We start from the raw sequence: 142,854 nt of genomic DNA, 5'->3' as shown, positions 1-142,854 counted from the left end.
TGAACTGGAAAAAATAATGAATTAAAGACAATATTTTTAAAGTAGGCTACTCTTGCTTTTTATAATCTAGTGAATGTCATTTTAAGTCTATCAGTGGTATGACTTTTGAGTAAACAGGAATTGTTGTGAATCCACCTTTCACAATTCTAAGACATATAAGAGTTATTTCCTTAACTTTGGTTTTTATACCATTGATCAAGGTTTTGTGTTTTGTTTTGTTTTTTTCCAATGGTAAGGCAGATTCTGTCAGTTTGCAAATGGTCTGATCCCTTAGCAGTGAGGCCAGATTTTCCAAATAGGGCTTAAGATGTACTGATCCCAGCCCACAAAAAGACATATGTTTTTTTGCCAGGACACCCAAAAGCAAGGGTGCTTAGAGTGGACATGTTTAAAGGAGACTGGAATCTTGAACAGTTTGGGAGAATGCAAAGTTTCACATTAATTTTGCAAAGAAGTGGTATATAAGGTTAGAAGTGTAGACCTCAAAATCTACTTGCCTGAGTTCACCATTACCAGCTGGGGTATCTTAGGGAAGTTTACTTAGCAACTTGAATGTTTCAGTTTCCTCATCTGAAAAAGGGCAGTAATGATGGAGCCTACTTCATAGGACTCTTTTTCAGGACTCGCATCAAGTGTCTGGCACATAGCAACCTCTCAATACATGTTGGTGATCATTTTTATTGAGATATTTAATTCTTTCCTGGTGGCATAAGGAATGTAAGGGATCCGAACAAAAAGACACAACAAAAATTAAAATTGTCGGGGCGCCTGGGTGGCTCAGTGGATTAGGCCGCTGCCTTTGCCTCAGGTCATGATCTCAGGGTCCCGGGATCGAGCCCCGCATCAGGCTCTCTGCTCCGCAGGGAGCCTGCTTCCTCCTCTCTCTGCCTGCCTCTCTGCCTACTGTGATCTCTCTCTCTGTCAAATTAAAAAAAAAAAATTAAATTGTCTATCAAGTTTAGTTTTTTAAACTCATGAAATCAAGAAGAATGAACAAAGAACAACTTTTATGTGGGCAAAATAATAAATCAGACTACTTCAGTTAGGAACCATAGGTTCCTACTTAAACCCAAAAAATGTCTTCTTGCTGATTGTGGTATCAAGACTTTTAAAACCCATCTCTGAAGCTCTGGATACTCCATAGCTATATATAGATAGAGATTGAAATATACTCCATCCCTTCCCCATCGCTTTCAATTTCCTTTGTTGTTGTTGTTGTTGTTGAGTTGAGTTGCCCATCTCTTTCATCATGATTTAGCTGGTTGGGTAGCTTAATTTGGAGGTCAGAAGGGGCCTAGAATAATCACTCTCCATCCCACCTGGAAAGTCTAGAGCTATGCTATCCAACATGGGAGCTGGGAGTCATATGTAGCCACTAAGCACTTGAAATGTGACTAGTCCAAATGGAGGTGGGCTGTAACTGTTAAGTACACACCAGATTTCATAGACGTAGTACCAAAAAAAGAATGTGAAGTAGCTCATTAATGATTTTTGTATTGATTACATGTTAACATGACAATATTTTGGACTTACTAGGTTAAGTTTAAAAATGTTATTAAAGATCATTTCACCTGTTTCTTTTGAAAGGTGGCTACTAGGAAATTTTGAATTACTCATGCAGCTGGTATTGTATTTGTATTATACAGGATTGCTCCAGACAGTGTGTGGAGGGCCTTTCTCAGTCACGTTAACCCATCTTGTGGACCCTTCACAAATTCAGCCTTAACATCAGTTAGCAAAACTCCCCGGCCCAGCTCAAGTATGTGACCAATGCCACCAACCAAAGAAACATTTGGGGTGTGACCACAGACAGACCCAAGTACCCAAACCACTAGGGACTTCCAAATCTGTTTTCCTTTAAAAAGCTTGAGGGCTGTTTCAGCAGACCATGAGTCAAAGCTGTAAGGAGATGCCCCTGCAGAAGCAGGGAAGAATGGCATTTCTGTAGCAAATGTTGGCCTCTGTGGCTGACTTTTTTTGAGGCACATCAAAATAAGAGAGAAGGCGGAAGGAGATGCAGAAATCACCAACAGCCAAAGAGTTCATTTCATTTGAAAGAGGAAGTGTGCCACAAAAGCCATCCAAAATAAATGCAACAGTCTCTGGGAGCTGAAGGAATTTTAAGTCCTATGGGTGTTTAAAAAATAAGAAAAAGCTCACCCTCAATCCCTCTATTCATCCACAAAATAATAAGTCATGGCTTTGGCAGCTGATTGGCCATGCTGGTTCCCTGAGATCCAGAACCAGCTCTGGTATGTTCTAGACACTAAGCCAAAAAGGGGGCACCAAAACTATAATCTGATTTTCTCTCCTCTTGGGGATATGGGTGGAGAGGGTCTTACTCCCTTCATAATATCTCAGAGCACAGAAGGGAAAAAAAAAAAGTCAAGTTTTGGGCACGTAAGATGCTCCTAGGGCTGGATCTCTGAAACCTCTTATTTCAAGAGAAAGCCAAACAGAAACCAATGCCTGCTGCTTCCCACTAACTCAGTTCATTCATTCACTCATCCACTGGAGGCTCTCTTTGAGGGAGGCATTGTGCTAGGCACAGGTGGCGATATAAAAATAAACCAGACAGGGAAAAAAAACCCGCAAAAAGCAATTCCCGTCCATCTGGAGAGAGAATAAAGATAGTAGGCCCAACCCTACAAGCAAGCAGAGTAATTACTTGATGCGACTTAAAAGGGAAAAGCAGCCTGCCCAGCCAGGCTCTCCTTTTCCTGGCGCGGTGCCCATAATCCCAATGGATGCACTCTTGGGTGTTTATAGTGCCTTCACTCCTTTGGGTTTTCAAGGTTTCATGGTATTGAGATTTTCACAAGTCCGTCTACAACAGGGGAGAAGGGATATATGTCCAGGAACCTTTGTGAAGGGAGCAAGTACCTCCAACGTTGGGGAAGGGAAAGACCTCATGGAGATGGTCACATTTAATGTGGGCCTTGGTTGGGTAGACTTCAGAAATGAGCCAAAGAAGGACAGGCCTTCCAGACCCAAATTATAATCTAAGAACAACTCACTCATCCAACAAATATTTGTAGGTTCCCTACTCTGTGCCACCATGCCTCATTCATGCTGGGTCTTGGGACGCAGAGAGACCTAAGACAGTTCCCACCTTTAAAGGGGAGGGAGGGAGAAGCAGGCAGTGACAAACACAGAGCCGTGCAGCAGAAGAAAGGGGGCGCTGTGGGGCTAGACCAAGCACTACAGCCAGACGGGAGGGTCGGTGTTCATAGGGTCAGTCTTCATAGAGCCAGAATATGGTAGGAGGAAAAATGTCCCCACAGAAGTGGCAGCGTGTAGAAAACCCCCCCGGGGAAGTGAGAGAGAGAGAGAGAGAGAGTGCAGTGATTTCCGGGATCCCTCTGGTAGGCAGGGAGTGGCAGAGGTCTGAGCAAGACCCAAGAAGCTGGAGAGACGAGGAGTGGGTGCCAGTGCTGAGAGGAAGAGTTTTACCTGGAAGGCAGCCTGTCGACACGGAAAGACTTTTAAGCTGGGGGTGACCATGAAGAGGTTGCCTTTTCAGAAAGACCTTTCCATCAGCAGTGTGACCATGAATTGGAGGGAGGGTCCGCTGAAGGCCTGGGAACCTGCCAGAAGGCTGTGGTATCATCAGAAGATGAGGGGCAGAATCGGGGATTTCTAAGGAACCTGCAGGCCACGGTGGCAGGCAGGCCGTGGGCCTGCGGGACATGGGAAGGTCCCAGATGCTGCCAGGTTTCTCGCTTCTGGGAATGGACATCAGTCAGCTCCACTTGCCTGGAGACAAAAGACGTCAGAGCCAAGGCTGAAGGCTGGAGGCCGACAGAAGCACTGCGACCTTCTGCGGTGGAAGAGGGGGCTGGCCTCACAGGAACACCTTAGCCCCCACCCCTCATCACCCCCTGAAAGCAGTGTAAGTCTCTTCCCCTGTCAGGCCAGTGACCCGGGCTGGGATCCTCTCATGTCCCCGTCCTCCTGCTCTTCCTTGCTGTATGGATTCCACCTTGAGTTAAGGGCCTCTTCCAAATCCCGTCCTGCTAATCCCCACCCTTTCTTTCAGGGCGTGCTCGAATCGGCTTAATGGACTCCCCCTCCTGGATAGCTGCATCTTAACAGGAGATTCTAGGACGCCCCAAAACCTTCACAAGGAGGGGCTCAAGACTTCATGAGACTTGGGTAAGCATGCACGCAGGCACGTAGAAGCAACGGCTTGGTTAGAATCTCGGGCACCAGGAAAGATAGCGAATGGGTTATTTTTATACCGGAGCTTTCTCCACTCACAGCACGCAGAGTAATCCCAGTCTGCTCTGAGTTCTGGCTCAGTCCCTGTGGTCCCGCACTCACGCTAGACAACCACAGCCGGTCTTGCTTCTTCCTCCCAGTAGAGCCACTGGTTATAGACCTTCTGCTGTGTCTATTTGTCTAAGAGAGCTAATTCCTCTCTCTCATCCCACCACCACCTGTCCATCCACATTTTCCAAGTCCCCCCTTGGCCTGTCTACATCGACAGCACATCCGAAAGGCTGGCGCCAACCGGACAGGAAGGTCGGGGCTGCCTTCGTAGCTGCCTCGTTGCCTAGCAGCCCCCGCATCCAAAATCAAAGCACCTGGCAAGGTCCTCCTGCCAGAGAGAGGCAAGATGGGGCAAAGAAAAAGAAGAAAAAGAAAAAAGAACTCCACCATTACCACCATGACGAGGGACCAGAACCCTGTTTGGACCAAGACACGCATAAACCAATTTCTCTTAAGCCTGAGTCCACATATAAAGAAATAAACTTACTCCCTCAGCCATTTCCTAGGGAAAGAAACTTCCTTTCATCTGCAAAAGTGGTCTTTCTGAGGGGTATTGCTTTAAGTATGGAGACACTTCTGAGGCACCTGTTTCCCGCACTCACACCATTTCTGGGACCTCCGGCTTCTCCTCTGCCGTGAGGGCTCATCCAGGAGAGGTCTGAAAGCCAAGCACAGGAGAACATGTGAAGTCTGATTGTTCTGCAGATATTCACGCCACCTTATAAAAACAGGTGTCTGCAAGCAGGAGAGATGGATAAGGGATAAGCCAAGGGACCGAAAATGTCCCACTTTCTGGCCAAGAGGGGGACCCGGACCTCCTGAATTGCGGCAGGTGCTTTCTGTTCTCTGACAGCTCTAGGCAGCGGACTCTTGTCTACAGGGCCGCGAAGGGGAGAGGGAGGTGGTCAGAAAACGTCCCTGAAGCCCATAGCGGGCCCAGTGCGTTTTAAATTCTTCTAAGCCAACCACCAGACACCCTGATGACTGCTTCTGTGATGAGGTTTTGGACTCCGGGACAGAGACTTGGTGGCCTAAAACCCCCCAAGAAACTAACGGTGGAGGAACCGGGCAGGGAAATGAGTGGGGGGGACTTCTGGGAGAGAAAACGGAAAGGAAGCAACCGGTTCTGGTGAAGAAGAAAAGCACAAATCCAATGAAATGGGATTGTCAAGGTCTAGACCAGAAATGAATTTTATTTTGGTACCTGGATTCCCAAAATCACCATATGTCCTTGTCCTCTGTTCTCACCAATCAACTTATTTTATCCCCGTTCAACAGGCAAAAATTGGTTTCATTGCCATATTGTAATAGTTGGCACTCAGTGACAATTCTGAAAACCGGGGCTATTTTCTAGACATGAGTGGGTTCAATGACAATGACTCTGAAAGCCAACGTGTTTCTAGAATGGCTTTTCCTAAAGCTGGTATTAAATGCTTTTCTCTAATTCATAGCTTGAATATAAACCTATGCAGATTAAATGGATCTCAAATTAGTCACTTGCTACTTTTGGCTTTCACAGAGTTTTATCCATAGCTATTTAAAATACTTGGTTCCTCAAAAAATTAAAAATAGTAATGCCATATGATCTAGTAATTCCATTACTGGATATTTACCCAAAGAAAATGAAAACACTAGTTTGAAAAGATATATTCATCCCTGTTTATTGCAGCATCATTTGCAATAGCCAAGATATGGAAGTAACCCAAGTGTCCATCAAGAGATGAACAGATAAGGAAGACGTGGTGTATATACACGCACAATGGAATATTACTAAGCCATAAAAAAGAATGAGATCTTGCTATTTGTGACACATAGATGGACCTGGAGGGTATTATGCTAAATGAAATAAGTCAGACAGAAAAAGACAAATACCATAAGATTTCATGCATATGTAGAATCTAAAAACCAAAACAAATGAACAATCAGAAATAGACTAATAACTCCAGAGAACACATGGTGGTTGCCAGAGGGGAGGGGGCTGGGGAGATGAGTAAAACAGATAAAAGAAGGAGAAACACCTATATTTCCATGTGTCCCATTTTCTGTCTCCCTGTCCCAGGAGATGTGGAGGGCAGCTGTAGCAACTTTAAATCTCCTGAGCCTGGCCCAAGGCCTAGCAAATACTTCATAAAAGGTAGTGGAAAGAATAAATAAAAACACAAATAACTACGTAGGGACATAAATCCACCCTATAAAAAAAAAAAAAACTCTACTTCACACCCCCTAGGATGGCTAGAATCAAAAAGTCAAATGACAGCAAGTGTTGAAAAGGACAGAGAGAAGTCAGAACCCTCACCCACTACCAGTGGGATTGTAAAATTGTCCAGCTGCTTTGGAAAATAATCTGGTAGGTCTGCAAACAATTAAGACTAAGTTGCCCTATGATCCAGCCATTCCACTCCCAGGTGGATATCCGAGAGAAGGGAAAACACGTGTCTACTCCAAAATGTGCACACGGAAGTTCCTAATCACCAATAGGTGGAAACACCTCAATGCCCGTCAACAGATGAATGGATACATGAAAGGTGATGTGTCATCCAACAGAGTATTAGTCAGCCGTAAAAAAGGAATGAAGCCCTGACCCATGCCACAGCGTGGGTGAACCTTGAAAACATTATACTAAGTGAAAGAAGCCAGATACGAAAGGCTACATGCTGTATGATTCTATGAAGTCCAGAGTAGGGAAATCCACAGAGACAGAAAGTAGATTAGTGGTTACTTAGGGCTGGACATGGGGTTGGTATAGGGAAAAGGAGGGTGACAGCTACAGGACACAGGATTTCTCCTGCAGGTGATGAAAATATTCCAAAACCAAATGTGGCAATAGCTGTACGTAGCTGTGAGTATCCTAAGACCCATTCAATCATACACTTTAAGTGGGTGAATTGTTTGGTATGTAAATGATATCCCAATAAAACCATCTTTTAAAAATCTCTACTCATAATAAATGCCAAACACTCACTAACCCAGATATTTCCGCAGTCATTTTTCCTTTAGAACCGCATTAGATGTGTAGAAAACATACGCTGTTGGAGGGAATTCAGTTTTCAACCTGGTGATTCTATATTCCTATTAGCCTCTCATTTCATACTAAGTAACACAGAAACTCCTTGCCATGAAAAACTCAACATATTAAAGCTATCACTATGACCAACATATGAGCTCATTGACAGAGATCCTGAAAGCTTTCGGGTTTCTAGGAAGTCTTCCTAGACAGTCAAATACAAATGTTTTAAACTTGCATATTAGCCACTCCAAGGTGACTCCTAGGGTGAAATCTTCATCACAGAAGGGCCGAACCAAGAACCCGTTTTACCTAAGGACCAAAGCAACTCCAATGTCAAGTTTGGCTTCTTTTTAATTCTGAACTACCATGCGGGTAGGAGCGGCGATTTCATCCAAATTGAGGTCTGTTTTCATTTTTACATTGTCTTTCGCTAGTTTTCATCATGCGTTGTGAATTTTGGTTCAACTTTCACCTGGTAAAAACCAAGGCACATGACAAGGAACAAGACAAGGGGATGCCTCTGATGACAATGCTAAGCAGGGTGCAAGTCTGAGGAAGGAGGGCAGTGCAGAACAAAGCCAATCAGAAAATCTTGGAACTGGAACCTGGCTTGACTACTTACTTACAAAGTACACAAACTCTGGCAGGTGACTTAATCCTGGCCCTCAGTTTATTCATCTGTAAAAAGGGGAGCTCAGAACCAGCTTCTAAGGGTTGTTGGGAGGCATACACGTGACAGTGTAAGGGACATAAAGGAAAAGCGACGGACCCATAGTGAGCATTTGATAAATACGTTCTCCTTAGAAGATTGAGGACTGGTTGGTGCTTGAAAGGTACAAAGAAGGAAAGAAAAGAAGATACGGGATGGAGGAGTTAGGTGGAGTCCAGGGTTAACAGAGTGTGATCCGTTAAATCGGCTGAAGCCAGAAAAATCCCGGGCCAGAATGGGAGGCCAGACTCCCTGTGCTCAAGGGAAAAGGGCGTTGGAGGAAACAGCAAAATGAGAGCCGAATTGGCCTCTCGGTGAATTCTTTGAGTTCGTAAAGGAGTCCGTCCTGTCAAGAATTTCCTTTTGGCGTATCATGGAACCCCACGTGGATGTGGTGGATGGCAGTAGAATGCGACTGAACGTTATGCGTAGGACGCGCAGTTCCTAGCAAGTTACCCACTGTTAACAGGGATATTACAAAGCCTGGATTTTAAGGGGGAACATCTTCATGAAAATGAACGCGTAGACCACGTTAGAAGGTCCCCTCTTTTGACATCCCATTAGGAGGAGAACGGCGTTGTGCAACTGTTCTTTACTGAAAAGAGTAAAACCGAAGTTTTGAAATAGTCAGCAAAATCGAAGTTCCAAATTTGTTACTGGCGATTGAGCGCCCTCTAGTGTCAGCTAGTGGGGAAGGCACCCTGCGAAAGTCTAAAATTGGGAAGCCCCGCAGGGTTCCAACTCGGGAAGAAACTGCCAAACACAGCAATGTTCACAGGGAGACCTCAAAGGCCAAAAAAAAAAAAAAAAAAAAAGGGGGCATCAGTATGACACAACTGGGTCCTTTTTTTCTGGATGTTCTGGAACATAGCTGGATTCACAAGATATTTGCTGAATGAGTGAAGGGCATTAGGTCCGTGGCAAACAGTCCTGGATTAATGCCACATCAGGGCACTGACGTGCAGTGAATACACCACCTCTCAAACTGATGCAGCAATGGAAAACTCGACTGTTTGGACTTTAGGATACTTTCTGAGTGATACGCTTGAGTAAGAAGTACGGCTGGGTCACCTGGTTGAAATTAAGGAAACGGCCCCACTGGGTCAACCAAAATGTGCATGTCATAAAAGCAAGCCGTCTCTTCCTCTCTGAGCTCTGGTGAGTCCATCTGCAAAGTTGGGGGGAGTGGAGAACATGGTTTGCCTCTGAGAAAAGTTTACCCATGATCCTACATAGTGTTAGAGCTGTAAAACATACTTGATTTATTTATCACCCATGCTGAGTCAGGTGGAAAAAGCATGCTCAGTTCTATAGCCAAAGCTGTTTGGCATCAGATCTGTTACTACACGGAGAGGGGGAATAAAAAATTAACCACACAGCCTTACCTCAAATTGCTGGTCATTCCCGTTTCTTTTGTTGTCCAAAACTTAGATTCAGTAGATTTGACATAATATGGAACAACTGTTTTCTGGTTATTCCAATTTTGCCAAGAAGGATCACAAGTCTGGGGTGGGGGGTGGGGGGGACGGAAGCCCTGACATGCAATGATCTGCATTGATCAGAGTGCCTGGATTTCTGGAAAAGCCAGCAGTGTACTGGGACCTGCATTATCCCTGCCTGGAGAGAATTTCGAAAGACATACCCCATGCAACTGCAGTGCAAATGATGACAAGCACCGTGCTACTTTCTTAGCTTATAAAATCTGGAGCACCTCCCATTCCTTCCTATGTGAAAGGCAGCCTAGTATACCTACGTATGGTATCTCTAGCCTGTATCTATGTCCCCCGAAACGGTCGATCACCTGAAATTGAACATCCAAGCAGAACTGCCTGAGATGTTATCTTACAGACCAGGTCTGCCCTGCCTTTTGGAAGAATCCCCAAAAGTCATACTTACTGACTGCTGATGCTTCCGGTAACTATATGGCCTAGAAGTCACAGACAGATCTGTGCCTCAGACACTCTGGTGAGAGGTGCTCAGACCGCAGACTATGAAAACTCCAGTGATCATTCCCAATCTTCTTTCGAGGACCAAGAGGACAAAGAGAGAGCAGATGCCTTAAATGCATCAAAGGCAAAGGGTGTCACTTGGAAGGGGGTATAACTCTGTTCCCCAGATAAAATCCCTTAGGAGAGGATGCCCAACAGGCTGGCACTTATACTCATCATTTCCAAAAGTAAGGCAGGCAGGTGAGCATTGGGAGTAAAAATTCAGGCTACCACTGGTCACCACATTTAACTGGTTACTATTTTAAGTAAGGACTACAAGGAATGAGGTCGGAGAGGGGCAGAATCCTCCTGCATTTGCTCTACACTCTGACGATTGTTATTAGACACCGGGGTACTTTTCAAACTGCAGGGGGTTGCTTTTTCTGGCTCACAGATAACACAGAGAAATGAGGCCTTCTCTTCTCCAGGCTTCTTGTCTGGGCTCCTGACCTTCCCACACCAGGAGTGTTCTCCCAGTGGGTGGGTCAAAACATCGAAAACTCGGGGAGGGGGAAGGAGGGAGAAAGAGTACTGCATTGGAAGACACTGCACTCAGAACTATAGAGGTCATAGAGGGGATGGGACATTGTAACAGAATGAAACAAAACACCAAATCCAAAAGCAAAACTTAACTCATCCTCATCGCAAGATGTTTCCAAAGGTTCTTCTTTTAACTACTGGAAAAAAGATATCCTTGGTGAAAACTGCTGGATATCCCAATAAGGCTATACTTTCGCTGTGTCCCATTCCAAACCGAGCATGGACAACAGCTGATTTTATTGAAAAACACATTTATCTTTAAAAATCAAAAGTATTGGGCACCTGGGTGGCTCAGTCAGTTAAGCACATGCCTTTGGCTCAGGTCGTGATCCCAGGGTCCCTGGGTCGAGCCCTATATCAGGCTCCCTGCTCAGCAGGAAAGTCGGCTTCTCCTTCTTCCTCTTCCTCTGCCCCTGTTTGTGTGCTCTCTCTCTATCTCTCACTCTCTCGCTCAAATAAATAAATCTTTTTTTTTAAGATTTTATTTAGAGATCACAAGTAGCAGAGAGGTAGGCAGAGAGAGAGAGAGAGGGAAGAAGGCTCCCTGCTGAGCAGAGAGCCTGATGTGGGACTTGATCCCAAGACCCTGAGATCATGACCTGAGCTGAAGGCAGTGGCTTAACCCACTGAGCCACCCAGGTGCCCCATAAATAAATCTTTTAAAAAAAAAAAAATCAAAAGTATGGGGTGCCTGGATGGCTCAGTGGGTTAAGGCCTCTGCCTTCAGCTCAGGTCATGATCCCAGGGTCATCAGGCTCTCTGCTCAGCGGGGAGCCTGCTTCCCCTCTCTCTCTGCCTGCCTCTCTGCCTACTTGTGATCTCCACCTGTCATATAAATAAAATCTTTACAAATAAATAAATTAATCTTTACCAAAAAATCAAAAAATCAAAAGTATTTTTAATGTCCCATTCAATCGCTAAATGTCATTAGGAGGTGACTATAAGTAACTATTGATTTAATTCTGCCGTCAAATAGAAGAGAGTGCCCTCAAGTTCACAGCGTTGGGTAAAATATCACACACGCAGTAATTCGGGCAGCATGGCAGAATCTTCAACTACACCAGCGCTTTATATTGTAAGTCATTCCCAAAACAAAATAAGTGCTTCCTATGCAAGCAGTCGAACCCAACCAATGAGACACGAATAATAACAGTAACAATAGTAATAATCAGAGCAACACTCACATAGCGCTTCCTAAGTGCAGGCACCGTTCTCAAGCGCCGTCTTCATTTTAGCCTGTTTAAATGTAGGTACTCTCAAGATCCTCGTTCACCAGGCAGGAAAGAGTTCCCTTGTTTTCTCGGTCTGTAAAGGGGTGACTGGGTGAAAGCGAACACATCTAACTAGCAGCCTTGCCTTAAAACTAGGTCAACACGTTTCCCGCTCTCTAAACCCCAGGGCAAACAACCCTCTCAGGTCCAAAACGCCAAAAAATGAATTTCTCTCCCAAATCTAAAAATTGGCAATGCTGGGTTTATACTACCACACAGTGCCATTTTCATTAGCCCTTTCTGAAAAGTAAGTCGGAAAACCTCCTTCCCTAATGGTGAAAACCACACACCTTGATGGCTTTAACACTGGGCTAGCGCCCCCCACAGCTGGACAGGCCACCCCACCTTTTCCTCACGCCGCTCTTTCCCCCTTACTCCCTCCAAGTCCGCCCGTAAAGAAAAACCAAACACCGAACTATCAGACGTCTACTAAAAGGTTTTAAAAGTTTACAAAAGGCAGCGAATAATTCTGCTGACACAGCGACACCATCCAGAAGATGTTCCGTAACGAAATATACGTGCAACTTTAAAACATTTTCCCAACTGCCCCGTAATTCGTGATGAAGGTAATACTTCAGAGCAACAGACATTTGCTTTGTTCATTCTTTTGCATCGCTTTTTCAACTTGAGTCCCCTCGAGCCAACTATAAACAAGAATATGTGTGTCACGGAGTCATATTAGTAGTTGGAATTCAGGGTTTATTTGGTTTTTCTGGTTGTTTCGTTTTCAAAATGAAAATAAGTTCGTCTTCTGCCTGGATATAAAAGTAACACAAGTCCCTTATAAAGAATTAGAGCAATATACAAGAAACAGTCGTGAAAATGAAAGTCCCCTGAAATGTCACCCTCCCAGCCAGTAACACGGAGGGGTACATATAAATGTGCAAATAAATGTGTTGTGAGTCAAGGAGAGACCCACATAGTCACACACACCTGTGCACGGATACTCGCACAATCTTACACGAATGGGATTATATCACACCTGCTGCTTTTATTGTGGGCAACTCTTCCTCTCTCCTTCTAACATTAACTAGACTGTGTCCATGCAGATTTCCCTTTGTTATCTCACACACGCACACGCACACGCACACACACACACTCCCATTTATACACACCCACGAACAGAGGGAGGGTTTTTTGGTTCTGCTTTTTGCCATAATGGAATCATATTACACTCATTTTGCATCTTGCTTTTCTGACTCACCGGTATCTCACGGAAATCTCTCTCAGACATCTGGTGAGGCTATAATTCATTTCATTTAATGGCCATGTAATATTCTACGGAGTAATATATTTTAATTTTTCAGCCATTCCCTGATTAACAGCCATTCACCATGTTTCCAGTTCTTGGCAGCTACAAACAATCCTGCAATAAACATTCTTGCACACATGTCCTTACAAATTAGCACTTTTATTTTTATGGAATAGATTCCTAGGAGTAGGATTCTAGGGTCAAGGGGAATATGTATTTTTAATTTTAATAGATAGTACCAGATTGCCTTCCAAAAACGCTGGAACGCGTTACAACTTCAACATATGAGAGCACACGTTCCCCCACGTCCCTGTTGGCAACAGGTATTACAGGGTTTTGTTTTTTTTTTTTTTTGAGTTTTTGCCAGTTTGACCAATATAAAGCGGTGTTTCGTTATGAACTTGCATTTCTCTGAAATATGAACTTGAATTTCTCATCTGGACTACTGCATGCATTGTGCAATGTGCATAGTTCGTAGGGGCTGAAATCCAGCCCGCAAACGATTTGCAAAACCAAGCATGCTGGCTGTGTTCAGTGCAGAGGAAGGACCTTTTCTAGGTGATAGGAATGTGCTGCCAATGGCCCTGTCCTGACCTCAAGAAACTGGAGCATCTTCATATATGGCAGGCTATCTGAACTGGCTCTTCTGTGAATTTTCTCTTTATAATCAGTTGCCCATTTTCCTATAGAATCATTTCATATTTTTCTTGTCCATTTACAAGAACTGCAATTTGTAAGATTAAGTTTATAGAAATTAATTCCTTGACTACCATCTCTAATATATAGATGTTAGCAATCATTTGCCCCTTTGCTTATGGTACCATTTATGATATGAATTTTTTAAATCTATTTTTTAAACCTCTTCCCCCCTTTTGTTAACCCCTAATCTTCTAATCAAATATGTTTACTTTTTCTTTTATAACTTCTGGGCTTCCAGTCTTAGTTAAAAAGACATTTTTGATCCTTAGAAAACACATGTAATGTCTTCAATTATCTTATAAAATATTTATTCCATTTTTTACATTTATCATTTTTTCCATCTGGAATTTATTTGTGCATATGAAGTAAGATGGAGGTCCAAATTTACTTTCTTCTTCCAACAGGATACCAGTCGAACACACATCATTTTATCTATTTATTTATTTATTTTTAAGTGTTTTTTAAAGTCAGCTCTGCACCCAGTGTGGATGGGGTTTGAAGTCAGAACCAAGAGTCACGTGTTCCACCAACTGGGTCAACCAGGAGCCCTGAACCCACATCGTTTTAAAAAGGGTTTAATCCTTGGGCTGCCTGAGTGGCTCAGTTGGTTAAGCTCTTGATTTTTGTTCAGGTCATAATCTCAGGCTCCAGTTATGATCTCAGGGTCATGAGATCAAAGCCCCGCATCACCACCATGCTCATTGATGAGTTGGCTTGTGGATTCTCTCCCTCTCCTTCTCCCTCTCCCCACCCTCCTCTCCCAGGGTCACGCTCATGGCAGGCTCTCTCTCTTTCTATCTATCTATCTCTAAAATAAGTAAATAAATCTTTTTTAAAAACTAATTCATCCTCTAGCTGCTGAATTCAAATGCCTCCTTTGTGGATACTAATCTCTAATGCGCCAAGTCTGGATTCTCACTGTTCCACTGCTCTAATGATTCTTAGCCAACACCAATGCCTATACCAGTCAGTTTTGATAGCTGATATGCTTTTTTCCCATGACAAATCAGTTATTCTTTGTATCACTTGGAGATTATTTTATAAAGTTGGAGATTATTTAATCTGGTTCAGAAAAAAACCCATGAGCATCCTAAGTGAAATTGCATTAGGTGTATATATTATTTTGTGGAGAAATGACACTGTAAATATTGTCTTCATATCCAAGGACAGGATAGGCCTTTGCATTCATTCAGATCTTCATTTGTATTTTTATCATAGTATTCTGTAGCTTTCTTTTTAAGTCTGGTGCCTTGTTAGATTTATATCTAAGTATGTCATTGTTTTTGTTGTTGTTGTAAATGTAATACTTTTTTCCATTTCCACTTTTTTTTTTTAAGATTTTCTTTTTAAGTAATCTCTACACCCAAGGTGGGGCTTGAACTCACGACCCTGAAATCCAGAGTCACATGCTCTACCTACTAAGCCAGCCAGGTGCCCTGCTGCTTACAAGTATTTAAAATCCAACCCCATTACCAGATTATCTTAATTTTTTAAAGATTTATTTATTTATTTGATAGAGCCATCACAAGTAGGCAGAGAGAGAGGGAGAAGCAGGCTCCCTGCTGAGCAGAGAGCCCCATGCGGGACTCGATCCCAAGACCCTGGGATCGTGACCTGAGCCCAAGGCAGAGGCTTTAACCCACTGAGCCACCCAGGCTCATTTTTAATGGTAGATTTTTAATGGCAGATTTTAAATCATCTTTCTGATTTCTCCTCTGGTAAGTAACCTCTTCTGCTTTTTCATTTCATCTTGGGTCAAATTTGATAGCTTGTATTTTGGTAAGATACCACCCATTTTGGTAAGATGCCACTTCAGATTCACTGCCATGGAGTAGGATGTCACAGTCTGTCAAAATTCCTTGGATCTTTTTCTGTTTTGTGCTATGATTACGTCTCCCCTCTCATTCCTAAGCCAGTCTATTTTTGCTCTTTTTCCTTTTTCTTTCAAGCCCCTCAAACCAAATGCATACAAAAAACGGATGCATTATAAGCCATGTTCAATACTGCATTTCCCTAAAGATAAGTGAGTGCATATGATATGAAACTTAAAAGGAAAAAAAAAAAAAAAAAACGGTGGAAAGTAACTTTCTGCTCATGTCCCCCGGCCACTCAGCCCCCTCCTGAGACACAACCAGTGCGAGGAGGCTCTTCTCTCACTTCTGGAGAGGAATCCTTATCCCACTAATTGTCCGTCTTTCTTCATTTTTAACATATGCATTTACGTATAAATTTTCCTCTAAAAACTGCTTTAACGGCAACCTAGGATTATGATGTGTTGGTTTTTTCATTATGAATCTAGTGCTCACTGTAATTTCTTCCTTGGGACGCCTGGGTGGCTCAGTCATTTAAGCATCTGCCCATTTGACTCTAGTCATGATCCCAGAGTCCTGGGACTGAGCCCCGCATTGGGCTCCTTGCAGAGCAGGGAGCCTGCTTCTTCCTTTGCCTGACGCTCCCCCTGCTTGTGCTCTCTCTCTTGTTCTGACAAATATATAAAAATCTTTAAAAAAAAAAAAAAAAGTCTCCCTCCACCCACGGGTTATCTAGAAACATATTTCTTCATTTAAGTTATAGCTATATTCTCTTTCTCAATTATTTACTCCCTCTTCGCCTACAGTAGGATACTACATGCCCACTGAGTTCAGATTTGACCATATGGCTTTCTTAGGCCAATGGACTATTGAGCAGATCAGATGGTCCCTGACTGAGGATGGTTAGTTTTACGATTTCTTTACTTTACAATGCAGCAAAAGTCACACACATCCAGTAGAAACTGTACTTTGAATTTTGAATTTTTATCTTTTCCCAGGATAGTGATATGTGTAGAATCCTCTCTCACGGTGTGGGGCAGTGATGGCCAGCCACAGCCACAGCTTCCAACCAAGATCAGGAGGGTAAGCAACCCACACGCTGACAACCACTCTGCACCATAGGACCATATCCTGTTTGTCACTTTCAGTACAGCATCCAGTAAGTTACATGAGATAGCCAACACTTAATTGTAAAGTTCGTTTTGTGTTGGCTGATTTTGCCCAACGGTAAGCTAACGGAAGTGTTCTGAGCCCATTTAAAGGCAAGCTAGGCTGAGCTCTGAGGTTCTGTAGGTTAGGCATGTTAAATGTGTCTTCTTTTTTTTTTTCCCCCAAAGATTTTATTTATTTATTTGATAGAGAGAGAGTGTGTGGCCAGAAGCAGGAGGAGTGGCAGACAGAGGGAGAGTGAGAAGCAGGCTCTCCAAGGAGCAAGAAGTCCAATGCAGAACTTGAACCCTGGACCCTGGGACCATGACCTCAGCCAAAGGCAGACGCCTAACCCACTAGAGCCACCCAGATGTCCCTTAAATGTGTTTTCAACTTAACAATGTTTCCAACATATGATGGGTTTGTCGGGACATAACCCCACCATAAGTCTAGGGAGATCTGTACGCTATATTACAGCATAGTTTTAAGTTTGCTCGTGTGGTTTGGCTAGGATGTTTGCACTCCAGTGACTACGGCACGAGAAAGCCATGTCCCACATGGAGGCTGCTCCTTCCTTCCTGAATCCCAGAATAAAAAGATACAGAAGAGACCTGAAACTAGCCTACGGCTTGGAGCAGAGCAGCAACAGGGACAACAGGAACATGAAAGAGAAATAAATGTGCTGTGAGTCGAGGAGGGACGGAGGTTGGTTGTTTGCACCATAACCTAACTAAAGCTGACTAACGCAATTTGCAGATGCAAGGGGATTTGTTTGCTATTATCTCTTTGTTATTGATTTCTGGTATAATTGCATGGTGGTGACAAAACACACACCCTATTATTCCGATCATTTGAAGTTTGTCAAGAATTCCTTTATAGCCAAATATATATCCAGGTTTTAACAAATATTATCTGGCCCTAAAAAGAATACATACTCTGCAGTCATTGGATATATTTTTATCCACTAATATGTCCGTTAAATCAAGTTTGCTCATCACGTTGTTCAAATCTTCCATGTGCTTACCAGTGTATGTCCTCTTATTCTATCACTTATCGAGAGCCATAGGCTAAACCAGCCTGTTATTAAGATTTTGTCCATTTCTTGGGCGCCTGGGTGGCTCAGTGGGTTAAAGCCTCTGCCTTCGGTTCAGGTCCTGATTCCAGGGTCCTGGGATGGAGCCCCGCATCGGGCTTTCTGCTCAGCAGGGAGCCTGCTTCCTCCTCTCTCTCTGCCTGCCTCTCTGCCTACCCGTGATCTCTGTCAAATAAATAAATAAAATCTTTAAAAAAAAAAAAAAAGATTTTGTCCATTTCTCTTTGTAGGTCCATCAATTTTTTTTTATACATTTGAAGCCTTCATTATCAGATGATTCAAAGGTAGATTCTTGGGGTGCCTGAGTGGCTCAGCTGGTTAAGTGCCCGGCCCTTGATTACGGCTCAGGTCATGATCTCAGGGTTGTGGGATCGAGTCCTGTGTCGGGCATGGATGTTTGCCTTGCTTAGCCTTACTCATTGACTTTTGGACTAAAGCTCACCTTCATTCTTCTAACATATTTTCACCTTTTCCAGGCCAGCCTTCTCTGGGCATCGATGCCAACTAGAACCGATGAGGCTGCATGGATGTGTCTCATTTATTACACATGTTGCTTAGACCTGAGTCAGCAGGACTGACCTGCAGAAATCAAGTTCTCGAGCACACAGATCTGGTTTGATACTTTTATGATATAAAAGCCTCTCTTTCTTCTGTTCTGTCTCCTGACTGGACCCAGGTTCCTACCTGGTACCTCACTCGGGGTCCTGACAGTCCTGATCCCCTCCATTGTGGTGCTGGATGTTTCCTCTCTCTCAGGTGCTGGTGATGCCAACTGGTGTTGAAGACATCTGAGTCTTTTTTCATTTTCCTTAAACTCTGGGATTTACTATTTGGGGGCAAAGGAATCTTTTCCTTGGATTTTTTTTTTAAATGATATCTACTCATTTCTAAAACATTATTTCACCTTTTCTATTTTATCTTACAGCTCATCAGAGTGGGCATGAGGCTGCAGAGCTCTGTGTCAAGAATAAAGAGATTGCAGGGGCGTGTGGATGGCTCAGTGCTTTGGGTGACCAACTTTCGTTTTGGCTGGAGTCATCTCAGGGTCATGGGATCAAGCCCAGCATTGGGCCCCGGCACTCAGCAGGGAGCCTGCTTGAGGTTCTCTCTCTCTCCATCTGCCCCTCCCCACTACTCCCCCTGCTCTCTCTCTATCAATAAGATAAATAAATCAATCTTAGGGGGTAAAAAAAGAACAAGAACAATCAGATTGCAGAGAGCAGCAGAGCTAAGAGATGCCGTAGCTCTCAGGGGGGGGCGGAGAAAAAAATCACCTGGGTTCCTGACATTCTAGTTCCTAATTCCAGTGCCTCCTGCTCATAGATACAACATACCCCCAGAATCCTTCCACCAAAGTCTTCTTCAGCTTGTGCTAGCCTGATTGGGATTCCGAGGCTTTGCACGGAAGGGTGTGTCTTGGACATTCATTCTTGTGCAAATCTCAGTCCATCCGGCCAAAAACCTCGTCATCTAAAACCAGTGCCTACAAATGCTTCGTCATCTAAAACCAGAGCCTACAAATGCTTTGTGCTGAATGGTCTGGCCTGCTTTCAGTGAATTCTGAGCAGCACCTATTTCCATTACGATCTCTCATTCATGTAAGTTCCGTATTCTCTGCCAACCAAGGAGCCGTGCACAGTCTCGATGTTTGTAGAAGCTGGTTTAGTGAAAGAGCCAGGGGATTTTGTCACAACATATATTCTGTGCATATGGCAGTGCGATGGACCCTATTCATTCCAAAGACTTCCCCGATGATGGCTCGGCCAATCACCCACCACACATATTTACAGAGCACCAGCAAGTGCATCCTCTGACAAGGAAACTAACTCGGAGCTCGTACCTTAATAGGGCACGGCTTAGACTGCAACCCCCTTAGGCACTGTCCTTTCCTTTGCACTACCATATTACCTTAACTGACTCAAAATTTCAGAAACCTGAAAGATGACTCTAAATCATAGACCCCAGTTCCCTTATCACTCATTTTTACTCCTCTTGGAATTTATGTCCTGATTTGACAAGTCTAAGAATGATCGCTCTGGCTGCTCGCGCCGCATGACCTGCTGGGGACTGGGAGCCCCGGCTGTGCTTTCTGACTGCCTCGCACACTTCCCCTGGCAATAAACAGAACTCTATTAGGGCTTCCCTAATGGCTCGGGAAGCAATGGGCAACACTGTCGCTCATTAATAGTGGCACTATCACCGTGGGGCTAGAAGGAACAAATGTTTATTTGGCTCCAGAAAATGAGCCGACCCACCATTAGACAATGCCCAAGGAGGCGAGGTGGGAAGAAGCCATTTATACACACAGAAACTTATTTTGCAGAAATCTTCACTGTTAAAGCCCTTGCAGCAAAAGCCCACTGTGGCGGACACTGAGCCTTGCAGGAAGAAGCAATCTCTCCAGGGGGAGGCAGGAAATCACACCCATGCCTCAGATTGGGAAGACAGAGGCCTGGAAAACCTCCCTCTGCAATTCTCCCATGCCTTCCCAGCTCTTCCTCAAGGAGGTCCGGCGAAGCAGCTGGGGCTCCCACTATTCAGAAGAAGGGTTTGTTTTTCGGTTTGGGGGTGTCGGGGTGTGGGGGGTAGAGCTTTGCATTCAGTTTCCCTGAGTTCTCAAGTGCTCACAGGGGGTCAAGCCCTATTCTAAGTGCTTTGTATGATCCAAGCACGTTTAACCCTTACACTTAAGTAAATATCCTTGGTAGCCCCGTTTTTTTTCCATCGGGGAAACTGACGCTCAGAGAGGCCAATTAACATGGCCAGGGGCCCACAGCTAAACTGTAAAGGAATAGAAATTTGGACAGAGTCTGATGGGTTCCAGAGCACACAGTCTTAACTCTAGGCTGTATTTCAAGTGATAACAATAATAGGCAACACTAGGTGTCTTCCTTCCAATACACAAAACACCGTCAAATATGTCGTCACCATTATCCAGAGTGAAATACTTTCCTGACCTGGAAAGGTGGGGTCTAGGTAATGAAATTTGGGACAGAACAACGAAGAAACTAATTTTGTGAAAGCGTCTGGCTTTCAGTATGGATTCATCTGAGAAATGAGGGCTAAGAGGTCCCTTACATTAGCCTTCTTGAGTTACCTGATTTTCTACATATGTGATCCCAGAAAACAACAGAAAAGCTTAAGCCAGTCCCTTATGTCCTCTCCTGAGGTCAGGAACAGTATGTCCCTCTGATTTTTTAAAAGCCTCCCCAGGCACGTGCTCCCACGGCTATCTTGATAAAGCAGGTTCTGCTTGAAGTCTTTCACTGTCTCTTAAGGCTAAGCGGAAGCCAGTGCTTCCCTGTTCTCTTCCGCCTGTTCCCTAAAGACCATCCCCTCCCCCATCAGTGTTAAATACAAATCCAAGTGCAGAAGAAACCAGGGAGGCAGTAAGATTTGGAACAATTATATGCCTCAATTTTTTTTTCCCCTGCTCTTAATCTGCAGGATTTTTCCCCCTTCTCTCAATCTATACCTTCTTGTGTCTATAAAGCTGTTGTCACTGATAAAGCCAGTCACCAGGAACAAGGCACATCCTTTTAAATTCTTCTAGCTTGCCGAGAAAATGAATGATGCTCACTGAAGCTATGAAAAAGTACTCTTCCTTCTCATTCTCAAATCCAGGCCACCCTGGGAAGACCCCAGTCTTGCAAATGCTTAGCATAGGGGGAGAAAAGTTTTAGAAATTATTTGAAGAATTCCCCAAATGGAAGCACAATTCTTGGCACCAGTAGACAGGGTAATATAGAAGAAGGTGGGAAAATTAGGCTCCTGCAAGGACCTGTGTTTCCAAGAAAGGCCTCCATTGATTCCTAATGACAGAGATCACTCTCTAGGGGGCAGAGAGTGGAGAAATGCATAGCTGAGATGAAGCCTCGTGAAGGAATTAGAGCCTGTAGCATAATGAAGCCCAGATAATGGAATTATCTGGAGAAACTGGATGCCTAGAGTCAAGACAGCATGCATTACTCCCCCGATAAAGCACAGTGTAAACCACTCAGCCCTCAGGTCAGGGACAGGACAAGAAGGCAATCCATTACACACTCAATTCCAGAAAGACAAACCTGGCTAATGTTTTCCTTTTGTAACTGATCAGACTGGGTTTTTGAAAATCATATTGTGTAAGAATATATATTGACCTGAAAAAAAAAAAAAGGTTCACAAAAATTGTTTAAACAAAACAATGGTGGCAGAGACTCTTATAAGTATGGCTACATCCAGAAGGAGTGATCAAATAAGTAAATACATTAAAGATAATTCACTGTTGGGGCACCCCAGTGACTCAGTCAATAGGCGGCTGGCTTTGGCTCAAGTCATGAACTCAGGGTCCTGGGATCAAGGCCCGTGTTGGGCTCCCTACTCAGTGGGGAGTCTGCCTCTCTCTCTCCCTCTGCTCCTCCCCCTGCCTATGTTCTTTGTGTCTCTCTCTCAAATAAATAAATAAAACCTTTTTTTTTTTTAAGTATAATTCACTATTAGAAAAGATACAAATATGGAAAGGGAGAAAACTTTAATGAGCCCGATAGTGATGGACCGGAATTAGAGGTATTGGTGTGAAGTCATAGTTTTCAAGATAATAGAAAATCACTTCTTGGACTTTTGGCTAAGATCAAGTGAAGATAGATTATAGATGTACAAGTAAATATACATGTAAATGTGTGTATGTGTGTGTACATTGTGTGTGGAAATGTATGGGTGTATATTCCCAACTGTGGGCCTGAGTGGGCCTTGCAAGAGGGACACCCTAATAGCAATGAGTATGCTTAGCACTCAGATCTTGGTTTCTAAATACCACTGTCCACTAAATGATACTAGGACTCCTTAAAGAAATAATTCATTCACACCTGGGGCCGGGAAAGTACAAGATGAGCCTACAACTTCTTTTGCTAGAAAAGAATGACCAAAGAATAATGAGGACATGTCAAAAGGACACAGAAGTCAGTTTGAAAAGCTCCCACTAGCCAAAATGGGACCATTTTAGCATAAAAATAAAGAGACTAGATTTAACCTACCAAATAAGGTAGGAAACTCTGAGCATATTAATCAATTGATTAAATGAAAGCTGGTAAAGAATAGGATATTTACATAGACTCACAAAGACTTACCAAATTACCAAAAAAAGTAATGTTGTGCTATGGTTATGTAAGATGTTACCATGGGGGAAATGATATGAAGAGTACAGGGACTTCTTTGTATTATTTTTACAACTTCCTGTGAGTCTATAATTATTTCAAAATTTAAAATAAATTTTAATTTTTAAAAAAGAGTAACTTTACATTAGAGAAGGTTGTCTGACCATTGCCTTAATCAAGAAATGAAAGTTGGGGTGCTTGGGTGGCTCAGTCGTTAAGTGTCTGTCTTCAACTCAGGTCATGATCCCAGGGTCCTGGGATCAAGCCCCACATTGGGCTCCCTGCTAGGCAGGAAGCCTGTTTCTCCCTCTCCCACTCCCCCTGCTTGTGTTCCCTCTCTCGCTGTGTCTCTCTCTGTCAAATAAATAAATAAAATCTTAAATTTAAAAAAAAAATGAAAGTTAACATCATCCGTAATGGGACAAATCCAAATTCTGTGCTGCCTGATAGGATGCGATGAGAAGAATGCAAAGTTACCTCTGTGACTTCCTTGTCGAAGATAGTCTGAATCTAATCCTGGAAAACAGCAGACAAATCTAAAACGAGGGCCCCAACTGAGGGACATTCTACAGATTAACTGGCTTGTAATCTTCAGAATTTGTTAAGGTCATGAAAATTTAAAAAAGATTGAGGAACTGTTTTATAGTGAAAGAGATTTGAGACATAACTAAACACAGCATGTGATTCTGACCCTTTTGCCATAAAGAAAATTATTGGGACAATGGGTGATAATCTTGAGGGGGCCAAGGATTGGATTGTAGAAAAATGCTGATTTCCTGATTCTGACGATTATATCGTGGAGATAGATAGATAGATACACAGTTATACTGTGGAAAGTACAAACTAAGAGTATTCCAGTGGGAAATTCCTCTGTATTACAGTTGAAAGTTTCTATTAGATTGTGATTGTTTCAAAAAGAAGTTTTTTAATTATTAAAAAAAAAACTATACAACTAATCTCCAGCACCTAGAAAAGGCATGGCAATCCAATTGCCCAATAAATAACTCAACGAATTAATGAACTATATAAGCAAGTATAACAAACATGTGCTTAGAAATAAAGACATCCAAACATGAACAGTGGTTTTTTTCAAGGAATGGATTTATCATAGGTAATTTGGATATCTTTTTTTTTTACTTTGTGCTTTTCTGTTTCATACATTTTTGCATCAAGTATGCATTATTAATTGTTGAATTGGTCGAGCTGCTCCCTAGCTAAGGTTCAGAAGTACCCCAAATCTTATCGTTGAGTTTGGAGGTTCCAACATTTGATGTTATCAATTACTTGGACTAGATCCTTAGAAAGTGCTTCAGTCCAGGGACACCTGGGTGGCTCAATTGGTTAAGCATCACACTCTTGTCCTCAGCTGAGGTCTTGATCTCGGGTTCGTTACTTCAAGCCCCATGTTGGACTGGAGTCCATGCTAGGCATGGAGCCTACTTGAAAGAAAGAAGGAGAGAGGGGGGGGAGGGAGGGAGGAAGGAAGAAACTGCTTCAGTCCATCTAAGTACATAGAATACTAATTATTTATTATTACTATAATATATAAATTCCTAATATCTAGAATATTCTTGCCCATCACCCAAAGCTCCCTTCTTTCTAGATTCATGTTTCCTGGGTAATAGAGTTTGGTGAACATGTAATCATACAAAGAGTGTCAGAGAGTCTTGTATGATATGGAAAAGGACTGAAGAATTATTCTGGATGCAGAGTTCCAGTGACCAAGACATTGGACACTACTGAATAAACACTGATAAATTCTGATTAAAAGGATACTTTTGGTTTGGAGCAGACTGTTATCACTTAATAGACATGTTAATTTCTGTTTCTCTGGTATCGATTATATTTTGCATTAGTGTCTCCATAATGGGATTTGACAGGCATTCTACTTCCTGTAGCAACACATTTATACGCATCCCTTAAAATGAGTAACTTCTGTTGTTGGTTGCTGTACATGGTGTTCATTTGCTTTAATTAACTCTTAAACTTTCTATTTTATAAGCAATATATTCACATGGTCAAAATTCAAAAGGCACAGTGAGACATAAAATCATCCCTGTCTCCTAAATCATCCAGGTCCCCTCCCTAGAGGTAACTGATATTATCAGTTTCCTGTGTAATTCCAGGGACATGTACGTGCATACACACACACACACACACACACACACACACACACTTTTCACCCTATGTAATACTTTTCGTACTGTTCTTCACCTTTTTTCACCAAGAATCTAACTTTATACCAGTATACAAAGAGCCTCTTCGTTCTCCTTCTTTTTCCTTCCTTTTTAGTGCACAGTATTCCACTGAATGAATGTACCGTCATTTTTTTTAAATAGTCTCCTACTAATGGACATTAAGATGACTTCAAAACTTTCACTATTACACAATGTTCCATTTACCTAAGTCATTTTGCAAACATATTTCTTTGATCAGTTCGTAGCAGGGCAATTGCTGGGTCAAAGGTATGGGCGTTTTTTATTTGGTAATATTCTGCTGCCAAACTGTCTCCCATAGAGGTTGTATGAGAGCCTCACTGACCATTAACAAATTTCTGGAGTTTGCCGATCTGGTTATGAAAAAGCATACATCAGGGTCACCTGAGTGGCTCAATGGGTTAAGCCTCTGTCTTTGGCTCAGGTCATGACCTCGGGGTCCTGGGATCAAGCCCCACATGGGGCTCTCTGCTCAGCAGGGAGCCTGCTTCCCCGCCTCTCTCTGCCTGGCTCTCTGCCTACTTGTGATCTCTCTCTCTCTCTCTCTCTCTGTCAAATAAATAAATAAATAAATCTTTTTAAAAAAGAAAGAAAAAGTATACATCAGAGGAGTTGTTTTGTTTTAAGATTTTATCTATTTATGGGGCGCCTGGGTGGCTCAATGGGTTAAAGCCTCTGCCTTCGGCTCAGGTCATGATCTCAGGGTCCTGGGATCGAGCCCCGCATCGGGCTCTCTGCTCAGCGGGGAGCCTGCTTCCTCCTCTCTCTGCCTGCCTCTCTGCCTGCTTGTGATTTCTCTCTGTCAAATAAATTTAAAAATGTTTAAAAAAAAAAAAGATTTTATCTATTTATTATTTATTTGTTTATTTATTTGAGAGAGGGGGCGGCTGGGTGGCTCAGTCAGTTATGCAACTGCTTTCTGCTCAGGTCATGATCCTGGAGTCCCAGGATCGAGTCCCATATTGGGTTCCCTGCTCCATGGGGAGTCTGCTTCTCCCTCTGACCCTCCCCCATCTTGTGCTCTCCCTCTCTCTCTCTAATAAATAAATAAAATCTTGTTTATTATTTTTATTATATATTTTATGTATAACATGTATATGTTATACATATTATATATTTACTCATTACATATTTTATTATTGTTTATTACTTATTATTAAATAAATAAAATCTTATTTCTTTGAGAGAGGGAGAACAGGGGAGGAACAGAACAGGGGAGAAGCAGAGGGAGAGGGACAAGCAGACTCTGCACTGAGCATGAAGCCCAGTGCAGGGCTCGCTCTCACGACTGAGACCCTGACCTGAGCCAGAATCAAGACTGAGCCACCCAGGCACCCCTCAGAGGAGTTTTAAACTACATTTTCCTTATATTAAGGGACAGTGAGGATCCTTTCATGTTTATTTCTTTTTCTGTCTAGTTGGTAGAGGCACTTCATTTTTTTTTAAGATTTTTATTTATTTATTTGATAGAGATCACAAGTAGGCAAAGAGGTAGGCAGAGAGAGAGGGGGAAGCAGGCTCCCTGCTGAGCAGAGAGCCCAATGCAGAGCTCGATCCCAGGACCCTGAGATCATGACCTGAGCCGAAGGCAGAGGCTTAATCCACCGAGCCACCCAGGCACCCTGAGACACTTCATTTTTCTACTGTGTTTACTTGCAGTACTTTATATATTAAGAAAATCGCTTTTCTGTGATAGGAGTTAAAGGTATTTTATACCAAACTGAGTGTCTTTTAACTTTCAATTGTTCTTGCCTTGAGAGTACAAACTCTGGAACCAGACTGCCTGAGTTTAAATTCTGGCTCTGCCAATCACCAACGGTGTGACGCCGAGCAAGTTACTTAACCTATGACTTGACTGATCAGTGAAGTAGTGATAGGAGTAGCACCTACTTCACACAGTTATAATTAGAAGAATGAACATATGGAAAGAGCTTATAAAATATGTGGCACATGATAAGGACCATATATCTTTTTCTTTTTAATGTAGCCAAATTTAATAGAACTCCTCATTTTTTTTTTAAGATTTTATTTATTTATTTGACAGGCAGAGATCACAAGTAGGCAGAGAGGCAGGCAGAGAGAGAGGAGGAAGCAGGCTCCCTGCGGAGCAGAGAGCCCGATGCGGGGCTCCTGGGATCATAACCTGAGCGGAAGGCAGAGGCTTTAACCCACTGAGCCACCCAGGCGCCCCTAATGTAGCCAAATTTAATGTTACTCATTTTAGATGCCATTTCAGAGAAGAACTTTTATTTGCCTTGGCTTCAAATTCTGGAGATATTTTTTTGAAGGAATTTTTTTTTGTTAAAGAAATATTTATGTTAAAGAGAGAGCATGAGTGAGGAGAGGAGCAGAGGGAAAGGAAGAGAGAGAATCTCAAGCAGATTCCATGCTTAGTGTGGAGCCCAGGCGGGACTTGATCTCACAACCTTGAGATCATGACCTGAGCCAAAATCAAGAGACCCTCCACCAACTGAACTACCTAGCTTTTCTTTTTTTTTTTTTTTAATATTTCATTTATTTATTTGTCAGAGGGAAAGGAGAAAGAGCACAAGTGGGGGAGGGGATGACAGGCAGAGGGAGAAACAGGCTCCCCTCTGAGCAAGGAGCCCAATGTGGGACTTGATCCCAGGACCCTAGGATCATGACCTGAGCTGAAGGCAGCTGCTTAACCAACTGAGCCAGCCAGGCGTCACCCTACTTTTACTTTTGTTGGTAACTGCACTGTCCAGATATCCAGCCTTCCTCATAATGGCAGGTGCTCAATCCACAGGCATGCAGACCCAGCAGTGAGGGGCTCTATAGCCGCCACATGGACTCCTCACAATAACCCTCTTCAGTACATCTCATCATCCTCATCTTATCTATGACGAAACTGAGGTTCACAGACAGCAAATGACTCTCGCCTGAGACCAAGCTGCCTTTGTGCCTTGATTTGCAAATGTTCTTTCATCTTTTTTCTCTGGTGTGCCCACTGCAGACCACCAAGGCCTAACCCACACCTGAGCCCTCTGCCTGGCTGGCGGCCATCCTTCCTGACTTCCTCCAGCGACCCGAGCTCTCCAGCGTGGCAATCCCCTTTGACTCCTCCCACAGGGTTCACCAAACCTTGCAGGTCCCCCATCTGCCCTCTCTTCCATGCCAGCGACCACCACTCCGCTTCAGCCCTCACTAGCTTTCACAGGGGCTGTGGCTTCAATAAGCTCCTGAGGAGGCCCCCCAGTTGTGGATTTCCACAGTCTGTCCTCTCCAGTCTCTCGTACTGTGCCACCTGGGTGATCTCTCTTCAAGAGCTCTAGTCCTGGACTCCCCAACTCTCGAACCTTCCAGGTCCCCTCTGCCTGCTCTTTTCCCTGACATCTGACCCAACCTACCCTGCCAGTTTTGCTTCTAACACTCCCCTCCCATGCAGCCAAAATGAATGCCTCACCATTCCTTGACCAGGCTTCCAGTGTTTGTTCAGCTTAGAATGTCTGTCTCTGCCTTCTCTTCTGGGCCACTCGAGCTTCACAAAGCTGTCCTTTATTCTGACTCTACTCACTTCTCATTCCCCTTACCACCTCTCCGCGCTCCACACCCTGCATTTGTGTGTACACTCTTTGAGAGAGGAAATTCTACCTTCTTTATTATTGATTGAAATGCTTTCACACTGAGATACAACTGATAAACCACATGACCTACTTTCTAACTGGTCCAGTCACTCACAAGGACCCAGGTCAACAAGGCACATGGTGTGCCAGGTCTGCTACTGGCAAGGACCAAGCTTGGCATATTTAATTTTTTTTTTTCTTTCTTCCCTCTCGCCTCCACCCCACCCCGACCCTGGCCAAGCCTGGTCTATTTGAACCCAGATCTTCTCGCAAACTGTCACTCTGGCCAAGTGCCCATCACAGGCTTCTAGTTCTGATGGCTGTCAGCTGATATCTGGAACAGTCACAGCACACAGAGAACATTCTGGAAATATGAGTCGTACAAACAATCTTCCCACTGGAGAGAACATCAGATTAACTTCATTGTTCAACAGAAGAAATGAAGGCACAAAAAAGAGAAGAGACTCGGCCTAGGTCACACTGCAAGGCAGGAAAACAGAACTAAACCTAGAAGACCCTCCGTGACAGCCCTTCAGACCACGCTCCTCTGCACTTTGGAGCTATACAGACCTAGGGTCAGCAGACCGGCCACCACTGCCCAACACGTCACACCTGTTTTCTCTCTCTCATCTCAGAGACTCCTTTGTCCTCCCACAGTAAAATCTTTCCTCCTCCTAAGTCTCAGGTTTAAAAAGATAGTAGCCCAGGGCGGCGAGAGGACGACACCGGGGTGGATCAGTTGGCTGCCACTGAAAAGGGACCCGTTGTTGGGTGAGGTGCCCACTTCTTCAGATGAGTCTGCACCCGTCCTCGAGCTTCCGGGATCTGAACTCAGCCTCCGACCCAGCCCGGCCCCGCCTCCAATGCGCCGGTCCCCGCCCCCAGCGCGCTCAGCCCCACCCCAAACGTGCTCTGCTCCGCCCCAGACTCCATAGCCGACACGCGCCTCCTCGCCAGGCCTGGGCGGAGCCGCGTTCCAATCTCCGCCCTCCTCCTAAGATCCATCCTATTGGCGTAGACAGTCAGACGCCACGTCCAATGAGAAGGAATGGGCGGCCGCCTGGTCCTATCCGCGGCGACTACACAAAACACGGACGCAACTAACTGGCAGATGCTACACCGTGGTCTTTCCGGGTCTTTCCATGCTCAGTTCGTACTCCTGCGGGTCCCGGCCCTGAAGGGAGCCGGAGAGGACCTTCTACTAAGTAAGTGTCTGCTGACGGCGGTGGCCGTTGGCATCGGTCCGGGGGCTGCTGCCGCTCCCCGCTCAGACCTCGGCGTGGGATGGGCCGTGGGGGGAAGGCCCGAGAAAGGGGCGGGGAGCGGCGGAGCACGTGGAACGCCGACCTGACCGCGGCGTGGGTGGGGGGGCTGGGCCGGCGAGCTGCGGGTGCGCCGGCTGCGTGGGAGTGGGCAGCCCGGCTCGTCCTGTCGGGTCGGTTGTGCAGCCGTAAACGGTGGAACGTGGGGGGGGGGGGACCCCGAGTGTCGCCGCTCTGTGTCGGACCCGAAAGAGTGTTTTTTTTAAAGCCCTGTTGCAGAAGGTGGCACCCGACCCCTGCCACTGGCTGGACGGCTGACCCTTGGTGGCCGTTTCCCGGAACGTTCAGGTTATGAGAACAGCTAACGCACCCTGGGCGCGTGCTGAGTGCCCCGCGCCGTGCTGACTGCTTTACCAGCCTTAACTCGGTTCCCCCCCGCCAGCAGCCCTGTGAAGGAGGTAGGAGGAGTACCTTTGTCAGACGCCGGAAGAGGCCGGGTGAGGTTTCGCTTGCCCAGGTAACTACTGAACTAGTCCGTGGCAGAGCCCCGGTTTGAACCCAGGCGTTCGGGTTGACCTCCACACCGAGGTGTGCCTTAGCGAGAAAGCCCTTTTCCGTACTCGCGCGCTGAGAGTCCTGGAAGCCTCGTCGCGCCCCGCCCCCGCTGACCTCGGAAACCCTGATACCACCCCCACCCCCCCAGTGGGCGTGGGGTAGTCTGCTTGGCCTTGCCTTGTGGCTGGAACAGCAAGGAGGAAAGAAAACTGTGTTAACTTCCTGGAGGAAACAAACGAAAATTCCCAAACCCCAAAGTCTGGTTTTAAATAACAATGGAAATTACAGTGGGGGTGGTGTTCTGTGGGTAACCAAGCCCCCACCCCCCACCGGGGCCTGACCGGTAGGGGTGGAATTCCTTTTCCAGCACTCTGGGTGTCCTGCTGAGTAGGCTACTTAGTCCTGGAAGCCTCAGTTTCCTCATTGGTTAAAATAGAAAAACCAACTCGAGGTGGGCATGGCAAGCTCCTTAGAGAGGCATTTTGTATTTGGCTTTACAGATGGTTCAGCGTTAGCATTTTCCATATTACAATCCACTGGTCTCTGTAATCGGAGTTACCCTGTTGGATTTTTAGGATGTTCTCACTTTTTTTTTTTTTTTTTAAGATTTATTTATTTGATAGAGAGCGAAATCAGAAGTAGGCAGAGAGAGGGGGAAGCAGGCTCCCAGCGGAGCAGAGTGCTCAATGAGGGGCTTGATCCCAGGACTCTGAGACCATGACCTGAGCTGAAGGCAGAGGCTTTAACCCACTGGGCCACCCAGGCACCCCCATGTTCTCACTTTTAAATATTATAGTTCTGCCGTAGTAGATCTTTTTTGTTTTTGAGCTATAATTCACATACCGTAAAATCCACCATTTTAAAGGGTACAGTTTGGTGGAGTTTGTAATATATTCCCAAGTCCATGTGACTATCACCATGATCTTATTCCAGAACATTTCATCACCCCGAAAAGAAACCCTGTGGCCCAGGCAACTCAGAGGAGCTTTGCTGGGCTCAAGGCCCAATGTTGAGGTCCAACTGACAGGGCCTCCCAACCTGAGATCTTGGATGGGAGAGATGGGGCCTCCTCCCACCCTGAATTTCAGCCCTGGGCTGAAGCAAGGAGAGCCCAAGGCCAGCAGGCTCCCAGCGCACCTGCTGAGCAGAGGCCCAGGTGGAGGCTGCCCCACAGCCCCCTGACATGGGGTACTAGGGGAGGTGTCTTGGGGGGAGAGGGAGGGCCAGTTATTCAAAAAACTGTGGGATGTTCTAACCATAAGCCTTTGGGAGAACTGTGCCAAATCTTGGCTGTTCCCTTGGGGACAACTGCCCAACTTCGAGGCCACACTGACTTTCAGTTGAGATCCCACAACTGGGCCTTTGCAAAGACTGTAGATTTGAAGCAGGGCCTGAAAAACAGGAATTTGCCAAACTTCAGGATTATGCATAAGCGGCGGTTCGGACTTAGAGCCAAAGAAAGTGAACCTTTGAAAGCTCTTGCAGCCAAGGTAAAAATGAAACGGAATGACTTCACAGCCACCGGAACAGCAAGGAATGGAGAAGCTAAACTGAATTAGGAAGGGCACGTCTGCAAACCCATCTGATGGGCATGTTCTTTCCCCGGCAGAACCCAATTCCAGGCAGCTACAGTGGATGCTGTCCAAACAGCTTTTATCTGGAGAAAGCTGTTGACGGTTCTGAAAAGCAAAAAGTAAAAGATAACAGTACTGTATTTCAGTTTTATCACTATTGAAATTCTGTTTCACAGCAAAGCATTAGAGGTATACACTTGCCTACCACAATGCACCAAAGATTGATAAGGAAGATTTATAGGTTTTTTCAGAAGCTCTAGGAATCCACCAGATTATCCACCTCATTTAGATAATGTAAAAATGTTACCCAATGATTGATCTCAGCCAGTAACTCTGGAAACTGATGGGAAAGCTTTCATGCACCGCAAGGCCAAGTGTTCCATCCCCAGGAATACCAAGGGAGCTGGACAAAGCAAAACACAGCTCCTGGTTAGGTTTGCCAACACTGTTGCCGAACAAACTCAGATAAACTTGTCCCAAGGGAAGCCAGTAACTCAAAAGACCTAGGCTTTGGAAAAGAGAGAAATTTATTTCCGGTGGCAGACTTAAGCCTTAACTGACCTCTCAGCCCGCGAGTTGGACGCCTGGAGTTTTATAGGGAGAGGTTCAGAGGGGTACATGCCAAAGAACAGACAGTGTGAGATCACAGGTTGGGTGGGGGGTGCGGGTCGGTATGTGTGCATCACGTGATCATGGACAGGGAGGGGGTGTGTGGGATGTGGTCCTTCTAGGCATTCTGTTGCTTTTGGGGCTTTTCTGGCCTGGCAGTTACAATGTTCTGGTCATTGTAAAGCCTCTTCATCAATGCCTCAAAAAGTTATGATAAGAAATAAGAATAGTAGGTTTCAGTTAGAGCTTGAGTTAGGCAGTCCTCCTATTTCTGGTTTTAACTGTTGGGATCTGTAGTTAAGCAAGAGGGCTCACTGACAAGGACAAATTCAAATTCAGAGTTTACTTTCCAGAGATCACTGTCAGCTAAGTGTGTATCTGCAACAGGACAGGTAGCCACCTGTCCACTAAGAGTCAACAAGCAGATGATTGAGATGTTACAGAAGAAAATTAATTTTCTTGTACTTTTTTCCATTTTCATCTTAAAATGACTTAAAATGACTCGGAATCCAGGATTACAGTGGTACCCCTTTTTCAGGGGGACACATTCCAAAACCCCCACTGGATGCCTGTAACCATGGATAGTACCGAAACATACATTTTCTGGGTTTTGTCCTATACAGACATACCTGTGATAGTTTAATTTTTAATTAGGCACAGTAAGAGATGAACAACAGTAACTGATAATACAATAGAACAATTACAACAATATACTGTGATAAAACTTATGTGAACGAGTCTGTCTCAAAATCACTGTACTGTACTCACCCTTTTTGGAACAATGTGAGATGAGAAAATGCCTGTGCGATGAGACGACCTGTAGATGTGACGCAGCATTAGGCTGTTACTGGTCTCCTGAGGACTCACCTGGAGGAGGATGACTGAACCCAGGGAAAGTGAAACTGTGGGTCGGGGGTCTGCTGGACCGAACTGTAAAACTTGATACTGGCTTGCTATGTCAAACCTCAAAATGAAATGCTACTAAAAATAGGGGGAAAATATGAAGTTTGTGCTGACCTAAAATGAAGGCTTTTAAAAATATTACATACTCAGTCATTTTAACCTCTTGTGATATGTGATCTTTTTGCATAATCCTCTCCCCACCACACCTTTTTTTTTTTTTTTTAAGATTATGGATTTCAAAGTGTCTCATTATTGCACTGGTCCTGGTTGGGAGTGCTATAGTAAGTAGATAAGAGAAACCAAAAAAATCTACCAATTCCAGTTAACTTAGGTTAACTCCAGAAAAGGATCCTATTAGTTCTGATTTTAAAATTCTGTTTCATGGGGCACCTCAGTAGCTCAACCAGTGAATTGTCCAACTCTGGATTTTGGCTCAGGTCATGATCTCATGGTCGTGTGATCGAGCCCTGCATTGGGCTTGGTGCTAGGTATAGAACCTGCTTAAAGATTCTCTCTCTCCCTCTGCCCCTCACTCTACCCCCCCCTTAAAAAAAAAAATTCTGTTTCTTGAAGCATTAAGTAAAAAGACAGGTCTTCTGTTTTTACAACTTTTACTGAAACATGAAGTCTCATCATTTGATCTGTGTATTTACCTTTCAATAAGTGTGCAATCAAGTAAAGGAAATACGGTACTAGTGTATCAGTGTTTTATGAATGTGCAGGCATAAATCTTAGTTAAAATAAAAGTCACATTCAACCTGATTCTGGTTTTAAAACAAAACTGCTATCATACTAAAGTATTATATATTGTGACTGTTGCTTTTAGTACCAAAGCTAGTAATTTGGTGGCGCATTGCCTGTGAAAACATAAACAGGTACACATGAAACATTATAAATCACTTAAAGTTCTATAAAAATTTTACTAAGCTACCCCTAGATAATGAAAGTATATAACAGTGACTCTTTTTCCTAAAAATACAAAACAGTTTAATTAGAGCCTTTATCAGCTAACTTGGGATGACTGGGAAAAACACTTACTCATAACAGAAAAATAGACTCCCAAGAAGCTTCTTTCAAAAACAGTATTTGGGGATGGACCAGTTAGTCACTCCCCATTCTCTGCCTTTTCTCTTCCCCTCCTCCCAGCCCCCTGGAAACCGCCTCTTCCTCCCCCTTTGTCCTCCCCATCTCTCTGTATCTGGATTTGCCTATTCTGGACGTTTCATGTACATTGATTCATGCAATATGTGGCGTTTTGTGTCATCCTTTTGTGTCTGGCTTCTTTCACTTAGCGTAATGTTTTCAAGGTTTGTCCACACTGTAGCACGCATTAGTACTTGAGCCTCCTGATTGACCTCTGTGGTGCAGATGTGGCATACTTTGTTTATCCATTCATCAGTTGATGGAAATTTGGGTTTAGAAGTTTCTACTTTGGGGCAAAGGAACTGCCCCAAAGGAACTTTTAAGGAACTGCCAAACAGTTTTCCAAAGTGGCTGTAGCGTTTTCCCTTCCGCCAACAATGTACGAAGTTTCCCCACATCCTCACCAATATTGTTGTTACCTGCTTTTTTTTTTTAATTGTAGCCACGCTAGTAGGTATGAAGTATCTTATTGTGGTTTTGATTTGCAGCTGCTCAGTGACTAATGACATTGAGCATCTTTGCACATTCTAAGTGGCCACTTGTAGGTCTTTGAAAAAATGTCTTTAAATTTTTTTTATTATTACTGGGTTAAAATTTTTTCTGTTGTTTATGTAGTCTGGATACTGATCCTTATCAAATACATGGTTTAAAAATAATTTTCTTGGGGTGCCAGGGTGGCTCAGGCAGTTAAGAGCCTGACTCTTAATTTCGGCTCAGGTCATGATCTTGGGATCCTAAGATCAAGCCCTTTGTTGGGCTCTGCACTCAGCAATGAGTCTTCTGGAGATTCTTATTCTCCCTCACCTTTCCCCCCACTTGTACACATGCTGTCTCTCTCTCTCTCAAATAAATCTTTAAAAAATGTGTAAATAACTTTCTTTCATTTTGTGAGTTGTCTTTCACTCTTTTTTTTTTTTTTTGCTTTTCCCTTTTTTATTAGAGCCCTTTGATGCACACAAGTTTTTAATTTTGATGAAGTCCAGTTTATTTTTTTCTTGTGCTTCAGGGGTCCTATCTAAGGAACCATTACTTAATCTATGATCATGATTTATATCTTTATTTTCTTCTAAGAGTTTTATAGCTTTAGGGGCTCCTGGGTGGCACAGTCAGTTAAGCGTCCAGCTCTTGGTTTCAGCTCGGGTTGTGATCTCAGGGTTATGGGATCGAGCCCCGTGTGGAGCTCTGCACTCAGCGTGGAGTCTCTTTGAGATACTCTCTTCCTCTCCCTCTATCCCTCCTGCTTGTGCTCACTCTCGCTCTTTCTCTCTACAATAAATCTTTTTTTTAAGATTATAGTTTTAGATACTGGGTCCATTAGAGTTTATTTTTATGTCTGATGTGAAGTAGGGATCCAAATTCGTTCTTTTGCAGGTGGATAGCCAGTTGTCCCGGCAGTTGAAAATATTCTTCTTTCCCCCACTGAACAGTTTTGGCACCTTTTTCAAAAATCAGTTGGGGGACACCTGGCTGACTTAGTGAGTAGAGCATGTGACTCTTAATCTCAGGGATTCGAGTTCCAGCCCCACATTTGGTATAGAGCCCATTTAAAGTAAAAATTTTTAAAACAGTTGGCCTGAGATATTGTTGGTTTACTTCTGGACTCTCAGTTCTGCTCCAGTGCTCTGTATTTCTGTCCTTGTGCCACTACCATGTTGTCTTGATTACTGTAGCTTTGTAATAAGTTTTGAAATTGGAAGCGTGAGTCCTCCAACTTTGCTCTTTCCCAAGACCTTTTTTTTTAAACTATTCTGGGCTGGGGCGCCTGGGTGGCTCAGTGGGTTAAAGCCACCCAGGTGGCTTTGGCTCGGGTCGTCATCCCAGGGTCCTGGGATCGAGCCCCACATCGGGCTCTCTGCTCAGCAGGAAGCCTGCTTCCTCCTCTCTCTCTCTGCCTGCCTCTCTGCCTACTTGTGACCTCTGTCTATCAAATAAATAAATAAAATCTTTAAAAAATAAAGTATTCTGGGCCCCTGGGCTCCTTGCCATTTCCATATGAATTTTAGGATCAGCTTGCCCATTTCTCAAAAAATAGCGGTTAGAATTGGAATTGGGGGGGAGGGAGAATTAGAATTTTGGTAAGGATTGCATTAAATCTGTAGATCAATTTCAAGGCCATCTTAAGGCTTCTAGGATGTTTTTCATTTATTTAGGTCCTCTTTAATTTCTTTCATATGTTTTATAATTTCTTTTATAGTTTCAATCTATAAGTTACCCACTTACCTTATTATATGGGTTCCTGCATAATTTATTATTTTTGATGTTACTGTAAATAGAATTGTTTTATTTAATTTCATTTTCAGATTATATCCTGCAACCTTGTTTAACGCACGTATCACCTCTAATAGTTTTGCTCTGGATTCTTTAGGATTTTCCGTATATAAGATCATGATATCTACAAAAAGAAGTAGTTTTAAAAAAAAAAAAAAAGTAGTTTTACTTTTTCTTTTCCTGTTTGTCTTTTATTTCTTTTTCTTGACTAATCACCTCTGGCTTGAACTGCCAGTACAATGTTGAACAGAAGTGGTGAGAACAGATATCCTTGGCTTGTTCCTGACCTCGTGCAGAGGAGGCAAGGCAGGGGCATACTTGTACTTTTTCACCATTAAGTATGATGTTGGCTTTGGGTTTCTTCTAGATGCCCTTTATCAAGTTGAGAAGGTTACCTTCTATTCCTAATTTTTAATCATGAGAGACCGTTGGATTTTACCCAGTGCTGCTTCTGCATCTATTGAGATAACCACATGGGGTTTTCCCCTACATTTATTCTGTTCATATGCTGTATTACATTGATCTTCCTCTGTTGAATCAGCCTTATATTCCTGGGATAAATCCTGCTTGCTCTTCATGTATAATCCTTTCATATGCTTCTGGATTTGGTTTGCCAGCACTTTGTGTGTGTGTGTCATAGGTATATCGACAAATAGTTTTCTTGTGATGTCTTTGCTTTTGGTAACAGGGTAATACTAGCCTCGTAAAGTGATTGGAAAGTTGTAGTGATTTTTATAATCTTTTGGATTATTTTTTTAACATCAATTCCCAAAAGAAGACTTGGATATTTTTAAGTTACTTGATAAGTAGTATTACCCATTCATTTTCCAAAAAGTTAAATCATCTTTATTTGTTTGAGATTAACATTGTCTTTTCAGAATAATGGTCTCTCAGAAATTATTTTTCTTTCCTCCTTCAAGTACTTAAAAGGTTCTCTGAAAGGCAAAGCCAAGCCCAGCCTTTCCCAGCACATCTTAATTAATACCTCCCTTAATACCTGCCTGGCAGAGCAGCTCCAAAGGAACTGGGATTCAGCATATCATCCAGCAAATTGTTAGCACTCCTATCAAGAATAGAGTTTCTCAGGCGCCTGGGTAGCTCCATGGGTTAAGCAACTGCCTTCGGCTCAGTTCATGATCCCGGGGTCCTGGGATTAAGTCCCACTTCATCCCACATCGGGCTCCCCCACTCTGGGGCGCCTGCTTCTCCCTCTCCTCTGCCTGGTACTCCCCCTGTTTATGCTCTGTGTGTGTGTGGCAAATAAATAAAATCTTTTTTAAAATATAAAAAATAAATAAAAATTAAAAGAATAGAGTTTATCCACCTTACCACTATTTGGGGCTGGATTAATTCATTTTATGGGACTATCCTGTGTATTGTATGATGGTTAACATCAGTGGCTTCTTACTAAATGGCAATAGCAGCCACCACCAGCTCCACCCCCCCTCCATGTTATGACGAACAAAAATGTCTCCAGACATTTCCAAAGTGTCCCCATTAAGAAACACTGATCTAGTCATGATCCCAGGGTCCTGGGATGGAGCCCCCTGTCAGGCTCTCTGCTCAGCAGGGAGCCTGCTTCCTCCCTCCTCTCTCTCTGCCTGCCACTCTGCCTACTTGTGATCTGTCTGTCAAATAAATAAATAAAATCCAAAAAAAAAAAAAAACAACTTTAAAAAAATAAGAAACACTGATCTAAAAACTGACACATACTGAATTTCCTATTACTATCCAGGAAAATTATCTCCAATTCTGAATTCAGAGCCTCATTATATATTTGGCTTTGGATCTACATTTGTCTGAGTCTTTGTCACCATGTGTTGATCACTTTCAAATCTATATCCTGTTTCCTCGCTGGATTCCCAGAGCTTGTTTACGGTTGCCTGCCTTGGTGTTCTACAGGTATCTTGAGATTGGTTTGTTCAAAACGAGACTGATTCTCTTCTCTTCCCCAAATTGTTCTTCGTCCTTAATCTTGGTCTCCCAGGTCAGGACCCTACCAGTCAGTCATGTACTGGTTCTTCACTTCTCTTGTCTTCACCTCTCCCATGAAATTCACCTCCTGAGTCTTTCTAAATTCAAGATCCTCACTTCCACAGTGGGCGGGCTCATCTCAGCTGGCTACAGCGATCCTTAACTTCTAGCTTAATTTCCCTGCTGCCTGTAAAGTGCCCTTTCCAACATGCGTGTCTGATCCTGTCAGAACCCTCATGGGCTGGCCCTGCCTGCCTTTCCAGCTTTGTCCCCCAACGCCTTGTACTGTAGGCTCTGGCCATACAGAACTGCTTGCCAGGCCCCTTGCCTGACACTCATTCTTCCAGCTGCAGTTCAAACTCTCTCTCTCCTCCAGCCCCTCCACTCAAAGAATGACTCTCCTCTTCTGCTACACCTGGAGAGACCTGGGTCTTCACTCACGAGCCACGACAGGAATTGGTTCATTCACGTCTTTGTTCCTGGTGATCAGCAAGTGTCTTAAGAATGGGGACCACAATTTATCTCTGCCTGCTCCCTAGGGCCCAGTGGACCCTCTGTAAATCTGTGTTGAATAGCAAATGAAAATGCCAAGAGCAGAAAGGGGCTGTTTGGGATTTTATTTTATTTTATTAAAGATTTTATTTATTTATTTGACAGAGAGAGGGAACACAAGCAGAGGAGTGGGAGAGGGAGAAGCAGGCTTCCTGCGGAGCAGGGACCCTGAGGCAGGGATTGATCCCAGGACCGCAGGATCATGACCTGAGCCAAAGGCAGATGTTTAACAACTGAGCCACCCAGGTGCCCCTACTTGGGATTTTAAAGCAGCTGCAGGGTTGTTTTGGTTTGTTTTTTGTTTAGTTCAGGGAACATTTACTGAGAACCAACTAGGTCATGGGTGCTAGGAACAGAAAGAACAGGGCAAAATCTTCACTTAGAGAATTCACATTACATCTAATACGAGGTGGGAGTACAAAGTTTAGTACAGAGTGATGAGGGCAGGCATAATGCATACAGTGGATACTGAGAGTGAACTATGTTGCATTCGAGGAAGATACTCTCTGCACCCCTGAAATAGGCTTCTTGAAAGTGGGAAAAGATATCATTTCATCCCATTGTGACCCTTCCTGTGTTCAGCCAACTTCTATTTGTCATGACTTTGATAATGACTTTGGCTTGATCATGCTCATTAAATCAGTTAATGTCGTCAGCCTCTCCTTGTGCTGCAGTACCTGACCCCGCGCTTGTGTGAGTTAGCGGTTGAGAAATGTTCCAAAATCAATGCTCACCACTTATTTCATTGTTTACTATGTCCTTGATTTTGTGCCCCTCTTTGGAGGATAATGGTGCAGGCCTGCCATGCTCCTGCCGCCTCACCTGAAGCCTTCGACTTCCCGTTGCATGTGTTCTTCACTGTAGTCCTGCATGATTTCATAGTTAAAGCAAACTGCAGTCGTATGTACAGAGTGTGCAAACTAGAGGAATTTTTCTCTTTTGATAGAGTTGCTAATGATGATCTTTAGGTCAGTATGGCCTCTTTTTCTTACCAGTTTTCTTAACACTGGCCCTATTTCCCTTCCTCTGCGTAGTGCCTCTTAGGTTGTAACTTAACTAGTTAGCAAATACAACTTTATTCTTGAAAATAAAGATTAAGGTAATTGATCCTTAGGGAGACCCATGCATGTGGTGTCCAGGAGCTATGAACACGGGTTGCTTAGGAAAATGAATAAAGCTATTAGACGATTGGACAGGGGTGAGGGCGGCAGTGGTATTTATAGAGGAGGGAAACGGATAGGTAAAAGAGCAGACGGGGAACTAGGGAGAAATTATGGGCTCTGAACCTACCAAGTCTGTTGTCGCTGTGGAAGTAAGAGGTGGCAGTAGAAGCCGATGCCCAGGAGAGATGCTAGGGGTTGGAGATGAACTTGTGTTGGCCGGTGAGATGGAATAAGTATGAAAAGAAGAGGATCTAGGACAGAACAGTAGAAAACAGACACAGGGCAGGTGACCCAAGAGAAGCCAGAAAAGGATGAGTTTGACAAGTAAGAGGAAAACCAAGAGAGATATATTCCAGAAGCCAAAGGAAGAATGAAGTTTTGTGGCATCACATGATTTAGGAATAAGGGCTAAAGAGAGACCACTGACTTTGGCAGGCAGGGGGATCATTAGTTAAAGAGGTCACGAGGTTTTTAGCAGATAGGCAAGGAAGGAGGCGTGATGCAATGGGTTGAGGAGTGACTGGGAAACAAGCTGTGGGATGTGTGCGCCCAGACCACGTGCGCAGGATATCCTCCTCTTGGGTCAGAGTTGGAGCACACACAAATGAAAAACCTGAGCATGTCAATTAGGCGAGATAAGGCTGGGGAAATTGGTTAAACACACGGGAACAAGTGTCTGCAGGGTCTGAGAAGGAATGAGAGCAATAGCCAGGTGGGATGGGTTTGCCAGGAAAAGACAAGGACACCTGTTTCTCCAAGACAAGAGGGAAGACCCTTGGAAATATGAAAGGCAGATGTTTGTGGAAGGGAAGGGAGAGAAGCTGGGAGTGTTCATACCTGGCAGCCTCTCTGTTCTCTGTGAGGTCGGGAGCTATGCTAACGAGAAAGGAGGACTGGAAGAAAGTGGGAAGGGATGTTAGGACAGAGATAACAGCCCGAGCTGTCAGGAGTGACTCAGACTAGGAATAATTAAAGTAGTGTAAGACATCAGAGGATGACAATAAGACCTTTATCGTGGCTCCCCCTGAGCTCGGCTACACGCTCGGCTTCAGCAGCGCTTGCTCCTTCTGGCGCAGGACTGGAGAGCACCGAGCGTCTGGAGCCAGCAGTCCGGGCTGCGGAGCGCCCCACGGGGGAGGCCGACCGACTGCCCGAAGCAAGCACACTGAGGACTCCGTTACAGAACTCGCAGGATGTTTGGGTAAGTACCGGACCAGCCGTCTAGACCCGTGGTGCTCTGCTGCCAGCACGCGTTCCCCACTCAGACGGAGAAGCTGGGAAATAAAAGCAAATAGTTTTCTAATCTGTTCTCTGGTTTCATTCAGCCCTAAAGATTTTTTTTTTCCTGATTTTGTTACAGCATTTGAATGTGATTCTAAAGTATATTCAGTAAAAAAGAAATAAAAGCACATTCAGTAAAATGGCCTCGCCTCTCTCCCGTGAGTTGGGGGGAAAAGCAGGTGTTGGGAAGGCATGGAGCTCACAGCAGCTGGGCCAGGTACCACAGTCTGCTCTTGTTAAGAACTCTTCATGTGGGCGCCGGGGTGGCTCAGTGGGTTAAAGCCTCTGCCTTCAGCTCAGGTCATGATCCCAGGGTCCTGGGATCGAGCCCCCGCATCGGGCTCTCTGCTCCGCAGGGAGCCCGCTTCCCCCTCTCTCTCTGCCTGCCTCTCTGCCTACTTGTGATCTCCCTGTGTCAAGTAAATAAATTAAAAAAAAAAAACTCGGGGCGCCTGGGTGGCTCAGTGGTTTAAGCCGCTGCCTTCTGCTCAGGTCATGATCTCAGGGTCCTGGGATTGAGTCCCACATCAGGCTCTCTGCTCGGCAGGGAGCCTGCTTCCCTCCCACTCTCTCTGCCTGCCTCTTTGCCTACTTATGATCTCTCTCTGTCAAATAAATACATAAAAAAAATCTTAAAAAAAAAAAAAAAAAACTCATGTGATTCCCAATGTTGAAACTTGGCAGCTAAGTGACAGATTCAGGCTCCACAAGATAAGACTTGAAAAAGCCTCCCAAAATATCACGGCAATATCAGTAAGAAGTGTTTTTACCTCATTCCTTTTTCAAAAAAAAAAAAAAAAAGCATGTACACATCCATCCCTTTGACAGCTTGCATACAGGAAGCTAAAACCTTTATAAAGCATGTGGAGAAGTCCTACACACTGGCCCTTGTTTAACCGTGTTCGCAGTTTTCCCTGCTCGGTGCTGGAATTGTGTAGGAGAAAGTGTTCACTGTCAACTGTTCTCTGTGAATAGGGATGTGTGTGGATTGAAAGAAAAATTATATGCTCTGGTGTCATCTGGTAAAGAAAAGAAAGAAGAATAACCTGAGCACTCATGCCAGCCTCAGCTGCCGCCTAAAGTAATTGCAAGACCCTGTCATCACCTCACACAGTGACCAAAAGAACCAGAGGTCGGCAGATTGGCAGGCCAGGTGTCAGCTGTGAGGTAAGAACCGCAGCTGGAGAAGTGGCTCCAGAAGCTTGGTGCTTCATCGCTGTCTCCACCTAGAGGCAGCCCTTACAGGCGAGGCTTGGTGTGGTGGCTCTGGGGAGAAGCCAGGTTGGGCCATTGCCTTGCCCAGCTCCCAGCATGAAGGAGCTGTCGAGAAGCAAACAGGAAGACACGTGCACGCGCGTGCGCACACCCACACATTTGTATGTGGACTTGCCTGTTTTTCTCTTTTAGGAGTAGAAATGCATAAAAACAGCTGGCAGAATAGAAGACGGAGGAGGAGGAGTCACCAGCAGAACCCTCGGTTCAGACAACAGGGTTCTGATGAGAGGCAAGTGCTGCTGCCTGGGGCCACTTGGGCTCTGTGGTGGCCTCAGATGCTTGGGAGTCACCAAGGCTGTCACTGCAATGCAGGGTCTGAGGGGGGGGCCACTGCTGCAGGTCAGGCTGCCTGTCGCTCCTAGAGGAGTGAGGAGATAGGGCCTCGCTTTTCCTTCTTTTCAGAGCGACGACCTCTGGCCAGAGCGTTAGCCAGAGGCTTAGAAGCAGACAGTATCAGATAGGACTGGAGAGCTGTTTTTCTACTTTGCAGACTTTCTCTCTCTCTTCCTTCTTTCCCAGCCAATGGGAAAGTCTTTCTGGGGACTTAATTTCATTAATTCAGCCTAATCCTTAGAAAGGCTGAATATATATAATATTGAGTTTAATAAACACAAAAAGGTATGCAGAATAGTACAGTGAACTTCAGGTACCCAGCACCAGCTTAGAAAGCAAAACCTAGTCTATGCTGAGTTGAAGTCCCCAGTGCAAACATTTTCCACTCTCAACTTACTGTTCTTATGGCCAGAAGTCCTGCTGGCCCTGAACTGTGAAGAGGTGTCCTCGCCTGGTGTGGGCGGGTTGTGCTGGGACTAGATTGTATTTCCTTCGTGCCAAAGTCTCTGCCCCAGAAGAGGCCTGCATGCCAATTTTAAGGCTTTTCCACACTTCAGACCTCCTCCGAAAATGGACAGATTCCTAGCTGCAGGGTCAGATGGTGACAAAGACCAAGATGCTTCTCTAGAACAGATGAACCTGAACAGTAACAAAACCATCCAAATGTCGTGGCAAGAACCAGGGCCAAGGAATCGGGAGGTCCAGATTTCACATTCTGCCTTCTCCTATGTGAATTTGGGCAAGTTATTTAGTCACACAGAGTCACTCTTGTTCAAAAGAGATGTAATACTTACGAGGTTTGCAATACTGAATGGAAAGCCTCTGTTGGGCTGCTTGGCTCTAAGTAGCCCCTTCGTACATGGTGGGCCTCATTAGGTGCGGGGTAATATCTATTACTCTAACCAGAGTCGCAGATTTGACCCATATTGTAGAACGATCAGGACAGTGCCCAGTGTCTGTATGTTTTGTAAAGAGAACCATGGATATTTTGGGGGCCTTCCCACAAGAGTACAACGTGTAGCAAAATGTGACCTGTGCAAGAAGAGAGTCTCAACTCAGCCTTGGCAGAGTCATGTGGAAACACGCTGGGCAGCCACCTTCCAGGCTCTGTGTGGAAAGAACGGAGGAGTCGTCCATTGGACTAGAAATTTGTCGTGACACTTAGTCCTTCCTCCTCTTGCTGCTGGTCACACATGAGCTGCCTCAGAAAGCTCTGGACCATAAAAAAGGGAGAATAAATAATTTACTCTGAAACTGCATAGTTAGTATTTACAGACAAAAGAGAAAGTTCTTTCATTCCTTCAGCCTGGATATTCAATTTGTATTCCTTTTGGGGGATGGAGAGGAAGTTCTTGCTTTTAAAGCAGATTCAGGATTGTAAAATTAGGTGTTTTTCTCTATCATTATATCCTTTGGCCTGTAATTGCCACAGAAACTGCTTGTAGCTTTGCAAATCAAGTGTTTAAACCATGACTGTATCCGAGTATTACCTGAGCAAATCACCTCCATGCCCTGAACCCCAGTTTCTCCATCTATAAGGTGATATGGCCAAGTAAAATTTAAACCCTTTGTACTACTAAATCCAGTAAAGAATAAAATGCACCTGGCCTTGAAGCTGCTGTTGAACTGACAAATGAGCCCAGCTGGTAATATTCTTATTGGCAAAGATGATTCCTCTTTTCATCTGGAAATTTCTAAAAGACTTCAGAAAATGCTCAAGTGAGGAGATAAGGAAAGGAGCTTGAATGTGACACACATCCTGTTTAGGGTGAGGAACCAAAACTGTGCTTGTCCTAACTTTGGTGTATTTGTAGTAGGTAAACTCCTTTACGGAGAAGGGAGAGGTGAGGGCTCCCCCAGTACTCAGAAGGGTCAGAGAGCTGGAGTGAGGCCATGGAACTGCCTGAACTGACCCCTGCAGGACCCCCCAGTCAGAGAATGACAGACTCAAGTCTTTCACTGCGAGTTACTATGACTGTCTGTCAACAGGGGCAACGTAGTGGCACAACCAAGCTCACAGGATTCTGGCCACGTTGGCGATGACGAGGCCCCATCGACCTCATCTGGCGCAGCTGGGAGTTCTTCCGTGCCAGGTGAGGCCGTCTGTGGGACAGTGGACCTGCTGTGGCCCTGCCTGTGGGGAAAGATGAAACCTTGTCCTGCCCGATCATCTGGTCACGTCTGCTTGGGCTGCCCTTCTTAGCCCTGTGTGTCTTTGCCTGCGTGTGGGTACGCTCCTTGCGTGTCACCAGCCCTTTCCTGGCTCGGAGTAAATTCTGGAGCACATTGAAACACTAACTGAAACATCCTGGCTGTGTCAGGAACGGGGCAGGGAGGGAGGTGAGGCAGACGGCTCCCCCCATGGGCACAGGAGGGTGACTGGCCATGTTAGCCTACCTGCGGCCCCTCAGGACAGACGGACATCTGTGAGGGGTGGTGTGGACAGGCCCCTGGGTTCTTTCGTAGGTGGGTCCGTGCCGTGTTCTAAGTTGAAGTGGATTTCCTCTCTTTTGACTTAAGATCTGCCGGGGTATTACTTTGACCCTGAAAAGAAACGCTATTTCCGCTTGCTCCCTGGCCATAACAACTGCAACCCCCTCACGAAGGAGGGCATCCGGCAGAAGGAGATGGAAAGCAAGAGGCTGCAGCTGCTGGAGGAAGAAGACAAACAGAAAAAGGTGGGCTCCGCGCTCCTGCTGGCCGCCCTGTCCCCTCCACGGGTGACCGGAGGTGCCGATTAGATGCCCCTGTAACACTTAGCATGGGGCGCTTTGTGGCATCGAGCTCCCCCCATGGGAATCCCATGAAAAGAGTGAGAACAGGCAGGAAATCTCCTACTGCCCCTTTTTTCTTATCTGCAAAGTTCCATCAGTGAGCCTCCCATCTTGTCCTTCCCCAGAGGAATCGGGCAGTGGCATGACACAGTTTCAGTAACTGTGTATTTTCAATAGAAAGCCCAGGTGTGTGGTTTGGATACGAGGATTTCCTGCATCCCTTCTGGGAATTAGATGCTGAGACCTTTCTGTGGTTTATGGGAGCCCCAGGGTCGCCAGGTCGACCGGAAAGCAGGGTGAAGACCTGAGCGAGCAGTGCTATTCTTGTGCTCACTAGCGAGGCGGCCTCATGTCCTCACCTGGCTCCACAGGTAAATTGATGGAGAGCTTAGACATGGGCACCAGGCCAGCTTTCCAGCTCAACATGTGCTCTCTTGTGACGGACTTTTCCTCTTGCCCAGGAGAGGAGACTGTCAGATCTCTGTACATATAATTTCTGCCAACTTAGGACACCAGCTTCTTCATTAGATCCTATGAAACTAAAAGCATTCTTCATTATCCCATAACCTAAAATTTCATTGAATCTGGTTTTGTTGGTTTTTTTTTTTTTTAGAAAATAGCCAGGATGGGCTTTAATGCATCTTCGTTGCTACAGAAAAGCAAGCTGGGTTTTCTCAATGTCACCAGTTACTGCCGGTAAGACAAAGCCTCATTAAGCTTTTTACCTCTTCCTGTTTCTTATATCCATGGTCCAAGAAGCCAGTCAGGATAGAGCATGTAACCACTCTAAGGAGTCCTCGCAGTTGGGGGCAAGGTGGGGGCGGGGAGGAGCACAGCCTGCATTCTGCTAAAACCGGCCCTGAGAAGATCATTTTCCCTGTAGAACAAGGGGAAAAGCTCCTCCAGGAGGCCAAGGAGAGAGAAGGGATCTAGGCAAAGAAACGCAGCAGAAATTTCTCAAGACGTTTCCTCTGTGTTACTTGAAATCATTTTCAGTGCAGTGAAGCTCCTGGAATGTCATTCCCGTGAGTTTTCTGCCTCCTCCCCTTCCCATGGGTTGTGACCCAAAATAGAGCCTTAAAAGGATGTGTGTGTACTAAACCTCATATACTTGTGATGTCTGATATTCTAACTAAAACCCTGTGAGCTGGGTTGGTACTTCATCAGTTTTCAGAAGGGCCTGGGGCTCAGAGCGGAACAACTGGCTCAAGGTAAGGCTAGAGAGGACGGGGTCCGTCTGATCCGGTGCCTGAGCTCCCGAGCCCTGCGTTCTGCTGCCTCCTGCGCACGGGCCAGTAACAGAACATCAGAGCGGGGCACAGCACTTCCCTTGGAGCAGGGCCCCCTGCAGGGAAGGCCGGCTACGCCAGGGTCACCCGCCAGGGTCACCCGCCAGGGTAGATGGGGCAGGCCCATCCTGTATCTCCCTCCTGAGAAGGAAGAGTTAAGGTCTAGTTAGATCTCTCTTCACCTTAAAACCTGCTTTGTTCTCAAGTGGGGGACGGCCTTGATGTGGAGAGGGAGCTGGGCGCCCTAGTCTAGTTCTAACTTTCTTGGACCCTGTGGAGGGGCCACCCATTTCTTGGCCTTAGTTTTCCTCCGAGTTGTGTAACTGAGATGATTTGGGATCCTGCTCAGCTCTGTGGCTGACAGTTACTTGGGAGGAGAGACGGCTGACTGGGGCGGGGTGCGGGGGGGTCTTCACGGTGGGGGCCAGGGCAGAGCCTCTGAGTCGGCTTCCCGGGTGTCTGGGTCCAGTGGCCATGCCCTCCCCGCCCCTCTTTCCCTCTGCAGTTTAGCTCATGAGCTGCGAGTGAGCTGCATGCAGAGGAGAAAGGTCCAGATTCAGAGCTCGGATCCCTCTGCTTTGGCAAGCGACCGGTTTAACCTCATACTGGTGAGTGGGAGGGAGCTCCCTGTGGGTGCCAGGGGTACAGCTTTTATCCCTTGACCCTGTGTGGCTTAACCTTGGCTTTCATGAGGCCTAGTTGCAAGATGGCCTGTGCCACGAGAGCAAGGGGCGTCCCTTTGGCGTCACGGTTCTAACGTGTGCCCGCTGGCAGGTGCTGAGCCAGCAGGGCCGGCTGTGCTGACCTGGCTCGCCCCGATTCCCGCTCTGTCATTCGGTCTGACAGCCGGGGCCGGCACACATCTAGAACGATCACAGAGCAGTTTTCCCTTGGGTGTGTTGGGTATAGACGGAAAGGTATGCAGTGGGCCGGGGGCTTCTAATCCTTCCTGTACTGGGGCGTCATCCGGCCACACCCGAAGCTCCAGCATCCTTCGGTAGCAGCAATGCGCCACTCCCTGGCTCGCTGACTCTGAGCTGGGTGGTACCGCTGGGCCTGCATGTCTGCCACAGCTTTATCACGTCATTTACATGGAGCAGAGTCTTTTCTGCATTAGGTTAGACCGGGGCTAATCTAACCAAGGCTAAATAAAGCCAGAGCCAACTGCTTGAACACAGCATTCAGAGAAATGTCGGCAGAGGACCCCGGGGTACCTGGAGTTAGACTAGAAGCTTGAGGCTACAGGAGATCATGGCCTCCGGGCAAGCCCTGTCCTTCCTGGAGGCCGGGGGAAGGCTGAGGAGAATGAAAGAAGGATGGAAAAATGGAGAGCCTCAGCCTACTGGACAGGACTAGAAGCTGAAGCCACAGAGCTGACCCTTGAGGTCTTGCCCCAGAAGACCTCAACAGGAGAATACATCTGGGGTATTCTAGGACTCCCATTCTCTCCGGTGGCTTTTCTCCCCCAAGGGCCTGAGGGTATGATTTGACCCGAATCAGTAGAATACTTGCTTGCGGTACATACTCGGGAGCCACTTCCCTGGGTTTTCTTGGTAAAACTGAGTGGCCTTGCACGTGCTGCTTAGTATGGCCCCAGTCCCCAGTGCTCATGCTCTGTCTCACAACGACCTCGCACGGACGTGGAGATCTCCCCAGTCACCCGGAGTTGGAGGTGGTTGGCTAGCTAGTGGACTAGAATTCTGGGAAGAGTGCTTTGCCACCCAGAGGTCAGTTCTCCCATTCTGATTCTAGTCACTGTAATGATTCTTCAGGAAATGTGGTTTCTGAGGAAACTTGCAAAGTGAATACATTTTCACCAGCATCCAAACCCATGTTATGTGTGTATGTTATATTTATAAATATATATATATGACACATAACTACATAAGGTTTTGTTTTGAAGTAATTATTAACTACATTTTTTATTTTATTTTATTTATTTGACAGAGAAACACAGCGAGGGAGGGAACACAAGCAGGGGGAGTGGGAAAGGGAGAAGCAGGCTTCCCACGGAGCAGGGAGCCTGACGCCAGGCTCGATCCCAGGACCCTGGAATCATGACCTGAGTTGAAGGCAAACGCCTAACAAGTGAGCCACCAGGCGCCTCAACCACATTTTTTAAATGAGAAAAAAAACTCACATCCCAATGTAGTGTTTTCTATTGTAATTTTTTTTTTTTTTCAGTGCAGTGGGCTTGCTTTTTTCTTTTTTTTTTTCCTTTTACTCGGTGGGGAGAAAAGTGCCTGTGTAATAGGGATCCAATTTTGTATTCTCCTTTCACCCCCTTCACAGGGGTATAACTAGCATTTTCCACATTGTGTGTGGCCTTTGCCATGGCTACATGGCACCATGTGGCCCATCTAAACAGCTCACCTGGGTGGACATTGGGACTCCTCCAAACGCAGTTCTGAGTGGAGCTGCTGTGCGGACCTCAGACTCCCTGACTCCGCCCCCTCACTGCCCTTATCCGTGTTCCTGATTGTGAGACCGCATAGCTGTCCGCCTTGCCCGGTGACGGCTGGGCTGAGTAGGGACAAGGTGGGTTACCCCATGTTCCACTCTCCCTCGTGGGTGGGAGCGCTCACCAGGTGAAAATGCACAGAGCATGGGATCCTAGAGAGAGGGGCAGATAGATGGCCTTGGGCAGCTCCCCTGGGCTCAGCCAGGGAGGTGACCTGTAGTCTCTTTTCCCCTACAGGCGGATACCAACAGTGACCGGCTCTTCACAGTGAATGACGTCAAAGTCGGAGGCTCCAAGTATGGCATCATCAGCCTGCGAGGTCTGAAGACCTCCTCGCTCAAGGTGCATATGCACGAAAACCTGTACTTCACCAACCGGAAGGTACGTGCCCTTTCCCGTCAATTAGCCTTGCAGCTCCCTTTGCACTTTGGATCCAAGGGCCCTGCTTTAGTTGGCCCAATTCAGAGGAGAAGAGAGAACTTTATGAAGAAGGTGGGGCTTGAGTACCCATTTTCCTGAGGGAGAATGGTGTCAGAGATCTTGAGAACCCATAGGGGAAGAAAGGGGCCTCAGGCGTTTCTGTTCTTGGAAGAGAAGTAACTGTCAGTAGTTGGGAAAAGGTGTGAAACTCCTTTAGGCTTGGAAAGGCTTCTTTAACTGGTGGTACAGACCTTCCCTCTGGGAGGATCGCAGTAACCCAAAGGAGCCCTTGCCCAGCACGAAGTTCCTGGGCTGCAGGCAGAGGGGGCCTGAGTGGACAGTCCTGGGTGCATCCATCACTCAGCCAGTCTGTGGCCTACACTGAGGTTACGGAAATAAAAAGAGATTACATAAATACAGTACAGCACAGCTTGCCGTTGAGGGAGCAACCTTTAAACCTTTAAATTTCACTGGAGCGATGAGTCCATGTGTCCATTTGGGACCTGAGCCACAACATGGACACAGGTCGAACCTGGTCTCTGGGGAAAGGGAAGATACAGTTCGCCTCTCAGTAAGGTCGGTCCCTTCCTATTGCAGGGACTCCGTCCCCAAACCACAGGTCTCACTGCGAGGTCCATGCTGATGACAAAGGACCAAAGTCGGGGGGTAACTTCCTCCCTGTTGCCCTCAAGGCTCTACATGGTGGAGCAGGGGACCTGCCTGTCCTGGGGACTGTCCCAGCTCCCTTAAAAGAAGTGAGACCTGAAGAAAGCAGTCCTATGTCGGTATCCCCAGTAGTAACTCCGCAGGAAAGCATCTGTCTGTCTCCGCGAGCTGGCAGTCAGACCAGCCTTGCTGTGTGCTTCCTCCCCAGGTGAACTCTGTGTGCTGGGCCTCGCTGAATCACCTGGATTCCCACATTCTGTATCTTTTGGCAGACGAAGAGGTTTGGTGGGCAGGCCATGCCGCGGTGTCCAGCCGGGCATCTGTGGGGTGTGTGAGGTGGCGGCGTCGTGGCCAGAGGTCTGCCCGGTTGTGTATGCACATCTCACCCGTTAGGAAAGAATAGTGCAGCTCGGTAGAGAACAAGGCTTGCCGTGGAGCGCAGAGAAGAGAGTTCCCAGGGTGACAGTGATGTCACCGTGTGCCAGACACTGTTAGGAACAGTAAAGCCTTGGGCAGGAACTCCACGTGCTCCTGAGGTGAGGGAGGACGAGCTCAGAGCCATAGCGGTTTGAGGGTGGGCCGGGCCTCTTGTTGGGGAAGGGGGAGGGCGGGCATCAGTAAAGGGGAAAGGGGACTCCTTCGGCATTGGACATAAGTGTGTGGGCTCAGTGCCTAGGGTCCCTACCAGAGACCACCTTCTTTCACTTTTTTAAAATTTTATGTATTTATTTATTTGGGGGGGTCATGAGCCAGGGAATGGGGAGACAGAGGCAGAAGGAGAAGTGACTCCTAGCTGAGCAGAGAGCCCAATGCAGGGCTTGATCCCAGGATCAAAATGTGAGCTGAAGGGAGACGCTTAACCGACTGAGCCCCCAGGTGCCTCCAGAGACCACCGCCTTTAGAGCACTCTTCGCTCCAGTCTGCCCTCTCAGGGAACAGTCAGGGCTCCTGTACTAAGAGCACAGTGTCAGGCTGGCTGGACCCTTCCTCTGGTGTCCCTGGGGGCTGTTGATGATGGACAAAACAGCTGTCTGTCCCGTGCTTCTGGGAGTAATACAGTTTGAGCCAAAGCCACATGTTCATGAGTCTTGTCCATATTTCAATTTTATAACCAGTGAGTTCTTAAAACTCGGACCACTCGCTGTACCTAACACGTCCTTCAGGAGTTGTCACGGGGCTGACGTCAGTTACATCGGTGAATGCACTTAACACAGTGCTTGGCACATCTTGGTCCTCCTTACGTAATGGCTGAATCGGAACCTGTTGAGGTTTTTTTAATTTGTTCCACGACATCCTATTTTTAAAAGATCTGGTTATAAATTTTACATAAGATAAACACAAAACTGTTCTGTAAATTGAAAACTTTATGTGGCTTTCATTTGGTGGGATTCTGTGGGGGATAGGACCACCTGTCGCTGTTGCTCTTACCTGATGACAGGGGAGACCAGATCTTCAAGGAGGGAAAACAACAACCTTGCTCTCATTTCTGATCTTAAAACAGGATGACGTTTTCCCAGGTTTCTCTCCTTACACTAAGGAGAGATTAAAAACCCATATAATTGAGTTTAAAGAGCATGGTCTGTGGTAGCTTCGTTAGCCGCTTGCCCTCTGGTGGTCACTTCAGGTAATCTTTTCTGTGCACCCGCTGCCTCTGCTGAAGGTCATGGAACTTTCTCCCTTTACCAAAACGGCCCCGTGTTGAGCCTGGTCCTCTGCATTTCCCCCTACAACATGGGGAGAAGTTAGACTGAGAAGGGAGGGCTCTTGGACACCTGCAGCCTCTCAAAGGACTGGATCTGATACTGGCCCCATGAGTACCACACGAAGTTTAAGAGTATTTGGATCTTCGTCCTAGTAATTAAAAGTGCACCTAGGTAGGGAGGGACTCCCTCCCCACATCCTTATCCTATAAAGCCAGAAGCAAAAGAGGTTTCTTCAGGAAGGCCTTGGGCTGCCCAGCTTCAGCTTCGGCATCTCTCTAACTAGAGATATGTAACACGGGGCCTGCCGCCCGAGGCAGCGTGATGTGCACACGTCACAGTTCAGACGACCGGACACATGGCCCGCTTGCTTTGCACAAAGCTGCTGACAGTTCTCAGTGAAGGGTACGTGTGTTCGTTCCACAAAGTCCATTGAGCGGATGCGTCCTTGTGCGAGTGCTGGAAAGGGCAGTGGCAGGCGGCCGGCGCTCAGTCTCCGCATTGACGTTGGCGGGGCAGTGGGATGCCAGCAGGATGGAGGGATCGAGTGGCCTTCCTGGAGGGGATGGAGCTCCCAGTGGAAGGAAGAGGCAGGAGAGATCTCGGCACCTGGGGCAGTGGTAAATGGTCTGGTGTCCGTGAGGTCTCTGGCGAGGTGGGGCCCCTGGTACTAGGATGTTCTGGAGGACTGTGGCCCTGGAGGCATATCTTAGGAGAGGCTGGGAAGGGTGAGACCTCAGAGTGGGGGGGTCGGGGGGGCTGCTGCAAGACTGCGGGCAGGGGAGAGGGTGTGGTGGGTGAGCAGGGGTGGAGGAGAAGCACAAGTGGAAGAGGCTCAGCATCTAGGCCAGGCCATGGGGGTAACAGAAGGTCTGGGGGGCCTCCCGGAGGGTGGTCTGGAGGTCACCACCGATGTGTCGCTGGAAAGAGTGCCGCGTGGCCACAGGCAGAACTGGAAAGTGTCACTCGGTGTGAAAAACAGAGTCCACTGGAGACCTCGGGGAGACTTGCCTGGGAGATGACTGGGTTTCAGTGGGCTGAAGAGTGAGAAGAAGGCAAGGGAGTGGGCGAAACACAGACTCCTCTGAGAGAAGTTCGGCTGTGAAGGGAGCGGAAGCAGACCAGTGGGAAGGCCGCCCCGTGGACACGCAGATAGGGCACAGACAGAGGTGGTTCAGAGAAAGGAAATGCAAGTGACGGCGGTCTGATGCGGCAGCACACCCAGCCGCAGTCGGGAGACTGAAGCTAAAATGTGGACATGTCGGTTGAGACGCATTCAGATGAGCACAGATCGGGCTGTTTCCGGACTGCACGGCTTGACCACCATCCGTGGGCCATTACGTCCATTTGTGAGCGGCATTTTGTTAATGAAGTAGACTAGAAAATAATTAGTCTCCTATTTAGTAAGAGCAAGTGTTTTATGAAACTTTTGTTGCAGTTCTTTGTGTGTATGTAGTGCCTGGTAGCAAAATTAAACTCGTACCGTGGGTTTGAGAAACCCATGTGGCTCAGTCGTTAAGCGTCTGCCTTCAGCTCAGGTCGCAATCCCAGGGTTCTGGGATTGAGCCCCACGTCGAGCTCCTTGCTCTCCAGGAAGCCTGCGTCTCCCTCTCCCACTCTCCCTGCTTGTGTTCCCTCTCTCGCTGGCCCCATGTCAGAGAAAAAAATCTTAAAAAAAAAAACAAACCACCTTAAAGCAGCCTCCCACACATGGAGTATAAGACGGGAGAATGGGGGCACCGGGGGGCTCAGTGGGTTAAAGCCTCCGCCTTCAGCTCAGGTCATGATCCCAGGGTCCTGGGATCGAGCCCCACATCGGGCTCTCTGCTCAACAGGGAGTCTGCTTCCCTCTCACTCTCTCTGCCTACTTGTGATCTCTCTCTGTCAAATAAATAAATAAAATCTTAAAAAAAAAAAAGGACAGGAGAATGAAAGGGGATGCTCCTTCCAGCAGCAGATTAAAAATCCCTGAAACAGCGTAAGTGCCTATCAGCAGGAGACGAAACAGAGGAGTTGTTCATTCATACAAAGGCATGCTCCACTGTGAAAATGAAGAAATCGGAGCTATCAAATCAAGCCAGCTCAATCTAGAAGAGAGTGGAGGGAGAACCGTGGTAGATGCTCTGTAGAAAGAACGAGCATGGCCCAGAACTCTGACCAGTTTTAGAGTGTGATTTTGGGTGGTGGAGAGGGAAGACTTGGACTGGGGAGAGGTCAGGAAGGCCTTCAGCTGTGTTCGTGACATTTTTTCCTTTTAGAAAATCTGGAACTAAATACGCAATACATAAACGTGTTAAATGTGGCTCGTGGTGGTAGTTTCTGGAAGGGTACTACGGCCCATTCTCCTCCCAGAGGAGACCCTTGTACTTGACTGTCCTTAACAGCTTCTCCAGGCTCTGCCTCATGGGCATCGCAGAGACTCCGGGCTGCGCCACCCTGCTCCCAGCGTCCCTGTTCGTCAGTAGTCACCCAGGTACCAGGTCCTTTGCCTTCGGAGGAGGAGGAGGGGCTCCAAGGGAGGTCTCAGTCCGCCTCCAGGAGCTGCAGCCCACGACAGTGTAAACTCCGTGGCGAGGGCTCGGACAGAAGGGGTGGGAGCCACAGGCTGCGCAAGCCCTCGTCAGCCTGCAGAAGCACTTGCGGGAGAGTTCCCGAAACCTGACCCAGGATTGGTACTAGAAGTGACATATGTCCTTACATACCCCTCCTCTGGGGTCATGTCAGCAGCCAGAACAGTTAAGAGTGCAAGAGATTGAAATATTTCTTGGGGCCGCCCGCACAGATCCCGCAGCCTGGCGCCCGCTGTGGCCATGCTTCCAGTCTGTGCACCTGGAGCAGTCGGGCTTCCTCCTGGCAGCGTATTCTGGGCATTAAGTTTTCAGTCTTTCAGAGACTTAGGATCCATCAGACAAGGGTCAAGCTTCTTAAGAGTGCAGGTCTTCAGGCAGACCTGGCACGAACCCCGGCTCTGCCCCTTACCAGCGTGAACAGATTGCTTACCTTCTATGAAGAGAACCCCCGCCCCTTCGGGTTACAGGGTGGGTGAGGGGGGTGGCGCCCACTCAGCCTGGTGCCTGACAAGTCCTCGTGCAGCAGGCCCATGTCGGGAGTGCGTGTTACCACCATTTCCACAGATGAGGAAGCTGAGGCAAAGAGACGTTCATAACCTGCCTCACAAACTGACCAGGATAGTGGTTCCTTCTCGGGAAGGGCGGGGAGGTCGTAAGTGGGAGGGTATCAGGCTACTGCAGTGTTTTGCTTCTTAACCTGACTGGTGGGCATGTGGCTACATTTCCTTTGTGATCATTCGTGGCACTCTGTTTGGGGTGTGTGCCCTTTACGTACTATGAATTAAAAGGCTTATTTAAAAAGTTTTGGGGATGCCTGGGTGGCTCAGTCGGTTAAGCTGCTGCCTTCAGCTCAGGTCATGATCCCAGGGTTTTGGGATTGAGTCCCGCATTTGGGATCGAGTGCCTGCCTCTCTGCCTGCTTGTGCACGCGCTCTCTCTCTCTGACAAATAAATAAAATTTTTCAAAAAATAAAAAACAATTTGCTTGGGATCACACATCAGATAGTGTGGTGTGGGATTGAAACCGTCTTATAAAGAACCACACCGTCTCCCTGACAGCAGTTAGTAGTTCTGACACTCCTCCTGGGAAGGCAGGAAAGAGTCATGTGCTTGTTCCCAGAATAACCCCTTTTGAGCCAGGTACCCCAGCTGAGTGTCTCTTTTTTGTCACCATAAAGGCCAAAATGGGGCCAAGGTATCGACAGATCTCTGAGCAGCCATTCCTGGAGGTTCCCCAGATCAGGGTGTCACTGACCAGGTAGCATGGAGGAAAGCCCCCCCGCCACACACACACACACAAGAAGAGCAGCCACCTTTCACACTCACTGTCGCCATCCGCAGGAGACCGGCCCGGCATGCTCTGCAGTTTCCGGATCCCCGGGGCCTGGTCCTGTGCGTGGTCCCTCAACATTCAGGCAAATAACTGCTTCAGCACAGGTGAGCCGCGGCTGCCCCCGCGTGTCCCCAGAAGCAGCTTTCACAGCTCCAAACCCCCTGTCCAGACGGTGAGTGATGCTTGTCCCTCTGCCCCTTCTGTCTCTGTCAGGCTTGTCTCGGCGGGTCCTCGTGACCAACGTGGTGACGGGACACCGGCAGTCCTTTGGGACCAGCAGTGATGTCTTGGCCCAGCAGTTTGCTCTCATGGTTGGTTGGACTGGGGGAGGGGAGCGATTTAAAGTGTCCCGAGGGTGGACATTTGCTGGACTGAAACCGGATTCCTGTGTGTGGCATCTGGTCGTCTCTCTTCTTCAGGGGAAAAAAGGAGGGCATCAGAAAGGTTTAGTGGGTTACTTGGTGATTATATCTGCACTGGACGGAAGTTGGCTGATTGAGAAAGGCCCGGCTAACCTGGCTTTCAACAACTTCTTATTTAAATGAGCCGTTAGCAGTTCTGGAGTACTTGGATTAGCCAGCAGGACAAGTAATTTTTTTTTTTTAATATACAAATTAAGTCCCAATTCATGATACTTACTAGGTCCATGCACAGTTTTCAAATTACATATTTGAGAAAGTTAAAAAATCCTACTGCTAGATAATACTGCATTTCAGAGACTTGCTCGTTGAAAAGGCCATCTTTCTTTAAAAGTGTGGAGGAGAGAGTGAGCCGATCTGCTTTCGGCAGTAAGCCCAGAGTGTGTTACTCAGGCTTCTTCAGCCATCTGCCCTCCTGGACCTCCGATCTCTCCTACTCCACACTCCTCCCCCTCGTTTCTCACCAAGGATCTTCGTGGAGATAAGGCACCATCACTTGGGCTTCACAGAGTGAGGCCTGGGGTCCAGTGCAGCCAGTGGGGAGCACACTGGAAGAGCCCTGGGGTCCCGTTCTTTTATCCTTTCATAAGGAACCCTTCCAGCCACGCCATCACCCCCACCACTACCCCAGGGACTGGGAGAGGGGAGGGAGGCGAGGCAGGAGTTGTGTTCTGGAAGGAAACACCCTTCCCAGCCTTAGAGGAGGTGGTACCAACAACCATTCTCTCTCTCTTTCCATAGGCTCCTTTGCTCTTTAACGGCTGTCGTTCTGGGGAGATCTTTGCCATAGATCTGCGTTGTCGAAATCAGGGCAAGGGCTGGAAGGCCACCCGCTTTTTCCATGACTCAGCAGTGACCTCTGTGCAGATCCTGCAAGAAGAGCAAAACCTGATGGCATCTGACATGGCGGGAACGGTAGGGGTAGCACTGATGACTCAGGCCACAGGCGCCACCGGCCTGGGGCTCTGGCGGGTGATGGGCTCTTCAGAAAAGACCCTCGTGTTGGGGCGCCTGGCTGGCTTATTCAGATGAGCGTGTGACTCTTGATCTCAGGATCATATGTTTGAGCCCCATGTTAGGTGTAGAGATTACTTTAAATTCTTCCAAGAGAGACCCTTGTGCCAGACAATAGCAGGGGAAGGGCAGCAGGAGACCAGGCAAGTCGTTTTCTCCACCTGGAAGCCCAACCTGGTCTAGACTGACATGAAACCAGTTTTGCTGCTTTTGAAATTTAGATTTTCCTAACCCTAAGAGGTGTTTGGAGACCACCTTGTCCTGCCTGGGTTCACTAGCGTACCTGCCGGACCCTCTCTAACGGCCCCTTGTGCTTTCCACAGATCAAGCTGTGGGACCTGAGGACCACTAAGTGTATAAGGCAGTATGAAGGTCATGTGAACGAGTACGCCTACCTGCCCCTGCACGTGCACGAGGAAGAAGGCATTGTGGTAGCAGGTACCTGGGGAAGGGGAGATCTTTCTGTCCCATCAAATAAAATGGCAGAGGGAGAAATTACTCCAGATCAGAACCTCGTACGTGGGACTTGTTGGTAGGAGACACGAGGTGGGACGTAGAGTAGGACAGTCCTACTGGTAAGCTGCTGTTAAGCAGCCACCAGCTGGGACAGCCCTGTGCCCTCACTCACGTTAGTGGGAGAACATCACCTCACTAACAGGCAAGTTACGTGCAATAAAACAGAGACCTCGGTGTTCACCTGGTCAGCATTCAGTGTGACCTTCACCCAACCCTGTTTAAAAGCTTGGCCTCCCTGTTCTTTGTGCTCACTTTCCAGCCAAGGATGCTGCGAAACGAAGTTAAGGTCACTGTAAAGGAACTGGTTCTTGGGGATCTGTATTTGCAGAACAGGAGCAGGGGTGTTGAGCCACTGAATTCCCTTGAAAAGGGCTGCAAAGGGGCGCCTGAGTGGCTCAGTGCGTTAAAGCCTCTGCCTTCGGCTCAGGTCATGATCCCAGGGTCCTGGGATCGAGCCCCACATCGGGCTCTCTGCTCAGCCAGGAGCCTGCTTCCCTTCCTCTCTCTCTGCCTGCCTCTCTGCCTACTTGTGATCTCTCTGTCACACAAATAAATAAAATCTTTAAAAAAAAAAAAAAGGAAAGGGCTGCAAAACTGTTGCCTCACAGATTTTGCTGTTTCTATGGCGACAGAATATTCTGATAGCATGAAAGTTCAGTAGTCTGACACATGAAATAGTGAGCCCTTGACATTCAGGAATATGTTCTTGGTCTTGACATGTCCTCAGACTTGCAGATGTGCCTACAGAACGTACTTGTTCTCTGTGAAATCTTTTTCCGTGCCCGAGAAGCATCTCTGAGAACTTCCTCAGGCTGTTTACTACTCTCCACCCCCAGCAGCAGTTGGCTTCCTGCTTAAGCCTAGTTTCCATCTCAGGAGAGCCGCTGAGCTCTGGGGAACAGGAAAGCAAGGAGGCCACTGAGCGGCAGACGTGGGTGGTGGCCTGGTGCAGTCCTCGGCGAGCCGGGCCGTGAGACCCTGAGGTCTGCCCTTCCTTTTCCCTCCAAAGAGCTCCAGGAGCGCATCTGGGCTGCAGCAGCCAGTACCACATCCCTCACAGCTGTGAGCCCCGAAGACTCACCTGGTCTTAGGAACCAAGCCATTAAACCAGAACCAGCTCTGGTGAGAGTTGTCACTAGTGAGTCCCAGGATGTACTGAAGGGAAGACATCTTCCTGGTTACTCTTTCACAGAAATCAGCGGCATGTTCTCTAGACCAGGGGTGCTGGGCTCCCCCGAGCAGCCCTTGACAAAAGGGAAGCAGAGTGGCCACCCGTTAGCCAAGATGCCTGGTGACCAGCCACGGCGTCATAGCCAGCCAGTGCATTTTGTCACTCAGAACACCTGCGACTGGTTGTGATTCTGGAACATCAGGGAGACCTGTGACTTTGATTTTCAAGAAGTACATGTTATCAGCAGAAATAATTTTCCATTTGAGGTTGTGTTCTGGCTCCAGTGGGTTCCCTTCGGAATCATGAGAAGCCACGCCCACGTGTGCACAAGGGCTACTGCGTGTCCTAACCTCCCACGTGTCTTCCCTCTTTCTCAGTGGGCCAGGACTGCTACACGAGAATCTGGAGCTTCCACGACGCCTGCCTGCTCAGAACCATACCCTCCCCACACCCCACCTCCAAGGCTGACATCCCCAGTGTGGCCTTCTCTTCTCGGCTTGGGGGTTTCCGGGGAGCCCCAGGGCTGCTCATGGCTGTCCAGCAGGACCTTTACTGTTTCTCCTACTCCTAATTCCACAGGGTGCGGCTGGGAGGGGTGTGGATTTGATGGAAGGGAGTAAGGAGCAGCCACACTTCTGCCACGACTGCTGTTTGCACTGAGGGCATTTTAAACGGATGCTCTGTGTACACAGATCCCATCCAACCAGCTGCCAGGAAGCAGGTGCTGTTTTTGTGGAGACACTTCGGTAAAGTTGTTTCAGTTTAAGTTGTGAGCTCAGAGAGCGCAAAAGTCCTTTTCATAAAAGGTACTTATTTCCTTATCGAACTCCTCAGACTAGTCTGTGGCCCCCCCTCCCTCTTTTTTTTTTTTTTTTCTTTAAACAAATACTTATTCTAAGGGCTGAAGATTGGCAGTAACTAAATTAAAGCTGCTGCTTCCACGAAAAGCCCTTTCAAGAAGCCTAATGGGCCTGGGCGAGGCTGTCCATGCAGTCAGTGCCTAGGTCCCAGAAAGCCATGCATGTGGACTGGAGAACCCCAGCTGGGGAGACGGGGAAGGGGTTTGGGGTCCTTTCTCTGAGTCTCTAGAGATAAATGATTGAAGACTGGTTTTTGAAGTCATTAAAAAGCCTTCTCAAAAAAAAAAAAAAAGCCTTCTCAGACTCAGTCAACATCTGTAGCAGACTTCCTTTTTCTCCTTTTATCACCATTCATAGGCACTGGAAGGAAAGATGGATCTTTCTAGATGCTACAGGTTTTAAACAGGTCCTAGCATGCCTTTGTTGAGATGCCTTCCAGAATGTCACGTACAACAGCTCCTGTTTCTATTACGGTGACCTGAATGTCAGATTTAAGGGCCTCATCTCAAAGAAAATTGGCTGACTTTCTGTAATGGACCAGAAGCACTTTGCGAGATGTTTATACAGCGTCCGAGAGCCTGTCTTTCTACCAAACAATAAACTAGAAAGAACCATGCGTGTTGCGTTGCTTCTGGTAATGATTCGGAAGATCACGATTTGATCCTTGTCTGCTACAGCAACAAACCAGCTGCAGTGACGTCTACTCAGATCCTGGGTGCGGGTAACAGAGACAGACCAGCTTTAATGGCTTTGCTAGAGAGCTTTACCTGCCCTCCGGGATCCAGTGTGCCCTTTCCTGCCTGCTCTGTGCACGCCCCAAGCAGCTGACCCGTACGGACAACAGTGAACTCCCTGGCCCCCCTCCTGCGGGTTCCTCCACCCAAGGCCACAGCCCCTGTTGGAACAGCACGCTCTCTCTAGCTTCCAGCAGCTGCTTCTTTAGTCCCTTCAGATCTCCTAGTAACTGCATCTCGCTGTTGCTAGCCCAGGAACTTTGCCAGTTAAACTACTTGAGTTACTCCCTTGAGTGGTAGTTAATAGTTTCCTGCTAGAACCCTAGTACAACTTGATGTACAGAGAACCAAATTCAAAAAAATGATGAGAATGGGACGCCTGGGTGGCTCAGTTGGTTAAGCGGCTGCCTTCGGCTCAGGTCATGATCCCAGCTCCTGGGATCGAGTCCCACATCGGGCTCCATGCTCGGCGGGGAGCCTGCTTCTCTCTCTGTCTCTGTCTGCCTGTGCTCACTCTCTCTGACAAATAAAATCTTTAAAAAAAAAAAAACCTTAAAAAAAAGATGATGAGACTATCAGACTGGTCATCTGATAGATGAGCTACACATTCTAGCAAATATTTTTAATGCCTCACATTTTATAAAGAATTTTCCCCCACCTTACTTGATCTTTATAACAACCCATAAAGGTGGCCCAGCAGGAGTAATGTAAAAATTATTAGCATCCCCTTACAGGTGGGGAAGGCTGGCACAGAGACATCGACTTGTGTCAGATCACAGACCTGTTCAGCATAGAGACCTGAGACCACGTTCCCACGGCTCCTGCTCCTCCGGTCTCTATCCCAGCAAGTGCCGTAGAGAAGTCAGGAAGTGGCTCGGTGCTGCCGGTAAGTGCGCGGCAGTGCTAACGGCCCCTGGTGGTGAGTCTCCAGGTAAGTGCACTTTCTGGTCCTCAGTGATGGTTAAGAAGCTTGCTAATTAACCAGGATCCGCAGGCGTTTCGTCCTTCGGATTCGGCTCCTGTATCTCTGCAGCCCCGGCCTCCTGGCCTGAGCAGAAGTCTCAGGAAATGCCCATATACTCAAAGGGGCAAGGGGCCACTATCACTGCAGGGTCTTTTGGATCAATTCTGGTGGCATGCTCCTGCCCAAGACGCAAGCAGAACTGCCAATCCATGAACCTAACATCCACTCACTTTTGTCCCCACAAGTTCTAGGTGGTCACGATGTACAAGTTCATGACGGGGTGTGCGATTTTAAATTGCCAGTCTCGACCACTTAATGCAGTTTCCCTCACGGTTCTGTATTGTTTCTATGGAGCTAAGCACCCATGGGTGGCTACCCCGTGCGATTCTGATCCCTCCCTAGAGAGTGGAGGCAAAAGGACTGCTCAGGAGAGTAGTGGTGAGTTCTGCCGTGATGGCCCTGTCCCCACATACCCTCTAACCTCAACCCCTGTGTCCTCGCCCAAGTTCCTTGTTAGGCAGATACAGTTGTCAATCATTTTTCATTTCCCCTAGGCTTTTTTAAAAGGAGAGAGTGGTTCTTTAAAAACTCAAAACAGCAAAATTCTTGATCTCTGGTTACCAGTCACTCCTAACATCTGGTCTAGGTTGTAAGAAAAGTCAAACTTAGCTGAGAAGCTAAGTTTGCTTTTTAACACAGTGTCCCAAAGAAGAGTATGTTACACAGTCTGGATAAAGCATTTTTCACTTGCACATCTGTTAGGGCATTTCACCTGTTCACAGGTGACAACAAAATGCGAATGACAGCAGCGCTGACCTATGACCAGCTCCTCCCTGAGTGGCCTGGTGCTTGCTGGCTTGTAGCCTTGTCAACGGCTGAGAGGACAGCAGCACTGGTTAGCACTGGTTATCACAAATGCCCACAGGATAAACACCCGCTTCACACCATCTTGCTGTGTAACCACGCTAGAAATCAGCCGGCCTGACCTCCAGGGGCCTCCGGAAGTGTCCTCCGGCCAAGTTAGCCCCAGTCATCTGTGAGCTCTAGATCTGTCCTGGTCAAAATTTCCCACAACCGTCTCTGAAAACACCTGCTGGCCAAATTCCACCTCTCCTGTGTCTGCCTCTCCAGGCTACCCACCGCATGTCCACTGCCATGAGAGCGATCTTCCTGGATCCCTATGTTCAGTGGCCTCTTGAATAAAATGTGTGGCCTCTTGAGATTGGATTATCTGTGCCTTGCCCCTTTTGGACCATCTCCACCACCTGCCTGGTCTCAGGACACAAATGTTTCGAGAGCCTTCCTCACCTGGGCCTCAAAGCCAGCCAGACTCCCTTCCTTTCCATCTGTCAAAGTCCCACTATTAAGTCTCAGAAAGCTTAGCTTTGCCAGCATCATTGCCTTTTCATTCTTACAACCCTGTGAAGTATGTGATGGTCACGGAAAGGGACTGGCCCAGGTCTGCTAGTAAGTGGGAACGCCAGGAGGCGGCTCTCCCGTTCTAACTCTCTGATCTGTTAAGCCTCTTGTGCTTGACAGAATGGGACTTTTTATTTCACTCTGAACTTTAAGGTCTTGGGTTCAGCTCGACATAAGTCTCCCTTCTGTCCTCTTAAGACTAGCCAACTCTGTCCCCTGCAAGTGACCTCTGGACTGGTTGGCCTGTCTTTGCTCCATCTCCTGGCTTGTTCCTGCCACCACCCACTTGCACTCTTGACTTCATCTGAATTGAAAGCAGCTATAGCAAAAAGGACTTTCTCTGCAGAACCTGTAATATGAGCAAAGGCACCCAGATATAAATGCTGCCAAGAGCCCGGGGCTGCCTGAACCCAGGTGACACGGCGTCTCGGAAATGGAAGAAATGTCCAGGGATGGAGGAGCCAGAGCCTCGAGAGCGAGTCAGGCTGGAGTTAAGGGTAAGGTGGCGGCTGAACCCACAGCAGGGCATAAGTCCCCCAGGACTGGCATTACGGACTGGTGGGCTCCATCAAAGTCCACCAGACCCAGAAAGATACGCTCGTTGTCTATAAATGGCAGCTTCAAGATGGCGTTGGTCATATGAGCAGACCCCTAAACTGCAGCTTCTCGAACCCCCTGTACCCCCACACCATCTGTGCTTCAGTGCTCCTAAGTCTGAGTTTCCCAGGTATAAAAAAAGGAAAAAGTTGCACTAGGTGTAATTTAACAGGCGGCCATATGGGTTGTTTTCTCCCCCCCCGGTTGATGGCAGTTCTGAAACTGAAAATGCAAACATGGTGGAAAACACGATTTTTTAACAACCAGAAGCTGAGCTCCAGTGGTACAGGGGAGATCAGCTTGCTTCATCTGTAAGCCAGTCTGTCTGTGACGTTTAGTCAAAGGGAAGTAGTATTCTACCAGGAGGAGCAGGTATAAAAGCTAAGCCCTCCTGATACAACAGAGCAGGTACCTTTTTCTCTTAGGATAAGGTCAATGCCATATTTGGAAATGCAGAATTCACAACCCACGGAAATCTACAAGCAGCACCACCCTGCACTGTCTGGGCAGGGGACAGTGCGGCTTTCAGGCCCACCTGGAATCAAACCCCAGCTTTGAGTTTCACTGGCCAGGCAACCCTGGGCTTCCAGAACTTCTCTGAGCCAGTGTCTTCAGCTGTAAAACATGGACACCACTCCCTCCCTTCCAGTGTGGTTGTGAGAATACCAAGTAATACCAAGTCCCAGCACTACCTGGCACCCCTGTGTTGGAAGTCAATCCAGCAGAGCGAAACCCAACGCATACGTGAGAGTCCCCCTGGGTCCCATCACTCAGGAGACCGCTTGGTTCTCAGCCAGCTGAAGCCTTCCGTCCTAGCTCTGCGAGCACTTCACCAGTGACCTCCTCCACCTCGGAGCAAGTCTTTCAAACTGCAATTTTTTTTAAGTAATCTCTATGCCCAACATGGGCTCAAACTCGTGGCCCGAGATCAAGAGTTGCACACACTTCCAACTGAGCCAGCCAAGTGATTTATGAAAGCCTTTACGCAGCCACCCCCTTAATCGGGGAGAGAATTAATCTGCACTATTAGATGTCAGGATAGAGGGCTCTCCAGGGGGGCCTGCGGGGCGGGCAGTTTCTGGGGTTGCAGTCTTTCTGTTTCTTCATCTGGGCACTGGTTGATTATACGTTCAGTTGCAGAAGATTCATCAAATGGAAATGTGTATTATTGTATCATTGTTCAATGGCTTAAGCCATTGTTCTCATCCTGAGTTTAGCTGGTCTTTAGCCCTTCGGTTGAGGCTGGGATTGGATGTGTAGGGCAAGAAAAGCGAACTTTCTGGTACTTCCACCCTGGGTCACTTCTCTTCCTTTACTCTCTCGGTCTGTGTAGTGTCAAGGAAGGGCGTGCAGAAGACTGTTCCGCATCATTCCTACGTGGCCCGGCAGACTCATGCTCAGGGATGCCGCCACACGACAATGGGACAGCCAGCCAGCTCTGACACAGGCCACCACCATGCATGCACACCCCTGCTCCACTCACCCAAAGAGCAGGGGATAAAGATGAAAGGGATGGGAGCGGGACAGGAAAAGTCGGGGGGAAAGACAGAGTAAGAAGGAAGGGAAAGGACAAAGACGAGTGTCTGTGCCCACGAGGAGACCGTGGAGGACAGTCAAATAGAGAAGGGGGTCAAACAGAGAAGGCAGAGCAAGGGAATGAAAGAGGGAACCAACAGATAAAAAGGTAGAGAACAGTTTTTCCAATGTTTCCTCTAGGTCAGTAGCAACACTTAACTCTTCTGTGAGGACTCCCCATGGACTGAGGCACCACAGCTACCCCAGTGACGCCGAGCACACAAGTCACCGGGCAGTAGCCGTCTGACACAAGGCAGCCCTACTTGGGGCCAGGCTGACATGGCTCCCCGGCCCCACAGCCAGTGGCCACGCCTCCTGGGAAAAGCTCTGACGACGAGCCTAAGGGCAGGACCACAGCATGGCCAGGTCCCGCTCCACGCATGGAGTCCTCGCCACCAGAAAGTTCTGTGAGCATCCGTTAGTACCCTCTAAAGGAACAGCCTCCAAGTTCCCAGTTAGCAAACAGCTGGAGTAGGCTGTCTGAAAGCTGGGGGGAAACAGCCCCACATGGTGAGATGAAAACCCCATCACAGCTGCTTTTTTCCAAGCTCTTGTTAGGCTAACAGACGGAGGTATTAAAGGTCAAATATGACCACCCCAGAAACAACCCTCTCGCTTGGCTTCTGCTCTGAAAGCCACCAGCTACTTTCCTATCGACTAGGAAGAGGCAAGGTCTACTGCGAAGTTAAAGGAAAGAGCACAGTCCGTGTTCAGCAGGAAGATTCCTTTATAATGGCGAATTTGAGAATACACAGTACTGGAGTAGGGCCTGAGTCCCTGGGCCACAGGAGGCAATACGGGCGCAGGTCTGCGAGGGACCAACGCGTGCCAGGGCTCCCGACGCACGGACTCTCATGCCGGGACTGACTGCCACGCCCCTCCCTGAAGCTCAGCCCACCCACCAGTTCTGCCAAGAACTAGGTCGCATTTACTTCTTCGTGTTTGGCCACTGAAGATAAAATCCGCCCCGATGACAGGATCAGCACAACAGTCTCTTTCCAGTCACGAGAGATGGATGTCCTGGCTCTTGGTGAGAAACCAAAGTTCACTTGACTTCTCTTGCAAGAACCAGAGAGAATTTTTTTTCTTAATGATCCGTTGAAATATTTATATGCATTTGAAACAACTAACAGTCCATTCGGTGCGCTGTTTCCCTGGAAGATTCTCATACTGCCCCTCCGAAGGCCAGAGGGGGTGTGTATCAGGGAACAAAGAATTAAGACACTTCAAAATAAGCAATAAAAATCCTAGTGCAACACTCAGAAGCAGATGGTGGGCTCGCAAGGGCGGAGAGGAAGGAAGCAGGTGCTCTACTTGGGGGCAGGGGGCGGCCTCCGGGAAAGCCAAGCAGACACAGAAGCATCAAGAAGTAGGAAACCCTGCTGGGGAAGGCTGGTTTCCTCCTGCGCGCTCCCCAGTATTCGGGGCCAAGGACCCTACCGCTCACCCTCCACCCACTCTGGTGACCTGCACGCTAAGTTGGGTAGTCTCTGACATCGGCCTAGACCTAGGATAGGGACCCTACCCCAGGGGACCCCCAGAGGTTCCTTTCCGGCCCTTCCAAGCAAGAGGTACCTGGGAAAAGGCAAGGAAAGGAGAGGCTTCAAAGGCTCACAGAGAAGCAGCAGCAGGTGACTAGCAACACAGTGGCTCCGTGCCTGGCTCTGTTCTGTGGGGAAGACCTGCGGCCGCAGCCACCTCGTCCCTGTGCTGGGGACAGACTGTGCTAAGTCATCAGAGCCAGCAGGAGCCCGACTATGCTCCACATTCCCTTCCGATGTATCTACACGTATATTTAGATCTTTATTATTTCTAACTGAAATAAATGCAACGGATTCAGGTTCATTCCCCTTTGCTAGAAGCTGCTCAGTTCCCCTGCCCTGAGGGGTTCATACCTCCGGCTGCCAGGCTCACACCCCGGCTTGCCACCTGCCCCAGCCCCTCACCCCAGGAAGAGCAGAGGACACACACCGTGACAGGTGCCCGAGAGGAGGGCCGACCTCAACGAGACTTCTGTTTCTAACCCTGAGAACCTAAGGAATTGTGAAGGACGCGGAGAGGGAGCTGGGGTTAAAGGTCACCGGGCTTTTTATTGCAGTTAAAGCAGACTCGGACAGGATGGTCCCAGCCTCGAGAAGGGACAGCCCGGCGGTCATGGGAGCACTCGTCACAGAAGCCCTGTCCGCAGGCCCGGCAGTGGTGCTTGGAAAGCTTGATGCTGAACTCCTTCCGGCAGCTGTGGCAGTGCAGGATCTCATGGTCGGGCACCCAGTACGCTGGCCTGGCTGCGTCCTTCACCAGCCCTATGGTGGAGACAACACCAATGGGCGCGCCGCAGCGAGCCGTGCACCCTGAGCCCCCAACCCCCACTCCTCGGGCCAAGAAGGCGCCCTCAGACTCTTCACGGGCTCATGGCCCTACTGCACACACGACCGCCTGAAGGGTTGGTTAGTTTGTGAAGACCTGAGAGCACGTGCGGGGGAGGGAGGCAAAGGGAGAGGGAGAAAGTCTTAAGGAGACTATAAAAGCTATAGAGCTTTTAAAACATGCATACAATGGAAAAAAAAAAAAACCAAAAAAAAATAAATAAATAAAACATGCATACACCTGGCCTGCACCCCACGCCATGCAGGTCAGGAGATCTGGAGCCGGGGCCTAGGCGCTGAGATCTGCGTGTCTATCGAGTTCACAGGCGATCCCGGAGCACAGCTGCATAAACACCACTGGAGTCGGGCCACCTGGCCGGCTCAGTCGGTGAAGCAACTGCCTGTGGCTCAGGTCGAGATCCCAGGGGCCTGGGCTCCCAGCTCCACGGAGGATATGCTTCTCCCTCTGCCACTCCCCCTGCTTGTGCTCACACTCTCTCTCAAATAAATTAAATCTTTAAAAAAAAAAAAAAAACCACTAGACTAATGATAAAGCAGCCCAGACTCTGGGAGTCAGGACGTCTCTTCACTCAAATCCCAGTTCCACTGAGCACATGCTGATTAGCGGCTGCAGGACTGAGAGAGGTTACCAACTTCTCTGGGCCTTGGCTTCCTCCTCTTCAACAGCTCACGTTCAAGAGCAATTACAGGAATTATAAGAAATAGTGTGACAAGTCTAACACACACTCCCAACAGGAGCGAGTGCGGAGCAGGTGACCCCTTGGTGAGCCCAGGAATCAGGCACCCCCAAGAGCAGATGAAACCTGTGCTTCAAGCCTGGGCAAATCTATTCCTGCGCCCTTGAGTCCAAAGTTCATCTGCTCACCCTTGAGCCGCAAGGATGGTAAATCAGATCCAAGTGATTTTCACCACCAGCCACCCGGGAGCCTCTGGCTGCTCCCTTGTAATGGTAGAAACACCCCCGGCCCAGCCAACAGTGCCCAAGCCTTCCACACGCTGGTGGGTTTCCCTTCCCCTCCCTCGGGCCCTCCTCGTTACAAGCACCCTTCATATGTGGAGGTCAATCAGGACCAGTGAGTAGCAGCGCGGCTGGTGTGGTAGATTAAAGACAGCCACAAATTCTCTGACTCTCCTGCCCTCTCCCTCAAATCCAGGCAGGCTTTGTGTCTCCAGGAGTCTATAACATTAGTACCATTTCCAGGCCCAGATCTTCAAGACACTGATGGCTTCTACTTCCTATCTCCTGGGATATTAGCTTTTAAGAGTCCTGAGCCCCATGTAACAAGTCCAACAACCCCTGGAGAAACCATGTAGAGAGGCCTGGAGAACACACGGAGGGGTGCCCAGCACGTAAGTGAGGTTGGCTTGACTCCTCGAGACAGGTCAGGCTGCCATAGGGGAGTATCACGTGGTAACTCCAGGTAATGCCACCTAGACCAGAATAATCACCCTTCCGGACTCGAAGTTGTGAGACATGATAAAATGGCGCTGTTTCAAGCCTTTACATTTTCAGGGAGCTCCTTATGCAGCAATGGATAGTGTAACAGATGGCCTCCAGGATTAAACATGAAACCGCTAAGGTTTCCAGCAAAAGCAAGCAAATATAAATTTCCGGTCAGCAAGCCTCTGACACAATGACAGCCCAGGGTACTCTGAAACCCCTCATCCCACATACGCTACACCCACCTAGCGGGATGTCAATGGCTGTCACCACGGCTCCCAAAGTGCTCTGCACGGCCTCGCCCACCTTCCGAGCGATCAGAGTCCCACCTTCATCATCAGCCTGTGCCTCAGTCACATCTGTAGACAGTGAGAAAGGAAAACCCGTCACCTCTTAGTCATTTCCCCAATGGAAAACTGAGGCACTGACAGCGGAGTGCTTCTGGATTCTTCTCCCAGGATAACCCGGTGCTTGCTGCTCTGCAAGCGTCTGGGCTGAGAGTCAGGTCAGACCCTGACACTGAGTAAGCTCTCTCAGTCCTTGACCTCAACCCTCTGGAGCTGTTTTATAACCTTCCTTTCAGGGTAAGCCAGAAAGGTTCTAAGAGTGTGACCAAGAACCTTCTCCAGAAAGACGACCCAGTCTAAGCCATGTCTGCTAACACAGGACAGGGTGAACCCCTGCCCCGGACTCGCATCCCTAGGACTCTGTTAACAAAGAGCTTAGCGGACGCCAAGGACCAGGGGAGCAGCTGCCCTCATTAGAGTGACTGGGTGAGGCAAGTGGGAGTCCACTTCCCAGGACCCCATGCCAAGGAGAGAGGGCGCCCTCTACCCCGCAGGCTCCTGGGCCCCACGTTACCTAACTGAACATTCCTGGCTTCGTAGCAGTTGTCACACACTCGCACGGGTGCAGGGCCCCAGCCCCGCTCGGGCACTGGCCGGGTCTTGGACGAGCAGCTGTCACAGAAGCCCTCCCCACAGGCCCGGCAGTGATGCTTGGTGTCGTTATCTTTAAAGGATGTAGCGCATTTGTTGCAGCTCTGTTCCAAGCCCAAAACAAACAGAAAGGCAGACATTATTCGTTTCTATGGACTGAGAAAGCCAGCAAGACCCGGGGAGGACCCCCCCCCCACCCCGCCAATGCTACTGAGAACGCCAAGACCCCAACAGCAGTCATGGAGAGAACCTGAGGCCTGCCCTCATGAAGAGTGTGCCGAATGAAGCCCAGCTGTGACCCATTTCTTCCGAGAAGTCTCTGGAAAGCCCCCTCAAGTCTATCTGGCTGAGTCACAGCGTTCTCAGAAAAGACCTCGCTAAGTCTAGCCAGAAGACCAATGAGAATTCACTTTTTTCCATGGCTTCTCGAAAGACTTTGGGAAGTTGGTGAGGTGCAAGCTTCCTGTCACAAAGCGTGTGGACCCAAGCTGGGGGTTCCCTTGCTGTGGCTACTGCAGAGATTCATGTACCAAGATACACACCCTCTAAATGCCCCATTTCCTCCAGATTCTGTGAATCTAGGACCTCAGACATCTGACCAATAAAGAACGAGGCCTCGGAGGCAAAGGAACTATAACCCACCAAAAAGAGATTAACCACAAAGTAACCCAGAGAAATCAATGGACAAGAGAACACTAGCTGCCTCTCATGCCCCGCCCTTTCTAACGTGCTGGGAGCTAACCTGACTGAAAGAGAACTCCCGGGCCTCCCTCACAGAGCAAGCTTAGGACACAGCAAAATGGCACCAGCAGAACAGGCCATGCCAGGGAGGCAGCGGCATCCTGCCGCACCGTACCAGGATCTGGGAGTTGGGCCTCCAGTACGCAGGGGCAATCTGGTCTGTCAGCCAGGAAGTCACAGCCTTGGTGGGCCCAAGGCTAAGCTCAGACACCGACTGGGCCATGAAGTTCATCCCATCCAAGAGGCGCTGGGCAGCATTGTTGTTGTCCTTCAGAAATCCATCAGTCTGCAAGGAAAATGCAAGCTCCCATCATGCTCTGAGTGAAGGGAGTAAAGGCCTGTTTCCCCCTCCCCCTCTGCCTGCCTCTCTGCCTACTTGTGATTTCTTTGTTAAATAAATAATCTTTAAAAAATAAAGAAAAATTTTTTTAATTAAAAATAAAGTTGTGCTTCTAGTATTTAGGCAAGAAGAAATAATTAAGGGTCTAGAACAAGAAAAGGCTCTCCAGATCCTGCCTCCCTAAACCACCAATATATTTTAAAATTCAAGATTAACCTTAATTCTACACAAGCTCCACTCCTCCACACACACGAATAACTGAATGATACGAGAAGAAAAATGGAGCAGCTCTTACTCCAGGCCACACGTGCACAATCTCCGTCCGGACCACTGTATCCACAGGATCCTGGTTCCCAAACCAGTACTGCCGGCTACGGTAGACCACGCCACAGTTGGGACACTCGATCACGTACCTACAAGGAAAGTAAACAGATAATGTTACCCGGCCAGGCGCCTGGCAGACCAACACACCGACAACCCTCAGCTACATCGTCGCCGTTGAAACTCACCCGGACCAGGCATATTTTGCGAGACCCATCCAGGGGGAGTCAGTGGAAGCAGATGTCTTGGGCACTACGCTGACCTCCTTGCCTCTCTCATAGCAGGCCTGAAACATGGAGCACTCTGCCAGCTTCTTCTCTGTGCACCAGACCCCCTGACCCCTTCGTTACCCTGGCCAGCCCCCTCCCCACAAACCATACCAAGGTTTGCAGACCCTAAGATCACATCAGAGGAAGGGTCATTTCCCTAAAAAAGCCAGTGCCCTAAAAGATCATGAACTGAATGTGGACCCATCCTGAGACCCGCAACAGAGCTGTAATTGACGCCCGCCACCGAAAATCCCTTAGACGGGGTTCCCGCAGAGCACTCCTGCTCTGGAGAAAAACGAACAGTCAGTGTCCATGCCCCTGGCATACAGGCTCCACAGAAGACAGGGAAAATAGGCTGGGAAATTCATAAATGAACCAAGGGTCCCAGCAACGGAGGCATGGGAGAGAAGTCCCAGACACACTCGATCTGAATATCAAATACTTCGGGAACCAGGAGAGGGTGGCCCCTAGTCTTTCCCAAAAGCAGAGCAGGGCAGCAAGCCAGCTGCCGAGCGGAGCACTCACCTTGCAGGTATAAACGCGGTTGTCATACTGGTGGGAATATCGGCAGCGGCTCTTGGCTTCGTGAGGAACGCCTTCTTTCCCATGATTCATGCTGTTCTTACATCCAGCCCTGAGTGAAGCCCAAAAGCTGACAGTGAGGTGGCTAAAGGAGCCCCTGACATGGATACAGGGGACTGGGACCCTGAGCCGGACACGGGGCCAACACCAGACCGTGGTTATGTACCGGGCCCCAAATCCTGAGCACAGCAGGCGCCGTGTGGGGCTCAGAAATCCACATGCCTCTCTTCTACAAGACCTGGCAGCACTACGGAGACGTGGCCGCTGCTACCCTTGTGTGAGGAGAAAGAAGACAGGGAGGACTCTCTTCCTGGGAAAATCCACGTGGTCCCACAGCAGAATGGAGGAGCCAGAAGGCACCACCCTGACAGGAGAGAAAACCTGAATGGCGCTCAGGAAACCCCTCAATCCAAAAAAGCACAAAATGGGAAGTTTAACCAGAACAGGCTGCCAAGATATAAAACAAAACCAGCCTCCAAAATTTGGCAGTGTATTAAGAGGAGGCTTAAGCTGAACAAGAAAATCTTCCAAATAAACAGTGCGCTCTGCCATCCTGACAATGCAAAAACAGAGAGCAGGACTTTAGGATTTCGCTATGATAGAAGGGAACGTTCTGGAAACCCTGGTGAGGTTGTCAGAATGGAAAAGTAATGATCCAACAAAGCCTAAGCCCCTCATGCTGGGCTGTGGGGTAAATAAAAAAGGAAGGTAAAAAGTCACACTGGCCAACTCATATCCCACTTTCCTCTCCAACATAATCCTTAGCTCTCCCCAGCCCAGACCAAAGCCTTTTTAGAAATCCAGAGCCAAGGTGGTGGCGGTTCAGTGCCCAGCAGGTAGCCTGCACGTAGGGTTCCATGCTGAAAGACCATTCACAATAAAGGCTCCAGAAGGATATATGTGGACAACGTGGGGCAGCTGTCCTGACTGGAGTGAAGACAATTCAATGGGGAAGAGGGCTGCATGCAGGGAAGTGTCTACAGGACCCAGAGACCGCGATCTCGCCGACACACTGCATTGAAGTCCCCTGAGCTCCATGAGACAATCCCCACCAGAATGTGATTTAATACCATCAACAGCTCGAATTAATCCAGCGATCCTCAAAGTGTGGCCCCAATCAGCAACACCAGCATTACCCAGGAGCATACCAGAAAGGCAAACTCGCAGGCCCTACATCAGACCCACTGAATCGGAAACTGGGGGGCCTGGCCCAACAACATGTTTTAACAAATCCATCAGGGTTTTCTGACACGTGCTCAACGGTGAGAATCGAACTGAGCACCGGCGTCACCAGGAGGCTTGTCAAGAACACAATCTCAGGGCGCCTGGGTGGCTCAGTGAGTTAAAGCCTCTGCCTTCGGCTCAGGTCATGATCCCAGGGTTCTGGGATCGAGCCCCACATTGGGCTCTCTGCTCAGCAGGGAGTCTGCTTCCTCCTCTCTCTCTGCCTGCCTCTCTGCCTACTTGTGATCTCTGGCAAATAAATAAATAAAATCTTAAAAAAAAAAAATACACAATCTCAGCCAGGCCCGCTGATGCAGAATCTGCATTTCACCAAAACCCCAAGGTGATGCACACACAGATTAGGGCTTGAGGAGCACGGCCCTAACTCAATGTCCTCAACACACGAGAATCATCTGAGCACCCTTTCAAGGGCACGAACACGAGGGCCCGACCCCAGCTCTGTTGAGTGAGCGTCCTTAGAGCTGAGGTCCGGGACTTCAGAGTTTCGAAAGCTCCCTGGAGAGAATTCTAAAGGCGCTCTAAGAGGCTACCCTCACAGTGAAAGGAATCACCCAGGACTGCCACCTACCACAGAGCTCTGCACACTCCAGGCTGGCAAATGTGAGTTAAGCAAGCGGAATGACTACAAAGAAAAGTCTTGGTAAGAGAAACGGAGAAAAACAAAGCAACCTAAGGTTTTCGGCAGTAAACACCGCCCAAGCCAGAAGTCAGCCAATTTCATATCTAAACCAGGTCAGGATCTTCAGAGAACACTTCATAACCATGTATCCCAGAATCCCTTGCAACCTCGAAGTGTGGTCCCCCGACCACCCGGATCACCTGGGAACCTGTTGGAAATACACCTTCTCAGACCCCAGCCCATCTGTTACTTCAGAATCTGTAATTTAGCCAGACCCTAGGGGATCTGCACACACACTGAAGTCTGAATTCTCCGTCTCTGCCCGAGGTGGCCAGGCCTCACTTACCCACAGCTGAGGCACAAGGAGGAGCAGGTGAAGTATTCATCTGGAAAAAAGGAGCTGTGCGCCATCTGGTCATCGGGGATCTCACCGCTGAAGCGGTCACTCAGGGCCTGCCGAGGAGGCAAAGCGACACATGAAGGCGCTTGGCAGAGAGCCCTGTGCTCTGCCCCTCCCGCTACTTGCCTTTCTAAGGTCCCCTCATAGCTGGCTTCTTTCCTACAGGCTCCACCGCTGGGAGGGGCACCCCAACGCTTCTGCTCCTTACCCGTGACCTTCTTGGCCCAACCTGCACCCATCCTCGCCACAGTAAACCTCAGGAAGAACCAGCCCATTCCCCCGGAGGTCAGAGAGAAGCCAGCCACATTACTGTGCTCTCTTAATTACCTCGGAGGTTATAAACACCTCACACAACCAGTCTTTCATGCAAAACCGCCACAGATAATGCCTCATGCCCATTTCGTCCTTTGAAGCTGGAACCAAGAATCAAGAGACCGGAGAAGAGACCTCGTCTTTACGTCCAAGGGAGGCAGAGCTGAATGGGAGTTCCTGGGCTTCTATCCCAGTTCTAACCACAGGCGCTCTTTGGGGGTTTACTAGGGCCACAGAACTAGCCTGATGTAGAAAAAAGTCATCAGCCATAAAAAAAGGAAGAATTACTGTAGTGTTTGGCAGCCTTTTATCAACAACAGTAACCTAAAAGACAGCAAACAGCCAAAATAAATGCCAAGAAGAAAGATAAAGTACTTGCAAAAGCAAACTGAAAATTTTATGTTGAAAGAAAGCTTCCTCTGTTTTCATTCACTACTTTATACACTGAAAGTGTCCTTCAAGCTGACTTCTTCCCAGCAGGCCCTTACTCATATGCAGTGGGGAAAAGTTACACAAATTAAAGGGACATGGCCTTTTCAAGCTTTAAATATCAGCATATGCATGCAAGTCGCAGTCTCCCATTCTGAGGCAGCCACGGGCTATTCAGGGAGAAGACAAAGTGGCCTATAACAGAAAGACAAGATGTTACTTCCTTCAGTAAAAAGGCAAAAGAAAATTTAAGAGGAGATTTGGAAAAAGGGGGCTTTTTTTGTTTTTCAAGATTTTATTTATTTGACAGAAAGAGACAGCGAGAGCAGGAACACAAGCAGGGGGAGTGGGAGAGGGAGAAGCAGGGAGCCTGAAGCGGGGCTCGATCCCAGGACCCTGGGATCACGACCTGAGCGGAAGGCAGACGCTTAACTGACTGAGCCACCCAGATGCCCCCAGATTAGGTTTTAAACCTAGGTTCTCAGGCTCTGAAGGGAATTTCACTTAACGAGAACTTGTTAAAGCTCCTTTTCCTTTTCTCAATGAAATCTTAATATCCCCAGGTGCAAACTCAAGTGTTGACAAAGGCACGTGGTGTCAATGATGAGTGAACTCAGGCGTAGAACAGGGGGAATGGCAAGGAGTGTGTCAAAGTGAGAGTGCATGACACCCAGGCACGTTCCAACTCAGCTTCTGCGTGGGTCACGCACGGGATCTGCCAGCTGTGGCTGGGCAGGTCGCAATTCTGGACTCAGACCAACAGAAAAGGTCTGACAAACAATACATGTTAAGTCCTGTCCTCTTGGGGGTTATTTTGTGAGGACTAGCTTAGGGAAAACACCGAGGACATCTATGAATATACAGAGGAATATTAATAATAAGTAAGAATGAAAAGCAAAGGGCGCCTGGGTGGCTCAGTGGGTTAAAGCCTCTGCCTTCCACTCAGGTCATGATCCCAGGGTCCTGGGATCCAGCCCCACATCGGGCTCTCTGCTCAGCAGGGAGCCTGCTTTTCCCCCCTCTCTCCCTGCCTCTCTGCCTACTTGTGATCTCTGTGTCAAGTAAATAAATAAAATCTTAAAAAAAAAAAAATGAAAAGCAGAATCGCTCACTAGCCTGCACTACCCTCCTCTGTCCTTTTTTTTTTTAAAGATTGATTGATTGATTTGAGATCGAGGGCACACATGCGAGGGTGGGTGTGGAGGCACAGAGGGAAATAGCAGACCTGAGCTGAAACCAAGAGCAGGAACCTTCAACGGACTGTGCCACCCAGGTGTCCCTGTCCTACTTCTAAATGACCTAGCCTTCCAGGGTATTTTTTGGCCTCACCTCTTCCACGAAGCCTTCCCAACCACTCTAGACATACCACACTCGGCCTTCTCTGAACACCGACTGTATTCAATACCGGAAGTACATGCTGAGTAACTGGGTAAGGATGCAAAGTCATGGCCCAGCTGTACGGGGATTACTCCCAGACAAGATCACACATGCTGTGAAAGTAGTTTCCTACCTCTGTATCCTCCACTGCTCTGAGCAAAGGTCCTGAAAGGTTCTCAACTAGGACCCCTGGAATGAAGTGGTCTAGCACAGCCCCCTCGTGCACACCAACCCCGCCCTCCCCTCCTCACCCTGGCTCTTGCCTCTGTGCCAAGTTTCACCCCATGCTCACAGACCCTCTCCAGTATCGGGCTAGCTGCTCCCTGATTGACCAAATTACTGAGAACTCTTAAGGCTGTAGTTCTCAAACAGGTGGGTGCACAGCTGTCTGGGACGGGCTGGTGGGCAAAGAGAGCATTATCTATCTTTCTAATGCATCCATTTACTGAAAGACGGGACTAAGTCTGATAGAGACAGAGCAGACATGGATACAGTATGAAACTGAATGGACAGTTTGCATAAATAAAACATAAGACCCCACACCAAAGTCATTTCAGCTTGGCGCTGGCGAGTCTGTACCCTCTGTGCCTCCATCTCATCTCTAACAATTGGGTCCTAGTAGTACCTTCCTCAGTAGGCATCTTCATGGATTACACGGACAAGATCATGGAACTTCTATGAAGACCACGTGGCATAAATTAAGAGCTCAGAAAACATTCACTGCCATTATTAACATCATTTTCATTGGATTTTTATGCTGATAATTTTATTTTCTTCCTTCGATACCCTCCTACCTAATCAATGTAATACAGGGAATAGGATATTAAGAACCTCTCTCCTTTCCATCCTTTCCACAATAGCTCACCGGTCTTCATAGCTACCTGCATTTGCTGGTGAACCTTTTTTTTTTTTTTTTAGTAAGTTCTACCTTGGGGCTTTAACTCAGTGGGCAAATATTTAGCTGCAAAAAGATGCTCCCCTTTCGGGACAGCTGGGTGGCCCAGTCGGTTAAGCGTCCCATTCTCGGTTTTTGCTCAGGTCATAATCTCAAGATCATGAGACCAAGCCCCAGGTGGGACTCCACACTCAGCAGAGTCTGCGTAAGATTCTCTCTCCCTCTCCCATCTGTGCGCGAATGCGCTCACTCTCTAAAAATAAATCAATCTTGGGCCGCCTGGGTGGCTCAGTCAGTTAAGCATCTGCCTTCAGCTCATGTCATGATCTCAGGGTCCTGGGATCAAGCCCCACATAGGACTACTTGCTCAGCAGGGAGCCTGCTTCTCCCTCTGCCTGCTACTCCCCCTTCACACACAGGTGTGCACACACTCTCTGATAAACAAAAAATCTTTAAAAAAATAAAAATAAATCTTAAGGGAAAAAAAGATGCTTATGTATCTAATGAGGGAACAGAGGAAGGGAAAAAAGATCACTAAGGAATGTAGAAACTACTAAAAAGCTATAGGGGAAACAAAAAAAAAAAAGTATTTTTAGCCCCAAGGTTTTCTCTTTTGAACAGGTAACTGAAAGGCTAACCTAAGTACTAGTTGCCCTCGGAAACCAGCCCATGCGGCAGGAGGTCACCGGGTGGGCTGAAGGCAGGGGCGACGGCACCCCCCGCAAACACGCGACTGCAGCCCAGGAACCGGGACGGCTCCGGGTTCTTCCTGCTCCAAGCGGCCTGACTCAATTCTCTGAAAGTTCTGCAGAAAAACGGCAGCAAGGATTTCCAAGCGTGGCCCGGAACAATCTGTAGGCTGAGTCCCATGGCACATGTGCCCACAGAACCCCGGGGTCGCCCGCCCTAGACACACACGCTGGCTTACACTGGCCAGGGCAGCCGAAAGCTCTTATGACATCAGCGAGAGAAGAACTCCCAGGCTAACCGGCCTCATCACTCGGACAAGGGCGCCCCCGCCTCTCCCCTGCTGGGCGACATGGTGAGCATCTCACTTCCCTCGCAAGCCAATGAAGAGCCGGCGGCCGGTAATGACGGCGGCCGGTAATGACTCCGACCCTAACAGGCCTCAGGAGGACTGACATCAGTCGGAGTATGCGAGTGTAACAGTACAACTCTTCACAAAATGACTCTGATGTTAGTGTGTTTTAGATACGAGGGAAAGAGAAACTGTCCTCCCTCCTTTCCAGTGTAGACACTGCCACCTAATCCACATAGTCTTTGTCTTTCAAAAATTCCAAAGCTCAGGGGCACCCGGTTGGCTCAGTCGGGAGAGCAGGGACTCTTGACCTCGGGGTATGGGTTCGAGCCCATGTTAGGTGTAGCGATCACTTAAAAATGAAATCTTTAAGAAAAAAAAATCCAAACCTCACATCATTCCAGGTTTTCTTGGGCTCTCCTCCTCCTGAGGCCCCCACGCTGTTAGAGGCAGGCAGGGACACCCCTCCACGCCTCCCCGGAGAAAGCTAGAGAAAGCATTTAAGGCAACTCTAGAAAAGGTTGCCTGGAGACCAGATGATCTTGAACTTTAGTTGCCCTGGCAACAGTATGGCCCTTTCTACTGAACCTGTAAGGTTTAGTCCCAGTCACCAAGGGCTAGCAGGGAATTTTCTGATTCAGAATGGAGACTCTTATGTAATCACTGATGCCACCTCTCCCCACAAAATAACGTTATAAATAGATACTTCCTGATGTGACAGAATTGGAAAGTCAGAGTTTCTACATTTAGAGATCAGAGCCTAAAAAGGGTATTATATAAAACCTATATAAATTCAACTATAAAATGGTTCTTTCATGTATTCAGAACATATCTAATATATATGATATAGATATATATATGATATAACCTGAGCAGCTCTTTAAACAGATTTACCTGCTCAGGGAGGGTATACTCTACTGGAAGGTGTCTGAGCTACTGCTCCCCTGGAACCTGAGCAACGCAGTAAGTGGTCAAGAAGTGGGAGATCATCCTGCTAGGAGAGACAGATTGGAGCCTGGACCACAACATAGCTGATTCCATGGCTGACTGGCAGGAAGCACGATCAGGTCAGCATGATCCGTCAGGAAGAAGAAGACGGCAGAACTCTCACACACATTCTGCGAACTCTGCCCTCCTTCTCATCATCACATTTCCTATTCAATAATGAACATGGAAAGTAGCACTTGGGCTCCCTCTGAATCCAACAGTGCTCTATCAATCAGATGGAACCTCGTAAGTAAGATACCGCTCATAACTTTTTTAATGTATACTAATGGCATTAAGAATGTAGTGTTTTTTTAAAAGATTTTATTTATTTATTTGAGAGAGAGAGAGAACAGAAATAGAGGGAGAGGGAGAAACAGACCCCCGCTGAGCAGGGAGCCCAATGCGGGGCTCAATCCCAGGACCCTGATCTGGGATCATGACCTGAGCCCAAGGCAGACACTGAAGCGACTGAGCTACCCAGGCACCCCAAGAATGCGCTATGTTTTATGTACTACAATAGAAAGATAACCAAAATGAGTAAAACTTTTATTAACATATAACCAAGATGCATAATTAAGTGGAAAAAAAAAAAAAGTTGTAGAACTGTAGGAATCTTATGATCCCATTTAGGGAGAAAAATATATACATCGCATACAAACACGTACGCACTTATGTAGGCCCAAAAATTTCTAGAAGCACACACAAGTATTAGCATTAGCAATGGCTATGACAGGGGTGGGAGGGACCTTTTAACTTGAACCTTACACATTTCTGTACTATTGAATTGTTTATCATGAGTACATACTGCTTATATAATTTAAATAATGACTTTCTAAACATTAAAATAACCGAACAAATACAATTTATGGGAATAGCCTTTCAAGAGGCAACTGGCAAAACAGGAGGAAACTTTAAAGATGGCTGAGCCCTCGGGCCTTCTTAGAAGTAGAGTAACTATTGAGAAGAAATATATAGCACTGGGTTAAAAGCACAGACTTGGTAGTCAGACTAGCTGGTTCAAATTCTCAGCCACTGACTAAGTGAGTTACAGTAAGCAAATTAATTAACTCCTCTGTGCCTCCACATCTCCCCCCACCCCCACGTCTTGGCCTCGTAGAGCGGGCACGAGGATTAAGTGAATTCGTTATATGTGCAGTGCCGAGCATAGTACACGGCCTACCGTAAGCACTCCATAAACATCAGTCCAAAATAGTACTAGGAGTTGTAACTGATCCTAAGGAGATAGGCAGAATGTGGACCATTCCTTTAAATACATGGAAAATAGAAGCAGGAAAAATGAAAACCACTACTAAAACAAGGGCATAATTAACTAAATGTAAAAAACAATCCATCCATATAAACGAAAAGCATACAACTACTTTAAAGACATATTTTCATTAAATATTTAATGGCGTGGGAAAAATTGCTAGGCTTCAATGTTCCATGAGAAAAGCGAAGTACGTAACTGCACATACATACACTATGACCCCAATTCTCTCTTTAAAACAAGCAGCAGGGGCGCCTGGGTGGCTCAGTTAGTTAAGCATCTACCTCCGACTCAGGTCATGATCCCAGGGTCCTGGGATCCAGCCTCACATCAGCCCACTGGAGCCTGCTTCTCCTTCTCCCACTCCCCCTGCTTGTGCGCTGGCTGTGCCAAAAAATACATATAAAAATCTTTTAAAAAAATAAAGTAAGTAGCAAAGAATCCCTTAACACCACCATTTATCTACCCATTTGTTACATACTTAGTTTGCATTATTTTACCGTTACAAAGAAAGCTGCTTTGTAATGGTTCCTACTTTAAAAGTCATTACATCCTCATAAAGGTCTCCCTGTGTTCTGGTGGGAGAGTTTCTCTAAGGCAAATTCCTAGAAATAATACGGCTGGAATATATATTATGCACATCTTCACCTACACTAGATATTTCTGAGTGGCATTTCAAAGTGGTTGTACTGATCTGAGCTTCATCCGGCCGTCTGTAAGAGCTTACAATGCTTCACATCCTTTTTGACATTTTAGCGCCAGACTTATCAACGTCTGCTCTCAGCGTTGGGGCTGTTATCTGCATTTCTTTGATTATTAGAGAGCTGAGATTTCTTCATTTGTGCATCACAGTTTTGATCAAGCTTCTTAGGTGATTTATCTCTCCATCTTCCCAAAAGTTTATATACTTTTTCCTGACCGTATTCCTATATATATTATCTAAAATAAAAAGACAAGCATATAGGAAAAAAAAAAAAAAATCACATTTATCATAGTAGAATATAGCCCTGACCTTCACAAAGTGTTTTTATTCAGTGAGTTCGTGAGGAATTGGACAAGGCTAAGATTACCAGAGAAAGGAAAAACTGGGAGAAGCAGGAAGCCAAACAAATCAGTTTGTCGCTGATAATTTATCTGTTTATGCCCATCCCCATTCTTCTGTTCCGAAAAGAATTCAAGCCTCCTTGTAGAAATAAAGAAAACAAAGGAAAGCCAAATTAAAAAAAAAAAAATAAATAAATCACTGAAAAAAAAAGACAGCCATTCTAGTCTACACTGCTGTGAACTATGAAAACTTCAGTTAGTGTGTCTGAACAGCTACAAAAACTCTAGTGGGTCAATCTGCCTAATGCAGACCTTACAAGTAGTTTTCTATTAAAACGACAACCGGGAAATTGACAAACTTCTGATTTAAAGAAGAGATTAAAAGCCAAGTGACAACCAAAAAGATAAAAACAAATTTTTCAAAGATGTCAGTAAGTTAGAGAACCCCACAATTCCCTGGGGAGAGCCAAAAATGTGCGTTTTAAAATAAGTAACTCCAGGGACAGAAGCAGCAGGTCCCGCACCCCAGTCTCCGCCCCAGAGGGCAGAACTAAATATAGGGTCCAGGGGAAACTCTGGGGACACCAGTTACCAAACTCATCACAACTCCAACTGACCAGGCTCCGTGTATTTACAGAAAACTTCATGACTCATACCACCTCATAAGCACAGTGTAACTATTTTTCTCAAAACTGCCTAACAAACTGGCCAGGAGGAGGACATCCAAGTCCCCTGAGGGTAAAAATCCCTGAGCACTAATTACTGCCCACGGCACTCCGTGTCCCTGCCAATCTAATTTAAACATTAAGCTGCGTTAGCTTAGAGAAAACCTAAGGAATTCTAGAACCCAGCCACTGGCCTCTTCGTTAAAATTTATACTGATCAGATTCACAGTCCCCGGTGTACCACGGTATGGCCTCAGCCTCTTGTGACGATGTCTGCCATATTGGAGTGTGATCTTCCATTGTGACTATCTTTGAGCCATTTCAAGGACATGTGCCAGATCATCTAAGTATACCTTCACCTCAAATCTAATCAGAAGTATGTATTTCATGAATTATTCAAATACAATCACTTTTCACAATTTTTTTCTTATTATTCTCCACCCTATTTAATGCTTATGCAACATTCACTATATGCCACATCGTTGTTTCCTCAAGTGTGCCGTGCTATTTGAACCTCAGCTCAACTTCATTAGGAACATTCTCTTATTATTCCTATTCTACAGATGAGGAAAAAAGGTTTGAAGAAGGACCAAGAGAAAGACAAAGGTTATTGTCTATCTTGTTCTCTCTGTACTTCCCCGCACCTCAAACTCTACCTGGCACGTGGGTGTGCTCTTTTGTTTGTTGAATGAATGAACCAATGAACAAATGAAGTTGCCAAGACCAAGGAACTGGGATTCCAACACAAGCCTATATGACTCCAGAACCCAAGCTTTTAACCACTGTCTTTGGTCCATCGAGGCTGCTAAAACAAGACAGCGTGGACCGGATTGCTTCTAAACAGAAATGTGTTTCTCACGCATCTGGAGGCCGGAAGCCCAAGATCTCGACGCAAACGAGGTCAGGTTCTGGTGAGGGACTGCTCCCCTGGTTTACAGACGGTGCCTCTGCACTGTGTCCTCCCTGGGTTGACAGGGAGAGGTAACTCTCTGGGGCTTCTCTCCAAGGGCATTTATCTCATTCAAGAGGGCTCCATCCTCATGACCCATCACCTCCCAAAGGCCCACTGATACCATCACACTGAGGCATTATGGTTTCAACATAGGAATTTGGGGAGGACACAAACATCGAGCCTAAAGCAACCACAATGCAAAACCCACAAGCTTTGTTTAGAGGTAACTTTTCATTTTGACAGAATTTCAAACTTGTAGAAGACTTGCAAGAATGGTACAAGGAACTCTCATATGCAATTTACCCAAATTCACTTATTGTGACAGGGTACCCCAGTACAAACCTTCTAAAAACCCAGTGGATTGAGCCAATCAGCATATGCCCAAACTCTGTTCTTGTGTGCACCACAGCCTGCCTCGTCTTATACCAAATCCCCTTCTCCTCTGCTGTCCTTCCTATCCCTCCCCGCCCCAAGTCTCTATCCCCTAGTCCTCACGGCATCCTCATACCCCTAGATCCAATCTGGCCAACATTTCCCAGCCTCTCTCCAGATCCCACATGCCCAGCACTGCCCCAAAGGCCCTGCTCCCGTCCTGCTCCTTCATCCTAAGCCTGCAGGCGTGCTAACAAAGCACTGTCAACAAAGCAGACTGCAAGAAGGAATTCGAGGGGATCCCTTTGAGGAATTCATTATAAAGAATGCTAAAATAGGGGCGCCTGGGTAGCTCAGTGGGTTAAAGCCTCTGCCTTCAGCTCAGGTCATGATCCCATGGTCCTGGGATTGAGCCCCACATCAGGCTCACTGCTCAGCAGCGAGCCTGCTTCCTTCTCTCTCTGCCTGCCTCTCTGCCTACTTGTGATCTCTCTGTTAAATGGATAAAGTCTTTAAAAAAAAAAAAATTTTTTTTAAAAAAGAATGCTGGGGCGCCTGGGTGGCTCAGTGGGTTAAGCCGCTGCCTTCGGCTCAGGTCATGATCTCAGGGTCCTGGGATCGAGCCCCACATCAGACTCTCTGCTCCAGGGAGCCTGCTTCCCCCCCCTCTCTGCCTGCCTCTCTGCCTGCTTGTGATCTCTGTCTGTCAAAAAAAAAAAAAAAAAAAAAAAGCTAAAATAAATACGTAAATAGTAAAGATCAGAGACTGTGTCGAAGTAAAATCCCTGAAATACTAAAAATAGACAAAACAGAAAACAAAAAAGACACCAAATAAGCAAAGTACTTAAAGAGGATTCCATGTCCAACTAGTGAAATGACAGAAATGTGATACATACTCACTGTGTGTACACACACACACACACACACACCTGACACAATCTACTGCAAGAGAATATAACCCAGAAAAACAATTCCAGGTATAGAAAGAGCTTTCATGATATTTATTTGTGGCATTATTTTTAATAGAGAAATTTTACTTATAATTTCTTGTCCGGCAACTGTTATTTGAGTATATTTAGACAATGAAATACTGTGCAGCTATCGAAACTGTTTATAAAAATCATATAAGAATATAGTAAAACACTGGGGCCACCAGGTGGCTCAGTCAGTTAAGCATCCGACACGTGGTTTCAGCTCAGATCATGATCTCAGGGTCCTGAGCTCAAGCCCTACGCTGGGCTGCACTGGGTGTGGAGATTAAGATTCCCTCTCTCCCTCTCTCTCTCCCTCTGCCCCTTCCCCACTCGCTCGCTCACTAAAAACAATAATAACAATATAGTCAAATGTTTAAGAAGTTTCATGGGGAAAGGATTACAAGTTTACATCTTTAATGTGATGACAAGTGACAAGTTTTGTTTTGTTTTGTTAACACTCAGAACACGCACTACAAGAGCACTGACTAAAATGTTAACAATGGCTAGCCCTGGTGGAAAGATTGTAGTTGGTCCTTGTTTTCATTACTGTAACTCTACCGTAGTAGCCAACATTTTCTACGCTTAACCTGTATTCCTAACGTAAGCCAGAGGATATGAATTCAGACAAACTGTATCACTGAACAACCTGCCCTAAACTTAGAATTCCTATTCCCATAACAATATCAACAACTTTGACATTCCGTTTGGGAATTAAAATTAAAAGCTCTTAACCAGCTTTTAATAGACCCAGGGGATGTTTTAACCAATGCACTGTGATAAGACATCAAGATTTCACTGAGACTACACAGTCAATTCTCAAAAGGCAATTTTCAATAATCAGTAACACGTTTTAAGTTATACTTTTCTATAATCCATTCTGTGCCCCCCCCACCCACTGCTACTGTTTTAGCGATTTCTTGCCTGTTGACGACTATCATGACACAGCAACGGCAGAGAAGCCACACTGCTATGGGAGGGAAGTGATACGACCTAGCACCGTGATCCCACCTACCCAGATACCTGTGAGGCCTAAGACAAAGAAGGGGCAACGGTTTACCGCTTGAGGGCCCCAGATGGGTTATACAGCATCTGCTGTGGTCCGAGGGCTCACAGCCCAGCCAGGTGGCAGGCCCTCTGTTACACAGAACCGAGCACCAACCCCCAGGACGGGGGGAAATGGAATCTGTGCAAAAGCAGGACGCTTTCTAACAGGATTTGACTAGATTATCAAAACAATGTATTGACAGTACTGCTGAGATACACAACAAAAACAATTCGCCTGATTTTAAAGCACAAAGATACGATGCTTGGAGATGCTTCCCAAAAGACGGGCCTCACATCACTGGTGTATACAACGTGAATTTTAGGGGCGTGGGACGTGACTTGGGTGATAGAGTGAAGAACATCAAGCTCCACAGAAGAAATTACTCCTGTTTAAAGTTCACTTTCAGAATTTCAGATTCTGTTAAAGAGAAAGTCCCAACTGGGTAAGAGCATTATCTTAATCATCTCCTGAACACTTGCTCATCTCCCTACTAAATAAAGAAAAAACAAGCTCCAGTCTCAGAACCTTCCACGAACAATAGTCCCTAGAGAAGAAATAGTATGTTATTATATTTGTTGCAAGGCAGAACATTCTTGCTGGTTAGAAGGAGCTCTAGAGTAAACCAGCCAGATTTTACCAGCCAGAGCTGCTACTTAGTAACTGTGTGTAACCAATCACTTCACCTCCCTGTGCCTCAGTGTCCCCATCTGCAAAATGAGGCTTGGAAACAGCACTTAACACATGGAGCTGGTGAAAGGATTTTTTTTTTTTTTTTTAAGATTTTATTTTTAGGGGCGTTTGGGTGGCTCGGTGGGTTAAGTGTCTGCCTTCGGCTCCTGGGATCGAGCCCCCCATCAGGTTCCCTGCTCAGTGGAAAGCCTGCTTCTCCCTCTCCCACTCCTCCTGCTTGTATTCCCTCTCTCACTGTGTCTCTCTCTGTCAAATAAGTAAATAAAAATCTTTAAAAAAAAAAAATTTTTAAGTAATCTCTACATCCAACATAGGGCTTGAACCTACAATCCCGAGATCAAGAGTTGAATGCTCTAACGACTGAGCCAGCCAGGCACACTGCTGGTGTAAGGACTAAATGAACTAATTCATACAGAGTCCTCTGATGGTATATAATAAACACCAATTACTATCATCACGTGTCTGTATTTTCTGTCTTGGGAAATTTCTACCTGTAATACTGATTCTCCATTTACAGTGATAACAGAAAGTTGTCCTCCTGAACAACCCAGTTAATATAGATTTTAAAAAAAAAAAAAAAAAAAAGGTGAGTCCTGTTCAGGTAACTGAGCCTCAATGCAAGATCAACTCACCAGGGCTGGGCCACACCATGCAGAAATGAACGCGTTTCCTACTGTCTGAAAGCCTGGTGTTCCTCCAACATGGGGACCTGTCACTTTTTTTTTTTTTTTTAAGATTTTATTTATTTATTTGATGGAGAGAGAGGGATCACAAGTAGGCAGAGAGGCAGGCAGAGAGAGAGGAGGAAGCAGGCTCCCCGCTGAGCAGAGAGCCCGACACGGGGCTCGATCCCAGGACCCTGGGATCATGACCTGAGCCAAAGGCAGAGGCTTAACCCACTGAGCCACCCAGGTGCCCCGACCTGTCACTTTTTAACTATAGCCAAAGATCCCTCTGTGCCTGTGCTCTTAGCAGGATGAGCTCTAACTCATAAGGTGTGAACTCCCCTCTGGTGCTTCCTTTCCCTACAACCTTCCTTTCCACCCCAGTTTCCAAATCTCCAGCACCAACAAAAGGGGAGCTGAGTGTTCCTACCACCCACTGGTACCCCAGTGAGAGGCACTCAGAGCTGGAGCCCCACTAACCTTCAGGGCTTTGAAGATGACCCCCGGGTGCCGGGGAGAACGGGTGGTGTTGTTCTCTAGCTGCTGCTCCAAAGCCCGCCGCAGCCCAGAGAAGTCAGTGGGAGGGTTGTAAGTCCTCGTTCCCTTGTAGTGAATGGAACTGAAGGCTTCAGGGAAGCGGCCCAGCTTCCGGAACCGGTCCTGGATGAGCTTTTCTGGAACCTCTGAGGGGTGATCTGGACGAGGAAACAGGTACAAGAACAATGATCTTTCTTAAAAAAAAAAAAAATCTGTCTTGCATTATGAAAGTAATACACAGTCTGACTCTATATAATAAAGTACCTAACGGGCACCACTCATCTACGCTGTTAGAATTCAGGTTACCATTAACTAGAAGGGAGCATGAGCAGGGCTTCCCCAGGAAGTGGGAGCTGGCATGTCATGTCATGTCCTGCTACTGCTTTCACAGGTACATCCAGACCATAAAATTCATCACATTAATGCACTTGTGATATGATGTGCATGCTTCTGTATGTACACTGTACCTCAAGGGAAAGTCTTTTTTTAATCTGCTCATTGTAAAAAAATGCGAACAGTTCAAAGCATTAGAAAAAAATAGATTTCCTCTGCCCCCCCACCCCCACTAAGGAACATTTGAAATAAACAACCACTTCGAACATGCTGCTCTTCTAATGGTGAAGCTACACACAAGCTCCCAATGTACCTGAGGGTAGTTTCACCGATCTTTATGCAGAAATTTGTGGAGTGGTAGTACAAATGAATTCAATATATACTGGAGAGAAATGTTAGAAGGGCTTTTTAATTTCCTTTAGTATTTTAACAACAACCACAAAATCACTCCAATTAATACTGGAGATATGGCCCTACTCAAATTTTAAAGTACAGTCACCAAAAAGTGCCCAAAATTCTGTAGTTCATCCCTAAATCCATCCCTCTTGATCTTTTCCTGTGGCAGTGACTTTGGGTCCCAGAGTATCCCAAGATCAATCACCAAGGAGTGACTCCTCCCAACACCACCCAGGTACCAGCTTAGCCACCCTCCATCCCTCCCCAACATTATCTCACAGCTGGTCTATGGACATACAATCAGTGCACCCCAGTGATTATGGGTTCTAGATTCTCATTTGTGAAACAGAGAATTCATCTGCCTACTAACTCCCACCTAGAATCCTCTGTCCAGAAAAAGAACAGGATTAAATAAAATCAGAAAGTGGGACGCCTGGATGGCTCAGTCCACTGAAGGTCCAACTCCTGATTTCAGCTCAGGTCATCATCTCAGGGTCATGAGATACAGACCCGCATGGAGCTCTGCCTGCTTAAGATTCTCTCTTCCTCTCTCTCTGCCCCTCCTCACTGCTCACTCTCCTTCTCCCAAAACAAAAACAAAAACAAAAAATTAAAATTAAAATTAAATTAAACAATATAAAATCAGAAAGTCTGAAACAGAAAACTCAAACTGTCAATTTGCCCACAATTCTGGCACCTCTTCTCCTTCCCTGCATAAACTGGCTGCCTTGGTTCCATCTTCAGGTTTCAAGCAGCAGCAACAGTATTCCAGAAAAAGCTCTGGATTCAGGATTTAGGAAACCTTATTTTGAAGCCCAATTTTGCAACTATCTGGAAAACTTTTGGTTACATAACTCGAGCTCTCTGAGTACAGCTTCTTCATCTGTAAAATGGGACTGCTGTTAACTGTGCTGAGTAACAAGAATACAGTAAGTGGCATTTACTTTTTTTAAAACCCACATAACATAGTGTATGGTACATCACGGGGGGGGGGGGAGTTATTTATGAAGGGCTGGTTATTTCAAAATCCTGAACTAGAAACTAAACCTTCCCCTTGCCAAGGTTGTAAAAATCCAAAGTGGCATAAAAATGCAGATCACAGGGGGCACCTGGGTGGCTCAGTTGGTTAAGCATCAGCCTTCAGCTCAAGTCATGATCCCAGGGTCTTGGGATCCAGCCCCACAACAGACCCCCCTTGCTCAGGAGGGAATCTGCTTCTCCCTCTCCCTCTGCCCTCCTCCTGCTTGTGCTCTCACACGCACTCTGTTTCCCATTCACTCACTCTGAAATAAATAAAATCTTGAAAAAAAAAAAATGTGGATCACGGGAGGCATCCTCAAGTCAGTACTTCCAACCTTCTCCCCTTACCTCAGAGTCACCTGCTAAGGAGACTCTGGGGAACATTTAGATTTCTCATCCTCCCAGAAGAGCCAGGTCCTTCTGATTCTACTCTTTAATAGGGCCCTGGCCCGTCCACTTCCCTCCTGTGTCACTGCCCCAGCTCAGCTCCCATCATTTCTCATCTAGCTCTATGGTAAATGTCCCAGCTGGTCTCCCTGCCTCCAGGTATGCCTCTGTGGTTCAGCCTGCAACAGGCAGCCGTGCGATCTTTGGAAAATACAGATCCGATGTGTAACTCCCTGTTTAAAATCCTTCAGGGGCTTCGGTCCTATGTGAGAACTGAGTCAAGGCAACCCACGATCTGACCCCCAAGTACCTCCAGCATTCCCTCCCTTACAATGCGTGCTCAGACACAGTGAGAACCAACAAACCGGAGTGTCAAGCACTCTTCCAGGCTCTTCAGACACAGCAGTGAGACAGGCAAGGTTCCCGCCTTCGAGAGTTCCTGTTGTAACCGAAGAGAAACAAACACAAGCGAGCACACACCGGAGGACCAGACCGCGGACAGTGACAGCGTTCCTGATGCAAACGAACAGAGCCAGGCAGAAAGAGTATAAACTCAGGGGCAAGAAGGACCACTCTACAGGGGATGATCAGCCAAGGCTCCAAGGGGGACAGAGCAGCATAGGCCAAGGTGACAACACAGAAAAGGTGGCGTGGCTACCGGACGGGAGTGTACGCAGAGGTGGAGCGCGCCCGGACGCAGTGGGGGCACGCGTGGCAACGGGAAGGGAGGAAGCAGGTAACAAGGGAAGGAGGTCAGAGACACAGACAGGACTCGGAGTGGGGACATCATAATGAGTTTGCGGGGAAAGGCACGGACAGCGTACAAGCAGGAGTCCGGCGTGATCTAAACGATAAAGCAAACTTCTGAAAGGAGCACCTGGCTGCTGTGCGGGGCTCGCACAGAGGGGCTGGAAGCGAGTTCCAGAGGCTCTGGCAGGACCACCTGTGGGTTCCTGGACACAACCTGCCTCCCGCAAGCCACTAGGGGTTTGCTCCTTCCAGAGCATCCTTCCTCTCCGGCCCTATCAAGCCGCGTGTCTAGGTTCAAGCCCCACCTTCTCTTTCCCAGATCCCCTCAGGAGGTGTGTGGAGAGTCCGTCTTCTGCCCTCCCCCAGCTCTCGGACCCACATCCGCTCCAGAAGAGAACCCGTGCGGTCTCCCCAACGAGACAGGAAACTATTCGAGGGTGAGAACTGCTTTTCTCGGCTCTGTGCCCCAGGGCTCAGCACATGGCGTTGTGCCACTTAAGAAACCTGGTTGACTGGGAACCTGGGTGGCTCAGTCTGTTAAGCGACTGCCTTCAGCTCAGGTCATGATCCCAGAGTCCCGGGATCAAGACCCCTGTCAGGCTTCCCAGCTTAGCAGGAAGTCGGCTTCTTTCTCTCCCTCTGCTCATCCCTCTGCTCATGCTCTCTCTCTTGCTCACTCTCTCAAATAAATAGGTAAAATCTTTAAAAAAAAGAAAAAAAAAGAAAGAAACTTTGTTATCTGATGGGACGCCTAGGTGGCTCAGTCACTTAAGCATCTTTTATTTTTTTTAGTTAAAGATTTTATTTATTTGACACAGACAGAGATCACAAGTAGGCAGAGAGGCAGGCAGAGAGAGAGGGGGAAGCAGGCTCCTCGCTGAGCAGAGAGCCCGGGGCTCGATCCCAGTATTTAACCCACTGAGCCACCCAGGAGCCTTAAGTATCTGACTCTTGATTTCAGCTCAGGTCATGATCTCAGGGTTGTGAGATCGAGGCTCATGTGGGGCTCCACACTGAGTGTGGTGCCTGCCTCAGATTCTTTCTCTCTCTGTCCTCCCCCCATTATCCTTAAAAAAAAGGGGGGGGGACTACTTTGACTGAATGAACAGGTAAACGGGACCACTGTGTTAGGGGCTACCACTACTGTCCCCACCGGTGTCCAATCACGGTGCTGCACTGTGCGCTGCTCCCTCATCCTCCCTCAGCTCATGATTTTGCTTCCTACTTCTCTCAGGGAATAGAAACAGGAAGACAATTAATTACCAGCAACCGTGTCCACACACTCTGCTTTCCCCCCTGTGCTTACAGAGAGACTGTCCATGCTTCTAAGGCCAACACACCCATGTGGGCCTCACTCCTACAGTTCTGCTCTCCTCCATCCGCATTGTTCCCTTTCCGTTTGCATCAGCGCACACGCATCTCCAATACCTCACAGCCTCCATTTAAAGAAGAGGGGGAAAAAAACCCCTTGAAATCCCGCATCATATAATCCTGGCCATCATATTTCGTCTGTCTGCTTCCCCTTATAATACAACTCTTTCCAAGACTGGAATACACACACAACCTTCATTCTTCTCCTGTTCTCTCTCGAACCTATCCTGATCAGGCTTCCATGCCCACCACCCCTGGGAAGCAGGTCCTGTCTGGATCACCAAGGATCTCCAGACTGCCTAAGCCGGTCATTCATCCTCAATCCTCAATCCCCATCGTGACCCGGTTTGACACTGTTACTCACCGCACCCTTCTTCATAAACACTCGCTCAGGTCTTGCCCAGGCAGAAACGTTGCTGGGCCATCGCCCTCCTCCACCAAGTTACTACTGCGGCCCAAGGGCTGCCTCCCTGTACCCAGAAAGGTCGATCCGTGACAGTCCCCTGTCTACTCACCAGAGCCCAGCAGCTGAGTGTGCACAGTCTCATGGAAAATGATAACAGCAGGGCCCAGGGTGGACAAGGGGACATCCAGCCCACAGCGGGCAGTGGTAGCCTTGAGCTCCTTGGTGAAGTGCTTCAGGTAAGCTTCTGAGGCGTCCCCAAGGAACTTGAAGAGGTCATTATGCAGCCGGTCTGCGTGAGTTCGATAGATGACAAGGTCTGAGATGGCCAGGACCTTAAGCAGCAGCCGTGTTCTCTGGCTGAGATTCACTGTCGCCCCCAAGAGCCCTTCTGTGTCTATCACTGCTACTTTGTGGACCGGGTCATAGGCCGCCCACACCCCCACGGTGCAGGACTCCTGGGCAGGCGAAGTTTTAAAGACTTCACGGCCATAAAAGAAAGTGTGGTTGAGAGTATGAGACTTTCCATCGCCAGTATTTCCAAAAATGGAAACCACCTTCAAATGCTGATCAGGTTTACAGTCCAATTTCCTAATAAAGTCCTCTTCATTCGTTACCTTCAAAAAAAAAAAAAAAGAAGAAGAAGAAAAGGAAAGAAAGAAATATAAACTGCATAAGAGTTAGAAAACTTCCCAAGGTCAAGATCCTTGACTGAACTGTCAAGGTGGCAAAGGAAAGAAGCTCCAGGATGTAGGCTCCCACCCAGCCTTATCCCCAGCAAACAGCTAAGAGGAACTTGCAAAGCTTTAGGCAGTACAATTTAGTGCTCATGAAAAGAGCTACAACTATAAAACTCTTAGAATATGACATAGGAGGGGCACCTGAGTGGCTCAGTTGGTTAAGCAACTGCCTTTGGCTCAGGTCATTATCCCAGGGTCCTGGGATCCAGCCGCACACTGGGCTCCCTGCTTGGCAGGGAAGCTGCTTCTCCCTCTGCGGCTGCCCCCCCTCCCCCACCACTTGTGCGCAAGCCCGCAGGCCCTCTCTCTCTCACTCTTGCTCTATCTCAAATAAATAGATCTTTTTTTAAAAAGTTGACACAGGCATAGGGCACCTGAGTGGCTCAGTCAGTTAAGCATCTGCCTTCAGTTCAGGTCATGATCTCAGGGTCCTGGGACTGAGTCCCACATCAGGCTCCCTGCTCAGTGGGGAGTCTCCTTCTCTTCCTCCCTCTGGCCCTTCCTCCCATCGTGTGCGCTCTCTCGCTCTCAAATAAATCAATAAAATCTTTAAAAAAAAAAAAAGAATACAAAAAGAACAAAGAAAAAAACAATACAGGAGCAAATATGTGACCTTGGACGAGGCAATGGCTTCTCGGATATGACACCAAAAGCAATAGACAAAATAGACTTCATCAAAATTAAAAACTTGTATTCTGCAAAAGATACCATCAGAACAGTGAAAAGAAAGCCCAAAGAATGGGAGAAAATATTTGCAAATCATTTATCTGAGGGGCGCCTGGGTAGCTCAGTGGGCTAAAGCCTCTGCCTTTGGCTCAGGTCATGATCCCAGGGTACCTGGGATGGAGCCCTGCATCGGGCTCTCTGCTCAGCAGGGAGCCTGCTTCCTCCTCTCTCTCTGCCTTCCTCTCTGTCTACTTGTGATCTGTCTGTCAAATAAATATTTTTAAAAAAAAATTATTTATCTGATAAGGGACTAGTACTCCACAGAGTATGTAAAGAACTCTTTTAACTCTACAAGAAAAAAAAAAAAAACATTAAATATTAAGCCAAAAATTTGAATAGACATTTTCCCAAAGATTTACAAATGGTCAATTAGCACATGAAAAAACACTCACCACCACAGTCATTAAGGAAATGTGAACGAAAGCCACAATGCGGTCTCACTTTACACCCACCAGAATGGCTAGGCCAAAAGGATCACAACAACAACAGAAATCTTCACATAGCTGTAGGGGGCGCCTAGATCGCTCAGTCCTTAAAGCATGCGACTCTTGATCTCAGGGTTGTGGGCTGGAGCCCTGAGTTGTATGTAGAGATTACTTAGATAAGCTTTTTAAAAAAATAAATAGGATGGGGCGCCTGGGTGGCTCAGTGGGTTAAAGCCTCTCCCTTCGGCTCAGGTCATGATCCCAGGGTGCTGGGATGGAACCCCACATCGGGCTCTCTGCTCAACAGGGAGGCCGCTTCCTCCTCTCTCTCTGCCTGCCTGCCTGCCTGCTGTGATCTCTGTCAAATAAATAAATACATAAAATCTTCAAAAATAAAAAATAAATAGGGGCGCCTGGGTGGCTTAGTGGGTTAAGCCTCTGCCTTTGGCTCAGGTCATGGTCTCGGGGTCCTGGGATTGAGTCCCCCATCGGGCTCTCTGCTCGGCGGGGAGCCTGCTTCTTCCTCTCTCTCTGTCTGCCTCCCTGCCTACTTGTGATCTTTCTCTCTCTGTCAAATAAATAAATAGGATCTTTTTTTAAAAAGATTTTATTTATTTATTTAACAGACAGAGATCACAAGTGCGGGGGGCAGGTTCCCTGCTGAGCAGAGAGCCCAATGCGGGGCTCGATCCCAGGACCCTGAGATCATGACCTGAGCTGAAGGCAGAGGCTTACTTAACCCACTAAGCCACCCAGGCACCCCTAAATAAACAGAATCTTAAGAAATAAAAATTAAAAAAATAAAAATAAAAAATAAATAGGAGCTCCTGGTAAGTTCAGTCAGTTAAGCATCTGCCTATGGCTCAGGTCATCCCTGAGGCTGAGCCTGTGGCAGACTCCTTGCTCAGCAGGGAGTCTGCTTCTCCCTCCCACTTCACCCTCCCCAACCCTTGTGCTCACACACAATCCTGGAGCTCTCTCTAAAAAGTAAAATAGGGCGCCTGGGTGGCTCAGTGGGTTAAGCCACTGCCTTCGGCTCAGGTCATGATCCCAGTGTCCTGGGATCGAGTCCCATATCCGGCTCTCTGCTCGGCAGGGAGCCTGCTTCCTCCTCTCTCTCTGCCTGCCTCTCTGCCTGCTTGTGATCTTTCTCTGTCAAATAAATAAATAAAATCTTTAAAAAAATAAATAAATAAAAAATTAAAAGTAAAATAAAATTTTTAAAAATAAATAAATAATAAAAAGACTAAAACCTGTTTTAAAATGATAACGACAAATGTTAGCGAGAGTATGGAGAAACTGCCATGATCATGCACTCCTGAGAATATATACAAGGGCACAGCCAGTCTGGAAACAGTATGGCAGTTTCTCAGAAAGTTAAGCACAGAGTTACCATGTATCTCAGTAATTCCCCTCCTAGGTGTGTATCCAAGACAAATGAAAAAATGCACACACAAAATGTGAACACAAATGTTCAGGGCAGGGAGATCTCTAAGAGCCCAAAGGTGGAAACCACCCACATGTCCTTCAACTGATGAACAGATAAACAAAACTTGGGTCCATACAATGGAGTATTATTCAACCATAAAAAAGAATGAAGCACTGAGGGATGGATGCTACAACACGAACGAACCTTGAAAACATCACACAAAGTGAAAGAAACCAGACACAAAATACGACATATTCTAGGCTTCCATTTATATGAAATATCTGTGATAGGCAGATTCACAGTGACAGAAAGTCCATGAGGAGCTGCCAGTGGCCAGGGGAAGGACCAACCAGGGAGTGACTGCTAATGGGTATACGGTTTCTATCCGGGTTGATAAAAATGTTCTAGAATTAGTGCTATGGCTTGCACAACTTTATGAATAAACTAAAAACACTGAATTAGGGGCGCCTGGGTGGCTCAGTGGTTAAAGCCTCTGCCTTCAGCTCGGGTCATGATCCCAGGGTCCTGGGATCGAGCCCCACATCGGGCTCTCTGCTCTGCAGGAAGCCTGCTTCCTCCTCTCTCTCTGCCTGCCTCTCTGCCTACTTGTGATCTCTGTCAAAAAAATAAATAAAATCTTAAAAAAAAAAAAAACTTAATTATCCACTCTTAAAGGGTAAAATATATGGTATATGAATTACATCTCAATAAAGCTGTTAGGAAAAAATGGGGGTCGGGGGGAACGTGTGTGTCAGTTAAGTGTCTGACTCTTGATCTGGGCTCAGGTCATGATCTCGGGGTCCTAATACGGAGCCCTGCATCAGGCTCTGGGCTCTCTCCCTCTGCCTCTAACCCCTTCCCCGGCTTGCACGCACTCCCTCTGCGAATAAATAAAATCTTTCTTTTAAAAATGGCTCTCTGGGTCTTTCCTTCTAAGATGACCAAGAAGGAATAACGGTCATGCCAAAAAGGGCCACGGCCACAGGCAGCCTCCTTGCTGCACCAACTGTGCCTGTTGCGTGACCAAGAACAGGGCCATTAAGAATTTCATTGTTTGGAACACAGTAGAGGCCACTGCCGTCAGGACATTTCCAAAGCAAGTGTCTTCGATGCCTTTGTGCTTCCCAAGCTGCATGTGAAACACACATCCACAGCAAGGTAGTCCGGAATCGCTCTCATGAAGCATCGTAGGACCAAACACCCCACTCCGATTGAGGGTGCTGCCCCATGTCCTCCTGCCAAAGCCCAAAAAAGAAGCTAGGTCCTTAAGGACTGAAGAAAGACTGTTCTCTGGGAAAAAAATAAAATGGAGATTATACTAAAAAATACACTGGTCAAACTTCATCCATCCATAATGCCTCTATTTACAGTTAAAGAATGCTGCAATTCTTTAAACCATCAGGCCAGGCGGGAAGAGAACTGGTACCAGTGAGATCCCAGACTGGACCCCCAGAAAGATCTCAGGGCCCCTAATCTCAGAATACAGAACCTCAGAGCCAAAGCTCCTAATTCAAACAGGCAGTGTTCTCTACGCCAGCAAGGAATGATGAACCTTTATACCTAGTATACCCTCCAGCCACAAGACAAAACATAGCTTCCTGATTCTCAAGAGTCTGCTGGTTTGATAATGAGCAATCAGGGAAATGTAGACAGACCAGGGGTAGGATAACAGAAACCCTCATTTCCCAAAACCTCATCAAGATAGTACTACTTGTGATCCTATTAATAACAACACTGCTGTTGCATTATTAATGGCCTTAATATTAATGACAATGCTGATCATTTACTCAAAGCCCACAGCATCTCGCAACAGTGCCTTTGCTAGATCACTGAGGACAGAACCTTGTCTATCTTATCTTTCCATTCCTAGCATTTGGGACACAACCCAAACAGAGGAAAAGCTCAGTATCTAGTCACCAAATGAATAAATGAACGAAGGAATGAATTTCACGCATGTTGCTGGGTGCCTTAATCACTTTCTCCATCCTGTATCCTCCATAGGGCTTCACATAAGCAGCATTCAAGAAAACCGGTGATGGGCTCACTGTCCCAGACAACTGAGAGAAGTTACCCGCAACAGCCCATTTAGGACAGGTGTCACTCACTGGTCCCCAACAGCTAGGTTAGCCACCAGAGAAAGAAAAGCTCATTAAAGCTCTCCTGGGCGAGGAGTCAGATAAGGTGGGAGTGGCAGCGAGAGCCAGCCCCTTCTCACACAGTCCTGGGGAAGACGACAAGGCCTAGAGATTTCTTCCCTGGAAATCTATTCTGCCGGGAATCTGTCGGCACACAGAGTTACAGCTGTTCTCCCGGCTACATCAGAAGTGGGCACCTGCTGGGGCGCCTGGGTGGATCAGTTGTTAAGTGTCTGCCTAAGCATCTGCCTTCGGTTCAGGTCATGATCCCAGAGTCCTGGAATGGAGCCCCGCGTCAGGCTCTCTGCTCGGCAGGAAGCCTGGTTCTCCCTCTCCCACTCTCCCTGCTGTGTTCCCTCTCTCACTGTGTCTCTATCAAATAAATAAAATCTTTTTTTTTTTTTAAAGATTTTATTTATTTATCAGAGAGAGATAGACAGAGAGAGAAAGATCACAAGTAGGCAGAGAGGTAGGTTGAGGCAGAGGGAGAAGCAGGCTCCCTGCCGAGCAAGGAGCCCGATATGGGACTCGATCCCAGGACGCTAGGATCATGACCTGAGCCGAAGGCAGCTGCTTAACCAACTGAGCCACCCAGGCGTCCCTCAAATAAATAAAATCTTAAAAAAAAAAAAAAAAAAAAAAAGGCGGGCACCTGGGACAGGGGGAACATATATCAAGAAACAACTCATTCGGGATAAAAACAGAACACTCCCTGTCGGCATGGGGGGGATTCCAGCACCCAGTGTCCTGGGGTAGGTGGAACATACCTGTTCCCGTGCTGGGCATCCCCCCACCCCCCCCCCACACCACCCCCGTGAATCCAGGAAAAGAATTCTAGGTGGAGGGGCTCAAAGCCCTAGCCTGCTTTATCTATGGACAAGCCCTGGGTAATCATTTAACACGCACTGATTATGTTGTTTTTCCCATGTAAAGTAAGGACAGACCCTCCATCTCCTCCCGATAGGGTGGGGGTTGCTAATGAAGTAAAGAGATAACCAGAAGAAAATGCCTCCTAACCCAACACTGTCGTTCACGTTTCCTTCTCCCGCCTTCCACATTATTTTGCTCCCTGTTGACACTACTAGACCCATCCTCATCTGTGGGCCTTTTCCCCTGAGCCAGAAAGGAGAGACCAGCCTAGACAGCAACGAGACCGATTTCCAGCCAGGGGAGGAAAAAGTAAAAGAAAAAGAACATTCCCTTTGGTGAGGGAGGGAAGGAGCCAGAAGGGAACAAGGCTCCTGCTCTACCCGTTCGGCCAGTTTGCCATCAAAGACCCCACTCTGCCCCATTCCTGGAGGGAAATCAGCTCCTTGACTCTGCGCCCAGCTCCGTATGTCTGCAATGCTTCTGGGCCCTTACACAACAGCAAAGCCTCCCCTCCCCAGCTTCCTTCCACCTTCTGCTCTCCCCGAGCTCACCAGACCACCTCTGGGACGTCAGACAAGTCGGAAACACCCAAATTCCACTGCTGGCTTTGCCACTGCCTGGCCTGGAAAAAGTGACGTCACTACCTAGGTGTCAGGGAAAGAGACAGTAAGAGTCCACGAGCTCTGGTGACCCCGAGGATGATACAGCAGGGAAAGGGCCCAACACACTGCGTGGCCCAGAAGTTGCTCGTGCAGGGACTAAATCAGCCATGTGCTAAGATCTAAACTGATTCCCCCTGAAAATGTAAGAACTTGCTGAGCCGCTCTGATAACTCCTTTCCTCTCCCTCTCAACATGGTATTAATACTGGCTTTACAGCTGACTCTTAGTAAAGGTCGTCTAACACCTACAGCTTTTAAGAAACCAAACAGTATACCTCTCTATCTCACCCACAAAACTTTTTCCCCTCGTATAGAGTTCCAAGCAGAGTTTCTAAAATGAAATATTGACAGTATTCTGTGATCTCCATTGTTCCAACTCAGAATTCAGAGCAGTTTATGACATTGGAAAGGGTCCATCCTGCAACCAACCTCTGACCCAGGCAAGCAACGGGAATGATGACAATCTCCATTAAGAAATTCCTTCTTAGCCCTTAGAGAATCATTCCAGAAAGAATAACCATATAAGCTTTGTTGTGAGGGAAAACAGCTTTGTTCCCTGCAAAGGGAAAAAGCTGAGATGAGGAAGGAACTGAAGTAAAGAGCCTTGGAAGGAGGAAAAGTGCAAGAGAGACCACAGAAGCGAAATCCCAACGGCTCCCGAAAACACTACAGACGAAAGCAGCTCAGCACTGAGGTCCTTTCAGTTCTGGCCTCTAGAGACAAAAAGGATCTAATTTGTGCCAACTAAAATCACACAGTCCTTTAAATTTTTATAACGATGTTCCCCGTGGCTGAAGGCAAAAACCAGCTCCTCCCCTCGTCATAGAAAGAGCTAAGAAAAGCTTGGTTGCTCCTACCAACCCACCACAACCCAATGCTTGTAACAGATCCCAGCCATGAACCAAAGATTATTTTATACCTCCCCACCAAGATTCTAAAACCTGCCTAGTTCAATAGTTACTGCCAAAGGGAACTTCCTACTAATTACTTCAACTTATGATGGTCTCTGATTGATCCTATTTTCACTCGATTTTTAGCTGGGTTCAGAGGAAGAGACAGAACCCAAAGAAACCAAACCAAACCAGATTCTCACTCTCACCAGGACTGGACCACCATCCCAAAAGGAAACTAGAACTTGATTGCTTCTTCTCATCAACAGACACGTACTGACCGTCACCCAGTGTCTGCCACTGACCTGATGATGTTAGACCAGGAGAGTTAAAGAACTTAGGTGACATTTTCCTTCTCCTGGGAACGTAAAGGAGAAGTGGAAGGTGAGAGAATGCTTCCTAGAAAAAGTCAGAGCTGGGGCGCTCGAGTGGCTCGGTCCGTTAAGTCCCCAACTCTTGATTTCGGTTCAGGTTCTATGATCTCAGGGTAGTGAGATCAAGCCTCGTGTAGGGCTCTGCACTGGGAAAGGAGCCTATTTAAGATTCTCTCTTTCTCCCTCTCACTCTGCCCCCTCCCCATTCTCTCTCTGATAAAAACAAACAAACAAAAAACAAAAACAAAAACAAAAGCAGGGGCACATGGGTGGCTCAGATGGTTAAGCTCAGGTCATGACTCTGGGGTCCTGGGATAGTGAGGCAGGATCCCTGCTCAGCAGGGAGTCTGCTTCTCCATCTCTCTGGCCCTGCTCATGTGTGCTTTCTCGCTCGCTCTCCTAAATCTAATTTAGAAATTAGATTTTAAAGTAATTACAATTAATTAAAATTAATTTTAAATTTATTAGAGAAATTTAATAAATAAATATTTAAGATTTTAATTTAAATTTTTAATTTGAATTAAAATTTTAAAAAATTTAGTTTTTAAAATTTTTTAATTTAAATTTTTTTAATTTTAAATTTTTAAAATTTTAAAATTTAAAAAAAAAATCCAGAACCACTTTCATCATGTTGAAAAAAAATCCAGGCAATGATTTATTTTTTTGATTAAAGATTTTATTTATTTGAAAGAGAGAATGAGAAAGAGCAGAAGATGGGAAAGGGTGGGAGGTAGAAGCAGTCTCCCCACTGAGCAGGGAGCCCAGTGCAGGACTCCATCCCAGGACTCCGGGATAACGACCCGAACCAAAGACAGTTGCTTAACCAACTGAGCCACCCAGGTGCCCTCCAGCCAATGATTTAAATCCATGGTCCAATTTTCAGACAAGAATTTACTAAAACAATATCAAACAGATCAGGAGCCAGTCTGTTTTTACAACCCAAATGATAAGGAGGTTCCATTCCAAGAGCAAACCCCGATGTCAGAAAGTTCTAGGTAACCCTGTTTCTCCAACCCAGCAAGTCCAGAAAATCGACTTTCGTTCTATCCTAAAAGGAGTGTATAACTTTGTGTTTATTCACCTATGTGTCCACAGAATTTCATACAAAAACACAACTGTTTCTCAATCAGATGTTTTCTTAAGACCACTGAAGTCATGAGATTAGCTTCACAAACACATTGAGCACATTTGGTAAGGGCAAAGATCACTTTCTTCCACTCCACTGTCCCCAAAGTGTTCCATGACTTGAGAGGTCAGGAATTCTCCTCCCTTGTCTTAAAGCCACCAGCCATGCTTCTGACACAGAGCCTCCCAGACTCGGCCTGTAGCTCCCCTCTTACTCCAGCAAGAAAGAGAGTGTCTGTATGGAGAAACGATCCACAAAATGAATTCTATGAAGAGAATCATTTTTAGCTCCATGATCAATTTCTTCGAACTCACCCAACTCAACCTGTTCAGCTCTCCTTTTATATATGAACAAAAAGCTTTCCAAAAGCAAAGCTGAAATCTGAGGACAGACTGGAAATACCGAGTCATCCTCAAGACCTACATCATCCTAAAGACTCTTTCAAGGAGCTTCCAGATGGGAGACCCAGCCCCCTCTTAAATGCCATGGCATACCTGTCTGGCCAGCTACAAAACAGACAGCAACTCTGGTAAAGGTTCTGGGACTTAGCAATAAAAGTACCACGCCAGAAAGAGAGCTAGGTTCGGGTCCACCTCTACCTGGATGAGACCATGGGCAATTTACTCAACCCTTCTGCTCAGTCTCCGTTCCCCACCCACCATCTTTTTTTTTTTTTACCATTTTCGTGTTCTTCCTGGTTCTGAGCTTCCCAATTATAACATATTCCTTGCTGGCCAAGGTCTGTTCTGTGTTGTTCACCACTGTACCCCTAGCCCAGGGACTGAGACGTAACAGGAAATCAATATATATGTGTTAAATAAATGAATGAATATCTAAATGCTGTATTCTCTCTGGGGAAGGGAAAGTATAGATTTACCGTGAAGGGTTCAGCCAACCTGCCTCGATACTACTCACTGTTTTTAGAATACCCTTAAAGAAGTTATTTAACTTCCCCGGGCCTCAGTGTTCTGACCTGTAAAATGGGGATAACACGGTCGACTGCAGAGGATTGCTCTGAGGCTTAAACGAGATCACTGCACCTCCAGCACTCTGCCCGGCGCCATCAGGCTTGAGCTGACTGACATCATCCCTGCAGTTACACTGTTTGCCTCTAGGCCAGAGTCATCACTGCCACCACAGACTTTCATTCCATTATCCCAAGTAAAAACCCTTCCCAGGGAAGGCTTCCAGTGCACTCTCATTAAAGAATTAGAGATACTGGAACAAGATCCTCACTCAGTACTTACTGTTCCCTCCCTCAAAAGGATCTGTCTTTTCAATTAAAGAAAAAGCTGTATGAGATCACACAAAACATGCATTATGCATAAGAAGGCATTGCATTCAGCCTTCCGAAGAAAGTGACGTGATTCCAAGAATTATTATGATACCACAGATTCACTAAAAATGCTCTTCTCCTACTTTATCTCAAAGATCTTAACAGCTGACACAGCCTTACACAGATCTTTGGCACCTGGGCGGAGACTGAATGGGGCCTGTTTTCTATGCTACACAGAACACAACAGCAGAGCCCTTAGTAAGTTAACAACATAGCTAGAACTAGTTAAAGTCAATAATAGGAAGAATTAATACCTGTTCTTCTGGAACTTTCAAAAATCAGAAACGGAGGGAAAACTTCCAAACTCTTTCAATGAGGCCAGCATCACCTTGATCCCAAAGCCAGGCGAAGACCCCCAAAAAGGAGAATTACAGACCAATATCCATGATGACCATGGGTGCCAAAATTCCCACCAAGATACCAGCCCACAGGATCCAACAGTACATTAAAAGGATTATTCACCACGACCAAGTGGGATTTATTCCTGGGCTGCAAGTGTGGTTCAAATCCCCAAATCAATCCATGTGACACACTATACTAATGACAGAAAGGACAAGAAGCACAGGATCCTCTCAACAGATGCAGGAAAAGCATCTGACAAAATACAGCATCCTTTCTTGATTAAAACTCTTCACAGTGTAGGAATAGAGGGAACATACTTCAATATCATAAAAGCCATATATGAAAAGCCCACAGCAAATATTTTTTATTTATTTATTTGACAGAGAGAAAGACAGCAAGAGAGGGAACACAGGCAAGGGGAAGTGGGAGAGGGAGGAGCAGGCTTCCCACTGAACAGGGAGCCCAATGAGGGTCTCAATCCTAGGACTCCAGGGCCATGACCTGAGCTGAAGGCAGACACTTAATGGCTGAGCCACCCAGGTGTCCCAAATATCCAAGAACACAACGGGGATGTCCATCCACTCTGACCACTGTTCAACACAGAACTAGAAGTCCTAGTCCCAGCAATCAGACAACAAAAATAAATAAAAGTCATCTGAAACAGCAAAGAAGTCAAACTCCCACTCTTCATAGATGACGTAATACTCTATGCGGAAAAAAACAAAATTGCTAGAACTCATACAGGAATTCAGCAAAGTGGCAGGATATAAAATCAATGCACAGAAATCTGCTGCATTTCTATACACTAACAATGAGACAGAAGAAAAAGAAATTAAGGAGTGGATCCCATATACAATTGTATCAAAAACCGCAAGGCTAGGAATAAATCTAACCAAAGAGCAAAGGATCTGTACTCAGAAAACTATAGAATGCTCATGAAAGAAACTGAGGAAGACACAAAGAAGTAGATAAATGTTCCACGCTCATGAACTGGAAGAACCAATACTGTTAAAATATCCATGCTACCTAGAGCAATCTACATATTCAATGCAATCCCTATCAAAATACCATCAACATTTTTCACAGAGATGGAACAAATAATCCTAAAATTTGTATGGAACTAGAAAAGACCCCAAATAAACAAAGAAATGTTAAAAAAAGAAAACCAAAGCTGATGGCATCACAGTTCCAGACTTCAAGCTCTATGACAAAGCTGTAATCATCAAGATAGTATGGTACTGGCACAAAAACAGAAACACAGATCAATGGAACAGAACAGAGAACTCAGAAATGGACCCTCAACCCTATGGTCAGAACTAATTTCAACAAAGCAGGAAAGAATAACCAATGGGAAAAACATAGTCTCCTCAACAAATGATGTTGGGAAAATTGGACAGCCACTTGCAGAACAATGAAACTGAACAATTTCCTTACACCATACACAAAAGTAAACTCAAAATGAATGAAAGACCTCAATGTGAGACGGGAATCCATCAAAATCCTAGAAGAGAACACAGGCAGCAACCTCTGTGACCTCACCCACAGTAACTTCTTGCTAGACACACGGCCAAAGGCAAGGGAAGGAAGGGCAAAAATGAACTATTGGGACTTCATCAAGATCGAAAGCTTTTGCAAAGCAAAGGAAACAGTTGACAGAACCAAAGGACAGAAGGGGAGAAGCTATGGGTGCCTGGGTGGCTCAGTGTCTTAAGCCTCTGCCTTCGGCTTGGGCCCTGGTCTCAGGGTCCTGGGATCCAGCCCTGCATCAGGCTCTCTGCTTGGCGGGGAGCCTCTTTCCCCCCTCCTCTCTGCCTCTCTGCCTAATTGTGATCTCTCCCTGTGTCAAATAAATAAATAAAAATCTTTAAAAAACGAAAAAAAAAAAGGAATGGGAGAAGATACTTGCAAATGTCTTATCAGATAAAGGGCTAGTTTCCAAAATTTATAAAGACCTTATCAAACTCAACACCTAAAGAACAAATAATCCAATCAAGAAAGCACAAGACAACAACCGACAAATCTCCGAAGACAACAAATAACCCCCAGACACATGAAAAAATGCTCCACATCACTCAGCACCAGGGAAATACAAATCAAAACCACAATGAGATACCATTTCACACCAGTCAAAATGGCAATACATTAACAAGTCAGGACATGACAGATGCTGGCAAGAATGCAGAGACAGGGAACCCTCTTACACTACTGGTAAGAATGCAAGCTGGTGCAGCCACTTTGGAAAACAGGATGGAGGTTCCTCAAATTAAAAATAGAGCCACCCTATGACCCAGCAATTGCACTACTAGGCATTTACCCAAGAGATACAAGTCTGTGATCCGATGGGGCACCTGCACCCCAATGTTTATATCAATGTCCACAACAGCTGAACTACGGAAAGAGCCCAGATGCCCATCTATATAGATATACAGTGGAATACTACCAACAACAACAAAAAATCTTGCCATTTGCAATAAGGTGGATGGAACTAGAGAGTATTATGCCAAGTGAAATAAGTCAATCAGAGAAAGACAATCATATGATTTTACTCATATGTGGAGTTTAAGAAACAAAACAGGACTTGGCAGCTCTTTCTGCCCATTGGTCCTGTCCCAGGCTTTAATAAAATCACTTTCTGTGCCAAAAACAAACAAACAAACAAACAAAACATGATCATAGGGGAAGAGAGAAAAAATAAAACAAGATGAAATCAGAGAGGGAGACAAACCATAAGAAACTCTTAATCAGGACGCCTGGGTGGCTCAGTTGGTTAGACGACTGCCTTCAGCTCAGGTCATGGTCTCGGAGTCCCGGGATCGAGTCCCACATCGGGCTCCCAGCTCTATGGGGAGTCCGCTTCTCCCTCTGACCTTCTCCCCTCATGCTCTCTCTCTCTCACATAAATAAATAAAATCCTTAAGGGTAGTTTCTCACTCCCCCCATTTAAAAAAAAAAGAAAAGAAAAGAAAAGAAACTCTTAATCATAGGAAACAAACTGAGGGTTGCTGAAGGGGAGGGGGCAGAGGGGATGGGGTAACTGGGTGACGGACATTAAGGAGGGCACGTCATGTAACCAGTACTAGGTGTTATGTAAGACTGAGGGGGCGCGTGAGCGGATCAGTCAGTTAAGTGTCTTGTCTGCCCTCCACTCAGGTCATGATGTCCAGGTCCTGGGATGGAGCCCCCATGAATGGGGAGTCTGCTTCTCTCTCTCCCTCTGTGCTCTTCTCTCTCAAATAAAGTCTTAAAAAAAAAAAAAAAAAAAAAAGACTGATCACTGACCTCTACTTCTGAAATAATAATACATTAAGTTAATTGAATTTAAATTAAAAAAGGAAAAAGCACTCAAAGTTCTTAGTGAGTTTAGCGATGTCACAAGATACAAAGTCAAAATACAAATAATAGGGGCGCCTGGGTTGCTCAGTGGGTTAAAGCCTCTGCCTTCGGCTCAGGTCATGATCTCAGGGTCCTGGGATCCAGCCCCGCATCCGGCTCTCTGCTCAGCGGGAGCCTGCTTCCCTTCCTCTCTCTCTCTCTGCCTGCCTCTCTGCCTACTTGTGATCTCTGTCAAATAAATAAAATCTTAAAAAATAATAATAATAATAATAATAATTGTTCATTTTTCACACTAGAAGCAATGTATTAGGGGTGCCTGTGTGGCTGCCTTCTGCTCAGGTCATGATCCCGGGGTCCTGGTATCAAGCCCCACGTCAGGTTCCCTGCTCAGCAGGAAGCCAGCTTCTCCCTCTCCCACTCTGCCTGCTTGTGTTCCTGCTTTCACTAAGTCTCTCTCCATCAAATTAAAATAAAAAAATAAAATGATAAAATTAAGAAATTAAAAAAGAAGCAATGTATTAGAAAACAAAATACAATGTGAAAAAAATTAAAAATAAAAACAAAGTCAATAATAGTAACCCCTCCAGCAGTAGCCCCTTCTCTGAGTTTCTAGAACATCCTCTCTATACCACTCTGACATCATCCATCTTATTTCCATGTATTTGTCTTCTGTCACCAACGGACTATCCTCTCCCCGAGGACAAGCTCAGTATCTGAGTGTCACTTTCTACTGGCCTCAGTTGTTAGAACACAGGAGGCACTTATTAAATGTTTACTAATTAATGATTAAACTGATTTAGTCTCATGAGTCTCACGATACTCCTTCACAAGTATCAAGTACCTACTAGGTGCCAAACACTGTTCTAAATGCTGATGAACAGAAGAGGCAAAAATCACTGCCTGACGAAAATGTGTTGTTGTTTTTTTTTAATTTTCTGAAAGTGACTGTGGTAATGGTTTTACATAACCATGAATATACTAAAAGCCAATTAACTACATACTTTAAATGGGTGAATCATATCAATAAAACTGTTTTGTCGGGGCACCTGGTGGCTCAGTGGGTTAAAGCCTCTGCCTTCAGCTCAGGTCATGATCTCAGCATCCTGGGATCAAGCCCTACATTCGGCTCTCTGCTCAGCAAGGAGCCTGCTTCCCCCTCTCTCTCTCTGCCTACTTGTGATCTCTGTCAAATAAATAAATGAACTCTTTTAAAAAAATACATTTAAAAAAAAAACTGTTTTGGTTTGGTTTTTTTAAGTAGGCTCCAAGCCCTGCGTGGAGCCCAATGCAGGGTTTGAACTCATGACCTTGAGATCAAGAGGCAGATGCCTAACCGAATGAGCCACCCAGGCACCCCTTAATAGAACTGTGTTTTAAAAAGGTAAATGTAACATTAAAAAGAAGATAGCAATGACCTTCTTTTATGGTAAAATTAAGGTAAAATTCTATACTTTTCTGTAGTTCTGTATTTTCAGTATTTTATCGTGCAGCCTACCACTTTTATAACTGGAAAATTTTTAAAGTTATATTTAAAAAAGACAGAAAAAGTCATCTTCCTGGAACAAACTGCTTAATGTACAGAAGGTTTGCACTCGGGATGATGAAAACGTTTGAGAACTAGACAGAGTGATGGCACACAAAAAACTGTGAATATACTAAATGCCACCGACTCGTTCGCTTTCCTGTGGTTCCTTTCGTGAGATGCGAATTACACCTCAATAAAAAAATAAATAACTGCCCTCGTGGAGCCTGTATTCTAATGGCGAAGAAAGAGCATATTCAAACAATTAAAAACTATATAGCACATACACCAAAAATCAAACCAAGAGATGAACAAACTGGTAGATCCATGTAACAGAATACTACCCAGCAGGAAAAAGTGGTGACCTGGGACATGCAAATGAATGATCCCCTGCTCCAAAACATGACTGTGAGTGAAATGGCCACACTCAAGACAGCATTCCATGATTCTATTTATATGGGGAAAACCAAATCCATAGTGCTAGAAAACAGATCAGCCACTGCTGAGGAAGCTTTCTGGAGGATGGCAATGTTCTTTATCTTGACTGTGGTGGTGGCTGTACATGGGGATTTACACTTACTAAAACCTATAGAACCAGGCGCCTGGGTGGCTCAGTTGGTTGAGCGACTGCCTTCAGCTCAGGTCATGACCCTGGAGTCTGGGGATGGAGTCACACACCAGGCTCCCTGCTTGGCGGCGAGTCTGCTTCTCCCGCTGACCCCTCTCCTCTCATACTCTCTCTCTCATTCTCTCTTTCTCTCAAAAAAATAAAATCTTAAAAAAAAAAAAAAACCTATAGAACCTCACACTTAAAATGCCTATATTATACCATGTATGAACTGTATCACAACAGACTTGCTCTTTAAAAGTACATATTAGGAGAGCCTAGGTGGCTCGGTCAGCTAGGCATCAGCTCAAGGCTTCAGCCAGGGTCATGATCTCGGGGTCATGAGATGGAGTCCCACATGGGGCTCCACACTCAGCTCCACACTCTCTCCCTCTCCCTCTGGCCCTCCTCCCACTCCCATGCACGTGGCCACTGTGCCTCTCTCTAAAATACATAAATCTCAAAAATAAATAAAGAAAGAAAAGTACATGGTATGTCAAATGGTGGTAAGTGGTGTGAAAGGAGAATCAGGAGAGAAGATGAGAACTATGAGGCCAGGAAAGGGTTGCTCTTTTAAATATGGTGCTCAAGGAAGGCTGCACTATGGAGCCAAAGCCTTTTTAGGTCAATTCTTTTAAAAACAGTGTAGCATGGGGCACCTGGGTGGCTCAGTCGTTAAGCATCTAGCTTCGGCTCAGGTCATGATCCCAGGGTCCTGGGATCAAGCCCTGCATCACTCGCTCCCTGCTCAGCGGGAAGCCTGCTTCTCCCTCTCCCACTCCCCCTGCTTGTGTTCCCTCTTTCTCGCTATGTCTCTCTCAGTAAAATTAAAAAAAAAAAGTCTTAAAAAAAAAGTGTAACAAATGCAATTTTCTGTGGTAATGAAAATGGAAGAGTAATGTCATGAACAATCCAAAACTGAACATAAACCTAAAATCATTTCTATTTAGTTCTAGAAAGAAAACTTTTCTCCCCGGCACTGTCAGATTTAACTTCTTAATTCATGAAGGGGGTGGGGGGGGAGAAGTAAGGGAAGAAGGAGGAAAACAGAGAGGGAGAGAATGATGAAGGGAAGGGAAGAAGGAAAGGCAAGGAGGGAGGGGACTAAAAGGGGAGAAAGAAGGAAGAAGAACAAGGAGAGGGAGGGAAGGGAGAGCTAGGGAGGAGACAGAGTAGGAGAGAAAGAAGACAGAGAAGACAGAAAAAGAGAGACAGGTAAGCAGGCTGTCTGCCTGTCCATCTGTCCATCACCCATAATCCAGATCTGATCAACAGAGTTGACTGAGAGAGAGATGAGGGCAAAAAGCAACAGTGCCTATACAGTTACCTAGACCTATGACCACAAACTATGGTCACCAGGCAGGACCAGAGAGGGTGTACAAAAAGAACTATGGGATCCTCAAACAGCCTCTCTACTCACAGACAAGTACAAAAGAGAGCTAGGCTTTCGTGGGAATGAAGCCCTCTGCCATCTCCTCCTCTCACCCGCCAGACTCACTTAACCTCTGAATTTCCATTTTAAAACATTTTCCAGAGAGACTACTCAAACTAATAAGGCGCATAATTGACGTTCGATAAATGTTTGACTGTGGCTGAGTGATACAGATGAACTGAATTGAGCACTTTGAAAGAAAAGGTTATGAGAGATTATGGAAAACGAGTTTAGCCATCTGGATGACACTTACCAGGCAGAAAGGACTGGGCTAGAGAGCAGAGGAACTTCTAGAATACTCTATGACTACTGAATTGCTCAGGTTTATGCTGTCTCTTAACTTCAGAATTTAGGATGTCTGTGACTACGTGCAGGAACCTGGCTGTCAGTTCTTTTCTAGCATTCTAACGTCTAGACTCAAATTCCCTGGGAAAGAGAGCAATAATTCAGTCTCAAATGGAAGGAAACTGGGAAGCAAAAAAAAATTCCAGAAGCTACCAGAAAAGCAGAATCATCCTCCAGTGAGGTCAAGCCAGAGGTTAGATGCTTTTGCATGGCTGGTATACCTACTTCTCTGCCCAAGAACTCCAGTCACCACCAAGCTGACCACACCAACCAGTCAAAGAGAGTCTCTTAACTGCTGGACAAAAACCACTGGAAAAATGGGGAAATGAACAAAACAGCCTCCAAGGAAACATCCATGCTCTCCTGACTCCAGAAGTCCCTCTGTATCCCTTCTCATAGGTCCTTCCAATTCTTTCTTGCCTGGAACTTTCTATATCCTTGTGGGGTTTTTGTTTTTTTGTAAAGTATTTATCTGAGATAGAGAGAACATGAATGAGGGGAGGAGCAGAGCGAGAGGGAGAGAGACAAGCAGACTCCCTGCTAATCGGGGAGCCCAATGGGGGGCTCGATCCCAGGACCCTGAGATCATAACCTGAGCCAAAGTCAGGTGCTCAATCGACGGAGCCACCCAGGCGCCCCCACCATGCCTTTGTTTTCTTTCTCTTCTTCATCAATACATTGAGCAGTTCTAACCTCAGAAACAGTCTCATGGGAGCTCCTCCCAAAGCAGGCACCATCCCACCCCCCAGGGAAGTTTAACCAGCCGTCAGAAGCTCTTGTCAGAAGCTCTTCGCGCTACGCCATCTCCAGGATAAACTCAAGGATGCTGCATCGAGAGGAGATGCAGCCACAGGAAAAACATGTCGGGTCAACTTAATAAGAAATCTGCCTGTTGAATTAACCCTGGCTCGAAAAGCCAAATACTTGCCCAATTCCAGAGAAATCAATCACTTCAAGGGAGTAACCAGAAAAAAGAGAATCACACTAACAGAAGATAACCTGAAATAGTTAAAGACCAGTTCCCTGAAAAGCTGACTCACAGTGGTTTTGATGGCTTATATGGGTCAAGTTTTAAAAAGCCCTGTATTAAACAAAATAGCCTCCCAAGTTAAAAGCCAGGGGCCTCTTAGAACTGAATGAGCCCAAGGCTGAGAAAGCTCAGAAGATGCTGAGCGGAAACTGGAGGCACATAATAGAGGCCCTTTCCTCCTTGTGTTTGCCTGAGTCATCCTCAACCCTGCATTTCCCAGTAATTCCATTCAATGCCTTCCCCCTGACTACGATTACCAAGCAAAAGGGGCTTGTCGTTGGGTTTCTAGGAGTAACAAGCAGCGATGCGGGAAGGAGCCTCTGCTACTCAGCCCATTATTACTTGGTTACGTGGTTTTGACAGCTCCTAAGCAGATCTGGTTTTTTTGGTTCTATTTTCTTATATGGCACCCAAGAATACTGCAGCAAATATATCCACGTACTGACCAGAACTTGCCCAAGGCTAACCAGCCACACCACCAACACTAGTCCTTACACTGTAATGGTTCGGCCATGGGCAGGGCAAAAACGGAGAAGCTCCACAATTTCGACTGATTCCTCTGCCTCATGACCTACTGGCCAGAATTAAGTCCTCAAGGGTTTCTGCCAGCCTGTCTGTAAGACCAAGCCCCAACAAGGTACCCTAGACCAGAAACCAGAGGATAAGGCCACAGGGGTCGCTGGCAGATTAAGTCTAAGACACAGGGGGCACAAAAATGGGGCAGACCAGCAGAGCCAGTTTGTGGTCAAGGGTTCCCATAGAGTATGAAAACATGCTCTGCTGGTTTCCATTCCAGAATCTCACAAGAATAATGTCTCCTTTAGCCAATTAAAAAAAAAAAAAAAAAAAGCCAAGTCCCAGTATTTTGAGCCACACTATTCTGGGACTGTAAACAAGTGAGGCAGCCAAGCAACGTGATGGGTCTTCTTAAAGGAACGGTCTCCGTGAGAGGAAGTCCACCACGGTGCTGCAGAAGGAATGAAGACGACTCACTCTGGCCTCCCATTCCGGAGTGCGTCAAGACTGCAGATTTCTGAGTCAAGGAAGGCCTGCCCGGTGGACATTTTCTTTGCTTCTCATGGACTCTTCCTGGGTCCCTGGGCTTTCTCATCACCGTGCATGCTCAGCGTGAGAGGACTCCATTTGGCATGAGAAGCTCCTAAGCTCTCATGTCCTAGAGTCAGGGGTCAGTGATCATGAGGGAAACAGGTGAAATTTCTCATCAATTTGCTGCTCTACTTTCTGGGGAAGAAGACAATCACAGGAAGTTTGTAGAAAAGGGACAAAGAAGAGAATGGGGTGGTTATGAAAAGAAAAAGAAAAACTTACATGGGTTTTAAAGATATGCATACGAGGGGCACCTGGGTGGCTCAGCTGGCTGGGTGACTGCCTTTGGCTAGGGTCATGATCCTGGAGACTCAGGATCGAGTCCCACATCGGGCTCCCTGCTCAGCAGGCAGTCTGCTTCTCCCTCTGAACCCCCCCTTCTCATTCTCTCTCTCTCTCTCTAATAAATATTTTTTCAAAAGAAAGATATGCATACAAATTAAAAAAAAGACTTCTTTGTTAGCTTTTTTCTCTGACCAGTAAACATTCAGGTAAGACATGTCTGAATTCCCAACAAGACACAACAGATAGGAAAATACTATCCTCTTCCTCCACCGAGAAAACCAATTGTCAGAACTTTACTCTTCTAACCTTTGACTTATTTGCTAAGGGTGTTGTCTCTAAGTTCAAGAGCATATGGATGACTTATAAGTGTGGATCATTTACTTATTAGGGACTCTAAATAATGGACCTGCAAGTCCTCTGGTTTTCCTAGCACAGTTCCACTGAGGCCTAGAAAGATCAATGAAAACTACACAGAAGAAAAGTCTAAGCATTTCACTGGAGAGGCGGCAAGTATGCCAAAAGAGAATACTGATTTCAGCTACATGACTTCTGGGGAGCAAAGAGAACCAAGAGAGGGAGGAAAAACTGGTGTATAGGTTAAATTTTTGTCCCTGGCATGTCTACCATGTCACCAGATTACAGGTCGACTATTGGATCAAACCTTCATCCGTTAGATCAATTTCTCAATCACCAGCACAACTGACGTTTTGTACCAGATCATTCTTTTTGTGGGGGGCTGCCCTATGTGTTGTAACATATTTACCAACACCCTGGCCTCCACCCATTAGCCAGTAGCACAACCCCCAGTTGTGACAACCAAAGATGTCTCTCAACATTGCCAAATGCCCTCTGGGAGAGCAAAATCACTCCTGGTTGAGAACCACTGCGTTAGATAATACCAAATGAGATTAATTTAACTCCTTATTGTACAAATCAGGTTCTTAAAAGACATTTAGTGTTAGCAAATCAATAAAATACAGGGTAGTAAGCCAGTGAGATCTGCACAAAGGAAATGCCAAGGAGTCACCACTGCGAGTTCTCTCATTCCTCACCCTCCACTCTGGAAGAGCATTCCTCTTACATCCAAATTTTGGCCCAAATTCATCGGTCTTTCTTTTCTTTCTTTTTAATACTTACCAGTTTATTAAGGATATGATAAAGGATACAAATCAACAGCCAGATGGAGAGACGTGTAGGGAGATGCGTAGGGAGAGGTATGGGGAAAGGATGAGGAGCTTCCATGCCTCTCCAGGAACAAAACTCTCCCCCAATGGCCATGTGTCAACCCGGAAGCTCCCATCAGTGTCCTTCCATCTCCCCAGTGTCAATGGTAACCCCAAACTGAAGCCACCTCTCACCTTATCTTTTACAATGGCCTCCTAGGTGGCCTCCCTGCCTTTCTTCTTGCCCCGCCCCAACCAGTCCCGACAATCTAGTCTTCACACTACAGCCATTTCTTGAAAAGTATTGGATCATGTGACTTACTACCATAACGCTATCTGGTGCTTCCCATTACACCTAAAAGCCACAGTTTTTTCTATGGCCTGCAAGGCCCCACCTGTTCTGGAACCCATTTACATCCCTGCCTCTGCCCTTCCCACGCTCTGCCGGCTCCCTTCAGCAACACTGGCATTCTTCCTATACCCGGAACATGCCCACCGCCTTCTACTTGTTCCCACTGCCCTGTCTCTGCCCCGAGGTCTATCTCCCCAGGCAGTAGTATCCATCAGGTCTTTGCTTAAAAGTCATCTCCACAGTAAAACCTTCCCTGATCATCCTGCACAAGTAGCTTCCAAGACATTCTTGCACAATACTACACCTGAACCATCTTTTGAATGTGTTTTACACGGGTGAACTCTGCTTTCCCTGCTTGAACGGTACGTCTACGATGCCATGGACCGGTCCTATCACCCAAGTATCCCTGGAACCTCAAAAGTGCCCGGCACACAATGTGAGCTCAGTAACTGTGATCGATCAGTGAATGCTTTTGGGTAACAGACTAAAGGTCCGTTTAAGAGCCACAAATGAATTCTTGCTTCTGAAACCAAAAGCCAGTCTCTCCTCAAATTTAGCACTATAGTGAACATGCAAATGACAAGGTAATGATAAAATTCACACTTCTAAAAGGAACTTGTTTGTTTCTAAAAGGAACTTTCGGGTTTTCCAAAAGACACGGAGTAATACTCAAACCGTAAGCAACAAATCTTAGGGGATTCTAGGCCAAAGAATTTGAAAAAAACCACACACCAGTTATAGCCTACAAGCTTCTAAAATAATTCCTATGTACAAAATTGAAAATGGTCAAAACCCACAAATGCTAGAAACATAAAAGGAAAAACAAAGATGGGGCCTACCTCACAGAATCTTTACTATTGTAGTAAACAGTTCTTCAGTAACCCTGCCTTGCAGAACGCCGGGGTGGCTCAGTCGGTTAAGAGTCTGCCTTCAGGGGCGCCTGGGTGGCTCAGTGGGTTAAAGCCTCTGCCTTCGGCTCAGGTCATGATCCCAGGGTCCTGGGATCGAGCCCTGCATCGGGCTCTCTGCTCCGCAGGGAGCGTGCTTCCTCCTCTCTCTCTGCCTGCCTCTGCCTAGTTGTGATTTCTCTCTGTCAAATAAATAAAAAATATTTAAAAAAAAAAAAAAAAGAGTCTGCCTTCAGCTCAGGTCATGATCCCAGGGTCCTGGGATCAAGTTCCCCACATCAGGCTCCCTGCAGGGAGTCTGCTTCTCCCTCTGCCTACTCTGCCTGCCACTTCCCCTGCTTGTGCGCCCTCTCTCTCTCTATGACAAATAAATAAATTAAATATTTTTAATTTTTTTTCATTCTTAAAACTTAAAATAATTTTTAGTAATAATAATGACCTTGTCTTGCATTTATACAAAGCCATGCTTTATTTGCTCCGCACAGCAGCCCTGAGGAAGAACTGGTGGGCTGATGCTACGGGCCATATAAAGCTTAATCTGACAGCTTAACTGCCTTGGTCAGAGACAACTGGAGTGTCACGGTCACAGCAAGGATTTCAGAGCCAGACGCTTGTGTTCAAATCCTCTGCCACTTACTGTAACTTGACCCTGGCAAGTTACTTCATCTCTGTGCGTGTCCTCACTTACAAAAACACAATGTTATATAAATGAAATGTTTGTGTCCCCCCAAAATTCAGGTTCAAATCTAATCCCTAATGGAATGGTACGGGGGGGGGGGGGGTTGGGAGGTTGATTAGGTCATGAAGTGAGGTCTTCATGAATACGATTAATGCCCTTATAAAAGAGATTCCAGAACCCCCTTCCACCATCTGAGGACACAGGGAGAAGATAAGACGGCTGTCTATGAGAAAGGAAGTCAGGCATCCCCAGACACTGAATCAGCCAGCACCTTCATCTTGGACCTTCTAGCCTCCAGAAAACTGCAAGAAATAAACTTCTGTTGTTTATATGCTACTGAATGGTATATAAGATAACAGCATGCGGCATTCTATCACACAAAGCAGCCCAAACTGACTACAACTTACTTCACAGGGTGTGGTAGGCTGAAACTGCACCCCCTACTCACCACCTCCTAATCCCCGAGACCTGTGAATATCTCACTTTATGTAGCAAAAGGAACTTTACAGATGTGACTACATTAAACACCTTGAGAGAAGACATCGCTGGATTATCCAAGTCGGTCCAATGGAAGCACAGTGTCCTTGTAAGAGGGGGAGGCAAGAGGGCAAAGGAGATAGTACATCAGAAGCAGAGAAACAGAGAGAGGGATTGGAAGATGTTACAGCGCTGTCTTTAAAGCTGGATGATGGGGCCACCAGCCAAAGAATGTAGGCAGCCTCCTGAAGTTAGAAAAGACAAAGAAATCCTCCCCTAGAGTCCCTCAAGGACTCTAGCCATTCAGACCCATTTTAGGACTTCTGATCTCCAAACTATAAAAAAATAAATTTGTGTTGTTTTAAGCCACTAAATGTGTAGGAATTTGCAACAGCAGCAATAAGAAACTAATACATAGTTACCACCAGGATTAAATGAGCTTCTACATGCAAAGTGCTAAGAACAGTTCCTAACAACCACAGTAAGAGCTCTTTAAATGTTAGCTATTGTGATTCAAGATCAGAACCCAGGGGACTCACTGAAGTACTTCAGAGAATAAGAAAATGAGGTTTAGAAATCTGGTAATACCTGTCCAAATCTAAAATGCACACATCAGAGGTAGCTCAGTCAGTTAAGCATCTGCCCTTAGCTCACATCATCATCTCCAGGTCCTGGGATCAAGCCCTGTATCATCATTAGGCTCCCTGCTCAGTGGGGAGTCTGTTTCTCCCCTCCCTCTCCCTCTGTCTACCCCCCTGCTCATGTGCATGTGTGCTCTCTGTAATACATAAAATCTTTTAAAAAATAAAAATAAAATATATAAAAGAAAATGCACATATACATCATTTGACAAAGAGATTCCGTTTCTAAATAGAGTCACAGGATATTCAACGTATCCTTGTTTGTAACTACTCAAATATCCACTAACAGGCTCAAATTATAGAAAATCCATTCAACAAAATAGTAGGCAGCCTCTAAATAGTGAGGGAGACCTCAATGTACTGATAAGATGTACTGATACATCAATAAGATGTATCCTTTAGCGGAAAAAAAGCTCAGGGCCTGAAAAGTGTATCAGATCTCATTTCTGTTTCAAAATAAAAAAGATACATACATATGTTAATAAGCACACGTCAAAAAAATTCTAAAAGGGCAGGCAGTTCGTTGTTCATGGGGACTGTTCTAAAGGAGGCTAGGGGGATGAAGTAGAAGGGAAACTCTTGCTATCATATACCCTTCGCTGTTATTTTAGGTTTTAACTAGAAATGTGCGTGACCCCCATTTTTTAAAAGCTGAAGTTGAGATGTGACATCACCGACCTATCAAAGGTTATTTATGCCCAATGTGCCTACCACTGCACATGACACAGGGCCTAAGACCCAGTCCTGCTCTCCAGGAGTTCACATGCTGGCTGAATTTATAATCTAGGTTCATATTAGACAGTCATCTAATTGCCTTGGACATTCACATTAGAAAACAGAACCAGACATTCTCGCAAAGTATTTTTCCACCGTGACTCTGGGAGAACAAGTCACCACCCAAAAAGAATACATTCTATGTCTAGTCCATTAGTCCCAACCAGCGCTGCTTAAGCTTCAGAAATTGTTACTTCCTGGACAGTGGTCATTGTTTAAGGAAAGCAAAGCGGGAGGAATCTTCACAATCAACTCAGTCACATACATTACTACACACTGCAAAAAAAAAGATGAACAAGTTATCTACCTCTGGGTAGTGGATTTGTCTTCTTCATTACACTTCCAAAAATCTGCCGAATTCTCTACTAATGAACATGTACCAAAAAGAAAAAATACACATCCTCCTCCCATCAGAAATTATTATTTTTGGTGCCAAAACTGATCCATGAGATTACTAGTTTGTCCCAAATCTCCCTCTCGCCTTACAAAAGTGACAGCCATCCAAACTATGACTTTCCATAGGCTGACCTGATGGCAAAACCAACAAGAATCACCCAAGCCCAAGTGTTCCATTTATAAAATATTCCCTCCACACTGTCACCCAATTAGAGCATAACCATGATGAAGACATTACTGCTAACGAGGGAGGCCGACTGGGGATCTGGGTCACTCTTCCCGTAACTCCATGAGTCCCTCTCAGCCAATAAAGAAGTCTGTGTTAGCAAAATATTTAGCTGACAGTGGAATCATGATGTAATGCATTTCTATAACCTTACCGAGGAGGAAAGAAACAGAGCTGAAAAAATTCCTAGTGGGCAACTGGAGAGTTGTCGAACAGCAATTTACAAAGGTTATTCCCCAACCTGGAGACCTGAGGAGTCATCACAGCTGAAAAGTACCAGGTCGATTTACCACAAATACCTCATGACGCCCACAGAAACAAGGAACTGGTACTGGCCACTATGTGCCAGGCCCTGTGATAAGGGCCCTTCCATTTCCATTCCTTACTCTCTCTCTGAATCTTCTCAACTACGACTGGGAAGTACAAGCGAGACGAAGGCACGAAGCTCCCATCACTCTCCATGGTTACATGGTCAGCAAGAGGGGAAGTGAGCGTGGAATTCGAGCGGTCCTCACTCAAGAGCATGGACATTATACTACCTTCACTGGAAAATGTAAGCGCTACACCACCCCTTCCATCGTCATCCCCGTCACATGCCGCCACCTCCCCAGCTTGCTCCCACCACACGCTACCCTTGCCCCAACTCAGAGGCGGATCAGGTGTTCTCATTCTCCAGTCCGTCTGTAATGGCAGATGCCCTCCCTGGCTTTTCCTGATCAGCCTATATAGGAAAAGAAGAGGCCATCTGGGCAGAACGCTATCCTTCTCTAAAGCCACTTTCTGAGGACCACCCCCGTCTCTAAATTAAGCTAGCAGGTTTTTGACTTGCTGCCTGGCACTCCCAGGGGACCCACGGTGTCTGCCGCTCTGCACACGCAGCCCCTAGCAGCCCCATTTATTCACCACTCGCCAAGCGCTCACTCCAAACGCTCATCTAAGTCAGGTCTCCCTCGCAATAACCCCAACAACGATAAAGACAACAGCGACCGTGCGGTGAGCATCTGTTATGCAACGGGTTTTAGAAACACAGTACCACTTCATCCTCACAACTGCCTGGTGAAGTAGGCACTGCCTCCAATTTACAGATGACAAAAGTAAGGCAGGGAGAGAAAAGTAATTCAGCCCGAGGTCACACGACCGGTAAGTGACCGGTAAGTGACGAAATCTGACTCCGTGCAACTTAAGCTTTCCTGGGTCTCGCCCCTGAACCACCAAAACGTGAGCTCTTCTTGGACTTTTCAAGAGCTCCCTTCCGACAAGAGCTCGGCAGCTCGACCACAGGACTCCCACTTCACCCACAGGCTCGCTCACCTGAATTTCTTCATTTTCATCTACTAGGAGAAAACTCACAACCTTCTCCGTCATCTTCTTCCTCCTGGTCTCCTCATCCAGCTCGTCCTCCTCCAATAAGCCCTGGACCTTAGTGACATGGTACACAGTAACCGGGTGTCTCCTTTTGTTACCCCCGGAATGAGTCCGCTTCTGGCACTCCAGGCACAAGTTGATTTTGCAGGTCTGGCACCTCACGGCTGCCCTCTGCCTAACACCCGGCGAGTGCCCATTGGTGCCCTTGCAGGGATCGCAGTAAGGGACGTGGCCAGGTTTGAGTCTTATCCGCTCATGGTTTCTCAGGCGCTCCTGCCGATGGAGCTCCTCCTCGCAGCGGAGACACTGCAAACTGCAGCACTCATCACACTCAAAGACCGCTTCGTCAGACCCGCTGCAGGCGTAACTCTCCTGGCACATCAGCCCCGGATTCAGGCCCTTCTCTACTGGGGAAGTCTGAGCACTCATACTCAGGTTGGTAAGGAAATCACCCACCATATAATGGTCCCTGGGCTTGCCCCAGGAGTGAAGACAGAAGCTTTGAGCCTGAGGACTGCAGAGAACTTTCACAGGATTCTGAACACCTTTAGAAAAACAAAACAAAAACAAAAAAAAAACAAAAACAAAAACAAACCTTCGGTGTCCTATCAGAATTCTTCACCCACTCACAAATGTTCAAATTTTTAATTTTCTGCCTCCAAGATTCCCGGATCAGCAGCAACGTTGATTTGGTTTGATGGTTTTCTCCTCCATAAAGTGCAACCAAAGTTGTGGTCAAAATTAACTTGAAAGGGTCTCTTATGGCTATCTGACAGAGATCTGGTAGGTTCACCAACGTGGGCACCTCATGGGCTGGGCCTCAGCCACAAAGTTTTGGTAGAGAAGGAGAGTGGTCAGGAGCTTTGCAATCTAATCCAACCTCAAGTCAATATTTCAGGGGATACCTAGAATAGAGGAAGGAAAAGGGTTTCACTAATCTAAAAACGGAAGTACACCTTAAAAAGAAAGGAAGAAAAAAAAAAAGATTGTGGTTAGATAAGACGCCAGAACTCCTGAGAGAAATCTCATTCTTGCTTGTAAAACTTACACAGGCTACTTCTGACCCCAGAAATTTCTTCTCAAAATCATGGGCAAGGCTCCTCCCTCTGAACACTGCCACTGTCTCTAGGCCCAAGGCATCTCAGAGACTGTGTCTTCATTTCACAGACTGAAATTCTCTCTTCATCCAGGTATTAAATTCAGAATCAAAATCATTAAGCAAACAGTCCTTGGAAGGACAACCCTCTGCATTCCCCTAACCCACAACACACACTTGTGAGGTGAATAAAGAGGCCTGTAAAAAACCTGAAGAAATGATAATAACGTAGACTTTAGCTTCACCAAAGTCTTTGGCAGGTCAGGTTAGGTTGTTTCAACTCTAGACAAATGTCAATTAAGGACCTTAAGCCTGGAAACAAAAGCCACCATGTCATGTTTAAAAACAATAAAAGACAATTACAGTACTTCCTTTTGTCCCTTCTCTAACTGCAAAAAAATAAAAGGGGGTGGGGGGCAACAGGAGACAGAATTCCTCCTCTAAGGCCCACTGCAAAGCCAGGCCTGCACGAGTTAAAACAAACGATTTTTCTCTTTGTCACTCAAAAACTAACTTAAAAATAACTTCAAAAAAGAAAATAAAGGGGGGAAAAAAGATAACTGGGGCAGGAAAGAGGCTTCTGTCACTTCCACAATTATATTCTTAACCCTTCTTAGCCTTGACCTCCATGCTAATACCCTAACAAAATGCAAAATCCTCCTTACAAATATTCACTCCTCCCTCTAGTAATCAATCTATCAATCTTATTTTTAGACAAACAGGAAGGCAAGGGAGTGACTAGGAGACCTTATTTACACCCTAACCTCAGCCATGCCCACCCAGCTCCCTCAACAGAAACAAAAATCGAAATTAGCCACAATTTATAAAAATATAAAATCAACCTCCAAAAGAACACCCCACCGCCGTACCGGCCAAGCAAACAATCTGCCCACTCGGGCCCCCACCTCGACACCTCTCTCCAGCCGGGGATTCCTCACCCTTCCTTTCTCCCGGGCAACACCACCACAACCCGAGGGGCACGAGCAGAGTCTAAACAAAGAAGGTCCCCCAAAATCCACCCCCACGCTGGCAGAGGCCAGAGCCGAATCCATTGTTTATACTACCCCACCCCCACCCCAGCCGCACCCGCCCCCCCCCCCCGCCCCCGGGGGCAGCCGGAGCACCAGGACTATCGCTTGCCCGGCCCTGGGCCGTGCCCTTCCCTCCCCGTCCGCGGCGGCCCGGGGATCCCACTACCGAGCAGCTCCGCCGCGGCGAGGTGGCGTCGGGGGACCGCAGGGCGCCGGCGGGGGCGGGAGCTGTTCCTCAGGGCACCGGAGGATCCATCCTCATCTCCATCTCCGCCCCCCCTCCTCCTTCTCTGCCTCCGGGCTTCCTCCTCTCCTGTTGTCAGTTGGGATCAGCTGATCGGAGTGAACTTCTCCCAGCTCAGACTACCAGGAAGGCGTGAGCAGTGCAGTCCAGAGAGAGAAGAGAGGGAGAGGGTGGAGTCCTACGCCGGCGAGGGCGGAGAAGGGCGCGCACAGCTTCCTGGGAAATGTAGTCCCCTGGACGTGCGTCCCTCCCCACCTCCCGGAAGTCAGGGCTCTAAATGACTACAACTCCCAGGACGAAAAAGGCTGCTCCTGTGAGGAGGCGGTAAAGACAGGCGGTGGAGCATTTCGGGACTTGGAGTTTTTGCATTACTGCGGTGGTCGGAGGTTTCAGCGCGTTGTTTTGGGTAGTGGCCGGAGAGGGAATGGCGCTAAATTAGACGAGTGATGTAATGTGTAGTATAGTTGACGCAAATAACTCGATTTCCCGAACCCATATTGCACACCATTCCTTCAAAAATGTGTAAAAACAAGCCATCTCCTCTTCCCTGATTTCACCTTGCCCAAGTTAGGAAATGACCAGAAAGGACTGATAAAAGAATATAACTACTGTTGGAGTTTTGTTTTCCCTTTATGGGTATTCAAGCTGATTTTTTTTTCCTTACCTTTTACTTTTCGACCTTTTCTTACATAGTTTTAGAACTTTTGAATTTTAAATCGTCTTTAAGTTAGACGGGGTTCATCATTTCATAATAATGGTTAACATTGTTATCTGGCTTTTCTAAAAAGCCATGTATTTGTTTTGGGTTTTGTTTGTTTGTTTCTTGGAACGACACTGAAAGAAAGCCTGCTGTGATAAAAAGAGCACTAGCGTGAGATGCCAGAGACTGGGTGCTCGTTCTAGAAAGCTTCTGGGTAAGTCACTCAACCCCTCCATGAAATAAAGGAATTATACTTTATCAATTCTGAAGTCTCTGCCAATTCTAACGTTCTATGATTCGATCTTGATAATTGTTAACCCAGTAGAGAAATCTAAGGTTAAAGGACTTGCCAAGTCACACAGCAAATTATTGACAAAGCTGGAACAAGAATCCATCTCCTCGCTTAGTCACATACTCTTTTATGTTTCAAAGGACATAATTAGCCCAATAGTAAAACCAAATCTATGTAATAATGAGTGAGCACATGTGAGGGTTATATTGCTGAAAATTATGTTTTCAAGACTGAGCAGATCACCTACAGTTGGGCTAACTAAACAAATGACCGAGAATTTTTTTTTCCTATGCTTATCACTAAACTTTAATATGATTAAAAACTAAGCTGTCTATATCACTTTAAAACTTCAAAGTTTTGGGGCGCCTGGGCGACTCAGTGGGTTAAGCCTCTGCCTTCCGCTCGGGCATGATCTCAGGGTCCTGGCATCAAGCCCCATATTGGGCTCTCTGCTCAGTGGGGAGCCTGCTTCCCCCTCTCTCTCTCTGCCTGCCTCTCTGGCTACTTGTGATCTCTGTCAAATAAATAAACAAAATCTTTTAAAAAAAAAAATTCAAAGTTTCAAAGTAGGAAAGGAAAAGAGATTTTCTTTTCTTTTTAAGATTTTATTTATTTATTTGAGAGAGAGAGAGCACAGCTGGGGAGAGAGGCAGTGGGAGAGGGAGAGGGGGAGAAACAGACTCCGCATTGAGCAGGGAGCCAGCCACGTGGATCAATCCCAGAACTCTGGGATGGTGACCTGAGCTGAAGGCAGCTGCTTAACAACTGAGCCACACCAATGCCCCATTAGTTTCTAAGAGGAGTTTTAGGGGCACATAGCTGGCTTAGGCATCAGAGAGTATAAATCTTGATATCAGGGTTGTGAGTTCGGGCCCTGTGCTGGGTCTTAAAAGTAAAATCTTTTTTATCGGGCGCCTGGGTGGCTCAGTTGTTAAGCAGCTGCCTTTGGCTCAGGTCATGATCCCAGGGTACTGGGATTGAGCCCTGCACGGAGCCCTGCAACGAGCCCCGCATCGAGCCCCACAACGAGCCCCACAATGAGCCCCGCATCGAGCCCCACATCGAGCCCTGCATCCAGCTCCCAGCTCGAGTGGGAAGTCTGCTTTTCCCTCTCCCACTCCCCCTGCTTGTGAAGTTCCCTCTCTTGCTGTATCTCTGTCAAATAAATAAATAAAATCTTTAAAAGTAAAAATAAAATCTTTTTTTTAAAAGGGGGGGAGGGATTTTTAGTAAGTCAAGAGAATAGATCTTGAGTTAGGCTCTTAAAAATTCCCTAGAGGAGGCACCTGGGTGGCTCAGTGGGTTAAGCCTCTGCCTTCGTCTCAGGTCATGGTCTCAGGGTCCTGGGATTGAGCCCAACATCTTTACAAAAAAGATTAAAATATAAAATATTTTTAAAAAGCCCTAGAGGGAGTGCCTGGGTGGCTCTCAGTTGAGCAGCTCAGGTCATGAACTTGGAGTCTTGAGATGGAGCCCCACGTCAGGCTCTGTGCTCAGCACAAAGTCAGCTTGAGATCCTTCTCCCTCTCCTTCAGCCCCTCCCCCTGCTCACACTATCTCTCTAAAATAAAATAAAATTTTTAAAGTTGTAATAAGCACCCTAAAACCGTGGGAAATTATTATCTCCAAGGAATATAAGGTGAGGAAGAAAAAGGACTTTATTTAAATTAATTCGTAAAGGGCGCCTGGGTGGCTCAGTTGGTTAAGCATCTGCCTTTGGCTCAGGTCATGATCCCAGAGTCCTGGGATGGAGTCCTGGGTTGGAGTCCTGGGTTGGAGTCCTGGAATGGAGTCCTGGGATCAAGTCCTGCGTCTGGCTTGTGCCAGACTCCTGCCAGAGTACCTGGCTGGTGCTCTCTCTCTCTCTCTCTCTCAATCTCTCCCTTGTTCACTCTCTCTCTCTTAAATATATAAATTAAAAAATCTTTAAAAAAAGTAAATCCATTTGTACTTTTTTTTAAAGATTTTATTTATTTATTTGACAGCACAAGCAGGCGGAGGGGCAGAAGGAGAGGCAGAAGCAGGCTCCCCGTTGAGCAGAGAGCCCGATGTGAGGCTCAGTTCCAGGACCCCAGATCATGACCTGAGTCAAAGGCAGATGCTTAACCCACTGAGCCACCCAGGCACCCCATTTGTACTTTTTTTTTTTTTTAAGATTTTTTTGAGAGAGAGAGAAAGAGCCGGGGTAAAGGAGAAGGGACAGAGGCAGAGGGAGAGAGAGAGTCTCCTCTAGCCGACTTCTACACTGATCATGAAGCCTGATGCAGGGCTCCATCCCACGACCCTAAAAACCCTGAGATTGTGACCTGAGCCAAAATCGAGAGTCGGTCGTTCAATCAACTGAACCACCCAAGCACCCCTGTACTTTTCATTTTATTTTATTTTTAAGTAATCTGTATACCCAATGTGGGACTCAAACCTACAACCCCTAGATCAAGAGTCACACGCTCCATTGACTGAGCCGTCCAGGTGCCCTAAAATAAATTTGTACTCTTGAAGCTTTTTACTATGTAAGTGCAGTTATGTCAATCATAATGAAAAAAACCTCTTTTTATTTAACAGATAATTGGAATTATGAGACCCGTTTTTGTTGTTGCTTTTTTTATTCATTTTCATTCTTCGTGTGCTTATTTTTTACTACATCTTACTTGGAAAATTATTTGAGGCCTTGGATAAAGGTTCATTGCTCCAGAGAGAATTTGCTTTTCCTTCGGCCAGAAGGGGCCACTTTAGGGTATAGTCACTATCTCGAATTTTTTTGTTTAATGACCAGGAGATGTGTATTGGGTTACATGTCCCTGGGAGGACTGTCTTATGGGTCCAGTGCCCCCTCTGCCGTTCTCCTCAACCACTTTCTTCCAAGACAATGTTCTTTCCAGTCTGTCAAATGGTCTATTTTTGTTGACAATTTAGCTTTACACTGAATTACACCGAATTATACAAAATTACACTGAATGTAGCGTTACACTGAAACTGTAGCCCTCTGCGGTCCCAGCTTTAGACTTTCTGCTCCCACCAAGCCCAGGGCTTTGTCTTCAGTCCCACATGGCCCATAAGGCCTAGAAAAACCAAGCTTAAGTTGCCAATTAAGGAACATGCCCCAGGACAAAAGAGACATCATTGCTCCACTTACCCTCTAAATCCTGCCTTCACCTATTTTTTTAGTCTGATAATTACATATCTCCTTGTTGACTCTTCAGTATCTTACCAGCCTTTTTGTTGTTTTCAGCAGGATGAACTGTTTGCCCTATACTGAGTCATAAAACAAAAAGGGAACAATCAAGCTAGGGGTTCGCTCAGAGAAGGAACTGACGATCAGGGCACATGTTCAGATCCCGGGTGTTGGCAGTGTTCAACCCTTAACCTCCGCGATGGTTGTGCTAATCCTCACTTGATCATTTTGCTTTAGACAATGTATACATCTTCCGTTCGTACATCTCATCATAAAAGATAAAATTTTAAATTCTTAATTAGGAAAAGGTTAGTAAAGTAAAGTTAAAATAAAAGTAAATTCTAGGGGCAAAGTCATTAAGCATCTGCCTGATGCAGAGCTCAGATCATGATCCCAGGGTTCTGGGATCGAGCCCCCGCATCGGGCCCCCTGCTCAGCGGGAAGCCTGCTTCTCCCTCTCCCACTCCCCCTGGAGGTCACAACTCTCTGGCTGTGTCTCTCTCTGTCAAAAAAATAAATAAAATCTTTTTTTTTTTTTAAGATTTTATTTATCTATTTGACAGAGAGAGATCGCAAGTAGGCAGAGAGGCAGGCAGAGAGAGAGAGGAGGAAGCAGGCTCCCTGCTGAGCAGAGAGCCAGACGCGGGGCTCCATCCCTAGACCCTGAGATCATGACCCGAGCCGAAGGCAGCGGCCTAACCCACTGAGCCACCCAGGTGCCCCCCAAAAAAAAAAGTAAGTTCTACGAGGTAAGCAAACCAAGGCCTTGGACTTAATAGAATCATTTCCTTAAGCTGTTCAACATAACATTACAAAGATCTTAATAAGGGCCACAGGCTGGCTCCCTTGGTGGAACATGTGACTTTTGACCTCAGGCTTGTGAGTTTGAGCCCCACACTGAGGATAGACATTACATTAAAAAAGAAGAAGAGGGGCGCCTGGGTGGCTCAGTGGGTTAAGCCGCTGCCTTCGGCTCAGGTCATGATCTCAGGGTCCTGGGATCGAGGCCCGCATCGGGCTCTCTGCTCAGCAGCGAGCCTGCTTCCCTCTCTCTCTCTCTCTGCCTGCCTGTCTACTTGTGATCTCTCTCTGTCAAATAAATAAATAAAATCTTTAAAAAAAAAAAAAGAAGAAGAGGAAGAAGAAAAAGATCTTAACAATATTTAGCCACAATGGGAAAATAAAACAAGTAGAAGACAGGTTTGCAAGCTTGTGCCCTTCAACTTCCCCTTTAAAGTGAGTCCTTAACATAAACACACATACACAATTGATCTTCAGCTACTAAAACACACATTTCTTTTATTTTTTTAAGATTTATGTATTTATTATTTGAGAGAGGAGGACAGGGGCAGAGGGAGAGGGAGAGAATCTCAAGCAGACTCCCTACTGAGTGCAGAGCCTGATGCAGGGCTGGATCTCATGGCTCTGAGATCATGAACTGAGCCGAAATCAAGAGTTGGATACTTTCCGTACTGAGCCTAAAATAAGTGTCCTTAAAATAAACTTTTTTAAGGGCTACATCTGGGTATCCAGTATGGATTAAGATAACTCCATTTCCCAAATGGTGCTAGGAGATGACATTCATTTCCTTGTTAAATTTGCCGTATCCCAGAATCCAACCTTCAGACTTACATGTATAGTTTTGATTTTTATCACCCACCTAGAGTGGATCTTTTTCTCTCTAAGCAATTTTACCGGATTGAGGATGCCAATCCAATAGTTTGCAATGAAATGTTACTGTTACCTAGATGGGAATGCTCAAAATTAACAGTTAACACACTGGTTCCCATGATAATAGTTCTCATGACAATAGTCCTATGGAGAAGCCTGTTGAAAAGATACTTAGTGAAAGGTGCCTGGGTGGCTCAGTCATTAAGCATCTGCCTCTGGCTAAAGTCATGATCCCAGAATCCTGGGATCAAGCCCGACATCAGGCTCCTTGCCTGGCAGGAAGCCTGCTTCTCCCTCACCCTCTCCAACTCTCCCTGTTCATGTTCCCTCTCTTGCTGTGTCTCTCTCCCTCAAATAAATAATTTTTTCTTTTCTTTTTTTTTTTTAATTTATTTGGCAGAGAGATCACAAGTAGGCAGAGAGGCAGGCAGAGAGAGAGAGGGAAGTAGGCTCCCTGCTGAGCAGAGAGCCCGATGCGGGGGCTTGATCCCAGGACCCTGAGATCATGACCTGAGCCAAAGGCAGAGGCTTTAACACACTGAGCCACCCAGGTGCCCCCATAATTTTTTTTTAAAAGGTTACTTGGTGAGTATAGAATCAGAACAAGAAAAAGGTAATCAGAGCAATTGAATATTTATGGTAAAAGACTAATATCCGTAGACCTCTCATTTGAGATGGTCTTTGCCCAAGGAACCAGAATAACTAAATTCTAAAGTTATGTTTCTCCTTGAAATGATGTGGCTACCCATGAAGACAGAACTCAGGGGTCAATCTGTATTTAAAAAGAAAGTTAATTGATTGGATAAGGTATTAGGTATCTTAGACTTGTTGAGAAGTTTGGACCATCAGGCTCAAAAACTGGTCAGGTACAAGGGAGGAAGTTAGCAGGAATCACAATCAAGCTCTTACCTTGTGAGGTCAGGGCAGGATGCCATCATTAGCATTGTCTCCAATGAATACCTTTTCCACTGCACTCTTTAAGGTCCTGCCACCACTGTACTCTCAATGACAGCAAGGGTGATAAGCAGAATAATGGTCCCTAAAGATATGCCATGTCCCAATTCTCAGAAACTCTAGATATGTGACCTACATGTGAAAGAGACTTTGCCCGTGTGACTACAGTTAAGGATCTTAAGATGGGAAGCGTTTCTTGGGTTATGCAAGTGGGCCTGATCTAATCACAGAGCAGACAGCCTTTCTCAGCCATAGTCATAGACAGACATGATGACAGAAAGAGTCAGAATTGCTGGCTTTGAAGATGGAGAAAAGGAACCAAGAGCCAAGGAAACCAGGGGTGGGGGGAGTGGGAGGGAGCAGCTAGAAGCTGGAAAACTCAAGGAAACAAATTATCCCCTACAGATTCAGGAAGGAACACAGTCTTGCCAACACCTTGATTTTACTCCAGTGAACTTGAATCCAACTTCTGACATATAAAACTAGAAGGGCAGTTCTTCCTGCCCAGGGACAGGACCTTGCTTTAATAAGAATACCTTCAGGGGTGCCTGGGTGGCTCAGTGGGTTAAGCCTCTGCCTTTGGCCCAGGTCATGATCTCGGGGTCCTAGGATCGAGCCCCGCGTCGGGTTCTCTGCTCAGCAGGGAGCCTGCTTCCTCCTCTCTCTCTGCCTGCCTCTCTGCCTGCCTCTCTGCCTACGTGTGATCTCTGTCTGTGAAATAAATAAATAAAAATATTTTAAAAATTAAAAAAAATAAGACCTTTAAAATTATACATATAAGATAATAAATCTATGTTGTTTTAACCCATTAAATGTGTGGTGATTTGTTATGGCAGTAAAAGAAAACTAACACAGCAGTACTGCTATGAGCAATTTCTAAGCTTTTCTGCATTTTTATATTTGTCTCTCAAGATTCAAAATCCTGGGCAGGAGAATCTAATGTCTCACACACATCACATACCCAATAGCCTGGATATAGGCAAAGTGGAAAGAAGGAGGATCTTTTCTCTTGAGCTCCAGAATCGGAGGCATGCCATGGTGAGGGATTACCCCCAGATCGAAAGGGACATTGGATGTTGGACCACAAAATAACAAATTAGAGGCAATTCTGGGTTTTGCCAAGAGCACCTTGCTTTATCTTTATCTATACTTAAATGGCTGACCTTACTCCACTTTTGGTTTTTCTTTTTTTTTTTTTATATATATTTTATTTATTTATTTGACAGAGAGCTAGAGAGAGAGCACAGTAAGCAGAGCTGCAGGGAGAGGGGGAGAGAGAGAAGCAGGCTCTCTGCCAAACAGGGAGCCCGATGTGGGGCCTGATCCCAGGACCCTGGAATCATGACCCGAGCTGAAGGCAGCCGCTTAACCAACTGAGCCACCCGGGCGCCCCTGGCTTTTCTTCAAATATGATAACGTATTTCATCAGGTTAGATTTAAGTCCTGCCAATACATGAGCTGTATCTTTCTTCCATTAGTTAAGACGGAAACCACAAATCGAACTGCCTTAACCAATAAAAGAAATGTCCTGGCTCACATAACTGAACAATCTGGCCAATTACAATTTCAGCCAAAGCACAGTCTAGGACTCAGATAACATGCTCAGGACCTTGTTTCCCTCTCTAGTTCTCAGCTTTGGATACGCACCCAAACAATTTTTCACAAAGGTGCAAAAGCAATTCAATACAGGTAGGATACCCTTCCCTCTTTCCTGGAGGAAGGATGGCGCTGGAGCCATTGGACAAAAAATAGACCAAAAAAAAAAATAATAACCTTAACGTGAAACTCATTTATAATTACAGAAAAATTAGTTAAAAACTGGGGGCACCTGACTGGCTCAGTGGTCAGAGTATGTGACTCTTGATCTCAGGGTCATAAGTCCACGCTGCACACTGGGTTCAGAAATTATTTAAAAATAAAATCTTCAGGGGGGCACCTGCGTGGCTCAGTGGGTTAAAGCCTCTGCCTTCGGCTCGGGTCATGATCCTGGGATCCTGGGATCGAGCCCCATATCGGGCTCTCTGCTCAGTGGGGAGCCTGCATCCTCCTCTCTCTCTGCCTGCTTCTCTGACTACTTGTGATCTCTCTCTGTCAAATAAATAAATAAAATCTTTTAAAAATAATAAAATAAAATAAAATCTTCAGGAAAAAAATTAATTCAAAACTGATCATAGATTTTTTTTAAAGATTTTATTTACTCATGAGAGACAGAGATTGAGAGAGAGTGGCAGAGGCAGAGGGAGAAGCAGGCTCCCTGCGGAGCAGAGAGTCAGATGTGGGGCTCAATCCCAGGACCCTGGGATCATGACGTGAGCTGAAGGCAGAGGCTTAACTGACTGAGCCATTCAGGTGCCCCTGATTATAGATTTAAATACAAGAGGCAAAACTGGTTTCAGGAGAAAACATGAGAAAATCCAAGATCTAGGCTGAGTGAAGAATTCTTAGATATGATACCAAAAGCACAATTCATAAAAGACAAAATTGATCTAAAAGAGAAAGACCTCATAGGGAGTGCCTGGGTGACTCAGTCGGTTAAGCATCTGCTTTGGCTCAGGTCATGATTCTGGAGTCCTGGAGTTCCGGGATCCAGCCCCACATTGGGAGTCGACGCCTCCCTCTGCCTCTAACGCTGCTGGTGCTCTCTCTCTCTCACAAATAAATAAATAAATAAAATCTTGAAAGAAAGGAAGGAAGGAAGAAAAAAAGGAAGGAAGAAAGAGACAGACTTTATCAAATGAAAGCTTTTCCTCTGTGAAAAGGCCCATGGTAACCATACTATGAGTTGGGAAAAGAAACCAAAATCATGGCCCAGAATTGTATTCAACATAGGAATTCATGGGGTGCCTGGGTGGCTCAGTTGTTAGGCGTCTGCCTTCGGCTGGGGTCATGTTCCTGAGGTCCTAGGATCAACCCCCACATAGGGCTCCCTGCTCAGTGGGAAGCCTGCTTCTCCCTCTGCCACTCCTCCTGCTTGTGTCTTCCCTCTCTCGCTGTGTCTCTCTCTGTCAAATGAATAAAGAAAATCTTTAAAAACATTTTTTTAAAGATTTTATTTATTTATTTGACAGCGAGAGAGAGAGAGATCACAAGCAGGCAGAGAGGCAGGCAGAGAGAGAGAGAGAGGGAAGCAGGCTCCCCGCCGAGCAGAGAGCCCGATGCGGGACTCGATCCTAGGACCCTGAGATCACGACCCGAGCCGAAGGCAGCGGCTTAACCCACTGAGTCACCCAGGCGGCCCTAAAAACATTTTTTTTAAATAAGAAAGAAAACCATAGGAATTTGGGCAGCATTCAAACACCACCCATTATTTTTACTACTAAGGCTAAAACAGTTATGTCGTTTGGAATGATTAACTCTTTGAAGCTCTACGGTAGGTAGAAAAGGCAAAATAGAGACCTTCTAAAGTATCTTCTTAGTGAATAATTACTTTGTTTTTCTCTGAAAACGGCAGCATCAATCCTCAGAGGCGGGCCCTGACGGACCCCACTGGTGTTCTACCAGCCTGATCCCTGGCTGTGCCGGTCAGATGCTCTGTCCAGGGAATATGGAACTGACATCCAAAAACAATGAACAGAGGGACATTTGTTACTAAGACTGGGCTGTATACATAATCTCTTTCCTATGTTGAGAGATAGACCTGTTGTATAAGCGTCGATGAACCATGTGTCCAGGGGACTGATCAAGGACCATGAGTCCAGAGCAATGGCAATAAATAAATAAATAAAAGGAACAGTTTGGAATTCAGAATGAGACTTCCCATTTCGAAGATTATGCCTGACTTGATATTCTAAAAAGCCTTATGTAAGCAGAATACTCAGATGTTGAATAAACTACACTGGGTGGCTCAGTGGGTTAAAACCTCTGCTTTTGGCTCAGGTCATGATATCAGGGTCCTGGGATCGAACACTGTTGGGGCCTCTCTGCTCAGCGGGGAGCCTCTCTCTCTGTCTGCCTCTCTGCTTCCCTGTGATCTCTCTGTCAAAAATACAAATAAAATCTTACAAAAATATACATTTTTTAAAAGATTTTATTTATTTACTTGTCGGAGAGAGCATAAGCAAGGGGAGCAGCAGGCAGAGGGAGAAGAAGGCTCCCGGCTGAGCAAGGAGCCCAGTGGGGGACTTGATCCCAGATCCCTGGATCCTGGAATCATGACCTGAGCTGAAGGCAGGCGCTTAACGGACTGAGCCACCAAGGCTGAGCCATTGAGGTGTCCCCATAATTATACATTTAAATGCAGTACTAAACTGGCAGGAAAATAAGGGGAATCTCCAAATGTTAAAAAAAGAAAAGAAGGAAGGAAGGAAGGAAAGAAAAGACAAGACAAGACTCCCAGAGAGGTAAGTTTGTGGGGAAGCCCCAGGATAATCAGTAATGATGTAGGAGAATAGGAAACTAAATCTTCCTTTTTTTTTTTTTTAAGATTTTTATTTATTTATTTAACAGAGAGAGACACAGCAAGAGATGGAACACAAGCAGGGAGAGTGCGAAAGGGAGAAGCAGGCTTCCTGCCGAGCAGGGAGCCCGATGAGGGACTCGATCCCAGGACCCTAGGATCATGACCTGAGCTGAAGCCAGAAGCTTAACGACTGAGACACCGAGGCGCTCCAGGAAACTAGGTCTTGGGCAATAAAAGAGAGCCCTTGAAAAAGAGAACTTAGAGCCTCAACAGGCTGAGTGAAGGGTGAGCTAGAAAGAAATGTTGCCTGCCAGCAAAGGGAGCAAAAAAGAAACCTGTCTTAGTGCGTGTGCGACTCCAGGTGCCCTATACTGTAATAATGATAATGCTACTGCTAATAATAGTGATAATAATAGTCTTTGCTGGGAATTTGGGAACATCGTTTTTTCCCCCATGAGGGTCTGAGTTTGAATTGAAGTGATCCCAGGCTGGTAGTGCATTGTGGCACACAGCGGATATAAATGAAAACCCTCTCTGGAAGAAAAAGTCTTCCACCCAAGTTCCAAGTATTGTCACAGATAAACTTAAACTAAATACACCTCAAAAGCAAGCCCCCATGAATAAGAATCAGCAAACAGTGGGATTTGCTTATCTCTGAGATGCTCAGTTATTGTAATTATCAAATATATTAATCATATAGAGAGAATTTTTTGATTTGCTAAAACTAGCAAGAAATTGTAAAAAATTAAAAATGACAAGCAGAACTTCCAGGGAGAAAATACAAAAGTAATCTTGGTGCGCGGGTGGCTGAGTGGGTTAAGCCTTGCCTTGGGCCCAGGTCATGATCTCAGGGTCCTGGGATTGAGCCCCACATCAGGCTCTCTGCTCGGCGGGGAGCCTGCTTCCCCTCTCTCTCTGCCTACTTGTCATCTCTCTCTCTCTCTGTCAAATAAATTTTAAAAATCTTAAAAAAAAAGTAATCCTAAAAATTCAATGGACTTCTGGGAGACTTGGGTGGCTTAATTGGTTGACCTGACTTGGTTTTGGCTCAGGTCATGATCTCGGGGTTGTGGGATCAAGCCCCATGTCGGGCTTTGACTTGTCCCCCCCACTCAATAAATAAATAAATCTTAAAAAAAAATTCAGTGGAGTAGTAGGAACCAGATTTACCCTCGTACATTAAGCAGCTAGAAAGCTAGACAAAATATATGAAACGATGATTTTGAGACAACAAGCAGGAGAAGATATTAATGTCTGAAAAAAAAAGAAAGAAAGAAGTGAGGTGAGCCCTATAATTGGCCACTGACAGTGTTTGCACCTGGAGAGAGTTTCCAGGTGCAGTGCAGGGAGTGAGAACCCAAGCTGATCCTAGCAGTGGCACTTAGTTGAAGAGACAAAGTTCAGGGATGCTTGCCTGCCTCAGTCAGTAGAGCATATGACTCTTGATCTTGGGGTTGTGAGTTTAAGCCACACATTGGGTAAAGAGATTACTTGAAAATGAAATCTTTAAAAAAGAGAGAGAGAAGGAGACAGTTCAGAGTACAGAGAGGTTATAGGGACTGGAATTTATAGGGAGAAATACAAAGGAAGAGAAAATTTCTAGTGAGAACTCAGGAGATCTATCGATCTATTAAGTTGAATTTTAGTTTAAAACCTTCCTAGAGGGGCACCTGGGTGGCTCAGTCGGTTAAGCGTCTGCCTTTGGCTCAGGGTCCTGGGATCGAGTCCCACATCGGGCTCCCTGCCCAGCAGGGTGTCTGCTTCTCCCTCTCCTTCTGTCCCTTTCCCTGCTCATTCTCTCTCTCTCTCTCTTTCAAATAAATAAATAAAGTCTTTAAAAAAAAATAAAATCTTCCTAGAAAAATAAAAATAATAAAACCTTCCTAGAAAGACAATTCCAAGCCCAGATGACTTTGGTGGTGAATTCTATTAAACATTTATCGAAAAAAAGTAATACAATTCTATACAAATTCTTCCAGAAACAGAAGAGGAAGGAACACTTTCGAACTTATTTTATTTTATTGAGGCATATTTGGCATGTGGCATTATATTTATGTCAGGTGTCCATACACATTGTGAAATGATCGCTACAGTATGTCTAATTAACATCCATTCACCATACATAGTTATAAAACTTTCTTTCTTTTTTTTAAACATACATAGTTATAAAACTTTCTTTCTTATGATGAGAACTTTTAAGATTTACTCTTAGAAACTTTCAAATGTGTAATACAGTATTGTTAACTATAGTCATTATGTAGTACATTACATCCTCTTGATAAATATCAAGATAAATAAATATCAATTTATAACTGGAAATTTGTACTTTTTACTTCCTTCACCCATTTTACATGCCCCCCACCCTTGACCTCAGGCAACCACCAATCTCTTCTCTATATCTATCTGTTTTGCAGGGGTTTTTTTGGTTCCACATAGAAGTGAAAATACACAGTATTTTTTATTTCACTTAGCATAATGCCCTCAAGGTCCATCCATGTTGTGGTAATGGCAAGATTTCATTCTGTTTAATGGGTGAATAACATTTCATTGTGTGTATATACCACCTCATCTTTATCCATTCATCCATTAATGGTATAGAGGTTATTTCCGTATCTTGGCTATTGTAAATAATGTTACAGTGAACATAGGGGTACATATATCTTTTCAGGTTAGTTTTTTTTCATTTTCTTTTTTTTTTTTTTTAAGATTTTATTTATTTATTTGGCAGAGAGAGATCACAAGCAGATAGAGAGACAGGCAGAGAGAGAGGGAAGCAGGCTCCCTGCTGAGCAGAGAGTCCGATGCGGGACTTGATCCCAGGACCCTGAGATCATGACCTGAGCCGAAGGCAGCGTGGCTCAACCCACTGAGCCACCCAGGCGCCCCTTTTTTTCATTTTCTTCAGATAAATATCTGGAAGTAAGAATTGCTGGATTGTATGGCAGTTCTATCCTGATTCATTCATTCATTCATTCATTTACTTATTTATTTAGAGAAAGAGCATGAGCCAGGGGACTGGCAGAGGGACCGGGAGAGAGAATTTCGAGCAGACTCTGTGCTGAGCACGGAGCCCTACACGGAGCTGGATCTCAAGACCCTGAGATCATGACCTGACCCAAAATCAAGTGTCGGACATTTAACTGACTGAGCCACCCAGACCCACCAGTAGTTCTATTTTTAATCTTAGGGAGAATCTCCCTACTGTTTGAACAGACAAAGATACCTTAAATTAGGCAACAGTTGTTTTGTTTTGTTTTGATTTACAGTTTCTTAAGTATGACATCAAAAGCACAAGTAAATAAAAAAATAGATTGGACTTCATCAAAATTAAGAACTTCTGTGAATCAAGACACTATAAAAAGAGGGAAAAAGCAACCCACAGGATGGAAAAAAAATATTTGTAAAACATATCTGATCAGAGGTAATATTCAGAATATTTAAATATTCTTAAAGCACAATAACGAAAATCAAATAATCCAATTAAAAACAGGAATTTGAATAGATATTTCTCCAAAGGGGATTTACAAGTGCCCAGCAAACATGTGAAAAGATGCTCAAGGGGCGCCTGGGTGACTCAGTGGGTTGAGCCTCTGCCTTCAGCTCAGGTCATTGTCCTAGGGTCCTGGGATCGAGCCCCGCATCAGGCTCTCTGCTCAGGAGGGAGCCTGCTTCCTCCTCTCTCTCTGCCTGCCTCTCTGCCTACTTGTGACCTCTGCCTGTCAAATAAATAAAATCTTTAGAAAAAAAAAGATGCTCAAAATCATTAGTCATTAGAGAAATATTAATCAAAATCCTAATGAGATATCACTTCACACCCACTCAAAAAGGTATAATTAGCAAAAAACCCCAAAGAATAACAAGTGTTGGCAATGATATACACAAGTAGAAACCTCAGACTTTGCTGGTGGGAATGTAAAATGGTGCAGCTGCTATGGAAAACAGTTTGGCATTTCCTTAAAAAGTTAAACATAGAACTACCATATGATCCCACAGTTCTATTTCTAGTGATGTAGACAAGAGACTTGAGAACATGTTCGAACAAAAACTTGTACATGGGGGCGCCTGGGTGGCTCAGACGGCTAAGCGTCTGCCTTCAGCTCAGGTCATGACCCTGGGGCGCCTGCTTCTCCCTCTCCCTCTGTTCCTCTCCCCTCCCCTGGCTCATGGTCTCTCTCAAGCATGCTCTCTCTTTCTCTCTCTCTCTCAAATAAGTAAATAAAATCTAAAAAAAAAAACCTTGTACACACATGTATGTAGTACTATTACTCATGGTGGACACAGCCCAAATGTCCATCCGTTGATGAATGGATCAAGAAAATGTAGCAGATTCATACAACAGCATATTATCAGCTTCAAAAGGAATGAAGGACTGTCATGTGGTATCAAGTGGATAAATCTTGAAAATATGCCAAACAAAAGAACCAGACACCAAAGACCACATATTCTGTGATTCCATGTATAGGAAGTGCCCCGAAGAGGCAAATCTATCGAGACAGAAAGCTATTTTGTGATTGCCAGTGGGTCATAAGGAGTGACCACCCAATGTGTATGAAATGTCCATCTGGGGTGATGAAAATGTCCGGATAGTGCTGATTGTCGCACAATACCGTTCATAGACTGAGAGCCACCAAACTGTACACTCTAAAAATTTTTTAAATGGTGACTTTTATGTGACTTTTACTTAAACAAATAAAAAGTGGCTGACAATAATAAGTGTAGTTTTGTCCATGTTGGATTTGAAGTGCCCAGGGAGGGCCACGTGGGTGGCTCAGTTGTTAAGTGTCTGCCTTCAACTCAGGTCATGATCCCTGGGTCCTGGGATGGAGCACCACATCAGGCTCCCGGCCCAATGGGGAGCCTGCTTCTCCCACTCCCGGTGCTGTGTTCCTTCTCTCACTGTCTCTCTCTCTGTCAAATAAATAAATAAAACCTTAAAAAAAAAAAAAGGAAGAAGAAGAAGAAGTGCCAAGGGAATATCCCAGTGCAGGTACATTATAGGTAACTGGCCAATAATGGAAGGGAACTAAGGTGGTCTAGGCTACGGGTGTAGATATGGGAATAGATGATAGTTGAAGCCCTAAGGGTAGATGAGTCAGCTGTGGAATCACTGAAAGCAAGGAGAAGAAGGCCTGTGGAAAACCAACATGTTAAGACAGGAGTGTAAGAAAAGGACCCTCCTAAGTTCAAGCCCCACACTGGGCTCCATCCTGGGCTCGCCTACTTAACATAAATAAATAAAAATTTAAAAATATGTACAAAATAGAAACTAATGTCCGTATATAAGGAAATTCATAAATAAACGGTACAGTGGCCGATGGTTGCCTTCTCAGTATGTTTCCCTCTTCTTCTTTTCCAACAGAATTATAATTTTGGTTCACCTTTACCCAGCACAAGACCTTGGATTTCAGAGAAAGCTGACATGACTCTCAGCTCAAGGGAAAGGCATTTCCAAAGGTAATTGCATCTATCTTATCAAAGATTGTTTCATGCAAGAGCAGGAAACTCAGTTTAGGATGTGATTCAATTCAGATTCCTGGAGCTTGTGGGAAATTCTTCACTGATCTTCGGGGAGAGCTTCTGAAATCCAGTTAGTCTCTCTCCTGAATCAAAAAGCATGTTGGCTCAATATAGCCATCCTATGACCATGAGAGGAGCTGGCCTTAGAATGAGGCCCACATTGGGGTGCCTGGCTGGATCAGTTAGAAGAGTGTATGACTCTTGATCTTGGGGTCTTGGGTTTGAGCCCCACATTGGGTGTAGAAATTACTAAAAGAAAATAAAAATAAACAAAGAAGGCCCATCTGTAGAGCAAAGAGATCGGGAAAAAGCAAGGAAGAACCTTGTTCTTTTCATTTATTTTACTTTATTTCATTTTATTTTATTTATTTGACAGAGAGGGCAAGAGCACAAGCAGAGAGAGTGGCAGGCAGAGGGAGAGGGAGAAGCAGGCCTCCTGCTGATCAGGGAGCCGGATGTGGGGCTGGATCCCAGGACATCCCAGGACGGTGGGATCATGACCCAAGCCAAAGGCAGATGCTTAACTGAATGAGCCATCTAGCCACCCCATTCTTCTTCCTCTTCTTCTTCTTCTTCTTCTTCTTCTTCTTCTTCTTCTTCTTCTTCTTCTTCTCCTTCTCCTTCTCCTTCTCCTTCTCCTTCTCCTTCTCCTTCTCCTTCTCCTCCTTCTCCTCCTTCTCCTCCTTCTCCTCCTTCTCCTCCTTCTCCTCCTTCTCCTCCTCCTTCTTCTTCTTCTTCTTCTCCTCCTCCTCCTCCTTCTTCTTTTTCTTCTTCTTTCCTTTTTTAGGATTTTATTTATTTATCTGTGTGTGTGAGAGAGAGAGAGAGAGAGGGCGAGTGGGCGTATGAGCAGGGGAAGGGTCAGAGGGAGAGGGAGAAGCAGAAACCAACTCCTGCCTGAGTGCAGGCCCTGATGTGGGGCTGATCCCAGGACACCGAGTGGGCGAGGTCCCATGCTCAAGCACTGAGCCACCCAGGTGCTTCAGGAGGAAACTTGTTCTTTTTTTTTTTTTAAAGATTTTATTTATTTATTTGACAGAGAGAGATCACAAGTAGATAGAGAAGCAGGCAAAGAGAGAGAGAGAGAGGGAAGCAGGCTCCCCGCTGAGCGGAGAGCCCAATGCGGGACTCGATCCCAGGACCCTGAGATCATGACCTGAGCCAAAGGCAGCAGCTTAACCCACTGAGCCACCCAGGCGCCCAGAGGAAACGTGTTCTTGATAAAATTACCGAACTTCTAGATCATCCTGAAGGGCATCCTATCTAGTCTCCCTGCTGGATGAGCCAAAACATTTCCTTAGTGTTCAAGCCAGTTTGAGTTGGGTGCTCTGTTACCTGCTTCTGAAAACTTTCTAGTCCCATACACCATGACATAACCATTTTATGAAATACAACGTAGCTCTTTTTAATGAGGTAGCTCGGGACACCTGGCTGGCTCAGTGGGCTCTTCATCTCCCGGTTGTGAGTTTGAGCCACTTGTTGGGTGTAGAGAAGACTGGAAAAAAAAAAAAAAAAACTTAAAAAAAATGAGGTAGCTCAGTCTTTAAAATTAGGTACGTTTCTACATACTTATTTAATGTGCAAACAAACAAACAAACAAACAAAAACCCTGGCCTTATTCATGAGTGAAAATTGAATAACTCTGGGGCGCCTGGGTGGCTCAGTGGGTTAAGCATCTGCCTTCAGTTCAGGTCATGATCTCAGGATCCTGGGATCAAGTGCTGCATCAGGGTCCCCACTCAGTGGGGAGTCTGCGCCTCCCTCTCCCTCTAACCCTCCCCCTGCTTGTGCTCTCTCTCAAATAAAGAAATAAAGTCTTTTTTTAAAAGGATTTTTAAAAAATATTTTATTTATTTATTTGAGAGAGAGAGAAAGAGAGAGCATGAGAGGGGAGAAGGTCAGAGGGAGAAGCAGACTCCCCATGGAGCCAGGAGTCCAATGTGGGACTCGATCCCGGGACTCCGGGATCATGACCTGAGCCGAAGGCAGTCACTTAACCAACTGAGCCACACAGGCACCCAAGAAATAAAATCTTTAAAAAAAGTAAAGGAGGGCGCCTGGGTGGCTCAGTGGGTTAAGCCGCTGCCTTCGGCTCGGGTCATGATCCCGGGGTGCTGGGATCGAGTCCCGCGTCGGGCTCTCTGCTCAGCGGGGAGCCTGCTTCCCTCTCTCTCTCTCTGCCTTCCTCTCTATCTACTTGTGATCTCTCTCTCTGTCAAATAAATAAATAAAATCTTTAAAAAAAAAAAAGTAAAGGAAATTGAATAACTCTAGGGGCACCTGAGTGGCTCAGTCAGCTGAATGTCAACTCTTGATTCTGGCGCAGGTCATAGTCTCCAAATCCTGGGAATCAAGCCCTGTCAAGCTCCTTGCTCAGCTGGGAGTCTGCTGGAGATTCTCTCTCTCCCTCTCCTTCTCCTTCATCCTTCCTCCCCCAAATAAAAAAAATAAATCTTAAAAAAGATGGGATGCCTGGGTGGCTCAGTCTGTTGAGAGTCTGCCTTTAGCTCAGGTCATGATCCTGGGGTCCTGAGATCAAGTCCTACATCAGGATCCCTCTCAGTGGGGAGTCTGCTTCTCCCTCTCTGTCTGTCACTTGCCCTGCTTGTGCTCTTCTCTCTCTCTGACAAATAAATAAATTTCAAGAAATCTTAAAAAAAAAATCATGTTCTTAAAAAAAAATCTTAAAACAGAAAAAGAAAATTGAATAATTATGATTCCATTTATGTAAAGTTCTAAGAAGCAAATTAAAATATTTCTATAAGTATATACAGATGTCATTGCATAAT

At 46.1% G+C, this 142,854-nt stretch overlaps 2 protein-coding genes across 6 annotated transcripts; one reads left to right on the top strand and one right to left on the bottom strand.

Annotated features, from left to right (window-relative positions):
* The first annotated feature begins 29,827 nt into the window (after positions 1–29,827).
* DCAF4 (DDB1 and CUL4 associated factor 4) lies at positions 29,828–64,287 on the top strand. Of its 4 annotated transcripts, XR_006818651.1 has the most exons (17): positions 29,828–29,931; positions 41,806–41,930; positions 42,986–43,177; positions 43,418–43,514; positions 45,608–45,711; positions 46,139–46,296; positions 47,006–47,088; positions 48,187–48,289; positions 50,380–50,523; positions 51,437–51,486; positions 55,322–55,401; positions 56,840–56,935; positions 57,045–57,142; positions 57,992–58,165; positions 58,588–58,702; positions 62,280–62,947; positions 64,275–64,287. XR_006818651.1 is itself a non-coding variant. In XM_046007812.1 (16 exons), the coding sequence occupies exons 4-16, from the start codon at positions 43,426–43,428 to the stop codon at positions 62,345–62,347; spliced, it is 1,362 nt and encodes a 453-aa protein (XP_045863768.1). In that variant the 5' UTR covers positions 29,828–29,931; positions 41,806–41,930; positions 42,986–43,177; positions 43,418–43,425; the 3' UTR covers positions 62,348–63,265. The 4 variants fall into 4 exon arrangements, 3 of the variants coding, with proteins under 3 accessions (XP_045863768.1, XP_045863767.1, XP_045863769.1); XM_046007812.1 differs by lacking the exon at positions 64,275–64,287 and having other exon boundaries at positions 62,280–63,265; XM_046007811.1 differs by lacking the exons at positions 62,280–62,947; positions 64,275–64,287 and adding an exon at positions 60,329–61,427.
* A 2,522-nt stretch (positions 64,288–66,809) lies between these two features.
* On the bottom strand, positions 66,810–123,509 carry ZFYVE1 (zinc finger FYVE-type containing 1). 2 transcript variants are annotated; one of them, XM_046007809.1, is made up of 12 exons: positions 123,283–123,509; positions 120,936–121,894; positions 93,406–93,910; positions 88,577–88,791; positions 75,330–75,436; positions 73,063–73,171; positions 72,457–72,554; positions 72,243–72,360; positions 71,723–71,893; positions 70,790–70,970; positions 70,174–70,287; positions 66,810–68,403 (listed from the first exon to the last, which is right to left on the bottom strand). In XM_046007809.1, the coding sequence occupies exons 2-12, from the start codon at positions 121,446–121,448 to the stop codon at positions 68,171–68,173; spliced, it is 2,364 nt and encodes a 787-aa protein (XP_045863765.1). In that variant the 5' UTR covers positions 121,449–121,894; positions 123,283–123,509; the 3' UTR covers positions 66,810–68,170. The 2 variants fall into 2 exon arrangements, with proteins under 2 accessions (XP_045863765.1, XP_045863766.1); XM_046007810.1 differs by lacking the exon at positions 123,283–123,509 and having other exon boundaries at positions 121,585–121,807.
* Positions 123,510–142,854: the final 19,345 nt, after the last annotated feature.

This window comes from Meles meles, chromosome 6 (assembly GCF_922984935.1).
Source record: "Meles meles chromosome 6, mMelMel3.1 paternal haplotype, whole genome shotgun sequence".
Lineage (NCBI taxonomy): Eukaryota > Metazoa > Chordata > Mammalia > Carnivora > Mustelidae > Meles > Meles meles.
The sequence above is the reverse complement of the archived record's forward strand: the minus strand, read 5'-3'. Positions and strand labels throughout refer to the sequence as shown.

Excerpts from the sequence above, each read along its gene's own strand:
- DCAF4 (XM_046007811.1), top strand. The coding sequence starts at position 43,426 with ATGCATAAAAACAGCTGGCAGAATAGAAGACGGAGGAGGAGGAGTCAC. Across the intron at positions 48,290-50,379 it reads ACCGGTTTAACCTCATACTG|GCGGATACCAACAGTGACCG; the intron begins GTGAGTGGGAGG and ends TTTCCCCTACAG. Across the intron at positions 51,487-55,321 it reads CACCTGGATTCCCACATTCT|GCTCTGCCTCATGGGCATCG; the intron begins GTATCTTTTGGC and ends CAGCTTCTCCAG.
- ZFYVE1 (XM_046007809.1), bottom strand. The coding sequence starts at position 121,448 with ATGGTGGGTGATTTCCTTACCAACCTGAGTATGAGTGCTCAGACTTCC. Across the intron at positions 72,361-72,456 it reads GCAAAATATGCCTGGTCCGG|GTACGTGATCGAGTGTCCCA; the intron begins GTGAGTTTCAAC and ends CTTTCCTTGTAG. Across the intron at positions 70,288-70,789 it reads AGCCAGGAATGTTCAGTTAG|ATGTGACTGAGGCACAGGCT; the intron begins GTAACGTGGGGC and ends CACTGTCTACAG.